Here is a 144,179-nt window from a genome sequence, read left to right on the forward strand (position 1 = left end):
CCTTAGGGCAAAGGAGATGATATATTGACGGTGTAGGTGTAGAGTTTAATTTTATAAAAACTAATATGAAACAACTCAATAAATAGACATACATACGTCATACGTGTATTGTAAATATCTATAATATTGTAAAACTTTGAAAAATATTTTTATGAAAAGTTGTCGGTATTTTTATTAATTTTGCCCTATTTTTGTTGATGCGTGGTAAACCTTAAGTGATACAGTACGAGTATGGAAGATAACCTGTCAATCTTTTTCCTTCATAAGAAAAAAGCGAACACCAAACGACGCGTAAGAATTAGTACATCTATAGGAGATCACACCGACTCCGTAATGAAAAGCATAGTTCTAAGAGATCTCTGTACACGCAAACCTATTCTCAATTTAATGTTGCAATAAGCGAGCGAGAAAACTTTGTTGGATCTGTGTCTTGCTAGTTGACAATTTAGCAAAATGGCGGATAAAGGTTCAATTCTTTCTCTTAATTGAGATTTTAGTTCCGACGGATATTAGCAGACTATTAGGTACAGTCATACGATAAAAGCCCGTTTTATCGATCGAATTAGAAATACGAGAGGACGGAGAAATAACAAAAAAAGAAAGAACTCAATTGCTTGGCGCAGGTGTGATGCTAGCGTTATAGATGACTTTGAGTTGCGGGCGCTTTGTTTTACTTTTGCGATTTCACAGTTTTTAGTTATTTTTTTTTTTTGAAAAGGTCAAAAGATGTGGTTAGGAATGGAACTGTACATATTTCTGTGTGTTTTGTACCGCATAACTTTATACTGGGAGGACCGATTTTGACGTTTTTTTTTTTAATTTTTATTTCGAAGGCTGGTGTTGATAATAATACGTATTAAATTGACTTCTACTACGTTATTGATGATCTCATTTTATTACTTATCAATGTTCTAACTCTTTTTTTTTTTAATTTGGTCGATTTTATTTTTGTGTTACCCACCACATTAGGAAATTCTAAACATTTTTTAATTTCATAAAAAAATAAAATTTTGGTAGTTTACAAGTGATAAATTCAGAAGCAGAAATTTAGTATGATCTTCAAACCCTTTTTTGATTTTTCATCACAGACTTGTTGCCAGATAGTTATTGCTTATTGCATTTTTCAAACATGTTTTGGTATATTTTGGTGAACGTGTTTTTGCCTTCTTCTCTTAGTTCACTATTGCGTTCACTATTCAGCCTGTAACATCCTGGGTATAGGTCTCTTTCTCCATGTATGAAGTATGATCGAGTTCAATCTACCACGCTGCTCCACTACGGGTTGGCGGAGAAGTTCACTATGTATCGCAAAAAATACTTTTTTTTATTTATTTATTTTAAAGGTACATCCACAGAATATATGTAAAACATTATATTTAATAATTATTAAATCATAATCTAATATGTATCCCGTTATGGAGTACACAACGCTCTACAATATATTAATGCCATGAAGCAAGTATCTTTAAAATTATTACATCACATATTTACATAATATGTTCAAAAATAGTACAACGAAATTTAAAAGTAAATGCCTTACTAAAACTGTACTTCTGTCTTAACTGTATGAAAACGTGAGCAAGAGTAAAATTGCACATGTCTGTTTGTAGTAAATGAATTTATTTCATGATTGCAGGATAGTGTATTTAACAAAAAAAAAAAAAAAAATGACATTATTAAAATAAAAAGGCTATTAGTGGGCTTTTGACATAATGAAATGAACATTTAATTAATTTGACAATGGAAAACTTATACACAATAATGTGATATTTTGATATGGTTATACTATTTCAACGCTATTTGAATAAGGTGTACAAACAACGTTATTATATATTTAAATTAAGCTGACATCGTTACAGAGATTACAACTATTTGTGGTCAAATTAATGTTCAATGTGCATTTCAGTCATAACGAGTGATTTTAAGATAAGGCTTCACATTCGTCAATTACTAATTTAAAAGTTAAGTCTAAAAAGACTTCAAAATTTCAATTATTCAGTTTATGATTACATCGAGGACAAAGCTGTATTGTTATATTACTACTCATATTTCATTCAAGATGTGACTTAATTTGTAATGATTCACAGTTTTTTAAAACAATAATGATTTCGATAGAATTGAGAATTTCTTGTTGATTCCTTTCAGTGGTAGGCTTTACATCATCAATGATGAAAATCATGAAATAAATTTTTGATTTGATTTGATATTGATTTTCAGTTCAAAACATAGATTTACAATAATATTATTGACGTAATACACAGATACAATTTATGTCTGAACAATAAACCGATCCCCGAGAGGTGGCCATAAAATTGTAGCACCGTATATAACATTCCAAGCAATGCTCGTATTTCATTATAGTTTGCTTCATTTTATACTTTTACAACCGCTGTTCTAGTTCAAACCAATTTGTGCCGGTGAAAAGTTCTTTTCAAATCGAACCACTATTTCGATCAAATTGGTAAAACGTGTTTTATTTATTTATTGTCATTAGTTTTAGTCCATTAAGGTGTAGCTACAAAAAATTAAATGCGTTAATGACTGTTTTCCTTTATTTTATTTATCTTTATCCATCCTCCATGACCCATGTAATCGCACATCAGACGAAGCAGAGTAGGTGCATATATTACACATGATAATTTTTATATCGTCGTAGTAGTACTGTATAGGACAAATTTCATGTAAATAAATTTTGAGGCAGGGAATAGCAGGATATATTTTGCCTAATATTTGAAGCAGCCCGACTGGAGAAGTACCTCAACCATACAGAGAATCACAGCTAAATTACTCTTTTGTATTGTTGTGTTTCTGTGGTGAGTAAGATTGTCAGGGCTCCTGGGGAGGATCAGGGGTAGAGTTGGCAACGCACTTGGGATGCTTCTGGTATTGCAGGCACCTACAAGCTACGGTAAACACTTAGCTTCATCTGGGTCGTACACTTATTTCCTGACTTATTATGAAAAAAAAAAAATGTTAAGCCCAAAATGCATAGTGGACATTGTTGTTTGATCATAAATGTGGATATTTGTAGTTTGTTCATAAACTTACTATCGTCAGTACAGTATAATACACAAAAACAATTGCCAAATACATCTGTCAATATCTATACTCTTTTATATTTTATCAAAATTGTCGTTATTAATTTTTCATCCTCTAAATTCAATTGATTATATGTTTTTAAAAGGAAATAATCATTTTTCAAGCTAATTCCACCCTGTTCTGAATTTCTTAATGCCATATGGATCTCAATGTTAAAGAGATTTCTAAGGTGGCGGTAGACTTTTTTTGTCTTATATATAATTGAGTTTACTTACTAAGGAAAAAAAAGCCCACTTCTATTTTCGTCGATAAGTAAAACACAACGTTCGTAGTTGACCAAATTTTCATTTAAATACGCATATCGTCTGATCTCGATTAAATGACAAGTACCAGCTTTTGATTAAAAATAGAATCATCAAATTCGGTACTCAAACTAAAAAGTTATGATATAACATATAAAAAGAAAAAAAAAAATAGTTTGGAAAATCTAAAAGTGTAAGCCTCCAAGTAGTATTTATTGATATAATAAAAAAAAAATTTCAAGAGAATCTTACGTTATTTTTATCATCCGTACATCTAAAAGTTGATGTCATACATAATATTTATTTAATCGATTCTTTTTAATATAATAGTTAGCGAGTATTAAAAAAAGACTACAAATGATATTTAATTTACATTGCTTGCATAATTTATAGTTTGATAAGTGTTCTGAATAAGTGTGTATTTTATAGCATATTAATATATTGTTATAAAAATATAAGTGGACAAAGCGAAAGAAATATGTAAGGATCGTAGTAAGTGGAAAAAAGTGGTCTCTGCCAACCCCTACGGGAAAGAGGTGTGATTATATGTATGTATAAAAATATAGAGGTTTAATAGTAAGCGCTACTCTACAATAAATATCGTAGGCAACACGTTTGCGATGCTTTTGGTGTATCAGGTGAGCCGTAGGCTTATTTCCGACCTAGTTATATATAAACAAGAAAAAGCGCTTTCCGTACTTTTCATTTTGTGAGATTAAAGCACAGCTTACTTGGAGGCGTGCAAAATACATTCGAACCGAGAACCTCCTCCTTTTTGAAGCTGTTTAAGAAGGCTTTTATTTTCATATTATCTTATTACATTAAAAAAGCTACGTTAGTAAACTGCCTTAATAGTCTCAATTTACCGGTGCAGGAGAGTATTGGCCGAGATTACACTCGTGACGATTTGGAAGGCTTGGCAAAACGGCCTCCGGCTAAGGGTGACCGATGTTGTGTCCTTGTACTAGTTTCTGAAAATTAAAAAAAAAATGACCGAATAAATAAGTGTCAGTATTTTATTATTTGAAGTTAACTTGATAGTAAAGTAATTCGATTCTCACTTGTGGATTGTGATTGGAGGATTTGTCTTTTACTTAAAAAATAACAATAATATTCAAATAGCGAAACTCATGTGAATTCACGAAATTAATTTAGTAAGATAAATAACTAAGGTAGGGCACAGCAGGTATTTCCTGCTCAAAATATGGAGCAGCCCGACTGGAGTACCTCGACCTTACAGAAGACCACAGCTAAATAATACTGTTTTCAAGCAGTATTGTGTTCCTGTTTGTGAGTAAGGTGACCAGAGCTCCTGGGGGGGATTGGGGATTTGGTCGACAACGCGCTTGCGATGCTTCTGGTGTTGCAGGCGTCTATAAGCTACGGTAATCTCTTACCATCAGGTGAGCCGTACGCTTGTTTGCCGACCTAGTGATATATAAAAAAATAAGAAATAAAACCAACATCGCTCCTAATAATATGAATTGCATCAAATCAAAAAAATATATTAAAAAAAAATTGTAGACACTCCTAAGAAGCTAAAGACGTATTTATTTTGTCTATATGCATATAAAAAAATATGTGACTGAGCACAAGTACCGAGCTCTGGAGTACTTAATATTTTTATCTAATAATGAAGCACGGAACAAAATTCATTAACGTGTAGTTCAATTAGTTTTTTTTCTGAAGAATATTAAATAATTGTGTTTGCTCGCAAACGAAAAAAAACCGACTTCAATTACATCGACAAGTAATACAACGTAGATCGACGAAAAAATAGTCAAGCAACTACGCGTTATCAAAGATTACTCAAAAAGTAGTTATCAGATCTCAATAAAATTTATATGTGACCACATGACAAACATCAGCTTTCGATTAAACTAAAAATTATCAAAATCGGTACACCCAGTAAAAAGTTATTGCGGATTTTCGAGAGTTTTCCTCGATTTATCTGGGATTCCATCATCAGATCCTGGTTTCCTTATCATGGTACTAAATTAGGGATATCTCCTTTCCAACAAAAAAAGATTTATCAAAATCAGTACACCCAGTAGAAAGTTATGCGGTATAATACAACGTAGGTCGACGAAAAAAGCGTCAAGTAAAAACGCATTATTAGATATAACTCGAAAAGTAGTTGTTAGATCTCAAATAAATTTAAATGGGACCAATTGGCACACACCACCTTTCGATTAAAATAAAATTTGTCGAAATCGGTCTAACCGATCAAAAGTTCTGATGTAACATACATTAAAAAAAAATACACTCGAATTGAAAACCTCCTCCTTTGTTGGAAGTCGGTTAAAAAATGTCCAAAAATTTACGTCCAAATATCTTGAAACACGGAATGTCCAGAAACATTTGAACTTATGACTAGTAAGTAATATGTTTGAGAAACGCGAATGTAATCGATAAAATACAGCTAAGCAGTTAAATTGTAGCTTAATATAAAAAAAAATGTTATAAGTATTATGAGACAGTCACAATATATTTAAAATAAAAATAAATTACCCGAGCGCATTTATCAAGAATAAGAAACAACTTTGTAGCAAATCTCACTACTGATCAGTTATATCTTAAGGTCATCGATCTCGCCAGGGTTAATTCTTAAATTACATTTTTTGTATTTACTCAGACTTCATTAAAATTAAAAGTGTATTGTAAAAACGAAGTTAAAGTAAAATATTAAAAGCTTTTAAAAATGAATAATTTATAATTTTATATTCAATTATTTTAATGGGCTTTGGTTTTCATACTTTAGTATAAGTTTTACATAGTTTTATATTAATTATTCTCATAGTTTTATCCGCACGAATTAATGGATTTCAGCTTAGCTTCAAACTAAAAAAATAAATTTAAATTTTTACAAAACATAAAATTGTAAACTCTACACAGCGACTACAAACGTTTTCACCAGATGGTCCGTTCAGATTTATCCCTTCCATACAATTGACATACAGTAATGCTGCATGCAGACTTGTTCAATATAATATGCATAGCGAAATACAACTATAAAATAGCATATTTCTAATCTTGTAACTACATTTTTTTAAAAATCATATATACTTGATAAATATTTCTCCAAAATATTAAAAAAAATCATTCAATCTTCGTGAGCGTGTGCGTGCGTGCATGCGCGTTGCGGGTAGGTGGGCAATCGTGTGTACGTGCGTGAATGCTTTTGCATGTGTGTCGCGCGCGCGCGCGCGCGTTTGTGTGTATGTGTGTGTTTGTGACAGTGACAGAAGAATGTCTGTCACTACTTTAAACTACGTCTGTATTACTTTCAAACGCCTGTGTAACTAAAATATCAAACATCTAACAAATGAATTCTAAATTCTAAGATCGATTAAGACTTTTAGGACTATAAAAAAATTTAAAAAAACCTATTCTCGAACTCATGATAAGCCGATTAGTTTAATCTTACTTTATTGATATATTATGACAACAAATATAAACTTTTGACTTTTGCCGAATGTTCGTATCTAAATTCTAATTCGTAATGTATTACACAATTGCACTTATCTGTGCGCAGCATAACAATCGCTACGCGACACTTGTAGCAAGTACATTACTCACCAATACAAGAGTACAGTTTGAACTTAGTCTTCCAAGTAAAAAGTACTTACCGATAAGTTTCTAAGTTATTACTTTGAAAAGAAGATACATTGGTAATGCGGGATGTTATTTGTAACGTCTTTATTTTCTGTATGTGACTGTTACTAAAATTTTTATATTTTTAACCAACTTTCAAAAAGGGAGAAGGTTCTCAATTCGATTGTATTCTTTTTATGTATCATCACATGACATCATCACAGCAGCCTTTCGCAGTCCACTGCTGGATATAGGCCTCCACAAGTTTGCGCCAAAAATGGCATGAGCTCATGTGTTTTGCCCATAGTCACTACGCTGGGCAGGCGGGTTGGTGACCGCAGGGCTGGCTTTGTCGCAACGAAGACGTTGCAGCCCGTCTTCGGCCTGTGTATTTCAAAGTCAGCAGTTAGATGGTTATCCTGCCATCGGTGACGCCGCGTTGGCGCAACGCTTACAGTCATGGATTGTACCTGTTGCGTTGGCGGTTGCGGGTTCGATCCCCGCTCATGACAAACATTTGTATTGGCCATACAGGTGTTTGCCGTGGTCTGGGTGATTGTGCAGTACCACAAGGACTCCCCACCGTGCCTCGGAGAGCACGTTAAGCCGTCGGTTCCGGTTGTTATCATGTACACCTGATAGCGATCGTTACTCGTAGTAGGGAATATATCCGCCAACCCGCATTGGAGCAGCGTGGTGGATTAAGCTCTGATCCTTCTCCTACATGGGGAAAGAGGCAGAGAGAGTAGTGGGATATTACAGGCTGAAGCGTATCCTGCCATCGGTCGACTTTTTAAGTTCCAAAGTGGTAGTGGAACTGTGTTATCCCTTAGGCGCCTCTTACAACACCCACGGGAAGGGGGGGGGGGGTGTGGCTATATTCTTTGATGCTGTAACCACACAGCATTTTTATGTATGTTACCTCAGAACTTTTGACTGGGTGGACCGATTTTAATGATTTTTTTTAAATCAAAAAGTAGTGTGTGTCATGTGGCCCCTTTTAAATTTATTTGAGATCTGACAAGTACTTTTTGAGTTATATCTAATAATGCGTATTTACTTGAGTATGTTTTTGTCGACCCACGTTGTTTTTATACCTTATAACTTTTTACCCTATACTGATTTTGATGATTCTTATTTTAATCGAAAGCTGATGCTTGTTTTGTAGTCTCATTTAAGTTTGATTGAAATCTTGTAACTAATTTTGTGACTATGAAAAAAACAAAGACTGAATAGACTATGTTTTCGTCAATGTAATTGAAGTCGGTTTTTTTTTGGTTTGCCAGCAAACATTATTATTCTCTTTCCCAACCAACTTGAAAATAAGTACCTACCTACTTGACAAAAAGTGAATGAAACAGTAAAGATGACTGAAAAGTAATTTAATTTCAATTTGTATTAATTTAGTTACATTATTTTAGCTATAAAGTTATTTCTAATTTTATGTCAACTTTGAAATAATAAGTTGTGTGGTATAACGATGTATCAGTTCACGTCCTTTTTATTTAAGTTATTAATCTTGAAAGGGATAGCTGGATTAATAAAAGTAACCTTGCAAAAGTTTAGAAAAGTTTATGAAAGAGATTATAACAATTTTTTTTTGTTTTACAAAACTAGCCCGACAGACGTCGTGTCTTACGAACTGACAAATACATACAGTATAAAGGTCATTACTCTTTCTAATATATTTGAAAATGAATTGCGCAATTTTTTTTAATTCTTCATCCTGTAACCGACTGTCTAAATAGGCACAAAAAGACTTATTAGTCTAAGAAAAAGATTAATACAATATCTAATAATAAATAAAAGAATCAAATAACGCCATCTATCGGAGCCCTATTGATGACCCTATAGATGGCGTTACGAAAAACGTAGCGAGGTCATTCGTTCAGTAGATTTTAATCCTCATATTTTTTTGATACCGAAGGCCTTATATGAAAATCGATTCTTAAGGAGTAAACATATAACGAAATTGGTCAACCTGTTCTCGAATTTATGAATAACACATATAGCGATTAATTTTGTTTACATAGAAGACAAAGTGAGTCAATTGAGCGCTTCGAAAAAAGAAGATTTATACCTTTCTATTTTCAAATAAAAATCAAGTTGCTGTAGGAATTGCTATGGATATTTCGGATTATATCATTATTGCAGAATAAAAAGACAGTATGGCGTTGCAGACTGATGAAATAAAGTTGAGATTTGGCAATAAATTCGTATCAGTTTGCATGACATCGCACAGCAAAGCAGTTTTACTGATTTGCTTCGAAGAAGCCTCAATAGTGCTGTCCCTTATAAGCTGACATCCGTTAATCATTGTGACAATATTACATATAGAACAAGGGGAGAAGATTTATGTCCTGTTCAGTATTCATAAGATGTTGTGTCCGAAATAAATTTTCCTTTTTCCTCTTTATTATAGAAGTCTTTTGGTTAAGTGTTCAAATGTTTATTAATAATACAAATGCTTTGTTATTTCTGTCTGTATATCTTTAACATTGTCACGGTAATTTGATTCTAAGGTACACTATTGCTGTTTTATTTTCAATACAACGACGTTGCGTTTCACAGCTTCTTATTAATATATTTTCTTAACAATATTTTTTATATTCCTATTATTTTTATTATTTTATTCTATTAGGTATTATTTCAAGTAGTAAATTCCATATTTATAATAATTGTAGAAAATTATTCGGTTTAAAAGCGACTCTAAAACATAAATATTATTTTTGTATATTTTTGTGGAAAAACCTAAAATATGCTAATAACCTTTTAGAATCGTGCATGCGCAAATTTAATTAATTAATTTATTTATACTTTATTGTACACCACAACTATATTTTAAACAATAAACCCATTTAAAAACACTTACAGACTATCTGTAAATATTTAGTTCTTAAGTTGTGAATTGTAAATATGTATAATGTTTAATAAACTATCGTCATTTCTTACAAACTGTGAAGTATAAATTATTTTTTTTTTTTTTTTTAATTCTTTAATTTTTTTTTTAGGGACTTTTGTCTACACAGATATGCCAGCCCCATCATACCCTAATTCTCACTATGTCTAAGAAATGGAGAGAGAATCATTGATGATGTAAGATCATATTAACTAGCAAATTTGCTGCATCAGACAAAGGTTCTGTTAACACAGAAAAAAAAGTACCCATATCAAATTTATTTATACTAAATCGTTTCATCAATAATTCTCTCTCCGTTTCGTATTTACAACATTCACTTAATATGTGGTGTACATCGTCTAGCAGGCCGCATGTGTCACAATAAGGGGATTCAGCTTTTTTCATTAAAAAGGCAAACTTTTTGGATGGAAAATGGCCTGAACGTAATTTGAATGCTGTAGTGATGTACTTCCTACTAATCCTTGCTTTTATAAACCAAGGTAAACGAGGGGGCTGATTTTGAATAATTTTGTACCATATACCCTTTTCTTTACTTCTTTGGTCGAAATATTCTTTAAATTTTTGATAACAATCAATTCTAAATTTAGTCAAACTTTCTGAAAAAGTAGGTAAAACGTGAAGTTCCAATCCTTCATTTATAGCTATTTTTGCTAGATAGTCAGCCTTCTCGTTACCACTAAGACCTATATGCGATGGAACCCACTGCAGCTTCACATTTATATTCCTAATCCGGAGTTCGTTTAAAATGTTGACAATTGTGTAGGCTATCGATACACCTCTGCTATATCCAGAGGCGCATCGAGCCAAATGTTGTAAACTACTTTTACTATCCGTGAAAATGACAATATTTTGGTTATTCAGTGTACTGAGATATTTTAAAGCCTCTGAAACTGCAATGAGTTCTGCCGTCATTATACAAATATTTGATAAAATTTTAAATTGACCAAAAATATCCCCTTTCTGGCTACAATAAGCACATCCAAGTCCAGCTTCGCTCCTCGACCCATCTGTAAATATTTGTGTCCAACCAGAATACTTTTCGTACAATTCTTTCACGACACTAATTTTCAGAGATGCGCTTTCATAGCTTCTTTTAGATAATTTAATACAATTCAAATTAGTTTCTATTACATTACTTAAATCAATACTACTGATCCATGAATTCAATTTAAACATTTCTAATAGGTTCGAGGAGTGAATCTGGACCTGTTTACATTCACGATATACTAATAAAAGTAACGGGTTTTTAATATTTTGCCAGTATCTCTCATATCTTGATGAACTTAAATCATCCAAAAGTTTAATTGTTGCATTATTTGACCAAGATCTACATTTCATACAATATTTATATGCTAAATACAATCTCCTAATAAACAATGGTTGAATACACAATTCACTCTCCATTACATGTATAGGAGTACTTCTAATGAATCCACCTATTATTCGAAGGGCTTGGTTTTGAACCTTGTCAATTTTATAAAGATGTGTTTTTGCACTGTTATCGTAAAAATAGCAACCATAATCAAACCTGCTTCTAATCAAAGACAAGTACAAGGATCGAATATGGCCTGGATGGATACCCCAACCAGACCCAGCCAACACTTTTAATAAATTTAAAAATTTTGTAGATTTCTCAACAATCTCATTGATATGTTTACTCCAACGCAACGATCGATCTAGCCAGAGGCCTAAATATTTAATATTTTCATTCAATAGCAAAACATCATTATTAATTTTTAACTTAACTTTTCCTCTACGGCGACTTCTACTAAATATACACACCTTAGATTTACTTCCAGATATTTGAAGGCCAATATTATCCAACATTTTAACAACCGAGTTCAAAGCTATTTGTAATTCCGTTTCACAGTGCTTTAAATCGTTATGGCAAATGTAGAAAATAAAATCATCTGCATACTGTGCAACACAAACATTTTTTATTTTAGTACATATTTCAAAAGTTGCTATATTAAAAAGTAACGGAGAAATTGGGTCGCCTTGGGCTAGACCCCTATTAGTATACCTAGTTAACTGATCCATTGTACTATCTTTGATCATTAGCTGTCTGTTGCTCAGAAATGACCAGATGTAGTTGCATATTCTCTTACCAACTCATAATTTATCCAATGTCGTAACCATTCTATCTATCGAAATATTATTGTATGCATTTTCAATATCTATGCAACACGCCACTGTTGATATTTTATTTGCAAAGCCTAATTGAATGTAAGAAACAAGACGTGACAAACAGTCTGAACAAGATTGTGTCTTTCTAAAACCACAAGTAAGAGGTGATAAAATCAACTTGTTTTCTATAAACCATTCCAACCGTTTTCCTATCATGTTATGAAATATTTTACACAAACACGATATAAGTGAGATAGGTCTTAAATTGATTTCTGAATTTAAGCTATTATGTGATTTGGGAATGGGAACTATCAAAATTGTACGCCATTGCTTTGGCACAGTAGCCGAATTAAATATAGTATTAAATATTGTTAGAAGTGCTTTTTTACCAGCCAATGGTAAATTAAAAATCATGGAATACGTAATACCATCAGTACCAGGAGCCGTATCCTTCTTTTTTAAACAGGCCTCTAATTCTTGAATAGTGAAACTTGACTCTAGTAAAACATTATTGGATTGGACAAAAGGCTGACAGTTCGAGGCATAATCGGGGGTAAGGGATCGAAGCAACTCGTTTAGTTTCTCTTTGGGTGGTGAAATAATAGTTTTTTGATACCCTTTAAACCATCTCATTTTATTCCACATATCTGTTACGGATGTAGACTCATTAATATCCGTACAAAATTTTTTCCAGCTGTTTAATTTAGCCTTGAGCAGCATTGTTCTTGCTTGCTTAGTTTTATCTTCTAATTTTCGAAGATTATCTGGAGTAGGGTTTTTTCTAAATCTACTGAGAGCTAGTCTACGCTCGGCAATCGCTTTTGATAACGTTGGTGACCAGTAATGTTTAGGTTTGAAATTTTTGATAGGACTTATAAAAATTTTACTTATAGGTATGTTTTTGTTAGCTGAAAAATTGATTTGATTGATAAAATAATCATATAAATCTTGTATACTAGTAATAGAACGGTTGAAACTATCTACCGAGACAAATGAATCAGTAAGGTCCTTTTTGTATGATTCCCAATTAGCTTTTAAAAAATAACGTTTTTCAATATAGACTATTTCGTTAGTAAAATTCAATTTAACTTTAATAACCAGATGGTCACTCCCGAGGTTCTCATTAATTACCCGCCAGTCAAAACTAACAGCTACATCAGACGACACAAATGTTATATCTGGAGATGACATCTGCAAAATGCCATTTACTAATTTAACTCTTGTTGCATCTCCATTGTTAAGTGACACAAAACCTTGCTCTAAAGAAGAATCCAGTAATTGAACACCCCTGTTATCTGTTTTGTAGGACCAATTGGAATGATGTCCGTTGAAGTCCCCCCCAATTAAAGTTTTCCTAGATGCTATTGAAAAGATACTATCCCAGTCACACTGACGTGTTGTAACAGATGAAGGACAATAAACAGAAATTATATTTTCTAAGTACTTACAATTAATTATTTTAATATGAACTACCTCTATGCCAGAATTAATACTACTGCTAGAGCAAACAAACGACTTTAAAGATTTATGGATCATAACCGCTACTCCTCCATAAGAGTCATAACGATCCTTTCTATACACATTATACTCACTCAGATAGAGAGTAGTGTCCGTATTCAACCACGTCTCAGAGATAATAGCAATATGAATTTTTTCTTGATACAATAAATTTTCAAAACTAATTAATTTTGGTTTCAAACTTTGTGAGTTCCATTGCAATATATTAATGTTACAGTTCTTATCCATTGAAATAATTAAACAAATTTTCACCCATTCGCGTACCAGATATTATATTAAACACAAACAATTGAAATTCTTCACACACTACCTTCACAAACGCTGATACTTTATCTTTAAATTCATCATTAGACGTTACTATATTCTTAATTTTAATTATAAAACTCCAAATGTCAAATTTTTGCATTCTACTTCTCTCGCGTTTTTTTGTATGGGGATTTTCTATATTACGGTTTTCTGCCACTGAGTCTGAATTGCTGTTGTCATCTTCTGAAATTTGTAATTCCATTTCGTCTTCTTGTAATTCTGTTTGTGAGTTTACATATGATTCTTTATTTTTCTTTTTAAAACTTTTTCTAAATTGTTGTGATTGATTTGTTATCTTTCTTATTTTAGACTGTTTGTTATGAGTGTCTTGTTCTTTATTCTTTTGTAGAACCGAACTATACGTTTTTCCTGAATTTAGGGAGGTTCCCGGCAAAGCTTTATGAGGTTCCTTATCAATCCAGTGCGATATAACCGGTAATAAATTTTCTTCTCCTCTTTGCTCATCCAAATAAACTTGTAAAGCTTTTTTATATGTTAAATTTTGTTCACTCATAATTAATCGGATTTTCTTTTCTTTTAAAAACCACGGACAAATCTTGTCTATAGCCATGTGTTGACCCTTACAATTTGGACAGCAAAATATTTCCACTTCACAGTTATGATGATCCTTACCGCACTTTGGGCATGTCGGTTTGTTAATGGAGCATACTTTCTTTGAATGACCGAATTTCCAACAGTTGGAACATTGTGTTACTGGGAAAACATATTTTTCTATATCCATTTTACATCCATACGCAGATACATACTGTGGTGGAGAAGAGCACTTAAAACATACCCGAATCGATTGACTATCAATCCATTTTCCATCTTCATTGATTCTTTTCAATCTCTTAATAGATACTATCTCATGTACGGAACTCAAATTATCTAATAATTCTTCATCTTTTATGTCAAAATCTACTCCCCTAATTACACCGTAAGATAAATTTCCTTCATCAGTAAATTGAGCCCTTATATCCATCTCTGAAATCTTCTGACTTTGTATGAGTTTTTAGCTTGTTTTTTATCATCAAACTGAATAAATAATTTATACGCACTCTTATATTTTATTTTTGTAATATTAGTTATATTTTCATTTTTCAGAAATTTGGCCATAGCCATTTGTTTAGGCAAAACTTTTAATGAAAACAAACATACTTCATACTGAACAGGTCCGTTTCCATTTCCTTCTTTATTCAAATGCTGCTCCATCATATAATTACTATTACTTGTCGAATCACTACGAATCAATCTCTTGGATCTTCTCCTTGTGACAGTCGTAAATCCTTCTTCGCTACTATCTTCGGCCTCACGTAATCTTTTTTCACTTTTTTTAGCATTCTCGGTTTGCTCCGTTAGATCCAAGCTCATATCCTTCAACAAATGTTCACGCTGCTTTAAAGTTGTTGAATGACCCTCATCAGGATCATCCTCATCACTCAAAGAAAATTCATCCATATTCATTAATTATTTTTAAAGTGGGTAGATTGATAATATTTTTACAATGTAAATACAGTCGCAATCGTTACGTGCGCTCGTCGCAGACTATCGCGCGACACTGAAGTATAAATTAATATAAGCAATAATAAATTAGTTTCATGGAAAGGTTTCAAATAAATAAGCCTCGCGTTAATAATATTGCATCAAGTTAAGACCACATACTCTTCATTTCACAAACATACAGGGTAAACTTGAAATTGCTCGCTATTTCTTATGTCTATTTAAAACAAAATCATCTTTATATTTAGTATGTTCTAGTAGTATTTTAATGTATGTGCGTATCTTGATTTACTATGATGTAATCTAATCTGCTGTGTGGTTACTGCATTAACAATATAGCCACCCTCTCTCTTCCCGTGGGTGTCGTAAGAGGCGACTAACGGATAACGCAGTTCCACTACCACCTTGGAACTTAAAAAGCCGACCGATAGCGGAATAACAATCCAACTGCTGGCTTTGGAATACACAGGCCGAAGACGGGCAGCAGCGTCTTCGGTGCGCAAAGCCAGCCCTGCGGTCATCAATCCGCATGCCCAGTGTGGTGACTATGGGAAAAACACATGAATTCACACCATCTTTGGCACCAACTTGTGGAGACCTATGTCCAGCAATGGACTGTATAGGCTTAGAATTAGAATTCTTGTATACGTGGTAAAAGACGAATAGCTAGGAAACAGAAATATTTTTCAAACTACGTTATGTTTTCCATGTAATTTTTTACTGTGATGATATTTGTTTTTATTTATTTGTACTGACTGACTCGATATCGGTCAGTCTAAGTTATTGAAACTTTAAGTTTGACTGGTTTTTAACCCCGCAGTGATCGCGTGGATTACATATATTACCCATTCATACAAAATCGATAATTTCTAAAACTCTGTTAGCGTGATCTTCGTGCGCTTTCAGGTAATTTAAAAATATATTGTATATTCGAACAACGTACTCAGACAGAATTTGTGATTATGTTTGTTGATAATATTTAGTTAATTAAGCTACATGAAAATGTTTTTATATAATTAATAACAATATAATGTTTGAGTATTGCGTTTGTTCAATTTGAAAATGGATTACGTATGTAATCCATGCTGTCACTCCTGTAACTATTTTGATCACTCGCGTAACTATTTTGTGTGCGACTACTGCAGGGTTAAGAAATAATTTAGTTAAAAATTCAATGAAAGTTCCTAAGAAACTTGAACTTTGTGATGTATTACAATTAATAAATAAATAAAAATTAAATAATATCAAAATGTTAGAAATATTTTTGCTTTTTTAACGCTGTTCTAATTTTTGCGTTCGTTTTCTAAATTTTAAATTTTTTTACTTACCTTTATAAATTTTTACAAATATGCTGATACATTTAATACGTCTTCATTGTGTCATGAGCGTTAAAGGTGTTCATGTGAGATGGAGTGGAACGCCTTTGTGTAGTCGAACCTATATATTACACTTTGTTACACCGTAGACGTCTTTCATTGACTTGTCTCAGAGTGTGTTTCAATATAATAATTGCATCTAAAATCCGTGGAAACTTTATAACTCTAAGCCATTTTATATCATACACACGTAAATGTGTTCCTAAGGTAGGGAACTTAATTCTAGTGTTTTAATAGTTAACAGTCAACTAGCACACGTACTTTTTGTGAAAGAATATATAGGTGTAAAAATTATTGCGTACATTGAACTCATACTCGGGGCAGAAAGTAGGGTTACTACCAATTGCACCAACAACGGCCCAACCATTCACTATCTTTCAGTTTATATTTCGTGTCCTATACCCAAAGGTTGCCTGGAAGAGACCGCACTTTCCGCAAAGACCGCTTTGTACATTTATTATATTATGGTATTATATTATTGTTTCTTTTAATGATTTACAATAAAAAGTGTTATATTGTTATTAATATCATAAATAAAATAAATTGTGAAAAAAAAGTGTAAATTGTATACAGAACCTCTGTAGCTGTATTATTCATTGCAGTAAATATACGAAGTACGAATTGCTATAATTCTATTTACTCGTTGTCATTTGTCCACCATTGTTGACATTACTGACACGGAATATCGATATAAACCGACAAATTGGTTAATGCTTGTCCAATTACGCTGAACTGAATTATTTATACCTCATTGGCACTAGCATAAAATTGATCTCATTTTGCTTGCATGTTATTTAACACTTATTGAATATTTAAATTGAAAATTACGAGGATTTACAAATTTAACCTATTTCTTTATTGAGTAAGCACCAAACAACGGTTGCAGGTTCGATTCCCGCTCGGGATGGATATTTGTATTCGTGCGAATATTTGTTTCCGGTCTGGGTTTTGATTTTGTCTTTGTTTATTTATTTATTTATTTAATTGACATACCAACTGAATATACATTAGATTATTTTTACAGCTTAAAAATATTAATAATAGAACATAAAAATATGTATTTAAATTATAGGTATACACAACGTTAAAGAAATATAAATTTATTTACATAATAAAAAGATTTGAATAAATATAAGTAGTATTGAAAGTAAAATCCTTAGTTTTTCTAAAAAAAAGCATTATTAAGCACTTATTCAGAGTATTATTAATGTGATTGGTAATGCGCATCTCACAATCAATAACAATTCCCAGACCCTACAGTTCATTAACATTCTTTAAACTTTGTCCATTAATATTGTACGCACTTGAGAACTTGTTTAATTTTCGGGAAAACTTTATATGATAAAATTTGTTAGGTACCATTCGGATATCCTGTTTATTTCTTCTACAAGCTGAATTTGATCTAGACCATTATTTACAATTTTCAGTTTCAGATCATCTGCATATAATTCAAATTCTGTGTTGCGTATACAATGTATAATATCATTAAAAAACACAATAAAAAGGAAAAATTCGATCGCTCTTAATAATCTCAGGCAGCACTTCACACCGGAACCGCTTCTTACTCTGTACCAAGCACAAGTTCGATCGTGCATGGAAGACTCATTCACAGAAGTCTCATCGGTGACGAATCACTGGTTAACTCTAAGCTTCAAAGCCTGGAACATCGAAAGGTTGCCTTTATAAGAACTAAACAATTTGGTTCCGCCATCACCTTTCTACCACCGAACCGCAAGGCATCGCATGAATCTGCAGTCCTACGTAGTTTGAAATCCCACGATCTTGCACTCGCAAAAATTAGGAATGCCCTTCCAGCTTCCGTTTTTCCAACTAAATGTAACTTGGATTTCTTTAAATCATGAGTGTTTAGGCATCTTCTAAGCAAGTGCGCACCATCTTAGAGTGCATCTTTACTTACCATAATTCGATATATTATTAAAAGTTTAGCTGTCGGTTCCGGTTGTCATAGATAAAAAAATAAATACGAAATATTTACAACACACACATACACGGTCATCTGTTCCTAAAGTAAGCAACTTATAATACTTGTGTTATAGGTAACAGCCGACTGGTATAGCTATATTTTTTTTTTGATAAACGTACATATAAATAATAGATATATAAATAAATAAATATATATATATATTACGCCCAGACTCGGGGTGGGAATCGAACCCACGACCCCCGGAGCAGAAAGCAGGGTCACTACAAACTGCGCCAACGGGCTAGTCAGTCATAGATGCCCGATAGCGATCGTTATACTTATGCTATCAGAACGGTGGTGTGGCGGAGTAAGCGTTAACCTTCTCTGTCATGGAGAAAGAGAATTATGGCCAGCAGTGTTAATATTTGTAAATATATGTAAAAAAAATTATATTTAGATACCTATAAAGATAAATTAACAGCTTGAAACAAATTTCATAAACAAATTTCGACTAGCCCACAATGGGTTCGATTAGCACCCTGAGTCTGGATGTAATATAAATATTAACTTATATATTTATATATGTATTATTTACAAGTATGTTTATCGAAAAAAATATAAATTTAGCTATACCAGTCGGCTGTTACCTATAACACAAGCATTAAGTTGTTTACTTTAGGAACAGACGACCGCGTGTGTATTGTGTAGATTTATTTATAAATATCAATTGTTATATCTTTCGAATTTTCGTAATAAATTAGTATTTAAGTAAAACTGTGCAACTCCAAGAGATTGGCTTGTTATCAAGCTCTGTATGGAATTAAATAGATATTGGGAATCTTGTCTGGTATGGAAAGTTTTTTTGGCAACAAAAGCGATTGTTTGGCTATTTCTTTGTCTTGTTAGACAAAATGTAACATGCTTAAGTCGTTTGTCACTGGCTAACCTAATTTATCTCGATTTTTGGCGACTTGTTCCGTTTTTTGATGAGGCTAATGCGCTTTTTGTAATTTTCTTTATTCTTTTAAATTATAAGGTTTATTTAAATGTAAATTATTTAAAAATATTGTATGGACTAAATGCCAAAACTACAAAGTATTGTAATTTATAAATTTATAAGTCTCTTACAACTGGAGATAAACATCTTCTCCTAAGAATAATAATTGTGTGTGCTAGCAAAGGAAAAAAAACCGACTTCAATTACTTCGACAAGTAAAACAACGTAAGTAGACGAAAAACAAATAAATATAACAAACGCACTAGTCGTCACTACGATTTTCGAGGGTTCCCCTCGATTTCTCTGAGATTTCATCATGAGATGCTGGTTTCCTCATCATGGTACCATTTTTAGGATATATCATTTCCGAAGTTATCCCCAAACATACATAAAACAATATATAGGGTCGAATTTCATCGAAAGTCAGTTAAAAAAAAACAGAGAAAGTTGAAAAGAGAGTATCTTGCTTTAATAATTTTAACCGAAGCTACCAATTGCTTAACGTGATTTTTATTCCTAGGTTACTTTCTGTCTTTGATAACAATGTGAAATGCCTACTTTCGCATAGAAATTTTTTACTGTACATTTTTTCTAGAATAAAGTTGTTTTCGAAAACAAATTAACGTACATATATATATTCAGAATATTAATGAAATGAATAATAACTTATAAATAATTTATAATTATTAAATATTTTTATTTAATTTTTTTACATTATTATACATATTTACAATTCACAGCTTAAGACCTACCTAAATATTTACAGATAGTTGTGGTACGAGTATAAATCATGTCCGCGCGGAATGGTGCCAAGAATGCTGACAGCATTTCCCCGTTGAATAGCTATGCGTTGACACGCTTGCTCCGCCACATGTCAGGGAAATAGCCTTAAGAACGGGAACCGCTGCGGAAAAAGCTGAAACGACTAAGCAGCACAGATATTCGTTTTCAGAATTTCAGTTTACTTCTTTGTCGTTTGCAGTCGAAATACTTGGACCTTGGAGTAGCAGTGCTAAAAAAAAAACTCCTCATCTTATTGCCTCCACTGGTGACAAGAGGGCTTGTGTATTTTTTGGCCCTAAAAATATTAAATTTGTAATTTTAAATGAATAAATAAACAAATAAATTAAGTAGGTTTTGACATAATCACAGAGTTTATGCAAATTAATTTTTATTTAAAACTGTAAAAGAGTAGTAAATGCACAAAATAATAATACAAAAATTAATTGTATGTATAAGCTCTTGGATTTCTCAATAAGTAAATAAATATATAAACACGGATTATCTGATCGTATTCATATAAAGCAAATAAGATATTATAACCTGGCTTAACAACCCTGAAATTCAATTTAATTGGCTTTTTTGTTAACTGAATCAAAACTTTATTAATTGTTTTATCTATCTATTTAATAAATAAACATAATATAAATAAATTCGACGTTTTATTTTAAGGTAAGGAGTTACAGCCGGCAGCCGACTATGCTAACATCCTTGTGTTATAGTTATAATATATGTATAATTAAGGCGGGGCACGCGAACCTCATAAAAGATACAGGTAAATAATAGCTCTCTCATTTTTATGTTGATCCTGTGGCAGCTAGAGATCCTGTGGAGTCTTTGGGTAGGATCGACAACGCACTTGAGATGCTTCTGGTGTTCCAGATGGTTATAGGTTACGGTAACCACTTACTATCATGTGGGCCGTATAATTAATTACCAATGATTATACGGTATAATGCTCTTCATGGCTTGGTAGGAAAACATGAGTATGTCTTTGTCTCCAGGTGTTACTTAATTAGAACGAAATGTTTGTAAAAGTAGTAGTAATCCCACCAGTAATCGAACACGTGACCGTTGGTGTTAGTAAATTCTCTAAACCAAACGACAAACTACCCAATAAACCTAAAACTTATTTTCTCCCACACAAGATGCATTAAGAATATTCTTCAAATCATTGAAAGCAGATAGTTTTTTCCCTTACATTAAGGATCGGTCGGTCCATTAAAGCGGGATGATTCAGGGAAGCCATTACGTTCCGTCATTTTGTCTTGCCCACGTGGTTTTTGGCACGTGAGCCAAAATGTAAAATATGTGACGCTGACTCCACTATTTTTAACATACATTTAATGTAAGATAACTTTCCTTCAGTTTAAACGTAGAAATATCAAACATTATAAGAAATAATTCGATAACTTTACAATTTATATATAAAAGGGAATTATAACCATGTTTTTTGGTTGTATTTGCTGGTATTTAAAGCTTTACTAAAATTTTACTAAAATTGATTATATTTAAACTTATAATATATATATATTATGTGTGTGTGTGTGTGTGTGTAACTATACATATCTACGTAATATTTTCTAAAACGATTTTTTTTTGTGATTTCAAAACTGAATTCAAAATAAAAGTTTTTAATAGTAAGTAGTATTAATTTATTTCTTTTTCACAATAGGAACCACGAACATTAGTAAGTAGGTAAAAAAAGTAAGTAGGTAGCTTAACGAAGGACTCGCCTTATTCGTCCTTTTAATAAAGTTATTTGCATGAAAAATACGATTGTCTGTTTAACTTCTTCAAATGCAGTGAAATAGACAGTTGTATATATTTCTAAGCAAATATTCCTTGTACATCCTTTTTTAAAGACATGAAATAAATATTCACCGCCCAAAACACTAAAATTAAGACCAATTAAAATCTCAGAATCGATTCAAGGTCTCTTGTACACGAATATACGTTGATTCTGTTAAGTCTTCTTTTGCATTTTAAGCTTCCTTAAACCGTACGAAAATCGAGAGTAAAAATGATAATGCTTTTATCGTGAAGTACAGAATTTGAGGATAGATGGCTACCTAGATAATATTTTTGCTCTATATTGAAGGTACACTGCTGTCTCTGTATGTCTCTGTGGTCACATCCAACAATGGCAAGAGTGTTAAATTCCTAAAGAAAGATCAACTCACATTGTACACACTTGAAAATCCAGTTCGCTACCTCTTACACTTATCAATGCCCACTCATCTATATCCCTTTTCGGGTTGGGAAAATGGAGCATAAAATACCATTGCCTTATAAAAGTAAAAATGCATATAATATAAAACACTACCTCAAAGGTCAACAAAAAATTTTGTTGACATCTTTTTGTTATATTGTAAGTTGATTGAAGTGAGTTGCTACCTAAAAACATTGCTACTAGGACGTGTCTTCACTCGTATAAGTAATAAAATAAATTGTCAACCGATTTGATTGGCGTTGAAAGCCAAAGGAGATCCGCGTGCGACATATATGTGACGTCTAAAAGGTGGTTTTTCCAATCTCACCTCTACGCTGTTGGCTTCAAAAATGATTGAATAACCTGACTGATTGAGTGACTTATTCAATAAAAACCCGAACCTTGGATATAGCTGGTGAAAGGTATATTCAAACGATTTTAAATGACCATACGGGTTTATGTTTTGGCTCTGTTTCGCCTTAACTTGTTAAATTGTTAGAAATTTTATAGTAGGATACCCGAACTTGCATCATAAAATGCAAGTTGATAAATTGTGTACCATCTCATCCATAATAATCTTTACAAGCGTACTTCTCTAGTAGCAGGCCAATTACTCGTATAGTTTATATTACAAACATTTTTATAAGAAGATTTGCTTTGTTTTAACGAGGTTCTACGCGGCTAATGCACTTTCCCGCTCTTTTGTACTCCAAGATTTTTCATTACGGATTTTAAAGCAGTTTTACAACAGATAATATAAAAGTGTAAAGAATATAAAATGTAAAAATATTTAAATTTCAATATTTCTCGAGCTTCCAGTGAATGAAGGCGTCTAGACAAAAAAAAAAAGAACTGAAATGGTTTTATTATGACGTGAATAAATCCATAGAATGTCAACATGCGCCTCTTAAATATATTTCAATACTTCTCAATATAAAATGTAGTTGTTGTATTTAATTAGTATCGATTTTTTGAGTTATAAGTTTTATGAAATTAATAAAACGACTGGTTTAGGAAAAAAATAATTGTGTGGTTTTATAAAAATCGATGATATGGTGAGACCTTTAAATATCCCAATACTTCTTAAAAATACTTTGTAAAAACAAAGGTTTGTCCAATTTTTTGCCCTTCAAATTATTTCTTTAACCGACTTCCAAAAAAGGAGGAGGTTCTCAATTCGACTGTTTTTTTTTTTATGTATGTTACATCAGAACTTTTGACCGGATAGACCGATTTCGACAAATTTTGTTTTAATCGAAAGGTGGTGTGTGCCAATTGGTCCCATTTAAATTTATTTGAGATCTAAGAACTACTTTTCGAGTTATATCTAATAATGCGTTTTTACTTGACGCTTTTTTCGTCGACCTACGTTGTATTATAACGCATAACTTTCTACTAGATGTACCGATTTTGATAATTCTTTTTTTGTTGGAAAGGGGATATCCCTAGTTTGTTACCATGATAAGGAAACCAGGATCTAATGATGGGATCCCAGATAAATCGAGGGAAACTCTCGAAAATCCGCAATAACTTTTTACTGGGTGTACTGATTTTGATAATTTTTAATTTAATCGAAAGCTTATGTTTATCATGTGGTCACATATAAATTTTATTGAGATCTGATAACTACTTTTTGAGTAATCTTTGATAACGCGTAGTTGCTTGACTATTTTTTCGTCGATCTACGTTGTATTACTCTTCGATGTAATTGAAGTCGGTTTTTTTTTCGTTTGCGAGCAAACACAATTATTGTTGAGTCATCACCTGCGCCGCTTGTGAAAACAGTCTTTCAGATGGGACCGATGTGCCTACTATTGTTAGATATTTAAAGGCGATTTTATATAATATTGGAAACTGTAATTTGTAATCATTCCAAATTTCCAGTGGATTATCGTTAAGTCTTCCAAAAGGAGTTGTCAGATAAACTAAATACCGTGTGCTAATGAATGACTTAAGTAACGAAATAGTGTGTGAGTGCTAATGAATGAATTAAGTAATAAAAGAGACAAAGATAGTTACCTATTAACCGTAGAGAGACAATCCAGCCATTAAAGAATATTTTTTGCAGGTTTTTGTGCCTCTTCGATGCATCAAATAAAAAAGCATCGATGTATAGTCGATGTTGAAATATTAACAATACATCGGTTTGATTCGATGCATCGTTACTATACATCGAGTGTTTTTAATACATCGATGTATATCGTCCACTCCTAGCGGGAGGGCTCCGACACAGAAATATACGACGAAAGAGACGACGCGTTGGCGCAGCGGTCACAGAACTGACTGTTGCGCTGACGGTCGCGCGTTCGATTCCCGCTCACGACAGATATTTGTATTGGCCATATAGATGTTTGTCGTGGTCTGGGTGTTTGGATTTGTGTATTGTGTGTGTTTCCGGACGCCCGACACAGGAGAAAATCCTACCGGGGGCCGTTGAGTTTGAAACGTTTATTTATTTATTTATTATATTGTTTTTAAGGGAGTATGTCAAGAGCCGAAGAAGCACACGAAAACTAAGATTGATGACATCCACCACAGAATACGCTGCTGGTATAAGGACTGGACTTGGGTGCATCGACTGCGTGCGGCGGTTCAGTAGTAGCGAGCAGTTGGCGGTACAGGGTACAGTCGGCGACAGAAGTACAGTGAGCTACAAAGTAATCAGTGTTTAGCAGTGAGAATGACAATAAAACTGTAAGTACTTTTAACTAAAGCCTTAAAAATTCAACCTCTTATTTTTCTTTTTCGATCAGGATATTTCATTTCAGTTGTACTAGTTTGCATTTTTATCATGGAAATTTTTTATCAGAATGTTAATAGGATTAGAACTAAAATTAATGAAATATATTCTAATGTTTTAAACAATGATTATGATGTAATTTGCTTAACTGAGACCAATCTCAATAATTCCGTATATGATAATGAAATACTTGATACACGCTACCATATTTTTCGCAGAGATCGTTGTACAACATGTATAGGAAAGGGCGATGGGGGTGGTGTGCTCTTGGGTATTAAGAGAGAGCATAATGTTATTAGGCGCTATTCTTGGGATAGTATGGTTGAAGATTTATGGATAACTGTATTGCCGAGCGATGACTCTCATAAATCAATTCATATTTGTATTTGTTACTTACCACCGGATATCTCTTTAGATCTACTTGAGCTATTTTATAACTCGTGTACTAAAATTATAATGGATGCAAAATCAACTGACGAGTTTGTTTTAATTGGCGATTTTAACACACCACATATTACATGGATGAAGAATGGGGACACCTTGGGCTATTCTGCGGTATCTCCTCAAGATAATAAAGCTAACTATTTGATTGAGTTTGTGAGTGTGTGTGGCTTGGTGCAGTTCAATGGTATTCCTAATCGCATCAATCGGTACCTCGATCTCATTTTATCCTCAATTGAATGTTCCACGTGTGAGGCTGAACCATTGTGTTCACCAGACTCCCATCATCCTGCTCTTGTTGCAGTTGTCACTATGCCTTCGGCTTCCAAAAATCTTGACCGTAAGCGGTGCAAGCGTTATAATTATAATAAATGTAACTTTGATAAGTTAAACAGAGATATCGAGCAGACTGACTGGCAGCAAATACTTAGTTCTTCAGATATTGATGTCGACGTCCAACAATTTTATAAGGAACTGATAAGGTTGATAGGAAAAAGTACTCCGATGACTGATGTTCATTCTTCGGCTTTCCCGGTTTGGTTTAGTCGTGGCTTAAAGCGGTGTTTAAAAGAAAAACGCAAATTTCACAAATTATATAAAAAGTTTAAGAACCCTCGAGATTATGATACATTTGCCATGTTGCGTGCGAGGGGTAAGAAGTTGATGGTGTCTTGTTATAAAAAATATTTGCAGATGATTGAGGAGTCCCTGTGTTGCAATATAAAGTCTTTTTGGAGCTATGTTCAAGATAAAAAATGTAGCAATAGCAATATCCCCAGCACCATGAATTATGTAGGTTATGAAGCATCTAGCAGAAAAGAAATATGCGAATTATTTGCGAAATACTTTAGTTCTGTTTACTCTAATAACTCGGCCAATTGCGCTCAACATTCAGACTTTCTAAACTATCCAGAACCTAATGATTCCATTAATTCTTTGGCCGTAAATGAACATCAAATCAAGCTTAAAATTAAAAATATTGATGAGCACAAGGGATCGGGACCGGACGGTATCCCTCCTGTTGTATACAAGCGTTGTATTAAAACAATTTGTGTTCCTTTATGTGTTCTTTTCAATAAATCCTTAAAGTCTGGTACGTTTCCTACACTGTGGAAAACAGCTCATATTGTCCCTGTTTTTAAATCAGGTGACAAATCATGTTGCGAAAATTATCGTCCTATAAGTATTTTGTCTTGCTGTGCCAAACTGTTTGAGTCAATTGTTTATGATGTGCTGTATAATCATTTTAAATCTTCTTTATCTCCTAATCAGCATGGTTTCGTGAAGGGTAGGTCGACTACGAGTAATCTGTTGGAGTATAAGAGTTACTTGTGTAAAGTATTTGCTAAGTGCGGGCAAGTTGACTCAATCTACACCGACTTCTCTAAAGCTTTTGATCGAGTCAATCATTCCATTTTAACACATAAGTTGGCACGATATGGTGTTCATGGTAATCTTTTAAGATGGGTGGAATCGTATTTAAGCAGAAGAACTCAGTTGGTTGCTCTAAAAGGTGAACTTTCATCTGTTTTTACGGTACCATCCGGCGTTCCTCAAGGGTCACATTTAGGCCCATTGTTTTTTAATATTTTTGTGAATGATCTTACGTTGTGCTTAAAAAGTCCTTGTCTTTTGTATGCCGATGATTTAAAAATTTATCAGACCATTACTTGCATCAACGATGCTATGAAGCTCCAAGGAGATTTGGATACCATAGCAAGATGGTGCCAAGTGAATGAGATGGACCTTAATGTTAACAAATGCTTTGTTGTTTCTTTTACAAAAAAGAAATTCCCTATTAATTTTAATTATTCCATAAAAAATTACAATTTATCCCGTAAAACTGAAATCAAAGACTTAGGTGTTATTTTTGACAAAGAATTAAGTTTTCGTACGCATTATGACTTTATCAACCAAAAAGCTTCAAGTTTACTTGGATTCATTCTAAGAGTGTCTAAACCTTTTAAAAAGGCTTCATCTTATTTAGCTTTGTATCATGCTCTCGTAAGAAGCATATTAGAGTACAACACTGTGATCTGGTCGCCAAATTACTCCGTTCATGTTAACCGCATAGAAAGAATACAAAAGCGTTTTCTTAAATCGGTCTGCTTTCGTCTCGACCTGCACCGCGAGCTCCACACTTACGAAGAAAGAATGAAAAAGTTTCAAATGATATCTCTAGCCTATCGTCGTAAATATTTAGATCTTATGACACTTTACAAAATAATTAATTACTTCATTGACTCACCATACTTGCTGTCTCAACTTAACATTAACATAAACTATCGTATTAGAAGGCCTAAGGTGTTCTCTCTTGACATTTATCGTAATAACACTTCTTATTATAATCCTTTATCTCGTATGTGTCGCCAGTACAACCAGCTTGTCAGTACGTGTATCGATATAGACATCTATCACTGTTCTCTCGCTTCTTTCAAAACCAAAATTTTAATAAATATAACTTGTTAAGCAAACTTAGTTTTTAAGTTTAAATTTATATATGTATATTGCATTCCATCCACTTCTGTTCTGCTTAGTGTATTATGTTACTGTATGTCGTACACATTAAGGGTTTCAACCTAGATATAATGTTATGTTTAAACTATTTCTGTATCTTTTAATGGCTGTAACCTGTTCTGTACGTAATTAAATAAATAAATAAATAAATAACTATTTAAATTCAGAATTAAAGTGATAATAAATAGCGAAAAGATTAAGTAAATCTTAGTCTTGTAAATTTAAATTAAAATTAGTTTGGACTTAAATGAAATTGGAATAATTCTGTAAAAAGTAACAATACGGGGGAACCTATGCCGGATTTCATTCAGAGAATAATGACACTTTAATTAAATTGCAAAACGATACTTACTACACTAATACTGAATGAATTTTAAATTATCTAAAAACTGTGCATGTTTCTGCTTTCTAAGTTTTATAATTAAAAAAAAATATAGAAAAGAAAAGAAATATCTAAGTGTTACACTTCCACAAATAAAAAAATAAAAAACGAATGTTGTACATATAGAGGCCTTTTAACTTGACAACATTGCATTGTTCCTGAAAATTAAAAACTATTTATTTTTCAATTTATAAAATATCGTAATATTTAATACCAAAATAGTATTTTTGCGTCTATTTTTAAAATAAACATTATTACAACTTTGTCAAGGAGAAACTTCTTTGCAAACAGAACTCATAATCTCAGTGTTAAGAGCCATTTCACAATTTTACGCTCTGCAAGTTTAGGTAAATTTGGTCGCATCGCGCGAGTCGTACGAGCCGCGCGATCTTTGTGCTAGTACGTATAGTGTGACAACCAAAAGACCATCGTGATCATTTTCTGATGTATAATAAAAATTATAACTATGGTATAAAATGTTTTTTACATAATTAATTTGTTAAAAATTTCAAGTATGTTATATAACAACAGTCAATAAATTTAAAATAAAATTAAAAAAATCAATTTTATGAAACAATTTTTTTAAATTGATTTAGTTTTTTCAGTTTACGAATGAATCTAATATTTACGATATGAATAAAAAAGCATTTAATGACATCGACACCGACAAACATATTAATTAACAAATAACAAGACAAACAGATTGAAATGCCTATTTGTATTGATAGTGTGAGAAAAGAAAATTAAATTATACATTTGTTTACAGAAATTATCATTATATTATTTTACAGTCATTTTCGTAATATGTTTATTTTATTTATATTTTATTATGAAAGTATCAAATGCGTTTTATCCGCTATAACAACAGGCGCTTGGCGCGTGTGAGCGAAAGAGACGGCTGCGCAGAATTTGGCGTGGACCTTACCTCTAAGAGCGCTAGCGCTCGACTGATTTACCGGGCTTGATGCGTGGCAATATATACTATCTTTTTATTATTTAATATAAAATGTATTAAAAATAATTACATCTTTTAATTATTATTTTTTGTATTCCTTAATGATGTAAGTTTACTTTGATGAAGATAGTTTGTTAAAATTTCTTAGTTTTCTAAGAGAAATATCGCTTTTAAAATTGTACTTATTTGGAAAATATTCGTAACTTTAAATTTTTTTTATCGTTTAATAGAGATACAAATGGAATAAAAATCTATGATAGTGGACAACAAAATTATATTCCACATATTATGATATTTTTTTAAAATGGTTTCAACGTAGAGGTTATTGAAAAGTAGGACTTCAAAGTATACATTGCGACCGTTTACCCAGGGAGGAGGCTGATGAAAAGGTTAATAATTTTATACACATAATATAAATCAAAATTCTGATCTGACTATGGACTAGAACAAAGGTTGCTCTATTATATTTCAAGAATATAAATTACATTATTGCATCCAACACTGAGATTAACGACGTCAAAATATTACAATTTCGCGGATTGTTACCGATTTTTGTGAAATGGCTCTTAAGCTTCACACCTGTAAACGTTGCGCATTGTGAGAATCTTAGAAAAATTGTTTCATACCAACGATATAAAAATATATTTATTATATTATAAACATAACTTAAATTTATTGTTTTTAGGCGGGTTGGTGACCACAGGGCTGGCTTTGTATGTATTTCAAAGCCAGCAGTTGAATGGTTATCCCACCATCGGTCGTGACCACAGGGCTGGCTTTGTGTGTATTTCAAAGCCAGCAGTTGAATGGTTATCCCACCATCGGTCGGCTTTTTAAGTTCCAAGGTGGTATTAGTGTTATCCCTTAGTCGCCTTTTATAACACCTACGGGAAGCGAGGGGGTTGCTTTATTCTTCATTGCCGTAACCACACAGCTTGCACACAGCAATTATTGTTTTTAATTTATTAAATTACTTCAATTCAATTACGTTTATCAATTGTTTATTATTACGAGTCAATCTGTGCGTTATCTGTATTTACACGAAAATACTAATCCAGTCATAATAAATATGGAAATAAAAAAAAAAAACGACTGAAAAAAGAAGTCCAATAAAATAAAACCTAATTATATATCTAAAAAAAATAGTACCTTCTTCTGAAATATTCATTTACTCAAAATGTATATTACAGATTTTTTTTTTGATTCAAGATTTAGTAATTAAACGGTTTTATTTAGCTCACCCCGTTTGTTTTATTTTTTATTATTTATTCTTTCTTGGGTCAAATTTAGTAATTCAAATTTTACCCTCTTCCTGTCAACCGATTAATCTGAAATTTTGTATACACTTTGGATTTTGGTGACACTACAATTATGTTTATTCATTATCACTATAAATTCAAGATGGCCGCCGCTACAAAATGGCGGATAATTTATGTTTTATTATTCCCATCAATATGGGTATCAAATGAAAGGGCTCAACAAGCAGAATACAATATACTATAAAAAATTGAAATCCAAGATGGCGGCCGCTACAAAATGGCGGATAACGTAGGTTTTATCAATCCCATCAATATGGGTATCAAATGAAAGGGCTCAACAAGCAGAATACAATATACTATAAAAAATTGAAATACAAGATGGCGGCCGCTACAAAATGGCGGATAACGTAGGTTTTAATCGATCCCATCAATATGGGTATCAAATGAAAGTGCTCAACCAGTATAATCAATGTACTATATAAAATTAAAATCCAAGATGGCGGCCTCTACAAAACGGCGGATAACTTAGGTTTTATCAATCCCATCAACATGGGTATCAAATGAAAGGTCTCAACAAGTAGAATACAATTTACTATGCAAATTTGAAATCTAAGCTGGCCGCCGCTACCAAATGTCTGATAACAATTTTTTATCAATCCCACCGATATGGGTATCAAATAAAAGGGCTTGACAAGAAGAATACAGTGCACTATACAACCTCAATATTTAAGATGGGCCTTGCAATAATGAAGCACTAAATGAATTAAACAGAATGCGAAATAAAAACTAAAAACTAGAAAATAAAAATAGGTAAAAAAACTTTTTAAGTTAAACGGTTTTATGTTAAACATACATTGCAATGTTTAAGATAAATGTACTAAAAACCAAAAAATAATAAAATAGATACAGTCGTGGGAATTATAAACATATGCATAGACTAGACTAAAATAAAACCGTGGGGCACGTCAATTGTCTACAAATTATCGACTTAATGTGCGATAGAAGAATCGTTTAATTCGTCGTTAAAATAGGCAGTTGGTCCGCAGACGGTGAGGAAATTACTTAATATTTTCTTGCTCATGGAAATTCCAATAGTTATACACTCCATGTAAATAAAAGAGATGTTTCAACTAGTTTATCGTTGGACATTCACACTGCTGGCTGGCGAGGAATCGTTTCACTGCTCGTAGTTTGTCTTTAATCGACAAAACATATGATAAAAGTACTACTCGCTCACCACTATGAAACCCTAAAACTCGCTTATAATCGAGCTTGCTAGCTTGTTTCCACATTCTAGCCCTACTTATCACACGTCCATCGTTGTCGGTTGAACAACTGCCTAATTATAGTGTAACATTACAAAACAAACATTTTAATCAACGATTGTAGACAATTGACGTGCCCCACGGTTTTATTTTAGTCTAGTCTATGCATATGTTTATAATTCCCACGACTGTATCTATTTTATTATTTTTTGGTTTTTAGTACATTTATCTTAAACATTGCAATGTATGTTTAACATAAAACCGTTTAACTTAAAAAGTTTTTTTACCTATTTTTATTTTATACATATGTTGAAGCTTATTTAATGTATACGATTATTTACATTAAAATAATTAACGTACATATTAAAGACCACTCTGCATGTGCATTCGTGCATGCATTCAGCCTTTAACATCCCACTGCTGAGTCTAAGCCTCTTTTTCCATGTAGGAGAAGGCGAATTATGTGAGCCGTGTAGGAGTCTAAATACCGGCGGTCGCAGGTTGGATTACTGCTCGGAGCGGATATTTGTATTTATTGAACTAATATGATCTGTTTGTCTTTCCTAGAAGGTCGTTCCAGCGTGCCTCGGAGAGCACTTGTTGATTCATTTGTTGATTGATTGTTACTCATTTTATAGTATATAGCCGCCAAGCTGCAGTAAAGCAGCGTAGTGAGGTGACCTAGAACCCTTCTCTCATATGGAGAAAGAAGCCTATGATGCCCAGCAGTGGGATGTTACAAGCTGTATTGTGAATCTCGATGTATAAATATGTCTTAAAAATTTTCTTTGTCATGTGTAGCTTAAATGCTAATGTATATTTCTAGTAATGTTTCATAAGCTAAGACTTTGGTGGATTAGAAGATGCAATCGGTCATCTGACTAGTATTAATTTAAATACTTTTAAATATATATATATATATATATATATATATATATATATATATATATATATATATATATATATATATATGTATATATTGATTATTGAAGAAACCCTACTCACGGTCCTAAAAGTTTTCTATGTTCGCGAACACCTACTTGCTAAAAAGCTTTAAGAGATAAAGTCGTGTTTTATTCGCACCCAACAAAATATATACAAAATGGCCACTTCGTACAAATCTGTAACATAAATTTACATTAAAACAATTGTAGAGCAAAGTCAAAAGTAAAATGTTTAAATATGACGTTAAATTCAGCGCAAGGGGATTCGTCGCGCTATGGAATGATTTGTGGCGGAAAAAGTTTAAAGCGAAAGAATGGCTGCTATAAATTCGGCTGCTCTGGACAGGGAATTTATATGCGCTTGTTACATTTGCGAGTTGCGGTTTGATTCTCTGCTGTTATGTGATAGTGGGTTTATTAATTGTTCGTTAAGTAGTCTGTACTGTTACCAGTAGTAACTGCAGAGTGCCGTCTTCCCGAGCAACATGCCAATAGAGTTACGTAAATATGTATTTACTTATTTATTTATTTATATGGTGTTGGGTTTTATAGTTTTTATAAAGTATTCTTATACATTTTTTCAGTGTTTTAACAAACAAACAAAATCTTCAATTTTATAATATTTTTGTAGATAAAGTAATAGAATTAACCTTTTTGAATGATAGAGAGATTTATTATTGTATAACTTGGGTAGGCAATATAATTAATATTAATAGAGATCTATTAATTTATGTAAGGATGAACTCGGTTTTTTCCAGCAAAATGTCATCAAATTGCATGTAAATTGAGGCATTAATAATTTTTTTCTCTATACAATTTTTTTAAATTTATCAAATTATCGTAGGTCTTGAGTTTTTTAACTGAATAAATATTTTTTTTCTTAAAAAATATAATTAAGTTACAGAGGAGAGAAGAAGATGATCTCACTTTTCTATTTTTTTGTTATCTATTATTCTTATTAACACATGAGATATATTATTTTCTCCTTATCATTATCTCCATCCTCTATCTCTCTATAATTCATATCATAATCTGCCTTACTTAAGTAAGTGTACTTACTTATGTAAGGCACAGCAGAAAATGTCCTGCTCAAAATCTGGACCAGACTGACTGGGGAAGTACCTCGATCTTAGAGAAGATCACAGCTAAACAATACCGCTTTCAAACAGTGTTGTGTTCCTGTGGTGAGAAAGGTGACCAGAGCTCCAGGTGAGGGTCGAGTATAGGGTCGGCAACACGCTTGCAATGCTTCTGGTGTTGCAGGCGTCTATAAGCTAAGGTAAGGTCTAAATAGCTCACCATTGACCCGTTATCCCGTTGACCCGTATTCTGTAAAACTTTTCGAAAATCATAGACAGTAAGTTTTAAGCTCGGACCATTTGTGATAATACAAAAATATTGTAGGAATATTTTTTTTCAGGGTTTATCTCACGTTAATGTTTTTAATTTTACTTTCATAATTTTTGAGCCAATCTTGAAATCAATTTACAATCTTGCTGAAAAGATAGTCGCGCATAACAAAAAAAAAAAAAAAATATTTAAATTCCAAATTTAGCGGATTCAAACATAAAAGTATCTTTTCAGCTTCATTATGATAGAATAAAAATCTTATTTGCTTTAAAGCATTTTTCATAGAAAATCATACCTTTAGGTTTGAATATCGTAAGGCTTGAATACATGGGACGGTCCTGTTGAATTATTCAACAGATAAGCATACACGAAGTCCGCATTCCAGTAGTCGATAAAACAGACATTGTCTGTAGCTTTCGCTATTCTATGTTTTATGATTTTCTTTTTAGTTGTTGGGTACTTCATTCGATAATTGAATTGGTCTAATTGTATTAATTTATCGAATTAATTATCAACAGCCTTACTATTATTAATTATTTTTCTCATACATCATTGGACAAATAGATCTCCAATCAATAGTAGGTATATCAAAATTTTTGAATTTATAAAATCGTAACTTGTATGGATTCACTTCAGCCTAATACAGTCCACTGCTGAACATAGGCTTCCAAAAGTTCGCGCCAAAATTGGCGTGAACTCATGTGTTTTGCCCATAGTCACCACGCTTATAGCAGGCAGGTTGGTGATCGCAGGGCTGACTTTGTCCCACCGAATACGCTATATGGATACGCTTGTTTGGATTAAGCTAAGTAAATTATTTTTCACTTTTAAATTTATCGTGTTAATGAATGGTTATATAAATCAAGTGTTAATCACGTAAATGTCCCATTAGTGCTGATTTTTAAAGCTAGTGCAGATCCGTAATACCTTTTCAGGAATGATTTACGGAGCAGTTAAAAGTTTGTAGTTGTTAAAACGTAGTTTATTTTGTTTTACAGCTAACAGTTTACAATGTTCTACGAGTCGCATCATAAATTTTTTTAAAATTTTATTTTAAGTAAAACATGTAAAATAATACTTAATAAGATAAGATAGACTAGAGTCATTACGTTATACAAATTAAAAAATGTGGAAGCTATTTGAAAAAAAAAAAAATTCAGTTGTCTCAAGAATATTTCCATGTCAGGATAGATATGATTTACTTTATATGTTGTATAAAACAACTGATGTATATTTTATATGTTGTATAGAAGAATTGAAAGAATTATTTTACTGTAATAAGTTCTTTTTTTTTTGTTCATTCGGAGGAAATCCCTAATGGATGCCTCCAGCCCGGGAGAGCTGGAGGTTATGTTCGATGCGCACGGACTAAAACCTCTGGGGTGTTCCTACATTCGCCTGGGGAGGGATCACGATCATGCTAAGCATTGCCGCGGTCCTGACCGCCCACCACAAGCTACTCCCGAGAGGCTACTTCGAACACTAAGGTCACCCACCTCGGGACCGTGCAATGCAGATGATAGATTCCCCAGTCTATCGCCCGCTGGTCCGGCGTTACGCATTTTAATACACATACACTAAAATTTAAATTGGGACGAATTCAAGTTAGCAAATTTATTAACCGGTGGTAGAATCGTGCAAATCAGGATTCCTTTAACGTTCAGCTTACCTTCAAGAGGCTATAATGAATATTTATAATAGAACTACTTAGACTTTACTATGAAATACACAGAAACCAAAAAAAAAACTGCGTAAAATTTCCCAAAGCACAGCTTTTTTGACAGGAAAGTTATCAATTTTTACTTTGACTAGCAGTTTTCAACTCAGAAATTTATTATATTCCTTGCGAAATGTTTGAAATTAAGCGTCAAACGTTTCTGTGACAAATGGCCGGCCGTAAATAAGATTAGTTGCTGTTTTATGACTCGAGCTATGATAAAAGTATGACCTCAAAGTGTTTCTTAACTTCCTAAAACGGCAAGTAATTTGAATATCGAAAATATTTTTCTTGGGACAAATGAAGCCAGCTGTTAGCTGCTGTTGCTTTGGTAAAATACAATGATGACTATGATGATTTGAACAAATTAACTTGAAAATCGTCGTTAAAATTGTACATTTTAAGATATATCAACTACTTTTGTTTCACTTTGAAAATTATGTGTCAAAATTCACCTAAGACTATAGAGGAGTTTCAAAACTTTAACTCGGCTAGCAATTTTGAAGTGTGTTTCAAAAAAATTATGAAGTCATTGTATTCTGCAAAAGTTCTTTTTTTATTTAGAAACGAAAAATCTTTTCATAGTCCGATAGAAAACCTCGATTCTACAGTGACGACACATTTCAACATGGTCGAACGAAAGTCGCCCATTTCAATAAATTGCTACATTTGAATAAAGTTTTTTACAGAACAGCTGTCATCCTTTACGCCCGTCGTAAAAACCTTACTAACATTTTTGTTGAATGTATTTTGGGTGATTTCGTCTCCCTCCTTCAGCAAGTTGTGATGTTTACGATTAAATTTAATTTCATGTTTTAGTTGACCGCTTTTATGTCGTACGTTATTTATTACGGCAACAAAGTCTCTTATGGTAGAATTTTTTGACGATTTCTTTTCTCTGTTTTGTCCGAGTTGAATTCCATATTTTATATACGATATACAAAAAGGGATGCTGTGTGGTTACGGTAGTTAGAATATAACCACCCTCTCTCTTCCCGTGGGTGTCATAAGAGGTGACTAAGGGATAACACAGTTCCACTACCACCTTGGAACTTAAAAAGCCCACCGATGGCGGGATACCCATCCAACTGCTGGCTTTGAAATACACAGGCCGAAGACGGGCAGCTGCGTCTTCGGTGCGACAAAGCCAGCCCTGCGGTCACCAGCCCGCCTGCCCAGCGTGGTGACTATGGGCAAAACACATGAGTTCAGGCCATTTTTGGCGCTAGCTTGTGGAGGCCTATGTCCAGCAGTGGACTGTATTAGGCTGAAGTGAGTGAGTCATAAAAAAAGTGAGGCAAACAAGCATATGGTTCACTTGACTGTTGCCGATTCTACCCCCGCCCTTCCATAGAAGCTCTGGCCACCTTACTCACTAGTGGGAACACAATACTTCTTTAATACAGGATTATTTGACTGTGGTCTTCTGTAAGGTTAAGATACTTCCCAAGACGGCCCGCTTAAATTTTGAGAAAGATGTTTCCTACTGTGCCCTGTCTCAATAAATATAACAACGATTACGTTTGGAGCTGATAGCTATTATAACCTACAATGATCATTCCATGGTAAGTGATAGTTCCTTTTAAAACATAATTGTGTTTGCAGGCAAACGAAGAAAAACCGACTTCAATTATTTCGACAAGTAATACAATGTAGGTAGACGAAAAAATAGTCAAGTAAATACGCATTATCAAAGATTACTCCAAAAGTTGTAATTAGATCTCGATGAAATTTAAATGTGACCATATGATAAAAATCGGCTTTCGATTAAATTAAAAATCATCAAAATCGGTACACCCAGTAAAAAGTTATGGGGATTTTCGAGAGTTTCCCTCTATTTCTCTGAGATCCCATCATCACATCCTGGTTTCCTTATCATGGTACGAAACTAGGAATATCTACTTTCCAACAAAAAAAGAATTATCAAAATCGGTTTATAAACGACGGAGTTATCCCCGAACATACATTAAAATATATACGGTCGAATTGAGTAACCTCCTCCTTTTTTTGAAGTTGGTTAAATAAAATTAGGTTCGATAAAAAAGTTTTATCGTTAAAATGCAAGTATTTTAGTTTTCGATATCAACATGACCACCTCACTGAGTAATGTTAAACAGTTCAAACTTTAAAAAAAAATTACATAATGGTTTTTTGCAGTCAAAGCAAACTAGCACATCTTTGTAGGGTGGTAATTGTGCAACATTTTGAAATAGTTCCAGCGTTACAAAGCATTCTAATGCAGTACCAAAGCGGTTTCTTATCCCATATAATACGACTATAATTATTGCTTGTGTTTTTTTTTATATAACTAGGTCAGCAAACAAGCGTACGGCTCAACTGATGGTAAGCGATTACCGTAGCTTTTAGACGCCTGTAACACCAGAAGCATCGCAAGCGCGTTGCCGAGACCATCCCCAATTTCCCAAAGAAGCTCAACTTATTCACCAACAGGAACACAATAGTGCTTAGAAACAATATTTTTTAGCTGTGATCTTCTGTAATGTCAAGGACTATCCCAGTCGGGCTGCTCCATACTTTGAGCAGGAAATTTCCTACTCTACCCTACCTCAGTTAAATGACTATTTCGCGTGGGATAGCATTAAAAATGTTTAGGCCCTCTACAAACGCTTCACAACAAAGAATCTTTAGAGATGACTCGGTACTAGTCACTAAATGACTACAGTTACATTACATTACATGACCGTTTTATTATAAGCAATAAAAAACTCTTTCAGTATCAATTAGTTTGTCAAATCATATTGATAGAATTTTTATATTGATTTTTTCTTTGTTTCCCAAATATCATTTAACTATTTGATAGACAGATTTTCCATTTATAATTTTTACGCAATCCCCGAACCATCAATAATAAAATGTCAACCGGTGTTACAAAGTTCATCAATCACTTTGGCGTATCTTTTTTGTTACCTCTTTTTTTTTTTTTTTTTTTTGACATTGAATTTGAACGATAATTCATTAAGTCGAATTATTTTATTAATATCACTACGTACTAATTATGATTGATTATAAAATTACATTAGTATATTATATTATTAATGAATATTAGTGAAATAATTATTAAATGTTTTTGTAGTCAACCGTGTCCCATATAAAATAAAATTGTTACCTGCCTATGTCTGTATATGTGAAAAATTTAGGAAAAACACTTTAAGAATTGTGATCCAAGAGTGTTAGCTTAAAATCTGGTGGTAGAGTTTAGTTTGCTGGGCTGTCTAGAACTAGAATTATTACGTTTAAGCAATTGTAGCCTGCTTATAAAAAGGTAGCAGTTAATATCCTTAGTCAAATTACTCTGTTATCAGAATATTTCTTATGCAAACTGATGATCTCCTCTCTTGACAATAAAATATTAACATACCAGATTATAAGGTTCAAAAAGCAAAATGATATTTTTCTCGACTTTTTAGAAACATTAGAGAGAATTTGCCTATGAGATGCTTACGTTACGACAAATATAAAGTTACGATAAACAGTAAAATATTTATATCGTAATTAATGTGTGATGGAAATAGTTGATACAAAAACTAAGAATAACAAAAAATCGCAATAGATGATTAAACTTTAAAAATATATATAAAACTGTATAGTTAAAATATGAAGTTGGGTGTTCAGAAATGAAATTTTTAACCTTTGAAAAACTACTACTTTCTAAGAAACTACTTTCAAAGAGGAGAAGATTCTAATTCAACTCGTATTTTTTATGTTTGTACACCGATTACGCTGAGATTTCTAAACTGATTTACGTCATTTCTTTATTTAATGTGGGATAGTTACCATTTAGTCCCATAAAATTATATAGCTATATAGTGCTTGTCATGTGGTCTCGTTTGAATTTAATTCAGACATGACGTGTACTTTTATGTTATTTCTAATAATTCATATTTAATTGACTATTTTTTTTTTGTCTATTGACGTTGTATTATATAATTTAGATACTTAGCGATGCAATTGAAGTCAGGTTTTTTCGTTTCGAGGAAACCAAATTACAGTCTTAATCAATTTCATAATAATAAAAAATATACAATACAATCAAAAAGATAAATTCGTTCTATCGAGAATCAAAAGGTATCGTTTTATTATAAAGAAATAACTCTGACAAAAATGTATTTCTTCCTCATATACTCGATTTCATACATTTAATCATGTGAGAAATGATAGACGATAGACAAGAAAGTAATAACTTAAAGGGAAATAATAATAATAGTTCATTGGGGCATTATTAATACATATGGATTCTTTGGTTTTAAGTTTCTAAGTAAAAAGAAAAAAAAATATATATAGGTTATGTGTTTTATTTATAAAATATTTTTGAACGTTTTTTTTTTTTTTTAATTTTGTAAAAAATATCCACGATGAAAAGTATATTTTTTATTTATGGTAAAGGTTAATAAATTAAAAAAAAAAAAAAAATAATTGAATGCTAAGAGTTCTAGCAATTTACGAGTATATTAGTGTTTGTTGCAAACTGCACAATAAACTGTGAAATTACTACACTAATATAGAAACATATTTATAAATATAAAATTAAGTACTTCATTTAACAGTGCCTTTATACCAACGTAATATTTTCACAACCTTGCGCATTCTATTGTTTGGTATAACCCTTCAGAAGGCGGTCATTTATCGATAAAGTTGCATTAAGATGTTATTTTATAATTATTTCTTTTCTTCTTGTTTAGTCCTTAATACGTAGGTTTATGCACCTATAATTGGGAACTACACTTTGAACACTTTTAACGTTATTGTTTCAAAATAAATAAATTATTTTATGAAATATGTACAACTCATTTTTTACTCATTTTTTTTTTTGTTTATCCCTATGGCAATGTCTGAGAGATTAAGCTTAGTATCTCGATCAATCGTCTTCTTTTTGATTTGTGATATTTCTTCACGGAGCTTTTTACAACTACATTGCTACGATTCCGTATAAATTAGCAGTAAATATCCATCAATCTGTCGTAAGGGATTACTAGTATGTTAAACAACGCAGTCGAGAGAACTATCGTTTACAAAATGTATGTTAAACATTGAATGATTTAAGGAGCAAAGCAAGAACAAGGAAAATATACAATACGGATAAAAAACTAATTTCTTTAAGCAATCTTGAGGGTTTCAAAAGCGGGTTGAAAGTAGAGTAAAATGACATTAATAACTTAGCGTGGGGCCAGTGAGTGTTTATTTTATCACTGTCTTGTAATAAATATTTATATTACGAGCTATACGAGTATGATGTAATATTATAATTGAAACTGGAAAAAAACGTTATAATAATTATCGTTCTTATATTTTGGAAGTAGCATTGTATACAAATAAGTATGAATCTTAGGTGTGTATGTATAATAACGTAAAAAAACGAGTGTACTTTAGACCACACGACTGAAGTAAAATTTCCTCACAATAGGCCCGCACTATGTAATAGATACACGAAACGTAACTGGCCGTTAAAAAAAGAAACAATGACAGTGTGTGCTCGCACATCTCTCTCGTACCTTTTGCCTCGTCCGATCATTCACCAGCTTACTCCCCAAGCCAAGCGCACGTAAAGATGTTTTCATGCTTCAGCTTGTAATATCCCACTGCTGGACATAGGCCTCTATCCCCATGTAGGAGAAGCATCAAAGCTTAATCCACCACGCTGCTCCAATGCGGGTTGGCTGGCCAGTCTGTGGGTCGACTTCACGCAGCTAGCATGCAGCGCACTGCGCGTCCAATACAACAACGCGTTCAGGATGTTGTTCGGTCTGCCAAGCTTCTGTAGCGCGTCGTCTATGTTCGCCGAGGCGCATACTAATTAGTGCTACGCGATCATTAGAAAGCGGTGCGTCTCACTGTGGAAGCGAGTGCGCGGAACATCGAACACCGTCCTGAGTGTGTTGGCTGACCGATGGGACTCCCCATTGATCCATCGCTGGATACAGCTCCATGCTCCCACTGCGGACTACTATTTTTAGTACGGGAGTCTCACCGGAAACCACAAATTTTAATTTAATTTAATTTGATTTATATAATGTAATTGTTACTAACCCTCTTTTTAACCGACTTCAAAAAAAGGAGGTTACTCAATTCGACCGTATATATATATATATATATTTTTTTTATGTATGTTCGGAGATAACTTCTTCGTTTATAAACCGATTTTGATAATTCTTTTTTTGTTGGAAAGGAGATATTTATAGTTTGGTACCATGATAAGGAAACCAGGATCTGATGATGGGATCCCAGAGAAATCGAGGGAAACTTTCAAAAATCGTAAGGGTGACTAGTAAATTTAATCATGTTTTCATTAAGCACTATAAAGCACTACTATTTAATAAAGGTCTGTAGTCGATCTGATGATGGAGAAGAAAGATAGTCGAGGGAACTCTTCAACAATTTATAGCAATTACCTGCTGTGTGATCATCTGTGACGCAGGACCAGGTTTGATGATGGAGCCCATAAACACTCGAGGGAATTTCTCAACAATTTACAGCAGTTACCTTTTGCTGTTTGACGACCGCTTTGATATAATGGTGCATGTACCGTGTCGGCGGCGCCTAATCACCGACGGTCGCGGGTTCTATTCCAGCTCGGAGTGGATATTTATGTTTAAATAAATATTTATTTTTGGTCTAGTTGTTAATCCTTGTAGTTCTCCCAACCTAACCTCGGAGAACACGCTAGGCTGTCAGTCCCGGTTGTTATTACGTACACCTGATAGCGAACTTTACTCATAGTATGTCGACGCGCTAGCGCAGCGGTCACAGCACCGGCTGTTGCGCTGGGGTTAGTGGGTTCAATCCCCGCGCGCGACAGACATTTGTATTGGCCATATAGATGTTTGTCATGATCTGGGTATTTGTGCTTGTGTATTGTGTATGTTTCCGAACCCCCGACACGAGAAAAAGCATCCTTGTTAGGTCTACCCATCACTAAAAATTGTAAAATAAAATAATTTTTAACAAAAAAAAAACCGACTTCAAAAAGGAAACTAAAAAGTGAAAAATAAATTTACTTAGTACAAAGTAATACGTATTTTGATTTAGTTAATCAGAAATGATTAAATAAATATTTTATAATTTTGAAGTTGGTGCCAAGTAAATACTACAACAACCTGGCTATAATAACAAATGCAAACAACCACACACAACAAACAAGTACAAAAAATATTATTAGATATGTCAAAACAATAACAGAATAATAACAGTACTCAACCTAATAGTCAATGAAACAAATTATGAAAGAAAACTGAATACAACTTATGAGTAGATACTAGAGTAGTTATTGTTTTACTTGGCACCGACATCAAAGTTATAAAATATTTATTTAATCATTTCTGATTAACTAAATCAAAATACGAATTACTTTGTACTAAGTAAATTTATTTTTCACTTTTTAGTTTCCTTTTTGAAGTCGGTTTTTTTTTTGTTAAAAAATATTTTTTGTTTTATTTTATTTGAAGTGTATTTGTTACTAACACCTTATTTAATTTAATTTAATTTTGAATATGGATTTTTTTCTGAAATAAATGATTATTATTATTATTATCATTAGTATGAACTTTACATACAACAATTGTATATCTTACAATTTTTAATAAAATCCGCGTATTTAAAAAATAAATTGCACAAAAACTTTGGTTAATCCAATATCACTTATAATGCAAATGAATAAATTTTTAATACTCCCAGAGCTCTCTTTTATATCAAATGAATTTCAGAGTTTCACAGTTTTATACAGTTTTAAAAAACGTAGCTTAAACTACTCGTACTTTCAGATTCAAATGCAAATTATATTAAATGATGACGATAAGTGCTAAAGTCTTTCATGTTTTGAACATTTTGGTCTGATGATGTAACTAGATATTATGTATATTTAACTCATACGTCCCTTAATTAGCACATATAAAGCAAATTATTTTTGAAATAAACAAAGTAGTTGATTAGAAGTTTAAGTCAGTGGTTGCCAACATTTTATTATTGTGGCAAACTTTTAACGATTAAAATATGTATTTAATACATAAAACTTCACCCTCAACGGCCTCCAGTAGGATTTTCTCTTGTTCCCTCCTAGACCACAAATTTAGTGTTGTGACATGACCATAAATATAATATCTAGAATGTTACTTTGCTGCATATTTTTATATGTAATAAAATAGCCGTATTAAAGTTTAGCTCGATGTTACGCTTCGTTAAAAATATAATTTCACTTTTGTTTGTGTAATTATGAGTTTATATGCGTTTACGTTCTAGTCTGAAATATCCCACTGCTGGGCATAGACCATGTAATATTCATTTTCCCATTTAATACAAGGATAAGAGTTTAATCCACCACGCTACTATAATGCGGACTAGCGGATATATTCCCTAAGTAATGATCGTTAACAGGTTTACAAGATAACAACCGGGACCGACATCTGACGTGCTCTCCGAGGCACGATGGGGAGACCCACGAAAACTAATAACCAGACAAGAAATAAATATTTCTATAAATACAAATACCCACTCCGAGCGGGATTCTAACCCGCGACCGTGGTGTTCAGGCACCGTAACACGGCACACGTACCGTTAAACCAGAGCAGTCGTCATTATTAAGTAAAGTTTTGATTGTAAATATAACATAAGGGTCTACATATTGATAACTTTTTTAAAACGAATATAATCTTAAAACTTAAAAAAAAAGCATTTGTCTTCTTAGATTCTGCTGTTCAAGCCTCGGAGTGTCCTCCAACAAAAAGGATACAACACATTTACAATTACAAATACAAATTTAAAACAATATAAAAAAAGTAAAGTGAATCTTTAGGGCGAAATTTAATATGTACGGAATGAACTCTGTTAAAAGCTTAAAAATTAACTGAACTAATTAATTGAGTTGTTAAATCTTAGAATTTAAAATTCAAATCTCGATTTTTCTAGATTTTTTATTTTATTTTTAGAGTATTGAGTAGTACGTTGGCGCCGTTTGTAGTGGCTTCTTCTAGTGCTTTCTTTTCTGGGGGCTGCGAATTCGGTTCCCGCCTGAGTCTGGGGAGTCTGGGTGTAATATATTTTTTTATATATTTAAGTGTGTGTGTGTGTGTGTGCGTGTGTGTGTGTGTGCGTGTGTGTAAGTGTTAAATATACCTAATGATATATAGCACAGTGTCAGTTCACTTAGTTATATGATATGTATTTTTCTAATGCCGACAAATACATTTTTTTTTAATATTATGAAATAAAAATAAGTATTTATTACGATACTGATATTTATTAGGTGAGAATAAGTTCTGAAATCTAAATTAAACATTTTATTTTAATTATTCAGTAACTTTCAACAAAAGGATTTATTCATTTTTTAATTAATGAACTGCTATAATATATTTCAATATTAAAAAAATAATTGTAGGATGAACGCAAAAAATCATTTACAAATAAATATTTCATATTTATTAAAAACAGTCCACGCGTACAAATATCTTGGTTATAAAATATTAATTATTATAATTTAACATTCGTAAATATAAAAGACCTTCACAAGGAAGTCCATTACGCAGAATTAATAGTTTTTCTTTGTATTAAACGTAACCAAACTTTCAGCATATATGTATATTCTAAATTAAAAAAAAAAAAACAGACTATTATAATGAATTATTTTATCCACAATTAGTCAATTTACGTTGGAAATTGAATTCCCGCCTAAGCTATATATTCGCTAACTAACCAGGACTAATCTACAATTCCGAGAGAACGGCTAAAGGGGTATAAAGTTAAACCAATCCTAAGTTGTTAGAAGGGACTTTATATGAGGGTCCGTGTTGAATTCTATAGAAATCAATTTAATAGACTCCGACGACTCTTTACGATTCAATTCGAGTCGATGCCCCGTATTGTGAAATAACGAATTAGCTTTATTAATTAAATGGTTTTATAGCCGAAATATAAACTGTTAAACAGATTTTAACTTTGGTAAAGGCACTTTGTAGGTTTAAAAACACATTTTAATAGTGTTTATGTAATTAAATGACAAACATTTGTATTGGCCATACAGGTGTTTGCTGTGGTCTGGGTGTTTGCAGTCCCTGTGCGTCTAACCACCGTGCCTCGGAGAGCACTTTCGCATTAGTAATTACCTACCTTTTGTAGCTTATGCGTCAGAGTTTGGGAGTATTTGTAATCCTAGTTTGTTCATTTTTCAAACTATTGACAGTAACTTTAGCTGAATTTACTTGATTACTAGTACTTGACATTAAAATATTTTTTATGTGTCTTTAAAAATAAAATATAAATTATAAACCAGATTCCTTTATTATGATAAAATGCCAAACACAGGTTGTTTTTTGTTTAAAGAATTTTGCAATTAAAATTCTTTGATACAAACGTGAAACACGTATAAATACATCGGATGAAGCTCTTATTTTACTTTTAGATGTGGACAAATTGGTTTCATTTCCACAAACAAAACAACACAGGTGACATATATACACTTCTTTGTCGACATTTCAGGCAAAAGAGTATGATTTGTTTCATGTACAAAGAGCATTTGCGCTTTTTTAATTATTTTTGTTTCTGGCCACGTCGCTAAAATGGTAATTATTGCTATGATGCTGCGATCGATTGGCTGATATCGTTTTGGCGTAGCGGTGCACCGTGTGCGCTCACACACTGGCGATTGCGTGTTCAATGCCCACTCGGGATTGATATTTTGTATTTGTACAAATATTTCTTTACGGTTTAGTTGTCTGTCCTCGTGGGTCTTCTCACCGTGCCTCGAAGAACATGTTAAGCAGTTGATCCCGGTTTTCATTAGCACCTGATAGAGATAGTTAATCATTGTGGAAAGTATATCCACCAACTCACAGTAGAGCTGCGTGGTGGATTAAGCTCCAAGCCTTTTCATGCGTGTAGAAAGAGGCTCCTACCCAACAGAGGGGTGTTGCTAACTGAAAAAAAAGATAAATATTCACATTTTTCCAATTATAAATAGATCACGAATTAAATTAAAATCAAACGTAGTTTTTAGTAGGTATAAATCTATTCCTAACTTCATAAATATAAAATCGAACTTTAGTTTGTGCAACGTCATGTTATAAAATAATTAAAATTTTGACAGAAAAAATACTAATACTGTAATCAGTAAATAAAAATAGACTTTAAATATTGTTATATAAAGTGGATTTTTGCAAAGTTCTGTAGAAACCTCTCCCTTTCTTATCTAATAGAAGACAACTTGTACTTCTTCAATCGTGTTGACGTTGATGGCAATAAAGAATAATAAAGAGTATGGAAGATTATATTATTTGAAATACAAGTTATTTGTAAGGAATCAGTTATGTCCAAGCTCTTCAAAGAACAAATTAGTATTTTTCTTTGTGTTATAAAATATTATAAATTAACATAAGTGTTAATATCATATATATTAATACGCTAAGGTTAAGTAGGATGTTTGCCTCCCCTTTTAGAAAAAAAAACACACAATAACTCCACATAAATTATATATTTGCTCTACCGGCATCAACAATTAGAAAATTTCATCTCATCTCTTTCGTTATGCTCTTGTCAGAGCGGTCGTGGTCATCACTTCCCAGTCACACGCTTGACGATCCGTCTCCATTCCTCCCTGACAGCTGCTTTTCGGGAGCACACATGCAATGGAACGACGATTTTGAAACAACGTCAACATATTCGACGGTCAGTAATTTTTTTGTTCAATTTTAAATCAACTCACATAATTATATACTTTTTGTTATATTGTAAAGTGATAATTATTACTACTTATTTACTTGTTTAGTGCGAATTATTCGCACGGGTATAGCTATTATATCATATTGACAGTACATAGTTTTATACAAGTATCTGTCAAACTATGTCGATCAGGTGTAATATCGTGCCAGTCTTTAATTAATAGTTGCAACGCGTCACTTTTGACGTGATCTGCTTGTTGCAGATAACAAGTTACCGATACTTGATATCCTTTGTGTATTACTGGAAGTACTGAAACATTAAAAGTTTATTATATTTACGAAGATATTAAAATATTACCTCATTATGTGTAATTCTGCTAATGGTTTTTATTTTTTATTTTTATATAATTAAGTCTGCATACAAGCGTACGGCTCGCCTGATTGTAAGCGGTGACTGTAGATTCTAGACGTCTGCACCACCAGAAGCATCGCAAATGCGTTGCCGACCCTATCCCCCAGGAGCTCTGGTTACCTTACTCACCAACAGGAACAGAACACTGCTTGAAAGCAGTATTATTTAGCTGTGATCTTTTGTAAGGTCGAGGTACTACCCCAGTCGGGTTGCTCCATATTTTGAGCAGGAAATTTCCTGGTATGCCCTACCTCAGTTAACGTGACTAACGCTCACGTCACGAACGTTAACGTCATTAACGCTCCTATGAGGGATTGGGGATTTGGTCGGCAACGACGTTTGCGATGCTTCTGATGTTGCAGGCTTCTATAAGCTACGGTAATCTCTTACCATCGGGTGAGCCGTACGCTTGTTTGCCGACCTAGTGACATATAAAAAAATAAAAAAAACGTACTATGAAGCTAATCAGAAACAATGAAATAACCAAGTTGGTGAATATAATCTCAAACACAACAAGGCATTTTGTTAAATTCATTGTAATCTGACATTTGTATGGGTTATACAGATGTTTGACGTGTTTTGGGCGTTTGTGTTTGTATTATGTATGTATGTTTCCGGACCTACAGCACATTATTTCTACCTTATAAGGAACATTTAGTTTGGAATGTTTGTTTATGTTAACGATTAAATCAGGAGTTTTAAATCTTACAACAAAGTTTTCGAACAAAAACTTGAACCATTTAGCAATCGAGCGTTTGATAAATGTATATTTGTAATACAATTGTGTTGTACGCGAGCGGTTGGCTGTGATCCGTTAAAAAGCTTCCTTCCTTTGTTGGGATTCTTTTCACCACATCGGCTATTGCAATCGTTAACAATAGTTAATCAGTGATCGATCATTGACAGCACAATGGCAGATTTATACGGTTTCGGTATTCTCCTAATTTATAGGCGTCGTTATAGTGTAATTAATAGCTTTACTTTGTCAAAAACTTACAGAATAATGGCTTGTAATGATGATATCACTAAATCGATACGACGAGATCGGCCAAGTTGGGATTTAATATCAGTTAAGACAAATCTACCAAAGTTGATCGCAAGTAAATATAAGTAGGACTAAATGTACGTATTTTTTAGTCTGGTGCGCGAGACAGTGCTTGTAAAAGTGGAATAGCGCAGAACAGCTGCGTCCGCTGATAATTGCGTCCCTATCACACGACGCAAATAACTTGCAGAAAGTGCTCCGTAATAAATGTTTCCACATTCTAAAACAAACAGATCAAAGACAAACAATAAGGAAATTTTCGGTTTCGTTCAATAGATAGATGACAATACTGATCGATCTCAGGGTTCCCAATCTTATGTTTGCTTCTTTATAAACTTTGCTTATTTTTCTGTACTTAAAAATAAATATCATCTATTTTTTTATGGGTGTTGAGTCATTACAGTCATAATCATGATTAAAATACTTCAAAAATCTCACCGACGTCATCGAATATTTTTTGATGGAAGGTTCAAACAGAGCAGTCACGTTTACCCTTTAGAGCTTGTGCCTACAAGTGGCGTTCGTTTGTCAAACTAAACAATAATTTGTAGGACACATCTAGGATCTATATTTCATAGAATAACCTGCTTCATTCCTCAACCACTTCATGACAAAGTGTGATGGTAGAAGAAACTTAATATAGCCTAATACAGTTCATAAACTGTTTCCATTATTCTTGATTATTATCGTTTTAATAATTTAATTTATTATTTCTATTATATTGACGAAATACAAGTAAAAAGGATAATCCAAAACGTTTTTTTTTTAACTGTGATGTATCACTAAAACATATACGAGTAAAATAAGAAAGCTTATATAATATGAAAAGTTAAAAATGTGAAATTCTAAGTCAGGTTGTTACATTAAATTTCTTGTTTTAATCGAGTAGAAGACCGTCCTTACCGAAATTCTGAATGAAAGTAATCTCACTACTATTAAACAAGTAAATTCAAGTATTAGGATGATGTCACTATTGCTGAACTTCTTCAGAAAAGGTGAAGGGTTACAACAATTCCTCTTCCGCCTTTTGTAATTTTCTATTGCTAAACGTATATATTTCTCCAAAACAATTTTCTGCATCTTCTTAGTTCTGCATGTATTAATAAATAATGGTAAAAACAACAGCTTACTGTTCAATTTATTTGGTAAGAGAATTTGGGGAATGGAGAAATGCTGTCTGAATTCTTGTCATAGTTTCAGATATAGTTATTAGCCAAGTATCTAAGAATTGTTATTTTAAATGTCTTATTTTATACAAATATGTGTGACTGTTATGTTTTTATTGTAATATTTTTTTTAGATCACAATGACGTCACAAAGTAATGGAAACTGACCCCAACACGTTCCCTTGTTGATGTTTCTAGGAAGTTGTGCGCCTCGTAAGCTGGTATCTTCTATGTCTTGTATATTGATGGCTGGGAAGAAAATTAGTTTGTTGGATAAATCAGGGATAAAGTTTTTTATTTATTTATTTATTTATAGATAGCAAGTTCTTTCAAAGGCAATAAACTAGGGCGAGCTTACATTTAATATGTATTGAAACTTTTGGACGTAGGAGTATTAGGTTATTGTGCGTGTACTAGCTTTGAGGTTCTTGGGTTATTATTAAAGGTCGTTCAACACGAATTGATTTTGTTTCATAATTACCTAGATTATTTCTAGTGCTTACAGTTATGCAAGAGATCAAATAATACATTTAATGTTAAAAAAATTGTTGCTTAAAATATATTTACATTGTATGTAAACATAAATAAATAAATAAATAAATATCATATAAAATACACTACATACTGTGCTGTGTGGCTACGGCACTAAAGAATTTAGCCACCCCCTCTCTTCCCGTGGGTGTCGTAAGAGGCGACTAAGGGATGGCAGGGTTCCACAACCATCTTGGAACTTAAGAAGCCGATCGATGGCGGGATGGCCATCCAACTGCTGGCTTTGAAATACACGGGCCGAGGACGGGCAGCAGCGTCTTTGGTGCGACAAAGCCAGTACTGCGGTCACCAACCCGCCTGCCCAGCGAGGTGACTATGGGCAAAACACATGAGTTCACGTTATTTTTGACGTAAACTTGTGGAGGCCTATGTCCAGCAGTGGACTGTATAGGCTGTAATGATGATGATATAAAATACACACACGACCGTCTGTTCGGTAAGCAGCTTAATGCCTGTGTTATAGGTAACATCCGACTAATGTAGCTAAATATATATATTTTTTATATAAATATACATAGAAATAGTACATATATAAATATAAACACATACATTATATGTACGTTTTTTTTGTATGCTAATATTTTTTTATTTAGTTTTTCATATAAATTTACAGTTTAAGTATTTAAATTGGTTTTAAATGGTGCCGCGGGCACGGTTGGTACTTACTATGATTTTCATTCTAAGGGTCGAAGGTTTTAATCCCACCTTTAGTCTAGGTAATACGCATAGTATTAAAAAAAATATCAGACGGCTGTTACCTACAATCCAGGTATTACCATTACCAAGATGCTTACTTAATTAATATTTAATTATATTATCATTTTGAAAAAGTCTCCACTATACTCAGACTTTCAGATAAATAGAAATATTTAATGCTGTATTACAATAAACAGGAAATATGGGCAACACATAATTATGACCTCACGCCATTTTTGGCGCGAACTTGTGGAGGCCTATGTCCAGCAGTGGACTGCGATAGGCTGAAGTGAAGTGAAGTGAAACAGGAAAAGCAAAATTTTCAGACCGAAAAGTATGAAACAATTTTGGAAGAAACGGTAGCTAACATTATACCAATTACGACAGGAAAACCTTGCATATAACACCTAGATTACGTCTTAGATAAGTTAATATGAGGCTAGGTAATTATAGCACGAGGTATTCGTATCCATGACTGCAAAAACAAACAATGTTAAATTTTTCATTTTCAGTTTAAACTTTGCGTTACTAATTCTATAATTATATGACATATTATTGTATTATTTAGTTGTAAATTGTGTAAAAAAATAAAACAAATTTGAATTATTTTATGTCAAATATGTCGCGTAATCGTTGATTATACTTGCATTATTTTAACATATACACATTGTCGTCTGTTTCTAAGGCAGGCGAGACAGTCATTTTAATTTTTGTACGAAAAAAGAAATTCATATTGTATTGTATCTTACTTAAATAGGTTGTTACATATTGAATTACTTAATATATATATTATAATTATATTTTATATAACTATTTCAGTTCAACGAAATTTCGTATTGCTAATTATTAAAAAAATTAGAAACCACCATTAACCTGTGTCATATTTATAATAAGGTGAAAATAAAAATTAAAGAAACGTGACTGGCTATGAGAAAAAGAGAGAAAGAAAATGTGTGCTTACCCTTTCCCTCTCTCTGGTTCTCTTTGCCTCGCTAGATCACACTTTTCGTGACGCTCTCGTTCCACATTCAACAAGCTTACTCCCATGTCAAGGGTAAAAGAAGAATAGAAGGGTAAAGAATTTTTATTTCAAAAATTAAAAAATAATAATTGACAGTTCACGAGAAGACAAATGACGGAAGGAAGATTGCTCGGTCAACTAATAAAATAGTAAAAATGTCATACAGGCGTTAAAAGCACTGTGAAGTTTGAAGCTGTTTTTTTAGGTTTGAAATAAAAATAACGAGTTTCCAGTTTTTCACGATACCGTTTTGCATATGACGAAACAATATAAAAATATTCGATTTTTTTATTTTAGTGTAGCCCGTTAGAGTTAGCGCCAATGTTTAATATTATTGTAGGTTGTATTCAATTCAGCCTTTTTTTGACATTTTGTAATCTACTTTCACTTATTCAGCGTTTTTGTTTGGTTTAAATATTTTATTTTTCATATTTGTATTGGATTATCTTAAGAAATACTAGACGGATTTTTTTTTTTTTTTATGTCACTAGGTCGGCAAACAAGCGTACGGCTCACCTGATGGTAAGCGATTACCGTAGCTTATAGACTCCTGCAACACCAGAAGCATCGCAAGCGCGTTGCCGACCCAATCCCCAATCCCCCCAGGAGCTCTGGTCACCTTACTCACCAACAGGAAGACAATACTGCTTGAAAACAGTATTATTTAGCTGTGATCTTCTGTAAGGTCGAGGTACTACCCCAGTTGGGCTGCTCCATATTTTAAGCAGGAAATTCCTGCTGTGCCCTACCTCAGTTAGGTTTGTAGTTTATTTTAAAAGTTATTTCCTAGTAAAATGCTATATTATCACTTAAAGCCACGGGGAAAAGCTTGTTAAATATGATTGTCTTCATTAAATAATTGAATAAAGGGAACAATTATTCGATTTATGTAAGGTGTCTTAATCTCAACGGTGTAACTAGTATTTTTTATCTTTGAAAAAAAAAAAGTGTCTGCTCTGAGGCACGACTGGAGCTAACTCCTTCAGATCGACTGTCTAAATAGACACAAAAAAGGCTTACTAGTCGAATACTTACTAATAAATCGCACACAAAAAACGTAACAACGTCATTCGATCAGTAGATTTTACTCTTCATATTTTCTGTGAAAATCGATTCTTAAGAAATAAACCAAAAAAAAAATAATGTATTCGAAAAAGGTTTTATGTTTGAAGAATCGACTTTGAGTGCATTAAAATAATTTGAAATATATACCAAAGCTTAACAAGAGTCAAACTGCAAAAGATACATTAGCTGAAACTATAAAAAAATAACAGTGTTTTCCAGTATAATTAAGTATAAACAGTATGACAGACAGTTGTTAAAACAAAACTGTCATATTGTAACAACATATTGTAACGACCTATTCGTGTGTCGCTTCAGACTTCCTACGTCAAGCACGATTGACATGGAACAACAGTGACTGTGAAGTGTTTGCTTTGACTCTAATAGTAATGACGTGGCCCTTATGTAGAAATTTGTCAGTGAACTATTACACTCAGATATCCTGTTTTTTTTTTTTTTTTTGTTATGAAATTATCCATTTTTTGGTATAAATCTTACAGCCAGATTTAGCGATTACTTTTAAAAAAGGTTAGGTTAAATATAATTAAATTTATAAAATATAAAATATTTTTTTCATGAACACGCATAATTACAAATTAGAGTATATATATATATATATATATATATATGGAGTATAAAAAAAATGTTATAAAAATTATTTCACTTATTGTCCATTAGTGCATTTCGTAATGACCGTTGTCTTAGGTCTACGAGTGTTCGAGGTGACCCAAAGTCTGGGTATCACCCTGAGTCTAGATGTAACAAACACTTATGTAAATATTATTTACACGTATATTTGATTTTCTGTCAGTCAGCTGTTACTAAAACACACAATATATTAGGGCCAACAATTTTGAGACCAAAAAAATTTAAATAGAATAAAACCCAATTTGAAATTTTTGAAAAAAAAATTCATTCCATTCATTTCAAAAAAGTCGTATTTTATTTATATTATCGCAAGGTCACTTAAGTTTATGTGACCAACAGCGTGCCTGTATAGGTACCTACATACAACAAACAAGCAGATGCGGCTCAACCAGAAATATGAGGGGATAAATAGTATTAAAGAGAAGGAAAAGGGAAACGGAAAAGGGCTCACTTATCGATTGTAATCGATGGTTGTGGGCTTAGACAAACAAAAAGATAACAGTCGTGAAAAACAAAACAATGTATAAACATACAAACGTATGAGTTCAGACACACATAGATATATTAGTAGTGAAAAAAAGAATATTTAGATAATATAAAGAAAGTTTAAAACTGAAACCCGACTACGACAAAAAAAATTGTATACTTCAGTTTATGACCCTTACAGGGTGCCACTTTCAACATAATGTAACTCAATTTGGCCTATAACCAGAGGACAATTAATACGCACCTAATGATACCTCATTTGTCTAAATATACAACTATAAGTACTCTTTATTGTAATTCAAAAAAGAAAAAAATTAAATACAGAATAAAAATGGCCGCAAAATATGCATAAAGACGGCCTTATTGCTAAACTTATAACCATACATTTTTGAACTATTATAAATCTGCTAATACTATTAAAATTTCAAGGTATCTAGGTGTAATAAGGGAAAGTAATAATTAACGAATCGGTCCTATTATATTTTATTAGAACGCGTTGATAATATTTACCTATGATATAGTACTATACGTGTTTCAATTTTAATTGAAAGGAAAATTACGGTATTAGGCGTTATAATAATAAAATAGCCGAGTGACATTAAAAAAAAAATGAAAATACATGTGACGTACTTACAAATTAAATGATTAAGATAATTGATTTAAAGTGGATAACTTGCCGTAAATCCGTTCTATGACATGTATCTCTTTCTCCTTGTCATCATAAATTATTATTAAAATTACTACACTTTTAAGTTGAATATTAATTGCCTATTTTTAACTGAGGTAGGGCACAGCAGGAATTCCCTGCTTAAAATATGGAGCAGCCCGACGGGGGTAGTACCTCGACCTTACAGAAGATCACAGCTAAATAATACTGTTTTCAAACAGTATTGTGTTCCTGTTGGTGAGTAAGGTGACCAGAGCTCCTGGGGGGATTGGGCATTGGGTCGGCAACGTGCTTGCGATGCTTCTGGTGTTGCAGGCGTCTATAAGCTACGGTAATCGCTTACCATCAGGTGAGCCGTACGCTTGTTTGTCGACCTAGTGATATAAAAAAATACTAGAACTTCATTTAGTAACAAATTTCACGTCATAAGCGAATCATAAAGGAGCTCACTGAAATTCAACGCCGTAACTAATAAGTTGGGGTAACGTACTGAATGAGATCAATTTTCGTGACATGCACGTTGTGTATATAAATAAAAATTGTATTCGTTAATTCATTTTTTACTTAATTTTTTTGTATTTTTTTTAGTTTAATTTTTTTATATCAGAGTGAGAGAAATAAATGCTTTTGTTATTTATTTTTTATTTATTTATTAATTATCTGTAAAGTTGTTGTATTTGAAATTTTATTCTAGTATTTATCAAATTTAAAAAAAATCTACTGAATTATTTCAAAAAACCTAACGGTTATTACAAAGTGGGAATAACCTTCAAAAAATCAATTACCTCAGTTAGGAAACATGTCTGTCAATCCGCATTGGAGCAGCGTGGATTAAGCTCTGATCCTTCTCCTACATGGGGAAGAGGTCTATGCTCAGCTGTGGGACATTAGCGGCTGAAGCTTAACGTAGCGTAGCGTAACGTAATCCTTCTGGTTTCGATATGGCTATTGTTTTATTCACGATAGCAACCTATTACAATATCACGAGTTATATTTGAATAACTATAAAGAGAAAGGCTAGTTGGTAATAACTTACAAATCTATACTTACAGTTGTGTATACTGGCAAACGAAAAAAAAACCGACTTCAATTACATCGACAAGTAAAACAACGTAGGTAGACGAAAAATAAGTCAAGTAAATACGCATTATCAAAGATTACTCCAAATCAGAGTGTAATCAGATCTCGATGAAATTTAAATGTGAACACATGATAAACAACGGCTTTCGATTAAATTAAAAGTCATCAAAACCGGTACACCCATGAAAAGCTATGCGGCTTTTCATGGGTGCGATGCGAGGGTTTCCGTCGGTTTCTCTGGGATCCCATCATCGGATCCTGGTTTCCTTATCATGGCACCACACTTAGGATATATCCTTTCCAACGAAAAAAAAAAGAATGATCAAAATCGGTTATTAAACGACGAAGTTATCCGTGAACATACTTACATAAAAAATATATATATACATATATACGAGTATATATACGGTCGAATTGATTAACCTCCTCCTTTTTCAAAAGCATTATTTTTGATAATTTTTTGTCTCACTGCCTACCCTGTATCGTGATGTCAAAAAAATTGGTTGATTTCAACAAAAGCGGGTGTGATTTGAATTCGTACTACGAGCAAATAAGACTAAAATAATTAATACATTTTATCCCAAAAATTAGTACGGTTCTTTTTGGGAAAGAAGATAAAAGTCAAAATGTGTACGTACTTAAATGAGTCATTGACGTGTAATACGATTTTATTCTTTTTGTGATATATATGATGTCTTGAAATAAAATATAAATGGCTTAGATACAAATAGTTAAAACCCTAATACTTGAATTGAATTGAATTTAAAATATACAAAAACTTATGAACGTACGACACATTTTAAACTTGCAAAATAATTTATATTATAGGCTTAATAAAAGGAATTACAATCGCGTGCAAGGACGGGAATATAGATAGGTATATATAACGATAATAAATTGAACGCTTTACACTCAGTTGGCCCCAGTAAGATTTCTCCTGTATTGAATGTCCAAAAATACACAATATATAAGTACAAACGCCCAGGCCACGATAAACATCTATGTACTTTATAAAAATATTTATCACGAGCGAGGATTGGACCAGCGACCACAAGTACAACAACCACTGAACGCTGCGCCAACACGTCGTTAAATAATTTTTCATTGACAAAAACTTCCAAAATCCATAAAACATGGTACTACATATCATAAAAACGAAATAGTAGTGTATGAAAGGCCTATTGAAATGCGGAATACCCTCAAAGTTATACTCATTCTAAATTACATGAGAATAACTCGAAAATTGTTCATTCATAAGACACGTAAGGCAATTTACCCAGAACAAGTCCCAAGTACAAAACTAAATTGCCGCTCACGAGAATGCGAAGTGTCACACAATACGCGTATTACACGTGGAGTTGGTTGTCACGTTGAGATTGGCTTTTACATATTAACGGTTAAGTTACGTAAAACTTTTTTAAAACTGATGTTGAACTTTGTATAATGTAATTCTGGAAAGAAGGTGGGGGGGGGGGGATTAACTTTGAGTACCGTATTGAATACCTTAAAATTCAATGCGTATTAGACTATGCTGCCAGCATTCTTGGTACCATTCCACGCGGACATAATTTGGAACATAAACTATCTATAAATATTTAGTCCTTAAGTTGTGAATCGTAAATATGTATATTTTAATTAGTTAGTCTAATAAATTGAGCAATATTTCAGTAATTATAAAATAATAAATACCTATGTTTAGCATGGACGCGAATGTTCCTAATTTAAACAAATTTATACTTATTAATATCTACGATTTTATTTTTGTGTTACCCCCCCACATTAGGAATTCTAAATTGAATATTATATCAAAAAATGACCGCTCCAGCGGGATTCGAACCCGCGTCTCCGACTGACCATGTCGGCGCGTATATATATATATATAGACGGCGCCACGGTTCGCTTAAACCGAATATAAAATCATCATATCAAAAATTTCGATCCAGCGGGTAGGTATATCGTTCCATAGCTTAATTGGCTAGAGCGCCGACACGGTCAGTCGGAGACGCGGGTTCGAATCCCGCTGGAGCGGTCAATTTTAGATATGATATTCAAAAATTTATGCTTATGTTATACGTAAACCGACTTATGTATAACACACGACTAAGTAATTATAATAGATTATAAAGACGTCGCGTTGGCGCAACGGTCACAGCTATGGATTGTGCCTGTTGCGCTGGCGGTTGTGGGTTCGATCCCCGCTCGTGACAAACATTTGTATTAGTTATACAGGTGTTTGCCGTGCTCTGTGTGTTTGTGCATCTTATAGTTATTCCTTTAGACGTATTATGAATTAACATTTTAAATCATGAAAATTATTCATAAAATACACATAAAGTTCGTTTGACGAGTATCATAAAAATCGTGTTTTGTTAGTTTATTTAATTAAGAGACTAACCGCTGAGTTTCATAAAGTGCTTAAAAAGCCCATTTCAGTAGACTAATATTTTGAATTATAATTATAATTTTTTTAATTTAGGCTTTAAAGTGTTCTCGTGAAAATGTTACACGGTTAGAAAGTTACTTACAGCACTAATGTACGAGTTGTTTCATGCAGCTTTACTGACCTTTACATTTGTATTCGTTTTTCTAGGACAAGTTGTAGTAATGAGTTTTATAGCCTGTTTTATTTCCTCATATTACAGATAATAATATACATAATGGTACAAGTATTATTAAAATCTGTTCAGCGACGGATTTTGAACTAACTGGTATTTTGTCAGTTATTATAAAATATAATATATATAAGAAATGATTTTCATTTTGCATTATAATTAGCCTAACGTTAGGAAAAAAAGAAATACACAAATCGCAGATATTAAAATACTCTACTGCCCGCACTTCGTCCGCCTTGAATAGTTACTTGAAAAAACAATCCCCGATTATTAAACATTCTTCATTAGTGTTCCGCTCCCATTGATCTTAGCGTGATGATATATAATTTATACCTTTCCTCGATAAATGAGCTATCAAACACTGAAAGAATTTTTCAAATCGGACGAGTAGTTCCTGAGATTAGCGCGTTCAAACGAACAAATATACTAACTCTTCAGCATTATAATTTTAGTAGATTTAAATAAAATTGCATAACAAGACAGCATAGTCAAATAAAAAATAAAAAAGACAAAAAAAAAATTAGAGTTTGCGAACGATTAATTTTAATATGACAACGTATTAGAAATCAAAATAATATATACATATCAGCGTCTATATAACAATTAAATATATCCATAAAGTAATATTTGCCTTTGTAATGAAAATATTGACGTGAAGAATTGTCGCGTTTACGAGTTTTATACGAAACGTAAATTGGTACTCGTATCCCCATTGACCAATAGACTGAGAGCGTTTTAAATTCATCAATTTGTTGAATTCATAATGCTTTTGTTTTCGCACCTTCCCCCGTATATTTCGTTATTATTCGTGTTTGTATTCTGGTAATTACTTTTTCGTACTAGTTTCCGTTTGTATATATAATTTTGTTTGCGTAATTATATTTCTGTGGAATTTTATTTATTTTCAATTACCCTGGATTACGTACTGCCAAAAAAAAAGTAACGACTTAAAAATGCCGAACTCTGTCGTTTCTTTTTTTCAAATTAAATGTTTTTTTTTATTCGTCGCTAGAGAGTATATAAGTATACATATATTTTTTCAATAATAAAGGCAATATAGCAAAATTTTAATTATATTTTACCACATACATATTGTTAGTCTATAAATGATTCGCTTCAACCTGTAATATCCCACTACTTGGCATAGACCTCTTTCCCCATGTAGGGGAAGGATCAGAGCTTAATCCACCACGCTGCTCCAATGCGGGTTGGCGGATATATTCCCTACTACGAGTAACGATCGCTATCAGGTGTACATGATAACAACCGAGTTATTGTTATGGTCATTGTTAGCATATATATATTGTTATAATATTTACATACTATAAATATATATACGGTCGAATATATAATGTATACCTGTTGGTAGATAAGCTATAAATAGAACAAATATATCAATGACTACGCAGAAATGTCGAGCTCAGTGATAAAACCACAGGATATAATTATTTTCAAATTAACATATACATAAACATTTTGAATATCATATCAAAAATTGACCGCTTCAGTGGGGCTCGAACCCGCGTCTCCGACTGTCCGTGTCGGCGCTCTAGCCAATTAAGCTATGGAACGATGTACCCGCTAGAGCGAAATTTTTGATATGATGATTTTTATTTTCGGTTTAAGCGAACCGTGGCGCCGTCTATAGTGAGTTCTTTACAGAAAGCCGTAACTATTCAAAGTTTCATATTACAATGAAAATCTTTGACAGGAGACGACACCATGCTATTTTTAATATGTACGAATTTTTGATATGATGTTCAAAATGTTTAGAATTCCTAATGTGTATAATATCACAACACAAAAATAAAATCGAACATATACATATATAAGAAATTTGTTATACTGAAGAGTTTATGTTAGACTTTTTTCTATACATATATATCAGTTGTCACTGACTTTTTCCATTTCGGTTTGAAAAAAAGTTTATATTAATTTCCGAACGCCACCTCTTGGGTCAGGAGATAAGCGTCTGGCACAGCGGGCTCTATATTTCTTTTCGGCCTTCTGATTTCCTTTCTCTAATAAAAATATACTTTTAAATAACGGCATCAGTACAGCTTTAACTATTAACCGTTTGATCGTTTATTGCGTGTTATACAAATAGAAACTACAACAAATAGAGTATGAGCTATATTACCATTTCAAAAATTGTTATTTAATTGTACGCAGGTGATTCTGCGTGATAAACTTAGTGAATGCACGTCCATTATCATAAATGTCCCGGAATCGATTCGGTCACGACAATGGCCATGGGAGAATACACGCTCCATTACTGTTATGAGATGAACGAGCCTTGATTGTTAACTGTATAAAAACATTTTGATCATCAATTTATTTACTATAAAAATAATAAAATAGAAAACATTTTAAGAGACTTTTTAACCGAGTTCAAAAAAGGAGGAAGATACTCAATTCGACCGTATATATTCGTATATATTCGTATGTGTTCGGGGAATAACTTCGTCGTTTATGAACCGATTTTGATAATTCTTTTGTTGTTAGAAAGGAGATATCCCAAGTGTGGTACCATTATAAGGAAAATGGGATCTGATGATGGAATCCCAGAGAAATCGAGGGAAACCCTCGAAAATCGTAGTGACGACTAGTGCGTTTGTTAATTTTTTTCGTCTACTTACGTTATATTACTTGTCGATGTAATTGAAATCGGTTTTTTTTTGTTTGCTAGCAAACAAAATTATTAACTAGTAAAGATTAGTGCCTTCTAAGTTGTAGACAAATTTTAATTTATCTTTTATTTTCAATAAATGTATAAGTGTATACGACGACACGTTGGCGCAACGGTCACAGCATTGGTTTGTGACTGTTGCGCTGGCGGTTGCGAGTTCGATCCCGCACATGACAAACATTTGTATTGGCCATACAGATGTTTGCCGTGGTCTGGTTGTTTGTGCGGTCTTTTTGGGTCTCCCCACCGTGCCTTGGAGAGCACGTTAAGCCGTCGTTCCTGGTTATTATTATTGTCATGTACACCTGATAGCGATCGTTACTCGTAGTGTGGAATATATAGGTACGTCAACCCGCATTAGAGCAGCGTGGATTAAGCTCTGTTCCTTCTTCTACATGGGGAAAGAGGCCTATACCCAGCAGTGGGATATTACAGGCTGAAGCGAGCTTAATAATGATTTATACATAACATTATTTATATATTATATTTAAAATTTTAATAATATATTTGTAATTAATTTATTCATAGCACAAATCATAGACAAATATTTGCTAAACGTTAAATAGCTATCGTTATATCAAGTACTTTTTGTTTTTTTATTTTGGTTTGAGCTACTAACAATATTTTTACGAACTGAAAGACATTCTTTTATTAAAAAAATCAGCCAATTGAAAGTCGGACTCACGCACCGAGGGTTCCGTACAAAAATTATTAAAAATATTTTTATGATATGATGTAACTAAAATTATATGCTTTTCGCAATTTTTCCTTTTTCTGTGCTATAAGACGTTGCTTCGTACCAAATTTCAAGATTCTGAGTTCACAAAAGAACCTTTTTCGATTCCCCTACGAGTGTCGAAAATTTGAAGCATAAACGGCTGTATCTTTTGATTGCTTTGGCTTAGAAGTTTGATTTTTTCTGATCTGAGCATTTCATAAGAATTTCAGCATGATACCTTTACACATTCCTGAGAAAAGTGGTCTTGACAGACAGATGGACAACAAAGTTATCCTATAAGGTTTCCTATTTTTCCTTTTAATGTACGGATCTCTAAAAAAGAATATAGTTCCGTAACCAAGAAGTTGATAAATTGTTTATGATTATAATTTTGCTTATATGTCATATAGATCTGAAATACCGTGTTTATAATAACAAAAATTGCTTTGAACGAGGAAATGATAAAAAAAAAAAATCGAAAAGAACAAATTGATTATTATCTATCTTCCTTTACATTGTTCTAAGAAAATCACTTATCAGAAAACTGACAGTTTTCTGTAATCTGCTAACAAGCTGTCAGGATATATGTTGGGTACATAGCACCATTATCGGCTGTCAGTGTTCCTCGGCAATTAGTTACAGTTGTTTGACCTTAGTTGCGGCCATTAAAATTATTTTTTAAAAGAAAATAAATTGAATATCTTAATCCAATTATTGTTTGAGGGCGAAATTATAAATGTTTTGTTTCGTGTCGATCATAATTTTTCAATTGAGTTTTAATATTTGAATTATTTAATGAGTTTCATTTTTAATATCATATCACAAATACCGACCGTTCCAAAGGGGATCGAACCCGCACCTCTGACTCATCGTGTCGGCGCTCTTAGCCAATTAAGCTATGGAACGATTTACTGATCCGGTCAAAATCTTTGATATGATGAGTTTTTATTCGGTCTTAACGAACCGCGGCGTCGCCTATAGTGAGTCCTTTACAAGATTTATGATATCAAAAATGTTTATAATTTCCTCATGTGTGGTATTACACAAAAAATAAAACAAACAAATTAATAAGTTTCTTTTTTGAGAATTATAAGCTGATTGTGACAAAATTTAGCATAATTACAGCCTTTGACATCAGTAGTTATTTCTTAGGCAGTAAAATTTACGTTACGTTATGATCAATAAACGTAGAGCAGTGATCTTTAATGTCCATGCGAGTAAATATATATTCAAAAGAAGTTACAAAATCACTAAATTTGAATCAAAAGTATATATTTATATTTTGATTAAATTTTTTATTGGGTATTTTAATACAATTAATTGAAGTAATAAGTCTTCTGGCCACAATGTTTTATCCCCATGCGACTTAAAGAGACGCTTAAAACTAACAGTGATAAAATAAATAGCTTTAGCTCGCGATACCCTGACTTTATTCTACGTTTAAAATTTAAGACTGATCCTACGATTTTTTTTAATATTGAAGCAGACGATTGTGTAGTGGTGGCTAAATTTCAACATTTTTATGTGTAATTTTGTTGTCAAACTAGCCTAAGATCCGCAATATAAAAAAAAAACAAACAAAAAAATACACTGTCTGAAATTAATATATCTAAAAAAGCAAATTTGCAATATTTTCCAAAAAAAAAACTTCATTCCACTCTTTCTCCAGACTTCGTACTAAAGAAGAAACTTACTTTTCTAGAATACCCACTTTTTAAAACAACTTTGTCCAAAATCTAGGAACCATTTATTTTAAAGCTTAGCAGCAATAAAAGAGAGAAAAAACATAACAACATTTTTCAAAGCAACCGCTCGTTTCCTGGCTTTCACCTATCATCCGAGTGAAGTGCACACGTCCTGCCCGTATCTCACTCGTTACCGGATAGGTGCTCCTCCCAACCGCTAATTTTCCCCATTTAGAGCGCTCGAGTTTTCCGTTAGCCTTCTCATAATGTACTTTGGTACATAAAGGGATGAACATTTTCAATACATCTTAATTAAGCACAACATAATTGAAACGATTAAAAGTATATTAAATCAAAACACGAAAAAATTTAAACTTAAAGGTACTATAATTTTACAATCTTACGTAAAATTGTACGGGCTGTATTTTGACAGTTATTTTTATATTAATTGGCTCTTTAAGCGTCATAATAATTGATTTTAAGTGTCAGAGTGGTATAATACAAAATAATTCAGCCGTATACGTTAGGAAATTACTTACAGATAAGTTCTTCTTCGTTCTTCGCGTTCTTTCGACGCCGCGTTGGCGCAGCGGTCACAGCCATGGATTGTACCCGTTGTGCTGGCGGTTGCGGGTTCGATCCCCGCACATGACAAACATTTGTATTGGCCATACAGGTGTTTGCCGTGGTCTGGGTGTTTGTGCAGTCCTTGTGAGTCTCCCCACCGTGCCTCGGAGAGCACGTTAAGCCGTCGGTCCCGGTTGTTATCATATACACCTGATAGCGATCGTTACTCATAGTAGGAAATATATCCGCCAACCCGCATTGGAGCAGCGTGGTGGATTAAGCTCTGATCCTTCTCCTACATGGGGAAAGAGGCCTATGCCCAACAGTGGGATATTACAGGCTGAAGCGCTAAGTTCTTCTTCAAATACTCACACAGTAATAAACGTAACTATTTACATACATAAAATAATATTCAAAAAAGTAGTCAAACACGTAACGGTAAGGCTTACAGATACTTTACGAAATGATTTTGTACTTCCTAAGGCGTGAAAAATAGGTTTTTAAGACCAAAAATCATATGAAAATAGTCCTTATCGCAATGTAATTGAGCATAACCCAATCGAAAATATATATTTGTCACGAAGTATAGAGTCACACGTACGTGACCTAAAGGAGATTCAATGAAACCGTAATCATGGCTCTTATTCCTTTGAGAATTATTTCGAAAAAAAAATCGTTAAGGTTTTCGCACATTTCCCGAAATAAATTTACACGCTGTCACACAATACGCGTATTACACGTGGAGTTGGTTGTCACGTTGAGATTGGCTTTTACATATTAACGGTTAAGTTACGTAAAACTTTTTTAAAACTGATGTTGAACTTTGTATAATGTAATTCTGGAAAGAAGGTGGGGGGGGGGGATTAACTTTGAGTACCGTATTGAATACCTTAAAATTCAATGCGTATTAGACTATGCTGCCAGCATTCTTGGTACCATTCCACGCGGACATAATTTGGAACATAAACTATCTATAAATATTTAGTCCTTAAGTTGTGAATCGTAAATATGTATATTTTAATTAGTTAGTCTAATAAATTGAGCAATATTTCAGTAATTATAAAATAATAAATACCTATGTTTAGCATGGACGCGAATGTTCCTAATTTAAACAAATTTATACTTATTAATATCTACGATTTTATTTTTGTGTTACCCCCCCACATTAGGAATTCTAAATTGAATATTATATCAAAAAATGACCGCTCCAGCGGGATTCGAACCCGCGTCTCCGACTGACCATGTCGGCGCGTATATATATATATATAGACGGCGCCACGGTTCGCTTAAACCGAATATAAAATCATCATATCAAAAATTTCGATCCAGCGGGTAGGTATATCGTTCCATAGCTTAATTGGCTAGAGCGCCGACACGGTCAGTCGGAGACGCGGGTTCGAATCCCGCTGGAGCGGTCAATTTTAGATATGATATTCAAAAATTTATGCTTATGTTATACGTAAACCGACTTATGTATAACACACGACTAAGTAATTATAATAGATTATAAAGACGTCGCGTTGGCGCAACGGTCACAGCTATGGATTGTGCCTGTTGCGCTGGCGGTTGTGGGTTCGATCCCCGCTCGTGACAAACATTTGTATTAGTTATACAGGTGTTTGCCGTGCTCTGTGTGTTTGTGCATCTTATAGTTATTCCTTTAGACGTATTATGAATTAACATTTTAAATCATGAAAATTATTCATAAAATACACATAAAGTTCGTTTGACGAGTATCATAAAAATCGTGTTTTGTTAGTTTATTTAATTAAGAGACTAACCGCTGAGTTTCATAAAGTGCTTAAAAAGCCCATTTCAGTAGACTAATATTTTGAATTATAATTATAATTTTTTTAATTTAGGCTTTAAAGTGTTCTCGTGAAAATGTTACACGGTTAGAAAGTTACTTACAGCACTAATGTACGAGTTGTTTCATGCAGCTTTACTGACCTTTACATTTGTATTCGTTTTTCTAGGACAAGTTGTAGTAATGAGTTTTATAGCCTGTTTTATTTCCTCATATTACAGATAATAATATACATAATGGTACAAGTATTATTAAAATCTGTTCAGCGACGGATTTTGAACTAACTGGTATTTTGTCAGTTATTATAAAATATAATATATATAAGAAATGATTTTCATTTTGCATTATAATTAGCCTAACGTTAGGAAAAAAAGAAATACACAAATCGCAGATATTAAAATACTCTACTGCCCGCACTTCGTCCGCCTTGAATAGTTACTTGAAAAAACAATCCCCGATTATTAAACATTCTTCATTAGTGTTCCGCTCCCATTGATCTTAGCGTGATGATATATAATTTATACCTTTCCTCGATAAATGAGCTATCAAACACTGAAAGAATTTTTCAAATCGGACGAGTAGTTCCTGAGATTAGCGCGTTCAAACGAACAAATATACTAACTCTTCAGCATTATAATTTTAGTAGATTTAAATAAAATTGCATAACAAGACAGCATAGTCAAATAAAAAATAAAAAAGACAAAAAAAAAATTAGAGTTTGCGAACGATTAATTTTAATATGACAACGTATTAGAAATCAAAATAATATATACATATCAGCGTCTATATAACAATTAAATATATCCATAAAGTAATATTTGCCTTTGTAATGAAAATATTGACGTGAAGAATTGTCGCGTTTACGAGTTTTATACGAAACGTAAATTGGTACTCGTATCCCCATTGACCAATAGACTGAGAGCGTTTTAAATTCATCAATTTGTTGAATTCATAATGCTTTTGTTTTCGCACCTTCCCCCGTATATTTCGTTATTATTCGTGTTTGTATTCTGGTAATTACTTTTTCGTACTAGTTTCCGTTTGTATATATAATTTTGTTTGCGTAATTATATTTCTGTGGAATTTTATTTATTTTCAATTACCCTGGATTACGTACTGCCAAAAAAAAAGTAACGACTTAAAAATGCCGAACTCTGTCGTTTCTTTTTTTCAAATTAAATGTTTTTTTTTATTCGTCGCTAGAGAGTATATAAGTATACATATATTTTTTCAATAATAAAGGCAATATAGCAAAATTTTAATTATATTTTACCACATACATATTGTTAGTCTATAAATGATTCGCTTCAACCTGTAATATCCCACTACTTGGCATAGACCTCTTTCCCCATGTAGGGGAAGGATCAGAGCTTAATCCACCACGCTGCTCCAATGCGGGTTGGCGGATATATTCCCTACTACGAGTAACGATCGCTATCAGGTGTACATGATAACAACCGAGTTATTGTTATGGTCATTGTTAGCATATATATATTGTTATAATATTTACATACTATAAATATATATACGGTCGAATATATAATGTATACCTGTTGGTAGATAAGCTATAAATAGAACAAATATATCAATGACTACGCAGAAATGTCGAGCTCAGTGATAAAACCACAGGATATAATTATTTTCAAATTAACATATACATAAACATTTTGAATATCATATCAAAAATTGACCGCTTCAGTGGGGCTCGAACCCGCGTCTCCGACTGTCCGTGTCGGCGCTCTAGCCAATTAAGCTATGGAACGATGTACCCGCTAGAGCGAAATTTTTGATATGATGATTTTTATTTTCGGTTTAAGCGAACCGTGGCGCCGTCTATAGTGAGTTCTTTACAGAAAGCCGTAACTATTCAAAGTTTCATATTACAATGAAAATCTTTGACAGGAGACGACACCATGCTATTTTTAATATGTACGAATTTTTGATATGATGTTCAAAATGTTTAGAATTCCTAATGTGTATAATATCACAACACAAAAATAAAATCGAACATATACATATATAAGAAATTTGTTATACTGAAGAGTTTATGTTAGACTTTTTTCTATACATATATATCAGTTGTCACTGACTTTTTCCATTTCGGTTTGAAAAAAAGTTTATATTAATTTCCGAACGCCACCTCTTGGGTCAGGAGATAAGCGTCTGGCACAGCGGGCTCTATATTTCTTTTCGGCCTTCTGATTTCCTTTCTCTAATAAAAATATACTTTTAAATAACGGCATCAGTACAGCTTTAACTATTAACCGTTTGATCGTTTATTGCGTGTTATACAAATAGAAACTACAACAAATAGAGTATGAGCTATATTACCATTTCAAAAATTGTTATTTAATTGTACGCAGGTGATTCTGCGTGATAAACTTAGTGAATGCACGTCCATTATCATAAATGTCCCGGAATCGATTCGGTCACGACAATGGCCATGGGAGAATACACGCTCCATTACTGTTATGAGATGAACGAGCCTTGATTGTTAACTGTATAAAAACATTTTGATCATCAATTTATTTACTATAAAAATAATAAAATAGAAAACATTTTAAGAGACTTTTTAACCGAGTTCAAAAAAGGAGGAAGATACTCAATTCGACCGTATATATTCGTATATATTCGTATGTGTTCGGGGAATAACTTCGTCGTTTATGAACCGATTTTGATAATTCTTTTGTTGTTAGAAAGGAGATATCCCAAGTGTGGTACCATTATAAGGAAAATGGGATCTGATGATGGAATCCCAGAGAAATCGAGGGAAACCCTCGAAAATCGTAGTGACGACTAGTGCGTTTGTTAATTTTTTTCGTCTACTTACGTTATATTACTTGTCGATGTAATTGAAATCGGTTTTTTTTTGTTTGCTAGCAAACAAAATTATTAACTAGTAAAGATTAGTGCCTTCTAAGTTGTAGACAAATTTTAATTTATCTTTTATTTTCAATAAATGTATAAGTGTATACGACGACACGTTGGCGCAACGGTCACAGCATTGGTTTGTGACTGTTGCGCTGGCGGTTGCGAGTTCGATCCCGCACATGACAAACATTTGTATTGGCCATACAGATGTTTGCCGTGGTCTGGTTGTTTGTGCGGTCTTTTTGGGTCTCCCCACCGTGCCTTGGAGAGCACGTTAAGCCGTCGTTCCTGGTTATTATTATTGTCATGTACACCTGATAGCGATCGTTACTCGTAGTGTGGAATATATAGGTACGTCAACCCGCATTAGAGCAGCGTGGATTAAGCTCTGTTCCTTCTTCTACATGGGGAAAGAGGCCTATACCCAGCAGTGGGATATTACAGGCTGAAGCGAGCTTAATAATGATTTATACATAACATTATTTATATATTATATTTAAAATTTTAATAATATATTTGTAATTAATTTATTCATAGCACAAATCATAGACAAATATTTGCTAAACGTTAAATAGCTATCGTTATATCAAGTACTTTTTGTTTTTTTATTTTGGTTTGAGCTACTAACAATATTTTTACGAACTGAAAGACATTCTTTTATTAAAAAAATCAGCCAATTGAAAGTCGGACTCACGCACCGAGGGTTCCGTACAAAAATTATTAAAAATATTTTTATGATATGATGTAACTAAAATTATATGCTTTTCGCAATTTTTCCTTTTTCTGTGCTATAAGACGTTGCTTCGTACCAAATTTCAAGATTCTGAGTTCACAAAAGAACCTTTTTCGATTCCCCTACGAGTGTCGAAAATTTGAAGCATAAACGGCTGTATCTTTTGATTGCTTTGGCTTAGAAGTTTGATTTTTTCTGATCTGAGCATTTCATAAGAATTTCAGCATGATACCTTTACACATTCCTGAGAAAAGTGGTCTTGACAGACAGATGGACAACAAAGTTATCCTATAAGGTTTCCTATTTTTCCTTTTAATGTACGGATCTCTAAAAAAGAATATAGTTCCGTAACCAAGAAGTTGATAAATTGTTTATGATTATAATTTTGCTTATATGTCATATAGATCTGAAATACCGTGTTTATAATAACAAAAATTGCTTTGAACGAGGAAATGATAAAAAAAAAAAAATCGAAAAGAACAAATTGATTATTATCTATCTTCCTTTACATTGTTCTAAGAAAATCACTTATCAGAAAACTGACAGTTTTCTGTAATCTGCTAACAAGCTGTCAGGATATATGTTGGGTACATAGCACCATTATCGGCTGTCAGTGTTCCTCGGCAATTAGTTACAGTTGTTTGACCTTAGTTGCGGCCATTAAAATTATTTTTTAAAAGAAAATAAATTGAATATCTTAATCCAATTATTGTTTGAGGGCGAAATTATAAATGTTTTGTTTCGTGTCGATCATAATTTTTCAATTGAGTTTTAATATTTGAATTATTTAATGAGTTTCATTTTTAATATCATATCACAAATACCGACCGTTCCAAAGGGGATCGAACCCGCACCTCTGACTCATCGTGTCGGCGCTCTTAGCCAATTAAGCTATGGAACGATTTACTGATCCGGTCAAAATCTTTGATATGATGAGTTTTTATTCGGTCTTAACGAACCGCGGCGTCGCCTATAGTGAGTCCTTTACAAGATTTATGATATCAAAAATGTTTATAATTTCCTCATGTGTGGTATTACACAAAAAATAAAACAAACAAATTAATAAGTTTCTTTTTTGAGAATTATAAGCTGATTGTGACAAAATTTAGCATAATTACAGCCTTTGACATCAGTAGTTATTTCTTAGGCAGTAAAATTTACGTTACGTTATGATCAATAAACGTAGAGCAGTGATCTTTAATGTCCATGCGAGTAAATATATATTCAAAAGAAGTTACAAAATCACTAAATTTGAATCAAAAGTATATATTTATATTTTGATTAAATTTTTTATTGGGTATTTTAATACAATTAATTGAAGTAATAAGTCTTCTGGCCACAATGTTTTATCCCCATGCGACTTAAAGAGACGCTTAAAACTAACAGTGATAAAATAAATAGCTTTAGCTCGCGATACCCTGACTTTATTCTACGTTTAAAATTTAAGACTGATCCTACGATTTTTTTTAATATTGAAGCAGACGATTGTGTAGTGGTGGCTAAATTTCAACATTTTTATGTGTAATTTTGTTGTCAAACTAGCCTAAGATCCGCAATATAAAAAAAAAACAAACAAAAAAATACACTGTCTGAAATTAATATATCTAAAAAAGCAAATTTGCAATATTTTCCAAAAAAAAAACTTCATTCCACTCTTTCTCCAGACTTCGTACTAAAGAAGAAACTTACTTTTCTAGAATACCCACTTTTTAAAACAACTTTGTCCAAAATCTAGGAACCATTTATTTTAAAGCTTAGCAGCAATAAAAGAGAGAAAAAACATAACAACATTTTTCAAAGCAACCGCTCGTTTCCTGGCTTTCACCTATCATCCGAGTGAAGTGCACACGTCCTGCCCGTATCTCACTCGTTACCGGATAGGTGCTCCTCCCAACCGCTAATTTTCCCCATTTAGAGCGCTCGAGTTTTCCGTTAGCCTTCTCATAATGTACTTTGGTACATAAAGGGATGAACATTTTCAATACATCTTAATTAAGCACAACATAATTGAAACGATTAAAAGTATATTAAATCAAAACACGAAAAAATTTAAACTTAAAGGTACTATAATTTTACAATCTTACGTAAAATTGTACGGGCTGTATTTTGACAGTTATTTTTATATTAATTGGCTCTTTAAGCGTCATAATAATTGATTTTAAGTGTCAGAGTGGTATAATACAAAATAATTCAGCCGTATACGTTAGGAAATTACTTACAGATAAGTTCTTCTTCGTTCTTCGCGTTCTTTCGACGCCGCGTTGGCGCAGCGGTCACAGCCATGGATTGTACCCGTTGTGCTGGCGGTTGCGGGTTCGATCCCCGCACATGACAAACATTTGTATTGGCCATACAGGTGTTTGCCGTGGTCTGGGTGTTTGTGCAGTCCTTGTGAGTCTCCCCACCGTGCCTCGGAGAGCACGTTAAGCCGTCGGTCCCGGTTGTTATCATATACACCTGATAGCGATCGTTACTCATAGTAGGAAATATATCCGCCAACCCGCATTGGAGCAGCGTGGTGGATTAAGCTCTGATCCTTCTCCTACATGGGGAAAGAGGCCTATGCCCAACAGTGGGATATTACAGGCTGAAGCGCTAAGTTCTTCTTCAAATACTCACACAGTAATAAACGTAACTATTTACATACATAAAATAATATTCAAAAAAGTAGTCAAACACGTAACGGTAAGGCTTACAGATACTTTACGAAATGATTTTGTACTTCCTAAGGCGTGAAAAATAGGTTTTTAAGACCAAAAATCATATGAAAATAGTCCTTATCGCAATGTAATTGAGCATAACCCAATCGAAAATATATATTTGTCACGAAGTATAGAGTCACACGTACGTGACCTAAAGGAGATTCAATGAAACCGTAATCATGGCTCTTATTCCTTTGAGAATTATTTCGAAAAAAAAATCGTTAAGGTTTTCGCACATTTCCCGAAATAAATTTACACGCTACGGAAAGAATTACCGCAAGGTATAAGTTGTTTGTTTGTATCAAAAACGATTGAACATATTTGGGATTACTTGTTTGTAGGATTTTGTCATGGTGTACTTGGAATACTTATGTATGCCGACATCAAAGGGATAGGTAGTAGATGGCTTTTTTGATACGAAAATAAAAGCTAAAGTTTTAATTATTATTTATTTCATCAACATACAATTATAAAATCATCACATCTTACTCTCTAACGTGATGCTTCAAGTAATAATATTTATTACATTACCTTAAGGGGGATTTACAATTTTCTGCTGAGCAACTTACGTGATTTTCTAAAGACTATCAGAAAACATAAGTATATAGGTATGTACATGTTTTGAAATTTCATTCACAAGCCGCAAAGCTCGTGATATGGGGACATGTAAAAAATATACATTTAGCTGGTGGCACACAGAATGCGTCCGGTTGACCGTCGCGCACCCTAGGTACACAAAAAAATCCTAGATCTAGTACATCTGGACAATGTATCCAGTCGCGGAACACGCAGCGCCATTTTTACGAGAAAAAGGTTTCAGCACCGACAGCCTGTTGTAATTGACCTTACCCATGACGTACGCTGACAAACATCAGCAAAAAGCGCGGATGTACACCTTACTCTTTTAAATATAAGATCCTCGTGAATGTTCTGAAATTTTTCAAGCATTTTTATATACATATGTGTACTCATGTGGAGTCTAGATACTGGCATTCGTTTTTAGGTGGCTCCTAATAGTGCCAAAGTAGCTGCATCGACGTCATTGTCACATATGACGGAGAGCATACGAAGGAAGATTAATGGGTTGAAACAAAATTACCGTATCTAGATTGTAGATAATTAACATTCAAAACATGAGAAGCTCTGCATTTGCTGAAGTTAACCGTTTGGGTGGTCATTTCAGCAGACGGAACCATTGGTCTTTGAATTCTGACGAATACATAGCCATGTTGCGTTTTTTTTTGCAAGAATTTTGAGCTCATAACTGTGCGACATAATTTCAACAAAATTGAACAATTTTTTATATATCTAATTACTCAATGGCAATCATAAACGCGATGTTTACAGATCTCACACCATTAGACATTTTTCTATCGGGATACATGAAAAGTCGTGTGTTCTGCAATAAACTAACAATTATTATTGACCTTTCGAAGGACAATTTCAGGGAAGAAACAACCGATATTCCACACACAATGTACCAGCGCGTTTTTACCAATTTAAGGTTCAAATTTGAGGAACGTTTGCTGTTCGATGGCGAACATCTGGATGATGATAAAAAACTTTCTGGCCCAATCTTTACTAGTAGCGGTTTTGGACTTTACATATACATGATAATATTTCAGATATTATTTATTATTCTCACCTTGCTTAATAGTACGTATTAAGTTTCGTTTCTTATTTTAAATCTAGTATTTCGCTACAAAAAGTAATAAAAATATTTGTAAGCATTACACATAATATTTTATAGGAGTTGAACTTTATCCGAACCGACTGATAGGTACATAAAATTATTGCAGCTTCCCCGAAACAATGCAATCGTATCCGAGTATTCTTAAGAAAACGTTCAAATGTCCCTTTTGGGGATTAAATTCAAGCTGCACCGCTCTTGTCTCGGTTCTATCGTGTAAAACAAAGATAAACGACGTAAAAATTCAACCAAAGTAAAGGGTAGAAATATTTTTCAGTGTAGACTAGCTCGTGTCTGCGACACTGTTGATTTATTTTTAAAATCAAATTATACACAAGTGTAGACTTTCATAATACTTTATACCTAATAGTATTTTTTTTTTAATTTTGTTTACAGTTTGTCTCAAGTAATTACACTGTGTAAAAACAAACGGTGCTTCACTGAAGATCTCAGAAAAAAACTATCTAGATAAGATTGTTTATACTATTAATAAGATATTGAAATAAATCCGAGTTAACTGAGTCTTTAAAATAAATTTAAAATGAATCAAGTTAACAATATTTGGATGTGAAACCCTATGAAAAAGCAAGCAACTTCTATTTTTTTTTGGATTAAAATTGTAATTAGCATATTAAATAGTTTAAAACATTAACAACAATAATTACATGATCATTTCAATTTGTTAAGTTTAATATGAAGTTAATATGACCGATTATAATATGCTAAATTGTTATCCTGAATTTTATAGCATTTTGTTGTTCTAGTCTGCTTCGCATCTTTGCATTAGTGGAATTAACCTGTCAACTGTGCTGGTCGTCACCGTCGTTCTTACAACAGTTACATGAACTTATTTTACCCTTCTCTATTTTTGCCTTTTACAAAACAAAAATCAACAGGCTTCAATATACATCAAACAGTAACATAATTATTTATTTATTTATTATAATAATTAAAACGGTTTACACCAGTTACATTAATTACTAAGAGAAACATGAAACATAAACATAAACACAGCAATCAGATAATTATACAACAAATAGAACTAAAAGAAAAAAGAAATAAAACAAAATTGAAAAAGAAAAATACAACAGTCAATAAAACAATCGTACATCTCGTTCACAAAACTTCATGCATACAGATAGCATTGTCGTAATGAGAGAACAAGTCGAGTTTATAAGATACTTATTAATATTTAATTAAAAACCTCCTTCTTTCTACAAAAAACGAATAGACTTCTTGGGTAGAATCTAATTTAAAACTTTTAATACACATGGACAAACTTTGGAATTTTGTGGTACATAATATAGGAAGTTTGTATTGCTTGTTAACCAACTTCAAAAAAGAAGGAATTAAGTCAATTCGATGTATATATTTGGTATGTTCGGGGATAACTTCGTCGTTTATGAATTGATTTTGATAATTCTTTTTTTGTTAGAATGAAGATATCCCAAGTGTAGTACCATAATAAGGAAACCAGGATTTGATGATGGAATCCCAGAGAAATCGAGGGAAACCATCGAAAATCTTCATAAATTTTTACTGGGTGAACCGATTTTACTGATTTTTAATTTAATCAAAAGCCGATGTTTATCATGTGGTCACATTTAAATTTCATCGAGATCTGATTACAACTTTTGGAGTAATATTTGATAATGCGTATTTACTTGACTATTTTTTCGTCTACCTACGTTGTATTATCTTAGAATTTTATATAATATTCAATATGCATCAAACTTCGATATTTTTCACGATGGAGTCAGACTTTGACATTTATACTGTTGGACATAGACCTATTTCTCCGCATAGCAGAAGATATAATATTTACTTTTTTATTTTATTCTGAATAATCAGACCTTTTAACGAAATAATAAATTATGACCATAGTTATGACATTTTAGATTCAACCTCTTTAAAGGTTTTCAATTTACTTAAACATTTTTATACACTGTAGAGCACAGCAGAAAATATCATGTTCATAGTCTGGAGCTGTCCGTCTGGGGAAGCACCTCAACTTTACAGAAGATTACAGCTAAATAATAACTACTGTTTAGTAGCGTACGGGTCACAGTATACTCACCAATGTAACGTCAATGACTTTCTATAAATTAGTTTAATTCTTGAGGATTTGTTGTTTTTAATAATAATAATAATAATAATAATAATAATAATAATAATAATAATAATAATACCCCCCAAGGGACCACCTTGCCGTGGTGGGGGGCTTAAGGAAGGCTTGAACAAATTAAAATTAACATCTTGACCATACCCTACCTCGTTGAAGTAGCAGGCACAAATACCCTACAAGGACACCAACACCTAGACACACCTTTCCAACTAACGGTCCCGACAACCCAATCAATATGGAGACGCGATCAATGAAGAAACGTAAAGGGCCGCTTCCCGGGGGCAATCGCCGGGGCACACCTGGAGCTGGCGCTGGGTGTTTCAGCATGCGAACCGCCAGCGGTGAGGAGCTGAACAGGCGGGCTCCCGCCGGGTCATCCGAAAATGCTACAGCCGATGCCGACAGACTGACTGACAGGACAACTTCAACAGAACCCTATAGTCCAAGTACCATCTCATATACACCATCGATTCCCTCCTCACCCCTTTCAAAAAGAGATTCACCCACACCGACCTTGGATGTTGCGCGGGAGGCAGGTGCTTTTTTACCCACGTCCACCAAAGCCGGTAAACCGAGAGTGCGCATGAAATGGAGTAAAGAAGTAAACCTATTTATCATGCGCACCTACTACTACATCACTAGATTAGAGACCGACCTAACCACCTACAGAAAACAATTGCACGAACTTTTTTTACGAAAATATCCGGAAGTAAACGTCACAGAACAGAGAATCGCAGATCAAAGAAGAGCAATAGTAAAAAACAACCTTTTAAATCAGGAAACTTTAAATATAATTAAAGAAGAAATAAAGTCACAACTAGAAACAGAAAATGAAAACCAAATCCATATAAATAGAAGAGTATCAACAAACGATGATATTCAATGTTCTTCTACTCACCCAAAACCCAACTCAAGGCACACTTCGCCATCAAACACATTCACATATAATACTCAGTCAACATGCACATTTTCTACTAACACTCAGACATCACATATGTCAACACAAACTGAATTTGTTACTATAATGATGGATAACGACATTGATACAGTATTGGACCATAACCTAGGAACGAACACTCAAATAGAAGAAATCTGTGACAAATTCAGGACAGCACTAACACAATATTCAGGAATGGACCCACTAGTTCGACCAAAATTACCTAAACTTAGATACAGTTCTCACCTATTTCACCTAGTCCATATGTTTAATCATGATATTCTGTTCCAATTTATTTCCGACGATACAAAACTAACCGACATACATACAATAGTGTATTGCGTAGCCTTAGTTATCTCCGAAGAACTTAACTATAAGATCACAGAAAATATTAGAAGCACAAGGTCCAAAGACTGTAATAAACCACCATGGCAAATAAGATTAGAAAAGGACATAGAAAAACTCAGAGCAGACTGCGGACGACTCACACAGTTCATAAATAACAATAGATCCCGTAAAATCATTAAGCATGTCAAAAGAATATTTGAAACAAGAAACACACACACTAAACACGAAAATAGGAATACAAAACCGGAAGAGTTCTTAGACACTTTAAAACAAAAGTTAGCACTAAAAGTTCATAGACTTAAAAGATACAAAAAGGCACAGCAAAGGAAAAACGATAACACAATGTTTAGCACAAATGAAAAAACTTTCTACAGAAACTTACACAAACCAAAAATAGATACAGATACAGTAAACAGTCCTATTATGCCCACACAAAAACAACTGGAAACTTTTTGGTCAGGCATCTGGGAACAACAAGTACATCACAATGATAAAGCCGATTGGATAATTAAAGAAGAAAATAAATGGAATTCAATTGAAGAAATGGAATTCACAGAAATAACTGAAACAGAAATAAATAACATCACAGCTAGATTGCATAACTGGAAATCACCAGGAATAGATAAAATTCATAACTTTTGGTTCAAAAAATTATTTTCTTTACATAAGATCATTGCTAAAAATTTTACAGATATCATTATTGGTAAACAAAAAATTCCAGATTTCATTGCTACTGGAATAACCTATATGCTCCCTAAATCACAGATTTCTCCACAACCTTCACAATACAGACCTATTACATGCCTATCAACTATATATAAAATCTTAACGTCAGCAATAACAACAAAAATCAATAAACATGTTGAACAATATAATATAATAGCGGAAGAACAAAAAGGATGCAGGCGAGGCCACATGGGATGTAAGTAACAGCTAATAATTGATTCGACTATTCACAAACATGCGACTTCAAAAAATAGAAACCTACATTGCACATATATAGATTATAAAAAAGCTTTCGACAGTATCCCACATTCTTGGCTGATTAAAATATTACAAATATACAAAATAAACCCGAAAATAATAAACTTTTTACGCGATATTATGACCAGATGGAAAACCACACTTTGTCTGACCGCGAATCGAACCAACATCACAACTAGAGAAATAATCATTAGGAAGGGGATCTATCAAGGCGATTCCTTGAGTCCTCTGTGGTTTTGCCTCGCCTTAAACCCCCTGTCACATTTGCTGCGTGGTTGTCGGGCCGGATGTTGCCTCAAATACGATAACCAAGATACAATAGTCTCTCATCTCATATATATGGATGATATTAAGTTATATGGAAAAACAGAAATGGAAATGCAAAAATTAATAGATACTACAGTAAAATTTAGCAAAGACATTAATATGGAATTTGGTTTGGATAAATGTAGAACACTTCACATTAAACGAGGCAAGATACGGCCAGGACATTATGAAGTTAACGATACCGATATAATTACAGCCATGGAACCCACCGATTTGTATAAATACTTAGGATATAAACAACTTAAAGGATTAGATCACACAGAAATCAAAAACACTTTAACAATAGAATTTAAAAAACGAGTCAATGCTCTTTGTAAAACTAAACTAACAGGCAAACATCTCATTAAGTCCATAAATACATACGCTATCCCAATTCTTACATACTCATTTGGTATAATAAAATGGACAAAAACAGACATAGAAAAAATAGAGCGGACAATACGCACCACACTCACTAAACACAATAATCTACACCCAAAATCTGCAATAGAAAGACTTACTATCAAAAGAGAATATGGAGGAAGGGGCCTTATTGATTTTAATCATCTCTGTCAAAAACAAGTCGGCAATTTAAAAGCTTTTTTCCTCTTAAAATCACAGACTAGCGAAATACATAAAGCCATAGTTCAAAATGATTTTAACTATACTCCACTAAATTTACAAGAAGACATAAGCTCTCTAAATACCCAAAGTAACGATCTCCAAGCACAAAAACTAGATAGCTGGAAACGAAAAGTATTACACGGCCGCCATCCTCACGATCTAGAACAACCCCACATAAACATCGCAGCCTCAAACAAATGGCTTAAAATAGGAAACCTTTTTCCAGAGACCGAAGGATTTATAATAGCGATACAGGATCAAATAGTCAACACTAAAAACTACAGAAAATTCATAATTAAAGACTCCTCAATACCAAACGATAAATGTCGCAAATGTCACATTCAACCAGAGACCATCCAACACATTACTGGGGCATGTACAACACTAACACAAACAGATTACACACATAGACATAACCAAGTAGTCAACATTATTCACCAAAAGTTAGCACTCAAACACAAACTCATACAGAACACAAACACACCTTATTACAAATATAAGCCACAAACAGTCTTAGAAAACGAAACACATAAGCTCTATTTTGATCGCGCAATACTTACAGACAGAACCATCCACTACAATAGACCGGATATAACGCTCCAAGATAAATTAAATAAAATAACCTATCTGATAGATATTGCTGTTCCCAACACTCATAACCTACAAAAAACAATTTCTGAAAAAATCAACAAATATACTGAACTAAAGGAGGAAGTAGCTAGAATTTGGAACCAAAATAAAGTATACATAATCCCAATAGCTCTTTCCACGACAGGTGTTATCCCAAACCATCTGTTACATAGTCTTAAACTACTAGAATTAAACGAAACTCTTTATATCACCTTACAAAAAGCCGCCATTTTAAATACATGCCGAATCGTAAGAAAGTTCTTGCAAATTGACGAACACGAAATCCCACACAACACATAATTTTAACACACCACACGCTGCATTTACTTGGTTTTGACCCGTAAATGCAGAAAAACCAGCCAAAGGCTGAGAAAAAAAATACCGAAAATAATAATAATAATAACAATAATAATAGAAACTCTTTATTGTACACCAACAGTGAGCAAAATTGCAAAAATAAAAACAGGAGATAAGTACAAAAGGTGGCCTTATCGCTAATGAGCGATCTCTTTCAGGCAACCTTTGGGTAGATAAAATGGTATATATGTAGACAGTTTAGGTGTACAGTTTTACCTAAACATATACAATATATTTAGACAAATAAATTTTGTATACGTTATAAACGTCCGTTCTGTACCTATGACGACCATACCTCTGTTTATATTATATTTATTACAAGTATATCAATGCGATGATTCTGGTATTGCAGGCGTCTATATGCTACGGTAGTCGCACACCACCTAGTGGGCCGTATCTTTAATTTTGTTCTTAGGGACTTAATAAGAAAATAGCGTATCATCCGAAAAGTTTTTAAATAAAATATATATATTAATTTAATATAAAGACGCAATAAACAGATTAACATAAAGAATTATTAAAATCGCTATTTCATATTCATTACTATTTTTAAATAAAAAAAGTCCTATCCTAAGTAACAATTTTACGCTATAAAGATATATTTTTGTTCTACCTTCGTATTTATAGTTTTTATAAATACTATACAAATTATATAAAAATTATGTTATCCTTCGTTACTCATAGTCAACAGTAATAAAACAAAAAATGTGAGAATTTTTTGAATATCATATCAAAAATTGACCGCTCCAGCGGGATACGAACCCGCGTCTTCGACATACCGTGTCGACGCTCTAGCCAATTAAGCTATGGAACGATATGATATTCAAAAATGTTTAGAATTCCTAATTGTGGGTAACACAAAAATAAAAATCGTACATATTAAATGTGAGAATATTTGACATATTTGGATCGTATGGAACATTCTATTAGATAATAGAGTATGATTTAAAGGGAGTTTTATAGGGGTAAGGGACCAGCTGACCTAACTTCTGCTCGCTTTTAGGTGTTATGATGGTCTTCTTTACTGGGCTTTCTTTTTTATGATTTATATAAACTATCATAATCGCAATGAAATTGAACTGAATATAATACGAAAGTATTTTGAACGTCTTTGTGGTAATTATAAGTAAGTACTCTGGTACATAAGTAAAAATGACTCAAGTATAACTATAACACATCACAACATAACAAGATATAATATTATTTAGGTGTCTCTTTTGTAGCTACGTGGTCAGTATGGGAATAAGAGTAAATTTTGGTACAGAGTGTCAAGGAATTCACTAAGTAGTTAGACGTTGAACTGGCAGAATCAGGACGATGCAAAAATTTAGCGTTCATGAAGGCAATAGTTAGAATTTGATGCCACTTCAACTTCGCTCAGTATCAGTTATATAACAGAGCATCATCAACAATCAATCAGGGATAATTCCACTACCACCTTGGAACTTTTAAAGCCGAGTGATGGTGGGATAACCATCCAACTGCTGGCTATGAAATACACAGGCCGAAGACGGGCAGCAGCGTCTTCGACGCGACAAAGCCAGCTCTGCGGTCACCAACCCGCCTGCCCAGCGTGGTGATTATGGGCAACACACATGAGTTCACGTAATTTTTGTCGCGAACTTGTGGAGGTCTATGTCCAGCAGTGGACTGCGATAGACTGAAGTGATCAACCGTACAAATTCTAAGTATGTTCCAAAGTAAGTGGAGATCAACAAGTGTAAAAAAGTGCAATATAGTCGTTAATACTCGTATTTTGTTTTGAGGAGAAATACACTTAAGCATTTATGTTAAGCTAAGGTAGTCAGTCACTTCAGCCTATTGCAGTCCACTACTGGACATAGGCCTCCCCAAGTTTGCGCCAAACATCCCGGTTTTCCGCAATCCTCATCCAGCCGGTCAACGGGCCGGAGGACGACCCAGACTGCGTTTGCCAAGACACGGTCTCCACTCCAGGACCCGTCTGCTCCAACGGCCATCGGTCCTGCGACACAGATGACCAGCCCACTGCCACTTCAACTTGCTAAATCTGTGGGCTATGTCATTCTATGGCTAAGGTCGTCAAGACATTATTATTAAAATTTCATTGTAATAAGGAAATTTAATTAAATACATTTTCGAAAAGGGCAAACTTCTTAAAAATGTCCGTAAAGACAAAGTAAATAAATGAAAAGAAAGAAATATTGAAATTGCTATTTCATTTGTTATTCGTAGGATGTTGGTGATTTAAGAATTTACTCTAAAGGACACGAGTGGGCTGCTTTGCATAAGATTGGAAACATTTTTATTATTATATTTTCTCACGAAGTCCTAAAAATAACATTATTTACGATTTCAACTTTTTATGGTTTTAATTTGAAGAATATAATAGATCTTTTATATATTTTAAATTACTCTAAAATTACGTTAAGAAATTATTCGGGGCCACTTAATTACTTTTCATTGATAGCGTGTCTTTGGTAAAAAATTAAGATTCATCTTTATATATTAGTTTAACGCTTAAAAAGGCTGTCTATTAATTTCTGAAAAAGTAAAAATAGAAACTGCTACAAAGTTACTGATCAATAATGATAACATGAGTGTGGAAACAAAATCACAACCTAGTTTGGTCTTTAATTTTCCTCATTCTTTACTTGCCTGTCATATTTAAAAAAACAAGTGTGCTTTAGACCACTCGACTGAAGTAAAACTTCTGCACAATAGGCCTGCAGTGTATCTTAGATATACGAACCTTCACTGGCTATATCTCAGTCAGTCAGTTCAGCCTATTGCAGTCCACTGCTGGACATAGGCCTCCCCAAGTTCGCGGCAGACATCCCGGTTTTCAGCAATCCTCATCCAGCCTACACCGGTAATCTAACGTAGATCGTTGGTCCAACGGGCTGGAGGACGTCCCACACTGCGTTTGCCAAGACGCAGTCTCCACTCTAAGATCCGTCTGCTTCAACGGCCATCGGTCCTGCGACACAGATGACCAGCCCACTGCCACTTCAACTTGCTAATTCTGGCTATATCTAATAAATAATAATAATAATAATAATAAATAACTTTATTGCACACAGTGACTTATAACAATCACATAAGAATAAAGCTTAAAAAGAAAAAAATGAAATAGCTATAAAAGAAAGAGAGAAAGAGAGAAATAATGTGTGCTCGAACCTCTTTCTTTTGCACCGTAGCTTACTCCCCAAGTCAAGCGTCCGTAAAGAAGGTTTACTTCAAAAATTTAACGTAAAATTTACTCAAGGTGGATGTTAAATAAAGACAGTCCAATTATTTTTTTCGTATTTTTATTTCCTACATATTATTTTATAAAATAGTTACTTAGTTTCTAAACAAATTTTAATTTATTTTCATAATTAAGAGTACAAATTGTATTTTTATTTCAACAAAGAAAAATCTAATTTCGCATTTAAAACACATACAAAATATATTACAAATGAAACCCCAGTCAGAATATAAATAAACAATGGATGACCAATAAAAAAGCTTTATAGATATGGAAAGGTGATATATATGAGCAATATTTCCCAAACCCTTCTTTCGTTCAGTGACATTGAATGTTATAAGGTACATTGAGGGGTATAATAGACCCAATCTGTTGGCGTGGGCGGACGCGTGTGGAATACAAACGTGAAAACGTGACGTGCTCTGGTCAAATCCATAGCATTACAATAAATACATTGTAAATTTACAAATTCAACAAACAGTTACATATACGAAATCTCAACATGAAACTAATATGTTTTTTTTGCTTGCTATAACGTAATTTTATTTACGATAGATATTAGTACCAGTGCAGCACACCTCGCTGTTTCAATAGAATAAAAGTGAAGGTTCTCAATTCGACTGTATTTTTTTTTTTAATGTTGCCTCAGAACTTTTTATTGGATGGACCGATTTTAATAACTCTTTGTTTTATTATTTCGTCTACCTACGTTGTACTTCTGGTCGATTTAATTGAAGTGAGTTTTTTTTTCGTTTGCGTGTAAACATAATTATCTTCTCTTGAACTACATTAAGTGTACACAAAAACTAAAACATTTAAATCATTCAATTACAGAATAATATTATCTTCTCTTGAACTACATTAAGTGTACACAAAAACTAAAACATTTAAATCATTCAATTACAGAATAATATTGTTGTATAATTTATATTAAATAAATTAGAATTATTATTATAAATACGCGTATTTTCCTCTCAAGTCCATATTAATATTATTTTATATTTTCTTGTTGCATATCATCTATTTTTATCTTTCTATTTACCTCGACATTGAAATTTTATAAAAAATATTGATATCGTAGAAGAAAATATGAAAAGAAATCAAAATCACATCAACACTCGCTATCATATCATTCGGCGACCCAACAGTTTGGGGTATAATAGTCCCAATCTATCGTGGGCGTTTGATTCGAATACAATGTATTGACGGTATCAATTCATCAAATCTGCTTTTGCCGTATAATAAATATTATATTCGATTTTGTTGAACGCTTTAAAATAATCAATCAATAAAGTTTCGATCATAATTTACATACACCATTATATATATTTAAATCTTTTATGGTTATAAAAAAATAAATGACTCATATCCCGAGAACGACCTCGGGAATCTGACCTTTACAAGTCAAAAGCCAATGTTACCTGTCTTTGACCCAATTGTGTTTAATAAAATGGTTATTGAACTTTACCCGAACATAATGGTTGAAACTTTTGGAAGGCTAATAAAGAGATACGGACACAAAAAGGGAAAAATGGGTCTTTGTATCTTTTGTATAGGCAAGTAAATGCGGCAAACGCTATTATCAAAGTAACGCGTAACGTGATAGACATTGTTTATAGATATAACACATTCTTTATAGGTGTATTTACTTATGTTTACATTGTTGGTCGCTGTAATAGTGCCGATAAAACTTTTCAGATATAAAATATATTCAGTAGTTTAAATATCAGTAAATAATGTAAATAATACACATATAAATAAATAGACAGCCGCGGAGCAGAAAGTGGAGCCACTACAAACTGCGCCAACGGGCTAGTCCATTCTTAAGCTGCTAGCCGGTTTTTGGCATGTGGTTCCAGGTAAATTAGATTTAGGCCGAGACGAGTTATCCCTAATATGCGTATAGGATTTTCCATATTATCACTTGTCAATATAAATCGAAGACGGTTTTTTTTGGTCACTTACTAGCAAACATAATTATTGTTTTGTTCAAAGGTTACGGAAGTTTTAAGAATTGTGTGTCAATAGGGTGTGTTTAATTCTAACAAGAAACTTTCATTCCTCGATAGTTTATTAAAATAATAAGTTTGATGACTTTTTTATCTGGTATTTTGAGCTTTTGGATTATATTAAAAACTAGCAATGAAATTAAAATATGAATTTATTTAACCCCTTCATTTTGACTCCGAAGTTGACGAGAACGTTTCTCTATGCTATCTTTCGTGGGTGTACTCTAGTGCTATTATTAGTGAATTTTGAAAGATTGGTATCAAAATATACAATCTTATTTTTATTGGGTATGACCAGATTTACTTTTGCAGTTTTTGGGATCAATTAATCGCACTTAAGCAGCGCCTTTTCTTGTCATTTTAGCTGTGTTTTGTGTAATTTTAAATTATACATAGTCTACGCTTTTTAAATTTCTTGAAAAAGTCAGAAAAATTATCATATGTAAAAATAGACACTAACTAAATTCTATCATTTTTAACCGACTTCAAAAAAGGAGGAGGTTACTCAATTCGACCGTATATATATATATATATATATTTTATGTATGTTCGGAGATAACTTCTTCGTTTATGAACCGATTTTGATAATTCTTTTTTTGTTAGAAAGGAGATATCCATAGTTTGGTACCATGATAAGGAAACCAGGATCTGATGATGGGATCCCAGAGAAATCGAGGGAAACTTTCAAAAATTGTAAGGGTGACTAGTAAATTTAATCATGTTTTCATTAAGTACTATAAAGCACTACTATTTAATAAAGGTCTGGAGTTGATCTCATGATGGAGAAGAAAGATAGTCGAGGGAAATCTTCAACAATTTATAGCAATTACCTGCTTTTTGATCTTAATTCGTTTCTATTGATGAGAACATTGCACATGTATGAGTTATAAGTGCCATTACAGTCTGATGATGAAGACAAAAGATAGTCCAGGGAACTCTTTAACGCTTTATAGCAATTACCTGCTGTTTGATCTTAATTCGTTTCTATTGATGAGAACATTGCATATATATGAGTTATAAGTGCCATTTCAGTCTGATGATGGAGACGAAAGATAGTCGAGGGAACTATTCAACGACTTATAGCAATTACCTGCTGTTTGAACTTAATTCGTTTCTATTGATGAGAACTTTGCACCCATATGAGTTTCAAGTGCCATTACAGTCTGATGATGGAGACGAAAGATAGTCGAGGGAACTTTTCAACGATTTACAGCAGTTACCTTTTGCTGTTTGACGACCGCTTTGATATAATGTTGCATGTGCCGTGTCGGCGGCGCCTAAACACCGACGGTCGCGGGTTCTATTCCCGCTCGGAGTAGATATTTATGTTTATACAAATATTTATTTTCGGTCTAGTTGTTAATCCTTGTGGTTCTCCCAACCTAGCCTCGGAGAACACGCTAGTCTGTCAGTCCCGGTTGTTATTACGTACACCTGATAGCGAACTTTACTCATAGTATGTCGACGCGTTAGCGCAGTGGTCACAGCACCGGCTGTTGCGCATCACTAAAAATTGTAAAATAAAATAATTTTTAACAAAAAAAAACCGACTTCAAAAAGGACTTTAAATTTACTTAGTACAAAGTAATTCGTATTTTGATTTGGTTAATCAGAAATGATTAAATAAATATTTTATAATTTTGAAGTTGGTGCCAAGTAAATATTACAACAACCTGGCTACAATAACAAATACAAACAACACACACACAACAAACAAGTACAAAAAAATATTATTAGATATGTCAAAACCATAACAGAATAATAATAGTATTCAACCTAATAGTCAATGAAACAAATTATGAAAGAAAACTGAATACAACTTAGGAGTAGATACTAGAGTAGTTATTGTTTTACTTGGCACCGACTTCAAAATTATAAAATATTTATTTAATCATATCTGATTAACCAAATCTAAATACGAATTACTTTGTACTAAGTAAATTTATTTTTCATTTTTTAGTTTCCTTTTATTTTTAGTAAATCAAACTGTGGAAAAATTTATTTTGATAGAAACGTCTGAGACATAAATAGCGCAAACGATATTAAACATTCACGGTCTTACTTATAAACGTTTCTTAATTTTTTTTTTTTTTTTTTTTATAAATACTTACACAATACACACACGGTCGTCTGTTCCTAAAGTAAGCAACTTAATGCTTGTGTTATAGGTAACAGCCGACTGGTATATAGCTACATATTTACATTTAATCAATTGCTTAGCAACGGATTAGCAAAAACCTCACTTATAAACACTATTTAACGTTAATAATTGTGTTTGCTCGCAAACGAAAAAAAAACCGACTTCAATTACATCGAAGAGTAATACAACGTAGATCGACGAAAAAATAGTAATACTTTGTTCGTATTCCATATAACGCGACATTATAAAATTGTAGAATTATATAATGTTCTTCTGTTATTTCTAACATTTTATTAGCGATTGTAGGCAGAAATTTCATAAAAGGCCCGTCGTCGATTCGCGCGAAGCGCTGACATCGCTTATTACGGCGGGTTTTTTAGTTGAAGCGGATTTATATTGAATTACGGTTTATGTCTTTTTTATTAAAAATATGTAATGTTCATGTTTTCACACAGCTCCGATGCACGACTGGAGTTTACCCCTTCAGATCAACTGTCTAAATAGGCACAAAAAGGCTTACTAGTCTAAGAAATATATTATTACTATATCAAATTGTAAATAAATTAATGCAATAACGCCATCTATCGGAACCTAATTGCGTTATTAGAAAACGTCTGAACGCCATCTCTAACAAGGTCATTCGTTCAGTAGATTTTACTGTTCAATTTTTTCATTCCGGGGCCTTAAATGAAAATCGATTCTTAAGGAGAAATCTCCAAAAACAGTCAAGTAAATACGCCATATCAGATATAGCTCAAAAAGTTCGAGTCAAATTTCAATTATATTTAAATGGGACCACATGACAAGCACCACCTATCGATTAAAAAAAGAATCATCGATATCGGTCCACCCAGTAAAATAGTAATGAGGTTAATATAACGTTGGTCGGCGTAAAATAGCCAAGTAAATACCCAGTATTAGCGATAACTCAAAAATTAAAAGCTCAAATATATTTATAACGAATAAACTGCTACTCTCTACTCTAGTGGAATATTGTAATTTGATCGATAGTGAACGAAGTAATTTCATAACATTTTGATAGATGGCGTTGTGGCAAAGTATTGAACATGACCACAGTCGTCTTAACATCGTCATGTAAATACGTGTCATCAAAGATTACTCAAAAATTGCTCATTATATCTCAATCATATTTAAAACGGACGACATGACAAGTATTAGCTTTTGATTTATACAAAAAAGATCAAAATCAGTGCACCCAGTAAAAAGATATAACGTATAATACAACGTAGGGTGACGAAAAAACCGTCAAGTAAATACGCAATATTAGATATAACTCACAAATTACGAATCAAATCTCAATTAAATTTGAATGGGACCACGTGACGAATAGTAGCTTTTGATTTATATAAGAAACGTCAAAATCGGTGCACCCAGTAAAAAGTTATGAGGTATAATACAACGTAAGGTGACGAAAATAATGTCAAGTAAATACGCGTTATCAAAGATTAATCAAAAAGTAGTTATCAGATCTCGATAAAATTTATATGTGACCACATGATAAACATCAGCTTTCGATTAAAGTAAAAATTATCAAAATCGATACACCCAGTAAAAAGTTATTGCGGATTTTCAAGAGTTTCCCTCGATTTCTCTGGGATCCCATCATCAGATCCTGGTTTCCTTATCATGGTACCAAACTAGGGATATCCCCTTTCCAACAAAAAAAGAATTATCAAAATCGGTACACCCAGTAGAAAGTTATGTGGTATAATACAACGTAGGTCGACGAAAAAAGCGTCAAGTAAAAACGCATTATTAGATATAATTCGAAAAGTAGTTGTTAGATCTCAAATAAATTTAAATGGGACCAATCGGCACACACCACCTTTCGATTAAAACAAAATTTGTCGAAATCGGTCTACCTGGTCAAAAGTTCTGATGTAACATACATAAAAAAAAAAAAAAAAAAAAAAAAATACAGTCGAATTGAGAACCTCCTCCTTTTTTGGAAGTCGGTTAAAAAGTCGTTAAGTAGTGTTTAAATAGCCGTCAAATTTAAACACTGCCGAGGCATAGTTTAACTCCTGCTAAGCGGCAAGATGGCGGATTTCACATAAATCAGCTGTTATATTGTGACGTTTGTTCTACTTACTTGCGTGTGTTTGTTAGAAAAAAAAAATTATCATTCTTTGTTTGTTTCTTAACTAAGTAACAGCTAATCAACGTTTATAAGTAAACAAAAGTTAAACATGGATTTGTAGCTTAAGAGCGGTTTAACTAAGCGGTGGCTAAGTATTGCTTAGCAAGATTTTTATAAGTAAGACCGTCAAAGCTAACGCACGTTTTAATAGAATGGTAATAAAATAAAACGACTTAAGTTGAACTTGGAAAAATACCTTGTTGGTTAATTTTATAATGAATAAAAAATGTAGTTCATTATCTTCGTAAGATACTATTTTATTTATACTTATATTTTCTACAATCTTATGTACATCGTTAGTAGTTTAAGTAGTTCCAGAACACAGGAATCTCAATTAAAATTTTGAGGATTCTATCTTGACAAGCGTCTATGTAGTTCCATATTTTTATATATGTTCTATATTTAATTTTTTTTCACGTACAATATTGTAAAATAGATCTATTTAAAATTAAATTGTTGCTTTAACCACGCATTTATCACGTTTATGCTACCTGATTTATCAAAGTTTATGAAACGTACAGGAAGCGTACGTCACCCAACGACAAAGTCCAGTGAAGTTCCGATTCAACTTAATATAATATGGCATAGAAATCGTGGCAAAGAAAAACGAACAGACATCACAAACTTGTGTTCAATGACACGTGCGCGGCGTTGCCACTCCGTGTCGTTCCAGTCGACAATAATTGTGTTTGCTCGCAAACGAAAAAAAAACCGACTTCAATTACATCAACAGTAATACAACGTAGATCGACAAAAAAATAGTCAAGCAACTACGCGTTATCAAAGATTACTCAAAAAGTAGTTATCAGATCTCGATAAAATTTATATGTGACCAAATGATAAACATCAGCTTTCGATTAAATTAAAAATTATCAAAATCGGTACACCCAGTAAAAAGTTATTGCGGATTTTCGAGGGTTTCCCTCGATTTGTCTAGGATCCCATCATCAGATCCTGGTTTCCTTATCATGGTACCAAACTAAGGATATCCCCTTTCCAACAAAAAAAGAATTATCAAAATCGGTATATCCAGTAGAAAGTTATGTGGTATAATACAACGTAGGTCGACGAAAAAAGCGTCAAGTAAAAACGCATTATTAGATATAACTCGAAAAGTAGTTGTTAGATCTCAAATAAATTTAAATGGGACCAATTGGCACACAAAACCTTTCGATTAAAACAAAATTTGTCGAAATCGGTCTACCCGGTCAAAAGTTCTGATGTAACATACATAAAAAAAAAAAAAAAAAAAAAAAAAAAAAAAAAAAAAAAAAAAATACAGTCGAATTGAGAACCTCCTCCTTTTTTGGAAGTCGGTTAATAAATAAGCATGATCTAATAATAATAATTAATAAGTTTATGAAATTAGTATTTTGATATAGCAATAGTTTCTTACGTAGTAATGAAACTGTAATTTTAAACTATTTAACAATATTTTAAGCTTCTTATGCTTATCAACATTAGCCTTAGTCCGTCTATTGCATACGACTTAGACAGCGTCAGACTTACACTGTGTCGCCTAGGACACTCTTCAGGAAATCGCAGAATTGACACTTATCAACAGGCTTTTCAATAATGAGTATAGTTTACTATTTAGATATGATCAAGCTAATCTAAAAGCCTAGCGTTGCAGATATTTTTGTATAAAAGTCATAAATAATTTATAAATAATATTAAAACATGTACTTTAAACTAAAAAAATCAATTCTACACATCACACAGAATTCCCCAAGTAAAGATATCGCTAGATTTTCCTCGTATAAATGAGAGTATGGCTAACAAAAGATTTCTCAATTTATATTTTGTACACGCACAACAAATTGGATCTATTATACTACACAGTCACCACAAAATTAAGTGTCAGAGGGGAAAAGGTTCATATCAAATCTTTTGGTTCTTTTTATTTTTCGGGTAACCCTTTTTCGCTAATGTTTTTGCCTATACCAATATGGTACGTAAAAAAAAGTTTATTTTATTAAAAAGTGGAAACAAATCAGTTACACATTAATATAAAATTCGGATCATTAGTTTAGAAATATCGAGGAAAGTTCTAAGGTATAAAAAACTATGCTACAACTTGTATCTATTATTAAATTAGTTATCGAAATTCGACTACTTTTAGAGTAATATGCATAAATACTAGAAAACCAAAGTTAAAAGATTTGGTGTACAATTAGTTGAAATCTTAGACGAGCATCGGAATCATGACAGTCGTGTGCACCGTGTGAAATCTACAAATTTCAAAATAGTCAAAAATTTATTACAAGTAGAACTGCGGTAAATGCCTTTTTAGATATATATTCACACTATACCTAATAATGATTGATGATTCCTTTAATATAGTTCTTATAATCGAGTACGAAAACATTTTAACAAATATTTGTATAAACTATATTCCAAGTTGTGATTTTTTTTATTTTTAAGAATTTTGTACTGTTTTTATCTTGATTACATAAGTCACGATTCATTTTAACTAATATGCATATGACGTGTTAAATGTTTAGGTTTTTGGAGCAAAAGGCTATATACTAATATATACATAGTTTATAAATTTTTTAAGCGGTAATAACGGAATGAAGTTTTCACAGTCATCTGCTGGACATAGACCTCAACAAGTTCACGCCAAAAATGGCTTGAATTCACATGTGTTGACCATAGTCACCAGGCTGGGCAGGCGGATGACCGCAGGGCTGGCTTTGTCGCACCGAAGACGCTGCTGCCCGTCTTCGGCCTGTGTATTTCAAAGCCAGCAGCTTGCTATATTTAATTTTTAAAAGCTCAGTACTTACAAATTAATTTTTATTTTACATCCATCTTCTAGCTTACGAGTAATGTTACTTTAAATTATTGTCAGGCTTATTTCAATTTGAAAAGGGTCTCGAGGTTGAGTGTCGTTGATAATAATTAAATATTAAGACGCATAAAACGTGATAATTGCTGAATAATGAACAATTACGACTCTGTAAGTAATTTCTAAGTTACTATAGACCTTAATTTTAAGAGTCCTTGTAATAGCCTAAAGATATACATATAAAGTTAGCTATGCTTAGTTTTCAGTTAAGTTTAACAACATTATCCTTTGCTGTTCTTATTATAATATATTAAGTTTGATTACAACCGCTCTGGTGTAGTGGTTGAGTATTTGCCTAAAACACCGACATTTTGTGGGTTCGATCCCGCTCGAGATGGATATTTGTGTTTGTACAAATATTTCTTTCCGGTTTGGATTTTTGTTCTTGTGAGTCTCCCCACCGCGACTCGGAGAGCATGTCAAGCCGTTGGTCCCAGTTGTTATCATAAATACCTGGTAGCGATTGTTACTAGGGAACATATCTGCCAACCCGCAGTGGGGTAACGTGGTAGATTAAGCCTTAGGTATAATAGTTAGTTCTGTCAAAAGACTCAAAGCCTAAATTCATGACAGTTTAAATTTAGGGATTGTTGATATATTAAAATTTATTTCAATCTTCTTACTATTTTAAAAGCGAATAAGTCAGTAATTTTTCATTGAATCACGCATGATATAATTACAAATACAAAAAATATTATATTTTGTACGTTTTATTTATTTATTTGGTATTATTTTTATTAATTGGCGATAAAGTATCTATATTAATATTATAAAGCTGAAGAGCTTGTTTGTTTTTTTTTTGTTTGTTTGAACGCGCTAATCTCAGGAACTACTGGTTCGATTTGAAAAATTCTCTCAGTGTTAGATAGCCCATTTATCGAGGAAGACCATCACGTTAAGACCAATAGAAGCGGAGCACCAATGAAGAATGTTCTTAAATCGGGGTAATGTATTAATTTTGAAATCGGGGTTTTATTTTTCTTTTAAGTTCCCCAGTAAGCCCAAAGAAACTGTCCCACGCGGATGAAGTCGCGGGCAAAAGCTAGTAGATACAATTGATTCTAACCAGAATAGTACCACAATTTAGTAGAAAAAGTACAGCAAAAGCCTATAAAATAATGGGTATAGTTTTATTATATTTTCTACTTCTTATAGCAGAACTTATCATTTACACGGCTTACATAAAATATTTAAACTATCTGTTGGTTGTTTAAATAAAAATTCGATAACGTTGCTTAGGCTACATTAAATAAAAAAGTAACAAACTTACGTATAATTGAAAAACACTGTCCTGACCTTGAGCGCTGTTTCATTTCTACTCTTCTCTAACTTTCTGAAAAAATAATTGTGTTTTGCAAACGAAAAAAAAACCGACTTCAATAACATTGACGAGTAATACAACGTAGATCGACGAAAAAATAGTCAAGTAACTACGCGTTATCAAAGATTACTTAAAAAGTAGTTATCAGATCTCAATAAAATTTATATGTGACCACATGACAAACATCAGCTTTCGATTAAATTAAAAATTATTAAAATCGGTACACCCAGTAAAAAGTTATTGCGGATTTTCAAGAAGTTCCCTCGATTTCTCTGGGATCCCATCATCAGATCCTAGTTTCCTAATCATGGTACTAAACTAGGGATATCTTCTTTCCAACAAAAAAAGAATTATCAAAATCGGTACACCCAGTAAAAAGTTATTGCGGATTTTTAAGAGTTTCCCTCGATTTCTCTGGGATCCTATCATCAAATCTTGAGTAATACAACGTAGATCGACGAAAAAATTGTCAAGTAACTACGCGTTATCAAAGATTACTCAAAAAAATAGTTATCAAATCTTGTTAAAATTTTTACAGATTTTCGAGAGTTTCCCCCGATTTCTCTGGGATTCCATCATCAAATCCTAGTTTCCTTATCATGGTACTAAACTAAGGATATCTCCTTTCCAACAAAAAAAGAATTATCAAAATCCGTACATCCAGTAGAAAGTTATGCGGTATAATACAACGTAGGTCGACGAAAAAAGCGTCAAGTAAAAACGCATTATTAGATATATCTCGAAAAGTAGTTGTTAGATCTCAAATAAATTTAAATGGGACCAATTGACACACACCACCTTCCGATTAAAAAAAATTTGTCGAAATCCGTCCACACGGTCAAAATTTCTGATTTAACATACATAAAAAAAAATACAGTCGAATTGAGAACCTCCTCCTTTTTTGGAAGTCGGTTAAAAAATATAGAATCTTCAGTTCACTATTGAAATTCGCTCTAACCTACTTCTTCGAGTTCTGGTAAGTGCAGCTGTAAAACTAACGATGGTCATCGAATGCTTAATGAACATAAAAATATATCAAGTACCCATTATTGTAACAAATTTAAAAGCTATTTGGAAAAGCTGTAATTAAATACTTTTGGTTACAAATCCATTTATAGTTCATGCTTATAATCGTACAATAAATATCTATGTTTGATAATTTTATTCGACTCTATTTTTGCACTTTCTTTATTTGGCGAATGATTTTAGCTTTATCCAGCACATTGCTTAGAATGGTTGTGTGTGGTGTATTGATAGATAATTTATACTAAAAGTGACAGTTGGTGTCGAATGTCTACGATAAAAGTCTAACTTTTCGAGTCATTTACACACTTGCGAAATTTCCTCTTTGTAATATTAGAGTTAGTTACGGCGAAAGACTAAAGTACTAACTATCTTATGAAGCGATATCGTGGTATGATAGATTTTTGATGGTTCCAACCCAATACACATTGAAAGTAACTTTTGCACTCATTGTGGCAGCTTTAACGTCAGCATTGTTTTTTGAATTTTTGCTAAAAAATATTTATCACGAAATTTATTTTAATAATAACAATAATAATATATTCTTCATTCTACACCAAAATATAAACAAACTGTAGTGACTAAAAAAAAGAAGATGTACAAAGGCGATCTTATCGCTGAAGAGCGATTTCTTCCAGATAACCCTTGGGCACAGAACACGATATACGTAATAGTGACGGATAGGAAGTGTACAATATTCTTAAGGATGAATAAAAATCGTGTATGATAGATTCAATAATTCATACGCATACACATATACAAACTTTTTTGTCTAATGTTTAAGACTAACAATAAAATCAAAAATATCGGGTTTATATTTGTAATAATAACAAACTGACAGCTAGGATCACTTATTTTACTAGGAATTTCATCTCTGGGTACCGGATATGATTAATTAATATAGGAGCTCGTTAATATCACGAGCTGTTCAAAAGTTCAATTTTATTACAAGTCTGGTAAAGTTCTTCTTAGATAAGACGAAGTCGGAAATTACGAATGCGGGGACAGGATCCAAAGTAAAAATTAAAAACAAAAAAGTTTCGATTCAAAATTAGTAAGTAAAAATATTAAAATAAAGATGAATATGCCTAAAATATGGTGTTTTTGTGCAATTTTGTCGACAATGTTTATCGTCAATAGTATTCAAAGCTTGTATGTATTTTGATAATTATATTTAAATTCCTTTTTGCAGATATATTCTTGTGAAATTTGACTGTATTACTGAAAGCATTTAAAGATCAGTTCCAGAGAAACAGAAAAATATTTAAACCCATACTAGAAATCAATTCGAACATACATATAAGTACATACTCGGGATAAAAATACTAACACATATACACATGCACGCGTTGCTGTGGCTAAGTAATTCTCTATTATCTTTCATTATTCATCCGCATTCGGCGCCATCTACCGGATATCTGTGCAACTTATATGTCAAACCACCATCGATTAGAATTTTATAGAACTAACTAATAAAAACACACTGAAGTCGTATAATAAACATTTAATTTACAATAACCAATATTGAGATCACCAGTTGATTCAATGATAAAAACTACCCTATCTCCCAATTTCTACCAAATTACAGATGCTTACAAAATTTGATAAAAATTGATTCAGTAGTTTCGGAGTTGATCACGTTTATCACTTAAATATATCGTGACACGATATATATATATCATCATCATCAGCACATTATCACTTCAGCCTATGGCAGTCTACTGCTGGACATGGGCCTCCCCAAGTTCGCGCCAGACATCCCGGTTTTCCGCAATCCTCATCCAGCCTACACCGACAATCTTACGTAGATCGTCGGTCCAATGGGCCGGAGGACGTCCCACACTGCGTTTGCCAAGACGCGATCTCCACTCCAGGACCCGTCTACTCCAACGGCCATCGGTTCTGCGGCACAGATGGCCAGCCCACTGCCACTTCAACTTGCTAATTCTGTGGGCTATGTCGGTTACTTTCGTTCTCTCTCTCTTTCTACGTAAATATTTCATAGTTTACCTTGAATCCGGATTATAACACATTGGGTCTAATCTTGACGGCTTTTTATATTTACCGCGAGGGTGACCGTTTCAAATAGACCTGTTTCTCGAGATTTGCTCACGAAAAAGCTGAGGAAATTGGATTCATAACCCTATTACATAGCACTTGATCATATAATGTAACTTAGAAACACTACGACTAGACATTTACGGTCTTACTTATAAACGTTTCTTAATTTTTAATCAATTGCTTAGCAACGGATTAGCAAAAACCTCACTTATAAACACTATTTAGCGTTAAGAGGTCGTTAAGTAGTGTTTAAATAGCCGTCAAATTTAAACACTGCCGAGGCATAGTTTAACTCCTGCTAAGCGGCAAGATGGCGGGTTTTACATAAATCAGCTGTTATATTGTGACGTTTGATCTACTTACTTGCGTGTGTTTGTTAGAAAAAAAAATTATCATTCTTTGTTCGTTTCTTAACTAAATAACAGCTAATCAACGTTTATAAGTAAACAAAAGTTAAACATGGATTTGTAGCTTAAGAGCGGTTTAACTAAGCGGTGGCTAAGTATTGCTTAGCGAGATTTTTATAAGTAAGACCGTTAGTGATAAATGTATGTATAAAAAAATATTTAGTGTTAAAGAGACTCCTGTTTAGTGCTTCTGATCAAAGTGTGTAATTAGGCAGAAATATACAGAGATTTAGTTGGTTTGTGTTATTTTTTATATAATACCCACACACTAGGAAATTTTAAACATTTTTAATATCATATCAAAAATATGCCGCTGGAACTGTCGATATTTTTGATATGATATTAAAAATAAATTTAGTTTCTATAAATGCTTATGGAATAATAACTTTATTTGTGGATGTTGCACTGAGATGAAACTAGCACTAGATTTTAAGTTATACCCTCCAAGATAACAAATTTGAAAGTCGTACTCAATTTCATACAACGTATTTCGAGCAAAGCCGACTTATTCTTCTACCAAAACTTATAAAGGCATACAAAAAATGCTATCAAAAAACTCTAAATACAGACTTGAAAAAATAAGAAAAACAAAAATGTCAAAATTTAAATAATTTTTTATTCATTATTCGTTAATGAAACACGGATGGTGTTATTTTAATCAAATTCGTACAAAATGAAATCAGAGATTTGCGAACTTAAAACAATAAACTGGCAATTTATTAAAATATTATCTTTCGTAAGGGTTATTTAGTCATCAAAATAAGCTTTAGGGAAGATAATATTTCATTTCTAAAACAAACAGTTAACAATTTTCCGGAAATTAAAGATGGCAGACGTTTCGCCTCCAACTTTGTACGAAATTGAAATGGAATATAATTTTAATTAAATACACTTTCAAAATATTATTTTAAGTTAAGGTTAATTATTTATACGATTTTAGTAAATAGTACGACACGATACACGGGTTGTTGGGGCCAGTGCCCTGTGCCGTAATGGTTAGGGAAAACTGGTACCCGATGCTGGTTAATGAAAATGGACTGTATTTCTTCAATCGTATATTGTTGTTTAAGTTATAAAAAATATATAAAACTTGGACGGCTTGGCGTTGCGAATAAAAAAATAATAGAGTTGTCGCCGCTGCGCCCGCACCGTCGCCGGCGCTCCCCGCCCCTTCGTGTCGCCCGCGCCGCGCCCCACGCGATCATTAGGCGCGTACGTAGTCAAACACAGGTATTTATGATAACAACCGGGACCAGCAGTTTAACGTAAACACGGTGGGGAAGCCCACAAGCTCAGACATCCTAATCGGAAAGAAATAATTGTACAAATACAACTATCCATATCGAACGGGAATGAAACCCGCAAACTGCCGGTGTGTAGGCACCAATGCGGCATTTCAGCAATTGTGTATTTTAAAGAAGGAATGGCTAAAACAACATTAATATCTGTACATAAAAAGTATTAATATCATTTAAAAAAAATTCAATTACAAGCTGTTAGAAAAATATTTAGTCTTAAGGGGTCTGGCCACCCTGGCGAACCGAGAAATGCACTTTTTTATTTTTTAATTAATAAATCTGAAACTATCGGTCAGAATATTTTTATTATTTAGGTCATTATCACAAAGAGTTTCAAGAGTAACATAATAAATTTTTTTTTGGAAAATATTTAAAAATGACGTCGTGACGCTAGTTGCCGCGGGGGTCCTCCACACGATACGCGCGGTCCTTGTCCCACCTGGAACTCGGTTATGGTACATCTGAAAAACAACAAAAAAATTCAGGTTCTTACAATGTAGTGTGACTACAATGTAGCGTAGCCGTTTTGTTTTTCGAACGTCAGAAAAATTATGGGAGTCGCAAATACAAAAAATTATCATTTCAGCATTCGGTAAAAAATGATAATTTTTGTATTTGCGACTCCCATAATTTTTCTGACGTTCGAAAAACAAAACGGCTACGCTACATTGTAGTCACACTACATTGTAAGAACCTGAATTTTTTTGTTGTTTTTCAGATGTACCATAACCGAGTTCCAGGTGGGACAAGGACCGCGCGTATCGTGTGGAGGACCCCCGCGGCAACTAGCGTCACGACGTCATTTTTAAATATTTTCCAAAAAAAAATTTATTATGTTACTCTTGAAACTCTTTGTGATAATGACCTAAATAATAAAAATATTCTGACCGATAGTTTCAGATTTATTAATTAAAAAATAAAAAAGTGCATTTCTCGGTTCGCCAGGGTGGCCAGACCCCTTAATACTACTAAAACTTTTTGTATAAATATGGTTTATATATTTTATATAGATAATTTTTTTAATTATATATAGATAAAAAAGTGTGTGTTAGCTCCAACGCACGACTAGAGTTTACTCCTTCAGATCGACTGTTTAAATAAGAACAAAAAAAGGCTTATTAGTCTAAGAAAAGATTCAAATAACGCCATCAATCGGAACCCAATAGGGTTACGTTTCTCCGATAGATGGCGTTACGAGAAATTATTCCTACGACTTTTCAGAAGTTTCACTACTGACGTCTGTGAATTGAACACACACGGTTTTTTTAATATAAATCTGACAATGTTGTTCAAACCAAATCAACTTACAGAATTTAATTATATTTCCGTAACATACGTCGCTAATATTAATCAGTTAGAACGTAAATCATGCCAAAATATCTTTTAGTGCTCAAGCTTTAGAGGTTAAAATGATTTGATTGTAAAACCTTTACAAGGAGGATGTGCACATGAAGGAATGAAAGTCATATCTAGACATGTTCTCGCGGCGATCTGTCATTGTAAATCGCGCACTCAGCGCTGGAAATGCGATTCCAGTTTCAAGGATCCGAGTATTGAAAACAAGTATTATCTGTCTCGACTTGAGACATCGAGAAATTTTTATTTCGTATTAAATTGAAGATTCTTTATTGATGTTCAAAAGACAGCATTTTGACGTACAATCCGGAGCGTGTCTGTGCTGTTTTATTTGTTGTTTGATTATTTAAATTTATTTTTGGAAAGTTGGTTCTGAATTTTACATAAAATTATGTTTACGCGTTATTATTGATTGTTGATCGTTATTGTTTAAACAAACTGGATATTTTAATAGGGTTAGCGACGTGGTTACAGTAATTGAACGTTGGACTAGCGGTCACAGTTTTGATTGCCACTTATGAGAATTTTTTTGACTTAGTAATACTAATTTTCATCATATTTTGGGCATTGCTAGTGTTGTGTGTATTTTCGTTCCAACGCAGAAATGTGACAAATTTTTAAGACTGTATATAAAAATACGTCAAAAAACCGTAAACCAAATTATTCTGATTTCAAAAATTTTCCAAAGTTTAATCGCAATAACAATATAAAGAAGAAAGTTTGAGCAGTCGCGAATTCCGTAAATGTTTCGCTACTTAGTACGTAGTGTAAAATTACAAACAAGACTCAAACTATTTCGTCCGAAACGTCTTAACTACTTATGATATAGAGGCTTGTAATGTAAATGCTTCAATCCCCGAGTCTGGCGGTTGTCCAGTACCAAACTTCCGAATGCCGAACTTAAACTACTTACAGAAATTTCCGAATAGTTTTGCAGCCCCCACATCTGTCTAGATCAACAACTTTATTCGCTTCGCCATATATTTCTGCTACACTGTAATTTGTTACGTTTTCATTTTTATTTCGTATCTAGGATTTTTTTTCCAGTCTACAAACGAACTTTTTATTGAAACTTTTCAGTAGATCAAAAATATTTTACTAAATGAATCAAATTACAAACAAATATTATTTGCTGAATTACGTATTCGTTCGAAACGTATTGTAAAATTAATTAATAGGGAATGAAGTTTAAAAGAAATATTAATTTCAATAAATTGTTGTTAAAAGCATGTTTTATTATAAATAATTTATTACATTTAATAAAATGATATTTTATTTCAATATTTATATATATATATATATATATCTATAATATACTAGTTGAAATTATCTTGTAGCAAGCCATGTCATGGCAGTAACGAGCATAAAAAAATCGAGTATACTTTTGACCACATGACTGAAGTAAAACTTCTTTAGCTCCATCTAACTTATATTTCCCTCTCAACTTCCGTTTGCCTCACCCGATCACATTTTTCGTAATTCTCTCGTCACTCATTCACCAGCATACTAGCCAAGTCAGACGTGCGTAGAGAAGTTTTACTTCAAAAAGAATTATCCGATTTCGTACAGTTTTTCGAAAGTTATGGGCATGCTTACTTTTTGTTTGTATAGATTAATATATTTTACTCTATAATAATTATTACACTTAATTATATCAGAATGAAAGTAAAGTAGCATATGACCGTCGCATTGCTTAGTAACTGTCTGCATATACATTTATATATTCGAAATGAAAACTTTTTTGGCGCACCGTACACACATTTTTTCGTAGGTACTAAGTTAGGCTCATCCGTCACGTCCTGAGGTGAAAGCTTCGATCGGATGAGCTCGGAACTGCCGAATGTACCCGAGCGAGAAAGATACAGATAACTGCTATTCGCTTGTGAACGGTGAAGGGCTTGATTGCGATTGCCAATGAAATTTTTTTTTTATTATGTCACTAGGTCGGCAAACAAGCGTACGGCTCACCTGATGGTAAGAGATTACCGTAGCTTATAGACGCCTACAATAACAGAAGCATCGAAAGCGCGTTGCCGACCCAATCCCCAATCCCCCCCCCCCCAGGAGCTCTGGTCACCTTACTCACCAACAGGAACACAATACTGCTTGAAAACAGTATTATTTAGCTGTGGTCTCCTGTAAGGTCGAGGTAAATTAGTCAGTTTAATTAATTTTTTCGGGTTAGTGAATATATTCCTTACTATGAGTGATAATCACTGTCAGGTGTTTATGATAATAACCGAGACTGACAGCTTATAGTGCTCTCCGAGGTGCGATGGGAAGATCCACAAGCACAGACAACCAGACCGAAAATAAATATTTGTACAAAAAAAAATCCATCCCGTGCGGGAATCGAGCCCGCAATCGCCGGTGTGTGAGCGCCTATACGGTACACCATACCACCAACACTACACAAGATCGACGTCAACTTAAAGTAATGATCACTATCAATATATATCACAGCGGGGGTCGATGACTTTTCGTCTTCTCCAAGGACTTATGTAGAGAATTAAAAAGCACAAAGTTCTAGAACAGAAAGTTATACTTGTACATATCATTATAACAAGCTTTGCAATTACGATATTAAGTCTGAGTATTCAAACTGATAAAGCACCAAAATGTATGTTTTTCATTTCGTTAGTTATTGCATGGACACGGTTTAGATATAAAAAAAACCATGTGCTCACAAAAAAATGGGCAGGTTCGAAGTTCGTCGGGTCAACATATATAATACTAGCTGTGCCCGCGGCTTCGCCCGCGTTGAAATTAGTGTGTCACAAAGTTTTCCCGGCAAACTTCCAGTGAAACTCTCATCAAAATCGGCTTAGCCGTTCCGTAAACCTTCCTCTTGCCAATGGTGGAGCCCTCTCTCCAATGGTAAAACCGCATGAAAATCTGTTCAGTTCAGATTTTGAGCGAATCGATCACATACACTTTTTGGGACTTTGTTTTATAATACACTAACTGTTGCTCGCGACTACGTCCGCGTCGTTATGAAGATATGCATTACTATTAAGATGTTTAAGGCAAATTATTTTTTTATTTTAGTCACACTTGTAACGCTTATCAAACTGAGTAATTTTTTAAAAGGCACAATTTAGTATAATTTAATAGTTATTTTTATAAAACCTCTCTATACACCACATTTTTAGTTTTATTTTCAGGCTGTCTTTATGTTTCCCCAATTAAATCCCCTTAGTGATGGAATATCCCAAAATCTGTTCTTAGCGGACGTCTGCTAACTATAATCTACCTCTTTGCCAAATTTTATCTTTGTCCAACCTGGATGGATAGACCATCCAGCGGTTTTTGAGTTCTCATGATGAGTTAGGGACCTCTTTCTCTTATATATATATATATATATATATATATATATATATATATATATATATATATATTACGATGCATTATTTGGGCACCTCCTCACCCTCTATAGAGCATATACTTTAAATTTCAAATCTCTTACATCATAAACATAAGACTTTCATACAAACTTCCGACACCCGTTTTACCCCTTTAGGGGTCGAATTTCGTAAAAACCTGCAAAATTCTAAGTTTGTAGGTGTTATAGTTTCGGAGGTTTCGTGATGAGTGAGTGACCTTTCGCTTTTATATATATTATAGATATAAAAATATGTACACAGTTATGTCTGCAGACACTTCTATTAACAACGTAACTGAACCTGCACACATAATATATAAAAGGATTCGTACAAAAGTTCATTCACCTTGACCTTGCTCTGTAGCTGATCACGCGTATCGGAATGGACAAAAATTAGACAAACTTTCGCAAATATTTTTCCTTTAAGTAATTCAGTAAGAGTTATTGGATTTTTTAATCTTTAAAAAGTTTTTACAATGCCCTGTGAGATCCTTTGCTGTTGTTTACTATCGAATACTTTGTGCTTATGTTCTATATTTTGTTGAATATCTGTATAGCGACAGTGTTTTAGAAGTTAGTGTCCTAAAACAAATACTATGTAAAATTACCATATATCTTCTCAAGTACAAGCAAATACATATGTATATATAACATAGTTTTGAACTAGACAACTCTGCATAGAATTGTCTGAATTTGTTAGTAGAGAAAATAAATAAACGTGTTCAACTTAAAGATATCGACTGTTTGACTGTTTCTAAGGTCCGTGACTTAAGACCTGTGTTAGGTAACAGTTGACTGACATATACATGTACATTAAGAAACTTTTTTAACTAAGGGAATCGAAGGTACACCGCTTGAGCAGAAAGCAGAGCCAATGGATCATTGAGATGATTAGAATAATTATGATATTTAAAGCTATTTGCTTTCAAAGACCAATAAAAATATTTTTACGATATAAATTTTATTTATACATGACTAAGATAACATTAAAAAAAATCTAAGTAATTAATATCGAAATAAGAAAATCTAAGATTGACAATTCACGTATTTTCCGTAGTAACCAAAACACTAACTTGGGTTGGATACAATCAGATTCAGGCATTTTGATAGGTTGTGTTTTGGGTCAAATAGAATATCTCTCATCTCAGGAAATGAACGGGAGTAGAATAGACGGTACTAAAAACTATATCGACGTATGAAAGTCGAAGTGACATCAGGAATATCATTATATTATAAAAGGAAAAGTTTGGATTTTTGTTACTCAATTACATTCCGCTGACAGATGTCAAGATAAATGACATGGCTCTTTCATACTATGTGTGTCATGTAACATGACATGAAGAAATATAACATGTCAAATAAAATAGTATTTCATTTGACACGTGATAAATCTAAACGGACAAGATCAGTAGTATACCTTTTATAGGTTTTAATTTTCCCTATTCATTTCATTGTGACGGATAAGAGAAATGAAATAAATATTACAGTATATCCTTCTCCAATATGGAGAAAGAGGCCTATGCCCAGGAGTAGGATGATACAGGCTGAATCTTGTAGCTCGAATCGTATGTTAATACAGAGCATAATTCCTGAAAACATAGTTCGCCTTTAAAATATGTTTTCAATACGTCTTAGAATTAAGTGTTATATAATTTACCAGATATTTGGTTATTTAAGCCATTTCATATTTTTTTTTTAAAAACCCTTTTCAAATCCAATATGAGTTTAGAGTAAGTGCGATTTTACAGAAATTGTTTTATATTTTAATAAGAGTAACATGTGCTTTGGTCGTAACTTTTGTACAGTGTAAAGAAATTTAACTGCATTCTTTAGCCGCTCGTGGAAATTAAACCTCTTTCATTTTATTCCTACTAAAAGTGCACATAAAGTATGCAATAACTCATTTAAATATTACATAATAATTTTAAGGATTGAATTATGCATTATGAGTATTTTTTAAATAATTGTTAATATTATAATTTTATAATGCATATTGTTAATATGTTATATTACTTAGTATTCTTGTGTCTGTTGGTTTTAAGACTGTATTTATTATAACATAGAATATAATATATTTATCATTTTTATCCGTTGTTCTAATTAACTTACTCCTAGAAGTTAATTATGAAATGAATACATTTGTCAAAAACTCTCTTAAATAGATCTTAGAAATCGTTAAACAGCGTAAATTTCGAAACTGTTTTGCAAATTGATATTCAAGATAATAAAATTTAGTTCGGTTAAAAGATATTCCATTTTAATCAGATAAAGAAAGTCGTAATGAACTCAGTTGATCTTGTTATAAGTCATCAAAAGCCACGAATTACAAGTTAATCTGAAACTGGGCCAAGGCGGCGCGCGTCAGCTCGTTTCTTGAGAAAAATTAGAAAACTTCTTCTCCTTATTCAAAAGTCAACATTTGACCTTAAGGTTGAGGTTCGACATGTGAGGGTAGTTATCTTTTTACCGATTACGAATGTAAGGTTGTATTTATTTTTATTAAAGTAAATAAACATACTTTTAAATCGTTTTTTAGTAGTTTTAAACTTATAATTTACAAAATTAAAATGTACAAAGCTTAATTTGAAATGCAATATTTAAATTGTATATCGTATCGAATTGTTAGTATAAGCTTACTTTCTAATAGACACTTAAATGTCTTACTAGTAAAGATTATTGAAACTTATTACTTATTGTTAGTGAAGTAATCTTCGGAAACATCCTGTAGGAAATTATTTTGATATGACGACAAATATTATATTTATAGCATCAATTATTTCCAGCTTGGCATGCGATCAAACATCGATCTAATAACTTTCATAAGCATAAATAATAAATTCATCCGTAAGACGTAAGATGCCTTATGAATAATGAAGACGTTTGGTAAAAATTTAGTAAAATTATAGGGAGACCTTATAGCTTAATAATCTGTCAAAGTAAATTCGTCTTATACATTTTGTGTGTTCATTTTGGCATACATTTTATAGATACGTAGTCCTTACTCGGTTATAACACAGTTAGAATAGAATAGAATAAACTTTATTGCACACCATTCGGAAAAAAATACATAAAACAGTTATTTAAACATAGAGATAGTGATGTACAAAGGCGGTCTTAGCGATGTCTTCCAGACAACCTTTAGAAACAGGAACATATGCATTGAAAAGGTAGGTGCAGCAGCGCAAAAATCTGTATAATTTGTAAATAAAACATTATGAATGCAAACATGATGCATTTTCGTTCCCTACTCAAAAAATACAAAAAACAGTTTTATTTTTTGTATAAACCATATTATACAAGAGGTGTAAAAAAAGTTTGAGTTAGACTTGCGATAAAGGCGCTGGACTGAAAAATATTAGAAAAAAAAAGTACAAGAGTAATTAATTTCGTAGTCAAATTCAAGCTTGTTCTATAGTGTCTTGATTTATAAAACAGTTGATTTGTCATTGCAAGAATTTTTTGTTTGAATTTACTTGAAAAGGAAATCAGAACCTTCTGAATTTCTCAAAATATTTTTACAAAGATTTTATACATCTGTTGAAAACAAAATCATATAGCGATTATATTGAAATCACTTTTCAAATTTTATCGCGGTTCATTAAGTTTTTTAGATTTCCGACGTTTCGGATACTTTACAGCAACCACGGTCACGGGAAGATGACGTGGAGGAGGAATAAACCGCGATATAATTCGATAAAGTTGTTTCATTATAATAAGTGAAATTCGTGTAAATATTAGAAAACAATATCGTATATTATGATTAAGTGATTTCAACTTAATATTATTTTTCGGCCTAGTTAATAATTTTTGTTTCACTTACTACACAGCTTATGTAAGTGTTTGAAGTGAATTCTGTGATGTCCTTATACATCAACTAGCTGACCCCGCCAACGTTATTTTGCCATATATTTTATTAACCTTCTCAATCCCTCCCCCCATTATAACTTGGCCGTGTTGGCCGATTCTCAGACCTACCCGATATGCACACAAAATTTCATAATATTTTATTAACCCTCTTAACGCCCCCTCCCCCGTATAATTTAGGGGTATGAAAAATAGATGTTGTTCGATTCTCAGACCTACCCGATAGGCACACGAAATTTCATGAGACTCGGTCAAGCCGTTTCGGAGGAGTTTAACTATAAACACCGCGACACGAGAATTTTATATATTAGATAATAATGGAGCGTGGGGTAGATAAGCTTTTGGATTTGATATATTTTTTCTCAGTCTAGTGAGTCTGTCTGGCTGTAAGATTTAGTAACTGTTGTCTAAAGAGATGTAAATGCAATGCACGTAAATACCATTAAAGTCTCCAACGAATAGAGTCCTTTAGTTGTAGAAAGGATGGAATTAAAACGATCTTTTTTACACTTCAGCCTATCGCAGTCCACTGCTGGACATAGGCCTCCCCAAGTTCGCGCCACACATCCCGGTCTTTCGCAATCCTCATCCAGCCTACACCGGCAATCTTACGTAGATCGTCGGTCCAACGGGCCGGAGGATGTCCCACACTGCGTTTGCCAAGACGCGGTCTCCACTCTAGGACCCGTCTACTCCAACGGCCATCATTCCTGCGACACAGATGACCAGCCCACTGCCACTTCAACTTGCTAATTCTGTGGGCTATGTCGGTTACTTTCGTTCTCTCGCGGATAGTCTCATTTATAATCCTGTCTTTGAGAGAGACCCCAAGCATAGCCCGTTCCATTGCACGTTGAGCGACTTTAAACTTGTGGACCAGTCCCTTCGTCAGTGTCCACGTCTCGGCTCCGTATGTTAACACAGGCAGGACGCATTGCTCGAAAACTTTTGTCTTCAAGCATTGCGGAAGTGCGAAATCTTTGAAGTGAAAAAAAAAAGAAAAAAAAAAGACTTCGATCTTTTTTTAACTGACTTCGAAACATGAGGAGGTAACTTCATCGTTTATGAACCGATTTTGATATTTTTTTTTTTTTTTGTTGGAACGGAGATATCCTAAGGGTGGAACCATGATAAGAAAACCAGTATCGAAGATTAGTGTCGTACAACACGTCTAATTACGTTGTATTTTTTACTTGTCGATGTAATTGAAGTCGTTTTTTTTTCGATTGAATAGCACAACTATTTTTTTATTGTTCTCTCAAAGTATTCTATATAACTTAAAATGGGTCTAAAAATTAATGTAAACGTATAACTTTTAAATGACTGCACTTGTGATCATTCATCGGGACAATCTTTGTATAAAATAAAATTAAAATATCTCTCATTTACACCAACAATTTATACTACGCCAACTCGAATTTTCTATAAGTTGGTTTTCTTAATGCAACTTGAATAAGTAAATGTGTTTTTTTTTTTTGTAATAATAAAAATTGTGAAATTGCAATGAATAAATTAACTATTAAAGATACCAAATTTGAAATAAGTTTCTCAATTAATATAAAAGGTATCACGTTTTTCCCTTTTATAAGCCACTACTGTAAAGTCCACTTTTATGAGTTAGCTTAGTATAAATTGCTGGTATCTTATATTAATATATTATATTCGACAATTAATGATCGTAATTAATAATAATAATCATACTCTTTACTTTACACCATTAAAAGAAACAACAAATAATAATAATAATAATAATAACATAAAATGAAAGATGTAGAAAGGCGGTCTTATCGCTGAAACAGCGATCTCTTCCAGACAACCTTTGGGTATAGGACACGAAACAGAAACTGCAGTTAGGAAGTAAACAAATAATTGGGTTGTGAATTAGAATATTTGAATAAAGTACATATAGATAATATATAATACTATCATATATAACACTTACACACACATACAAAGACAATAAAGAACTTCTTATGACTCTTGAAACTTCAGAGACGATACCTAATTACTTAATAATTTATTTAAGCATCTTCTTAGACTTTGTTTTCTTTTATTTAGTTTTACAAGCTATACAAAAGTCACAAATATATTAATATCGAAAGTTCAGGGTTATTCATTCACTGATTAATTATAACATTTCGAAAACTAATATATCTGTGTAGGTGTAATTTGACTTAGCGGTAGATTGTAATTGTAGCGTAACTTAAAAGCTTGATAATCGCGTCATAGGCTTAAAGAATTTATTTGCGATAAAAACAAAGTTTACTTACAATGTGGTTCTATATTTGAGACATATACATTTGTTCATCTCTGATATATGTTTAACTTTTGTGATTTTATTATTTTTATTTTTGAAGTGTTACGTACACGACGCAAAATAATAATAATAAGATACTTAGTTATAACTATAACGAATAAAACTATCATGCCTTCTGAGCTGTACAAAGAATATATGTAGTGGATATCTAAGATATATAACATGGCGTCCATCTGTTTAAGACCATATAAAGATACATGGAGGCATACCTTAGCCGAAATTATACGTAGTACAGCTTATATAGCGGCGTATCTTTAATTTTAAAATAGATACCTACATTACAAAAAATGTTAAGAAGGCATAGGTATAAATAACTGACTTAACTGTAAAATTCAGTTGACTCGGTCATTGACACGACTTACGGCGGTAATTTAATAAATATTAATTATTTAATATTAAATATTATTATTTTTATGACAGCCTTAGAACTATTAAGTTGTATATTTAAGTTACAATAAGGATTCCGATATCGTAGTTAAATGGTAGGACGCCAGTTTAATAACAAATTGTATAATATAAATAAAATCCAAATATATTGAAACAGTAGACAGTAAGAATAAAAATATTATTTTCATAGATGCTAGTAAACTTGCTCTTGTAAATTGGTTGAGGTTATGTATCTACAATCTCATTCTATAACGGTGTTTATAAAATTATTGTCAAAAGAACATTTAAAACTTAAACAACTTTTAATATCATATCAAAAATCAACCGTTCCAGCGGGTATCGAACCTGCATCTATGACTCACCGTGTCGGTGCTCTAGCCAATTAAGCTATGGAGCGATGTACCTGCTAGATCAAAATTTTTGATATGATGATTTTATATTCGGTTCTAAGCTACCTCGGCGCCGTCTATAGTGAGTTCTGTATAGAACATATTACACTTAAACTTTCATATTACAATGAAAATCTTTTGACAGTAGACGACACCATGCTATTTTTAATTCGGAACGGTCGATTTGATACAATACTAAAAATTGTCTAGAATTCCCTAATGTGTGGGTAACTCAACATAAATCATACGAATCATAAATAAAACTCTCACTAAATTCCCTAAAATGGAAAAAATATCAAGTCTGGCGCGAACTTGAGGAGGTCTATCTCCAGCAGTTGACTGCAATAGGCTGGACAGAATTTATTTATTTATTTATTTATGTTTATTATTATATATGATGAATATTCATTTATTTGTATTCAATTAGTTTTACCGCTTTACATTACGACTAGTTCGTTGGTGCAGTTAGATCCTATTTTTGCTCCAAGGTAATAGGTTTGATTCCCGATCCAAGTCTTAATGTAATAATACATATACAGCTGTTAATGCACATTTAGATTTAATTACCTATACTTATAGATTATCTTCATGTTGAAATAACATTATAACTAACCATCACTAGTACAACAAATATTTAATCACTAAATGTTCGTGGCATACAAAAAATACTACGATTACATTGTATAAGGAACTCAGAGATAGTAATATCGTGCTTTTAAGATGGGCTTTTGAGGCCCGAACTAATTAGTAAGCTTACAAGGTTTTGAATCCAACGAGAATAGGTCTCGGCTTGCCTTGATTAATTCCCAAGTGATGGCAAACTTATTTAGTATTAAAATTATTTTTATAAAGTACATCTTTATCATGAACCAAAATGACCTTCCTGAAATGTACTTCATAATATTCCACGCGTTAGCGTAAAAGAATAAATAATAATAATAGTACAAAAAATTCAAACTCATAATGACCTCTAAAAGAACATATAAAAATTCAATTCAAATTTTAATGAAAAAGACATTTCTCTCTTTGTTAGTATTCAAATGTATTTTTAGATGAATAAATACTAATCAGTTATCTTTTAAATATTAATACGTAAAGTAAAACTTTTTACCCCTTTTTATGAACATTGCGCGGACGTAGGAGTATGAAATTTCGCACACTTATAGTTTATATAGAGACGGAGTGCAGAATGCTAATATTTTTTTTAATCATGCGTAAAAAATACATTAATTCAATAAAAAATAACATTACACACACTTACATGTATTTGACACACACACGCCTACACTTTTCTTTATTATTATAGAACTATAGTCTTTGACAACAGAACCTTAATAAAGTTCAAAATTATAATTAAAATGAATTATGGTCGAATTTCGACGACTTGGCGCCCACTAGTGTGTATTGAATAACGAATATTAGTCCATTTTATTCGATTATAGTTTCTGGTTAGCAAATTTGTGAATGTTTTCATTTACAAAGTTCACTTGATGAAACACGTAAATATTAAACGAATAGACAATGGTTCTGTTCCAGACTAATTTAAATTAAATTAAAAGGACTAATTAAAAAAATGCTTCTGTATAATTTATTATAAACATATATAATAATTAAATTAAATTCATTATATTATTTATTTCTAAAAATGTTGTTTAATTGTTATAGGATCGTAAAGTTAAGTGATAACAATGAAACGATTTATCTAGCAATCAATTTGTCCGCTGTTTGCATCTCAGCTTATCTGAGACGTGCTCTGATTATGTTACTCTGTAAACTCTATTGTGTCAACAATTTTAATTACTTTCCATTAGTTGTAGAACAATGTCTAATAAATTATCAACAGTGGTTTTCTCGAATTTCGATTCTATAGATGTAATATTGCGTGATATTTATTAGCTCTACTCTCAATAGTTACAGCGTTATTTTGTGTTACCTAAAACCTTTCTTAAAGTTGAAGGTTGAAGGTAAAGTTGAAATAAAGTTTCTGTTCTAGCGGTCTGATTTTTGTAAAAGTCAACTTCTGTAGTACACCCGGGTATGCCAGTAACCACAAACGTCAAATAACTAGAAAAACGCGGGTGAGTTTGCGATCTTTGCCTAGTATTGAATAACATTAATATTTATATTTTTATCACAATCTGGTTTATTATTAAAGACTAGATATATATTTATCATCATAAGATATTTGAAGCTCTTATCAAAATTCATCGAATTACCGGACTTGCAAAGCCGTGAGTATGAGTAAAAACGAAGCTGAATACAAATGAGATGATGTCATAGTAAATTTCCCCATAAAACGTTTTACAAGCGCTCGGAGTTATGAAGGCACGAAGAGGCGTCTTTATAATGGGATGGTTTTTGATGTAATAAAGTTGATTCTATCTTATATGTGTATTTGGCTTTTTGCTCAGAATTTTAAGTAATTAATAGTGGCAAACATTTTATTTCTATTTTGTGATAAACTGTGTTTCCAATTTTGATCACGACTACATGTTCTGGCTTTCTTTAATTCTTTAAAGAGAATCATACTCAATTTCAGAATAAAATTTTCCTGGACTGAAGTTGTGCCTAATTTTATTAAAATCTATTCAGTAGGTTTGATCTCATACGCCAAGATATATATAGACAACAAAAATGGACAAGGTTTGCGTTTTTGGGTTTAAGTGTTGATTATAGATCCTAGTTCCAATTTTTTTTGTTAATTCTTCAACAATACATTTAATCGGAACTTTCCGTTGTGACTCAATGCACTGTAGAAATGAAAAATATAAAAGAATTAAACGCTTGTGAAACCAGATCAAGTTATTGTGTAAATAAATAATTGTGTAAACATTATCGTATTATGTTAACACACAATATTAAAAAAAACTCAACCATTAATGCGGCACAGCTGACGATAATAATCTTCTGTAATGCCGAAAAGGGATGAAATAAAACTTGTATGTTTGTCCGGAACAGGAAAAAGTGCTTTTGTCCAGCAAGGCTATTACGAATTATTTACTTTCACTTCCGCCATAATACAATAAAAAATAACAAATTTACATAATAAATTTCTTATATTACTGTGCAATCAATCTTAAAAGCCATTACATTTGTTAAGCAAATATTGTATATTATATTATACTGACGTTTCGAGTTTATTTTCGATGGTCGATTTGGCAGCCACCCACATTGGGACATATTTCATATTATGTTATCTTCAAATCCACTATAACTGCGGCGTCTAAGCGTCGTGCCTGTAACAGGACTCGAATGGTCTCTCATGCATATTTGTTTAGGATTCCTAACATATTTACTTGAATAAAATGTTTATTCGATTGAAATTTTTCAGACAGCGTCCAGGTCTGAATGATGACAATGAATATATATAGAAAAAACTTAAATAATTTAATATTCATATGATATTCTTTAGACTTGGAATATACATGTTTTTGTTGTATATAGGTATATATAGGTATTTGTAACCTTCACTTCACTAAAATAAATATGAACATAATAATTAAATTATGATGAGGACTATCCCCGCATATGTTATATAGTACGAGTATAGTAAAAAGTGTGGTTACGGCAATGAAGAATATAGCCACCCCATCTCTTCCAGTGGGTGTCGTAAGAGGCGACTAAGGGATAACACAGTTCCGCTACCACCTTGGAACTTAAAAAGCCGACCAGTGGCGGGATAACCATCCAACTGCTGGCTTTGAAATACACAGGCCGAAGACGGGCAGCAATGTCGTCGGTGCGACAAAGCCAGCCCTGCGGTCATCAACCCGCCTGCCTAGCGTGGTGACTATGGGCAACACACATGAGTTCACCCCAATTATTTTTTGAACTTGTGGAGGCCTATATATGTCCAGCAGTAGACTGTGATAGGCTGAAATGATGACGATGATGATGATGATAGTAAGAATTGTAAATCGTAATCGGTACCCTTAGAATAGAATTGCTATAGAGGTCATTCATTTCTTTTACTAGAACAAGAAATCATATTAATTTTATAATGTTTATGTGAATTTCACTAATTATAATAAAACAACTTTTTCAGATTAAAAATGGCTGGCCTGTGATTCCATTATTAAAATAATTAAATTAAAATCTAAGCATAATACTACAAATTAAAGGCTCAGTTAGCACTTTCTGCGTCGAGAGGACTAATTAAAATATTGATGTAACGTAGTATAGTTTCGAATAACTTTGTAACGATAGGACGTCAGAGACTACTCAAGTGACTATGGTAGCTGTAAAGTATCGGACACGTCGAGCATGAAAAAAAAAACTAATAAACGAGGTAAAATCCGAAAAAAGTCGTTTCATTATAATCCTATTAATAGTAGTTACTTGAAAAGGATTTCATTCTTACAAATATTGAAAGAGGATATGATTTTCCACTGCATTACTTCAAAATGACAGCAACCTGTCTTTGTACGATTCAAATAACAGGTAGGAAGTGATGATGGCAGCTGCTATCAAGCCATTTCGCTGTAAATATCTTTTTTTCAGACAATCGTTTGAGAAATACGCTTACAAGTATTTTTTTGTAACCATTGCGTTCAGTAATTAGATTTTCCATTATTAAAGAAATCAATAAAATAATTTGTGACTACCAATCTAACGTATCATAATTTAATTTCGAGTAAAGACAAACTTGAATCAAAACTTTTGAGGTGATATTATTTACTGCTCAATTTATGTCAAGTTTATTATTTTAACAATAGTATCTTATGGCATCACGCCTCTATTTCTAGTGATATATAATCATTGATACTATAATGAAAAATAACTATACTTGAACCACACATTATTGATATAATTATAGCAAATACGAATGTTTCCTGATGTTAACGTAAATTTCACTCATTATAATGAAACAATTTTTTAACGGGAGAACCCTCGTGACCATGGTTGCTGTAGTATCCAAAACGTCGGGCATTTAAAAAACCGCGATAAAATCCTAAAAAGTTGTTTCATTATAATGAGCAAATAAATTATTAATATAAAAAATATAAACAGCAAATAGAGCAAGTAATCTCAAGTAAGCTCTACCTATAGACCAATTTAACTGACAAAAGCACTCGGTACAATGAAGAAAAAACCAAATGAATAACACAGTAAGACTTATTTTGTTTACGTCTTAAAGACGCAGAATATCTTTGTAGGTTATATAGGCAATAAAATAATGTTAATAATAATACATCAATACTCAGATGTCCTTGTTTTGATCCGTGAAGTCAATATCAAGCCTTTATATTATCGGATTCATATTAAACCAATGTAAATTTTATTACTATGATACAACATTTACACCAATACAAGTTTAATATTTGTGATATTTTGAGCTTAAGCAATTATTTCGTTTACAAGGACTATGCGGTTTATTAAAACAATATTTCTGTAGCATCGTATCAATATCATCGACTTTTAATTCGCACAAATAGAGAACAAGCACAATTTTATAAATACTTCGAAATAATTTACAGAACCACATCCGCTCAAATGTTCAACGAGAACTAACTTAAAAACTAGTCAGCTGCGTGGAACTATTAGCGCTAGCTACAGAGCTAACTACAACGTTAACTGTGCTAACGCTAGCGCTAACGCTGTGCTTTGTGATCCCGGAGGTGAAGCTCCGGCGATGATAGCCCGGGTAAAGAGGGCAACCTCAAGGCCCGTACCCGGACAGACCCTCGGGCCTGTCAGGAAGACCCAGACACAGCTGCGTGGAACGTCACGGTTTTCATTAAAGAATGTGTTTTGACCTTTGAAACACACTCTTAATTTTAAAAATCAAAACAATATCAGCTTATTTAACATCAAATGTCAATTGAAATTGAATTGAATCAATTCATTTAATTTTTGTAACCATGACGGTTATAAAAATCAAACCCCTATCTTATTAATAAAAAGAAATCATTAAACAAACAAAACATCATCTAAGTCAAAACACACACACACACTAATTTTAAAAATCAAAATAATATACTATTTAATTGAAAACATAGTTATGTTGGACCAAAATATGAGAACAATAGAAGTAAATGCTTGATCAGTGGAATAGGAATAAGAAACGAATTCTCACGTTGTCTCATGCTTTGGGATCATATGTCTTGGGAAAGTTTTATTAGAATAAAATGGGGGATTAATCCAGAGCATGTAATTCTGTTCGGACGTGTCCACTGTAATTTTAAATAATTTTTAATTAAATAGTTTTAGTGTAATTATTGTAATATTTAAAAAAAAGCCCTTTCGCGCTCCCCTTAACTTGTCTACATTGACAATTGAATGTATTTACAGCAATAGTATGTTTATAAATATAAACTGAATATATATTATTCAATACAGCGCCAATACAATCTAGATTCCCAGACAGTTCTATACATATCAACGAATTTCATTATATTCCATAAAAATATAGTATTACGCCATAAAAGAATCTTTTTATGACTTACATTGATAGCAACGTTGCCAGCAATGCATTCTGAATCGTAATTTATATATGAGTATTGTCCGGAATAGAGAGTTGGAATGACGCCAGTGTCCGTTAAGGGTGAACACAGATTGGACGAAAGTTGAAATGGACAAAAAAAACCGGAAACTTATCACTGTCTGACCGCAGCCTAAATTCAAGGTTAACGGAATTGTTTGATATGAAGATCGTATTCGACTCTTTGTATTTTTAACCAGTATATAATTGCTTATATTACCATGAAATGCTTATTAATAATAACTCTTGGTAAGTTGTGAAAACGTCTAGTTTGATTTTCCTGAGCCCTAATTTTTTGCATTATTAACCGACTTCAAAAAAGGAGAAGGTTACTCAATTCGAGCGTATAATATATTTTTTATGTATGTTCGAGATAAATTTGTCGTTTATAAAGCGGTTTAGATAAAAAAAATGTTGGAAAGGAGATATCGTTAGTGTGGTACCATGATAAGGAAACCAGGATCTGATGATGGGATCCCAGAGAAATCGAGGGAAACCTTCGAAAATCCGCATGATTTTTTAATGGATGTACCGATTTTGATAATTTTAAATTTAATTGTAAGTCGATGTTTATCATGTGGTCACATTTAAATTTCATCCAGATCTGATTAGAACTTTTGGAATAATCTTTGATAATGCGTATTTACTTGACTATTTTTTCGTCTACCTACATTGTATTACTTGTCGATGTAATTGAAGTCGGTTTTTTTTCGTTTGCCAGCAAACACAATTATTGTTGTTTAAAATTTTATTTAAATGTTAGATATAGGAAAATCTTACATAGTTTTTTTGTTCATTTCACATCGACGAATGATAAAATGATATTATTATTAACGCAGTCGAAATAAAATAAGCACGTATTATTAGAAATATATATTTGAAGTTGGTTAAAAAGAATGAATAAATTCCTACACTTAGTAAAAAGTTATGAGGAAGCACATAAAAAATATAGTGAAAATGAGAACTGCCTCTTTTTTTCGAAGTCGGTCAACAACGTGATTTGTACTTAAGTGGATAAATAAAAATTATTTTATATTCTAAACAAGACATCCGATTATCACGAGTATTTTGAGGATATATAAGCAAAACTCTAAGTCAATAGTCATAAATAAAATTTACATTACAATAATTAAATTTCCAAGACAATTTCAACAAGTACGTTGTTTAGAATATACTCGAGTTCATCTAATTATCTTTCTAAAGTTTAGTTTAAACTTTGTTTACACTTCGCTTTGTTATTTATCATTCATGTTGAAAAAAATATATATGATTATGTAGTGTTTAAATTAAATGTGGTTTTCAATGCCTCTTTCAAAATTAAAAAAAAATAGAAATAGATTATTTCGAGTAAAATGTGATCTAATGGCAAAAAAGAATTATAACGTTTGGATAATTTATTTCTATAGATTATTATTTTTAACCGATTTCAAAAAAGATGGAGATCATCTAATTCGATCATATATATAATTTTTTTTGTATGTTCGGGGATAACTTCATCGGTATGAACCGATTTTGATATTTTTTTTTGTTGTTCGAAAGTAGATATCCCAAGAGTGGGGCCATGATAAAGAAACCAGGATCTGATGATGGAATCCCAGAGAAATCAAGGGGAATCCTTGAAAATCGTAGTGACGACTAGTGCCTTTGTTAATTTTTTTCGTCTACTTACAATGTATTACTTGTTGATGAAATTGAAGTCGGTTTTTTTCGTTAGATAGGAAACACAATTATTGTGTTTGCAATTTAAAAACATAATAAAATAATCTATTTATTTTATTAAGCTAGCATATCACATTATTTTGCGTTAGGTTACCTATATTCCTGTTCATAAAGGAATTAGACCAATAATGCGTAGACAATCTTGAAAATGACTTAATTATTCTATATCCAAATATTCGTATTTATTTTTTGATTAGCGTTTTATTTCTATGATAAGAAAGTCAGAGCTTCTAAGGATGCACTGTGTCCACAGCAGGAAAAGAATTAGCAACGCTTTAAAATGAGCCTGGGGTAACCGCTTACCACCAGACTAACTGTACACTTATTTGATACCCGTGTGGTATAAGATACAAAACATAATTATAGTATTCACATTAAAAAGGATTTTCCGTGTACTCACATAATATAAGGGTTTATCCACGACCATAATTTCAACCCAAATCGCATTTTAACGGCGAACGGTGACACTTTTTAAATTTTATTACTTCGTACAGATGAGACTCATTTGTATTCAGAGACAGAGCTCTATCGATTCGGAAGAATTTTTTATCAAATAGTTTCTACATCATAAAAAATATATACCTTTGATTTGTAATTATGTTTTAATTCAACTGACTAAACTGATGACTAGCCAGGTGGCGCAGTTTGTAGTGACCCTGCTTTGTGCTCCGAGGGTTGTGGGTTCGATTCCCACCCCGAGTCTGGGTGTAATATAAATATTTATTTATATATTTATATATGTATCATTTATAAGTATGTTTATAGAAAAAAAAATATTTAGCTATATACCAGTCGGTTGATACCTATAACACAAGCATTAAGTTACTTACTTTAGGAACGACCGTCTGTGTATTGTGTAGATATTTTTTTTTATTTAACTTGTACATTATATAATATAACAATGTATATCTTAAATTACCCTTAAAATGAAGAACGTTCATTGTGTATATTAGACAATTTTATTTTATACTAGTAACTTACTATTTTCTAGTAAAAATCGAGCACAATTGGATATTTCATTAGTGATTTTATTGTTTCTATATTGCAAAGATTAGTGGACAAAGTTGTATCTAATGGTACTGTCAAAGGATTTCGTGCAAGTGACACATTTATAAAGGACGATAATTAAAGAGTCGACCAAAGACAGCTCAGTGAATAGGATTCGTAAATCGATAAAAGAATGTTGAGGTTTCGAATTGTAATGGTACTTACTTTGAAACACCCATTTTTTTAAAATTGAGACATATACTCGCAAAGCATGTAGTAACTTCGTGGATTAAACTAAAAAATACTCTTTAGTAGGGGATGTTCATACTCTACAACAAGGGAAAATAATAAATCTTGTCTCAGTAGTGGAACATTAACATATAATATAGTATAGTGGAAACTGGAGACCATAATCTATTAACTTATGATAACGATTTAACCAGTATATAATTGCTTATTATTCCCTATATTGCCATGAAATGCTTATTAACAATAACTCTTGGTAAGTTGTAAAAACGTCTAGCTTGATTTTCCTGAACCCTACTTTTTTGCATTATTAACCGACTTCAAAAAAGGAGGAGGTTACTCAATTCGACCGTATAAATTATATATTTTTGTATGTATGTTTGGGGATAACTTCGTCGTTTATGAACCGACTTGGATAATAATATTTTTTTTTGTTAGAAAGGAAATAGCCCAAGAGTAATACCATAATAAGAAAACCAGGATCTGATGATGGAATCCCAGAGAAATCGAGAGAACCCCTCGAAAATCATAATGACGACTAGTGCGTTTGTTGATTGTTTTTACTATTTGTCGATGTATATGAAGTTAATATTTTTCGTTTGCGAGCAAACACAATTATTATCTTCACGTTTGTCGAAAATTTCTTTTAAATATTTTTTAATATTTTTTAAGATATTAAACATGTTAAGAATCGGCTTTAAAATATGTTGACGATAAAAGTTCTTTACTTTGCTAAACTAGAGGAATACAATAAGATCCAAAAACATAAAGTTACAGTTATAAGCTTTAAACAATTATAAATATGTCTGTGAATAAATAGTCTTTAGAATTTAGGCTATTATCTCACATTGAATTGAAATACCCAGAACAAATTTGAAGTCTGTCGACCTTGATATATAATCATTAGTGCTCATAAATTTTAGTCTGAAAGATACAAACACAAAGCATTTCGTTACTAACTTCATTCAATATTCAAGTATTTAAATGTATTCAAAATTTACAAAGTAAACCAAGTTATCAAACAATACCGTGTTTGCAAAACGTGCCAGCAATTTGTAACTGTTAAGTGTGCTATTTCGTCTGAATAAGGCTCTACGCTCGCTGAGACTTTAACTGAGTAGTAGTAGGGCACAGCAGGAAATTTTCTGCTCAAATATGGAGTTAGAAATCAAGCAGAGTTTGTCATCGACTGTGCAAACTCGAATCCTGAAATATTTCGGACACGTTGTTCAAAATGAACAATCCATAGAGCGACTCGTTGTCCAAGGGCAGGTAGAGGGCAAGCGGTCACGCGGTCGATCACCTACGCGTTGGACAGACCTCATCAAAGCTGCGACGTAGACCTCCATAGTCCAGAGTTCTCGAGACGCTGGAAACCGCATCAAGTGGAGACGTATAGCGGGGGCTGCTTTAGCTAATGAATCGTCGTCAACTACGACCACTCTGTCAAGAGTGAACGACTGAGAAGAAGAGAATATGGAGTAACCCAACTGAAGTACCTCAATCTTATAGGATCACAGCTAAATAATACTGTTTTCAAGCAGTGTTTTGTTCCTGTTGGTGGTTAAGGTGATAGGAGCTCCTGGGGGGAATTGGGGTCGGCAACGCGCTTACGAAGCTTCTGGTGTTGCAGACATCTGTAATCTACGGTGATCGCTTGCCATCAGGTGAGCCGTACGCTTAGTTGCCGACCTAGTTATATAAAAAAAGACATGGATGACACAGCTCCTTATAAATTATTATTACATAAATTGTTAAGGAGCTGCCTATACTATGAAAAACTGGTGTGAGAAATATATTTTGTAAACCTATTTTCTTTTAAGTATTTGAAATAGAATGTGTTGTGGTGGGCACTGTTTCAAGAATAATTTGGCAGGCTATCGTTACAACCAAGGCTTTTTAGGTATACGAAAAAGCTTTAGTTTATATAAGTTTTGTTGGGGTTTGGTTTCTTATGAAATAAATTATCAAAAAAAATATGAAAATATCCTGTTTCAAATTGAATCGTAGCTTTAGTGAAGCACTATACCAAAAACAAAACAATGCAGTAAAAACTGACATAAAGTTTTTAAAAGTTTTGACACAAAAATCTAATTTTTCTTTCATATATTCGTATCACACTTCTAATATCAATCTACTGAAATATTGATACAAGGATATGCTAATCATAGTATACTAGGGTCATGCCCTATATACTCTCACAACTACTCTGCTGGACTCAATCTACGGTTAACATAATCCAAAGTTTCTAAAACATCCGATCAACGTCGAACTTCAGATTGAACTATGAAGACGGCTTAGTGGGCAACAGATATCTTATGAAAGTGGCAATTTGTTGAATTCTCGAAGAGGTCTTGCTATTTAATGTCACCAATATGTTGCTAAAGTTTGTTGAGACTAACTATTTTGTCTATGGATATGAGATTATTAGTTACTTTGATAATGCAATATCTTAACAAAAACGGACGCGAAACGACGCTATCCGAAAAGATGCGACATGTCAAATACAATATTTGACAATACAGTCATGAATAGTTTAACTTTAGATCACTAACTCATTTTTCTATCTATTAAAAATTGTTGTTGCTCGCAAACGAAAAAAAAAGCGATTACAATAAGGAACATCGATTTAGTCAAGTAGATACGCATTATCAAAGAATACTCAAAAAGTATTTATTACATCTCAATGAAATTTAAATAGAAAAATTGAAATCGGTCTTTTATTTTGTTCACCCAGGGAGAATCTTATATAATCCCTTAGATACCCACGTCCTGAGGGAGCTGTGGGTTATGTCCGACTCGTGCGGACCAAAACCTCTTAACGGATGTTCTTTTGACACGCCTAGGCGGAATCACGGGGACGCGGTTCCACCTCCGCGATAAATCGATCCTCCCAGTAAAAAGTTTTGAGGTAACACATATAAAAAAAAAAAAACAATAGAATTGAGAATCTTCTCCTATCTAATGACGGTTAAAAGTAACTATATAATTAATTAATTCCACCAGCGTTGGATCTAACTTTCTTAGGCAGTCATTGGACTGATAATCTAAAGTCTACTGTAAAAGTGTAAATTAAAGTACATAAAAAAGTCATTATTCCTTGAAATAGGACGATTGTTGCAAGAAGATTTTTTCTAATTTGTTCTTTGAACTTTTAAGATCGGCGCGTTCGATAACCAAACTGAGTTGGTATATTAATTATAATGAAACAACTTTTTCGGATTTTATTGCGTTTTATCAACAACGGACGACTCCCGTGACCATGGTTGCTGTAAAGTATCCGAAACGTCGGGCATCTAAAACACTTTATAAACCGCGAAAAAATCCGAAAAATATGCAAAACTCAAACAGCATTAAAGATTCCGAATTTAGTTAAAGATTGGTGTAAGTTCTGTGACATTGAATATAATGCAATCAAAAGCTTTTGTAATTAAATTAAAATTAGATTTTTTTTAAAATTATGATTTGTATCGTACCGTTGTGGATCCGAGCATCAGCAAAGTTGTGTCCTTTGTATAAAATATGTTAAATATACTCTCCTAGTCTCGACAAAACACTACAACAGCCACAATTTCTGAGATGAGGATAATTTAAGGGCTCACCTGTTTCCGCTTCCTTTTGTGTTCCTTGCTTAACAAATGCTAATAGCATTACCCTTTAAAATTATACCAGTTAATTAATTACTTAGTGTTTTCTTAGAACTGTGCGATTCGCCTTATTTAATTTTTTTGTGTCTGTATTTTACTTTGACGACAGCACTGGGTGTTGCGCTGACAATCGCGGGTACGATCCCCGCTAACGACATACATTTGTATTGGCCATATATTGATGTTTGTCATAGTCTGCGCATTTGTGCTCGTGTATTGTATGTTTTTCCGGACCCCCGATACAATAAATTCTACTGGGGCCGTTGAGTGTGAAGCGTTTATTTCGTAATATGATAAACCAGTGTATTCTTCTCATTTCGAAGAAGAACTCGAATTCACTCCACCATTTTGCTACACTGTACACTTATGTGTGTGTATATATATATATATATATATATATATATATATATATATATATATATATATATTATTGTTTCCAAGTGTTCTTGGTTTTCTGCTTTTAACTGAGGTAAGGCACAGCAGGAATTTCCTGCTCAAAGTATGGAGCAGCCCGACTGGGGTAGTATCTCGACCTTACAGAAGATCACCGCAAAAGAATACTGTTTTCAAGCAGTATTGTGTTCCTGTTGGTGAGTAAGGTGACCAGAGCTCCTGGGGGGATTGGGGATTGGGTCGGCAAAGCGCTTGCAATGCTTCTGGTGTTGCAGGCGTCTATAAGCTACGGTAATCGCTTACCATCAGGTGCGTCGTACGCTTGTTTGCCGACCAAGTGACATAAAAAAGAAATTCTCTTACAAAAAATCATTCCAAAGTTTCTCAGTAGTTTTCTTACACCATCAAGCTTGTATGAGTTTTTTGAGAAAACTTAACAGTAAAAAACTAGTTTTCAAAACGGAATCGATTCATATATTCTTAGCACTGACAACTACAATAATGGTTTTGCCACTTCAAGATATCTACGTTAGTAAAATAAAGCTTATGATCACATTATTGTATTTTGTTAATTTTTTGTGTATCACACGTCCCTTTCATCGAAATACACTCATTTGTGATAACCAATATGAGTGAAACCTTTTAATTTTAGATATAAAATTAATATCCACATTCGATTACTGAATGACTTTGTAAGAACTTCTGTAGAAAATCATATATTCATAAACTTTTTATTTTATTTTTAATATTATGTACATAGCAGAGATATTCTGGTACGAAACAAGAAATATTAACTTATTTGTTTAATGTCATCGACCGATATTGTTTTGAAGTGACGACGAATATAAAAATTTGTAATATGTACAGTTATGTGCATCACTTCTTTAGTACAAAATTAAAGAATCTTTCCTTTTTTTTCATCTTAAGGTTTTTCTAAAGTGTAAGCTTTATCAGAACATCGTCCAATTCCACAAAATCCCTGAAGAGGTACGTCGCGATAGTTCGATTACATCTTCCCAGAGCGATTACCGAGACGTGCAAAAAAAGTTCGTTTTAAAACATCTACGTTTATACCTTTTTCATCGAAAAGAGACGGATAAAAAAACCACTGCTAAGGATAGTCCAACGCACTCTACAGATCGTCCCAAAGATACTAGATGAACATTATTTTTATCCACGTCAAATCCAATATCATACGGTTACGAGACGGGGTGTTTATTACGACCGACATTAGTCGTGAAGGTGCTTAGCAACTGGCATAATTATTGTGTATCATATAAAAAACACGACGTGTATGCATTTCTTTGCAGATTACGGTTTAAAAAAAATTGAGTTTTAGGAGATAATGTAACAAGTGGTGTATTACATAAATTCTACATTTTCATCACCCAGAAATGGGATGTTTTTTTAATATCACTTCAGGAGTTAGAGAGCTCTTCGTGTAATTGTTAAAAGTTTTTCTTTTCTGTCGCGACAGGCGTTCCTTTGTTTTTTTGCAATTTTATGGGCGTCGGTTGTTTAAGTAATTTGAGAGTTTTTTAATACGAAGAGCCAAAAAAAGTTATGTATTTCCCCCTTTTTTAATTAAACACTTGACTTTATGACGGTTTTTATTACTAGCATAGAATATATGTATGTTTATGTGTGTAATATTCTACCTGTTACTTAGCTTTACATTGTTAAATATTTATTATAAGAGTTTTATGGATAAAAATTGCTTAGTTTTTTGACCAATTTTAATCCAGCATCATTATCCACCAAAACGTATTCTTTGACTTTTAAAAACATTATCACATTATTTTTCACTCTAACCTTAGAAATATTAATTTTCAGGTTTATCTTACCTTATTCTACTTCAAACACAGATTTAAACCTCTTCTAGACAACTTCCGGTGGCCTGAGCGGCTGGGGTAATGACGTCACTTCCGCCCTCTATTGCCCGCAATTTGCTTTAATAAATCAACTTGCATTGTTACAACGTACCTGGTTTATGATACAATTTTCGCGATAACGATATTTACGGAGATATTTATGACGAGCTATTTGTAATACGCTTGTGATTTTATGCGTACAGCCGTTTTGAAGTACGTTTTGACTATTTTTTACTTAGAGGTTATCTTTCCTTTTAGATGGCAGGGTTTAATATCTATAATATCCTATGAAATTATTATCTACGATGTGTATAGTTATAATTTATTAGGAAGAATTTTGTTTCTCCATTATCGCTTCAGTTTGTAATATCCCACTGCTGGGCATAGCCCTCTTTTCCCATGTAGGAGAAGGATCAGCGCTTAATCTCCCACGCTGCTGAAATGGTTGTTGGCGGATATAATTATTCCCTACTATGAGTAACGTTCGCTATCAGGTGTACATGATAACAACCGGGACCGACGGCTTAACCTGCTCTCCGAGGCACTGTGTGGAGACCCCTAAGGATTGCACAAGCACACAGACCACAGCAAACATCTGTATGACAAATACAAATGTTTGTCATGTGCGGGAATCGAACCCGCAACCGCCAGCGCTACAGCTACAAAACAGTGCTGTGACCGCTGCGCCAACGCGGCGTTCTAAATTATATAACTACACAAAAAATTATAGTTTTAGTGTAATTATATAAGTTAGAGTGTTTTTTTAAGGAAAAAAATGTCATAAGGAAACAAAAGCTTCCATACTAAAAAAGCGCTGTAAGCACTTTCATTTTGTTATCGTGTGATGTATTTCATCACTTTGTTGTTACAACTTTTTGTTTTTCGTTTACTGTCAATTTCACTTACGAGTTTGTTAAATCTGAGAGTTCGAACAGTTAGATTAAGTTTATGAAGTTGCTATGAAACAACTGTATTAGCAAACACATTATGTGGAAATAAATTGTTTTCATTTCATAGCGAAAAAGTAGATATAACATACATCATATATGATGCTTACAGCATATTGCAAGACAAGATGAATCAGCGGTGATTGATACAGATGAAAATACAAAATTTTTAATTATTTAACTTAGCAAAATTTCGCTAGTGATTTCTCTGCTCTAAATCTGTGATTTTTAAAGTCATCAGGGTGGATCAAAACAAGGAATGGCGAAAATTTTTAAAACGGATAAAAACTCATAGCTTTTCACATTCTCGCATAACATTTTTTTCTATAAAACCCTTCAGTGAGAAAAGGCTTAATCGTAATTAGCCGTTAGGAGTTTAAAAGTCAATTTATTATCCACCTTGACATTACATCCGAGGTTTTTAACTTCATCATCCTTACAATAATATCATATCACAATACAATTACAATATTATACAATACAATCACAATCACAATATATAAATAAAAGTAATATTCCAAATACAATATTATATCACAATATAATTCAACCTGTAACATGCCACTGCTGGGCATAGGTCTTTTTCTTCGTGTAGGAGGAGGATGGGAACTTATAGCACCATGCTGGTCTACTGCGGGCTGGTGGATATTTCCTTACTATGAGTAACGATTGCTTTCAGGCGTATGTTACGATAAAATGCGGGACCGGTAGATGATGGTGCACAGATTCACAAGGACAGACATCCAAACCGCAAAGAAATATTTATAAATTTGTCATTTTTTATTACTTTTTTATTAACACAATTAGTAAATTTTTTACTTTATTTAAAATTAAACAACTTTTTTACGCTTTTACTTCGTTCCTTCAGGCTTCAGGAAAGGTTTTGATAATTTAAAAAAAGTCAAACAAAAAATCATTTTTACTATTAACTTTTTACAGAACAAAGTCTGTCGTGGCGGTTAATTTAAAATAATTATTAATGTGTTGTAATTCAAACTATACGAAATTAACGATTGTATCATGTTGTATCATTTTTGTAATATTTGTAGATCAATTTTTAATAACGAGATTTGTTATTACAATGTTTCTAAACTCTGGCTGAAACTTAGGTTTGAACATAAAAACCTTGGATAGAATACGGCTTAAGTAGAAGGTGAGTGCCGACACCTCTAGAATAAATGTTCGTCATTGAGTAAGTTAAAAATAGTGAACTAAATTTCGTAGAATCGAGTAATTTAAAAATAATAATCTTTTCGTAGAGAAAGTTTTTATATTTACCTAAGCCTAAAGTTCTTTTACCTTACAACATTTTAGTCCTAAGTATATATGTATGTATTTTATATATGTAAGGATTGTGTATGTTTATTATAATAGTAGTTATAATAAGATAAATTACATTAAAAGTTAAGTTACAGTTAGTTAGTTTTAGTTAGTTTTAGTCCTAAGTTGAACGCCACTACAATGTCGTCAAAATTCTTTGTTTATTAAATCTTTATGTATGTATTTATGTATTATCCGTATGTCATTAGTAATCCGTCCATGCCGTCATCAATGTCTATGTCACATTATAAGTATATAATACTCAGATGACACTTTTACACGACGTAATATAATGTTAATTTTGAAAAATTATGTATTAAATTATATTAATTTTGTATATTTTGTTTTGTCACTACGATAAATAAAATAAATGGAATCCTTTTTACTATCCAGCCTAACAATTCGTGGTATAACTTAATTAATTTATAAAATAGAATGTCTGAGTGACTAAACTACGTTCCATCATCATCTTAGAAATAGAAATATTGATTGAGTAAAATCCCTACCTCTACAAATATAAATGTCTGGAGCTATTGGAAATTAAGTTGACATTAATTGTATTACAAACAAAGCTTTAATGAAATTAGAATTAATATTCTAACTTTAAATAAATAGAGTTTATTTTTAATGAAAAACATATACGATATTATTTTTCAATCTTTACGTTCTGCTTCATTTAAATTTCTTTAAAATTCATCTTTATTATATAGGTTTAAGATTTAAATTAGAATAAACGAGAATCATGTATTACAGCGAATCATCTGAAGGAGATATAAACAACCGCGCTCAAATACCGACTCTTGGCGTCCTGGCCTTTTTATGGCGTGTCGGAAATAAAGCCTGAAGACATTTCCTTACCGATGATATTGATTGTGGTACAAGTATGAAAATGTGAATCAATAATAATAATATATATATATATATATATATGTTATGTTCTTAAACTGCAAATTGACTTATGAAAATCTTTTAAGCTGTAGTACAGGCTCGGCGCGTGCTAGGCTTTTGGCCGTGGGTACGCATGAGGCCGGCTACTGGCTTCACGCGTACCCTTCGACAAATACAGGAACATTTCTTGAGCCTGACACGCTCCGAATCGCAACCTGTCTACGGCTTGGGGTTCCGGTCTGCGCTCCTCATAAATGTCCCTGTGGCAGTGATGTCGATAAGCTAGGACATCACGGTCTGTCATGCCTAAAAAGTGCAGGCCGCTTCTCGCGACATGCCGCACTAAACGATATCATACGCCGGTCCCTTGCCACCGTCAACGTGCTAAGTCTACTTGAGCCGACTGGTATTGCAAGAGACGATGGCAAGAGACCGGACGGTATGAGTTTGATTCCATGGAAGATGGGCCGGGTGCTGGTATGGGATGCAACCTGTTCAGACACGCTGGCCCCTTCCCATCTACATGGAACCAACAACAGAGCTGGTGCGGCTTGTGAAGCGGCGGAAAAAACAAAAGCAGACAAATACAGGGGTCTAGGCTCCGAATATGATTTTGTCCCATTCGGTGTCGAGACCCTTGGTCCGTGGGGTCCTAGTGCTATAACACTTTTTAAGGAAATATCTAAAAGGTTATTCGACGTCACAGGAGACCGAAGAGCTGGCAGCTACTTCGGACAAAGAATTAGTCTAGCTATTCAAAGGGGGAACGCTGCCAGTATCTTCGGAACCTTGCCTAAAGGGACTCCTTTTAATAATATTTTTTAATTATTATATTATGTATATATATATATATATACTTAAGGTTTTTTTTTAGTTTAATGTTATTTATCTAATTATTATTATTATATTATAAGTTGCTAATAAACTATAAGAATTTGAATTGTAAATATGTAATGTTTAATAAACTTTAATTGTTAGTAATATATGTGTTATATATATATATATATATATATATATATATATATATATACATACACGACTTTAGTGTGTATTTATAGGTAAGTTATATAAAATCCTAATAGATGGCAATTTGGCATCTAAGTTGCACAAATATACGGTAGATGGCGCCGTATTTCTATTTCTAGAATTTACATATATTTTAATAAATTATAATTACTGAGTCACAGCAACGCGTGGCTGGGTCAGCTAGTAAATAAATAAATAAATATATTTAGCACACACGGTCAACAGTTTCTGAGCTAGGTTAATCTTTATGCCTTTTTTTAAGTAAACTTTTTTCAATAAAAGTAATAACCCAAGAGCAAGTGAGGGCTTGACCTTCATCATTTTCAACACAGGTAGAAGAAATGCCCAAATATGAAGTTAAACTCATAGTTGCCTTGGCAGACACCAGGTTGCCAGGTGGTTGTCCTTGTTTCCATATGTGTATATATATATATATATATATATATATATATATATATATATATTAGCTGACCCCGCACGTTGGTTTGCCATTAACACCCTAAATCTCCCCCCCCCCCTATAACTTGGGGGTATGAAAAATAGATGTTGACTGATTCTCAGACCTAATCAAAAGTTTCGAAGGAGTATTTTAACTAAACATTGTTACACGAGAATTATATATATACTATAATTATATATAGCAAAAGTTACAATAGATAAAAGTATTAATTATAACCACAAATAATTTTTAGTAAATAAAACCAAAATGAAGATTAATATTGAGTAAAGGAAATCAATATTACATTTTAAAAAATAGCACCTATTTAACATATTTATTATTCTTACGTAACAATTATCTATACAAATAAATAAATAAAATTTGAGTGTCTGTTTGTAATATTAAAAGAACTGCTTTTTACTAAATGCATATGGAAGTATACACGATACATATACCATAATAACATTTTTTATAATTTTTGTCTGTCTGTTTGTTTGTTTGTATCTCTGAAACAACTGGACCCATTTTAACGGGATTTTCACTGGCAGATAGATGATATAATAAGGAGTAATTTAGGCTACTTTTATTAAAGAAATTTATTTATTTCATATCTCTGCGAACTGAACAATGACTTTTTCGTTAAATTCCACACGAACGAAGTCGTGGATACAGCTAGTTTACAAAATGAATTTTATACAGAAAATAGGTTAACAACAATACGTGCCAAGGTTACAGTTGGTTTAAATGCCAAAGTAGGCGATGTAATGTGAGCCAATTTGGCAGAATCAAAAACGGGTTTAGTGCCTGCCTTCATAACTTCGGTGTGGTTAAAACATTTGTTTTAAATTTTCTCATTTGTAATCTTCAGTAATGTTGCTAACTTTAAAGTTTTGAGGTTAAATATAGTAACATAGTATGTTATTTATTTTATCGCGTATTTCTACTTCTTATACTGTTAGTATAAGAAACAAAAACAAAGGTAAAAATTTCGTTTTGTTTGTAAGCATTATTTTTTCATAGCAAACCTATTGTGATGTGATGATGTTGGTTTGTGTGTGTGTGTGTGTAGGTGTGAGTGAGTTACATATTAATGAATAACTTATATACATGTATATTAGCAAAAATAATAAGTTCTCTTATAGCTTGTACCAAGGAAACTGAAGCATTGATATCTAAATTACAATATTTCCTTATCTATGCAAATAAGTGATTGTTTACAGAGCTCTGAATGTTGGAGAAGTAGTTCATAACTGTAGTCATTGATTTAGTCGGATTTATGTCGTCATTTGTTTTTATAGTGCTAAAACTTCCGTGCGGTTTTACTCGCTTTGAGCTTGTATGCTCAACAAGCGTACGTCTCACCTGGTGGTAATCGGTTACCGTAGTCTACAGACGCCTACAACACCAGAAATATAACAAACGCATTGCTGATCCTTTTTATTTATTTTAACTGAGGTAAGGTATAGCAGAAAATTTCCTGCTCAAAATAAGGAGTAGCCCGAGACCTATAACTCGACTTTACAGAAGATCACATCTAAATAATACTGTTTTCAAGCAGTATTGTGTTTCTGGTGGTGACTAAGGTGACCAGAGCTCCTGGGGGGATTGGGGATTGGGTCGGCAACGCGCTTGCGATGCTTCTGGTGTTTCAAGCGTCTATAAGCTACGGTAATTGCTTACCACCGGTAAGCCGCTTGTTTGCCGACGACGGCTTGACCGATTATCATGAAATTTTGTGTGCATATCGGGTAGGTCTGAGAATCGAACAACATCAATTTTTTATACCTTGAAGTTATGGGGGGGGGGATTTAGGGTGTTAATGGCAAATCAACGTGCGGGGTCAGCTAGTATATATATATATATATATATATATATATATATATACATATTGAAACAAGGACAACCACCTGGCAACCTGGTGTCTGCCAAGGCAACTATGAGTTTAACTTCATATTTAGGCATTTCTTCTACCTGTGTTAAAAATGATGAAGGTCAAGATTAAGGGGTTTAAACATATATGGCAAAACAACGTTTGCGGGGTCAGCTAGTGGTTATATAAAAAATACAGGAAAATTATTTTGACATTACTCTAACTCTACCAGTAAGAGTCGAAACAAATGCTGGTACAAATCATTTTATATACACTGAAAGGTACAGACGTGGTTGGAACAGTTATATAAATTCGTTTCGAGAAGTACTTTTGTTGAGAGTAATGTCTTTTTATAATAGTTTATTTTTAAAGTTGTCGAGATTGGATATTGAAGCGGTTAGAATATTACGAAAGTTTCTTTTGAGATGTTTTAAAGTCATTTTATTTTCAACCGACGTCAAAAGAGGAGGTGGTACTCAATTCGATTGTATTTTTGTTTTTTTTTATTTTTACTTAAATTTACCTCGAAGTTCTTAGGAAATACTAAATATGTTTTTAGATATGAAATTTCATGTGTATACTCTGTAAAATTTGAACTGTTTAAAAATTTTATGAATATTATTTATATTTTTTCCATATAACTAAGGTTGGTTGATATTCATAAAATCTGAAATTTTATTTAAATCAGTGTTTTGTAATATATTTATTGCATAAAAAATATAAACCTTTATTCATTCATGGTCATGTCTATCTATTTTTCAAATTCTACTATACTCGCTTTAGTGCTTGAAGCGTGAAAACGTAACAGACATACAAAATAACATAGCTACGCTCACATCTCACATTCGTAATATTTAATAAAAAAGGAGCATAATAATGTAAGAAAGCAACAAAGTGAGATAGGATACTGGTTCTCAGATATAGTAACGCTTTAGCTTTAATTTCCCACAGCTGGGCATAGGCCTCTTTCCCCATGTAGGACTAATCCACCACGCTCGCAGGCCGCACGATTAACGAACGCTATCAGGTGTACATGATAACAACCTAGACCGACAACTTAACCTGCTCTCCTAGAAAGTGGGAGACCTACAAGAACAAACACTCAGGTTACGGCAAAAGTTTGTATGGCGAATACAAATGTTTGTCATGTGCGGGGATCGAACCCGCAATGACCAGCGCAGCAGCCACAAGCCAGTGCTGTGACCGTTGCTCTAACGCGGTATCTACATACGTCAGCGGCGAGATATAGTATATCAGGTACAACGTTTATTGTGGATATTCAAAATGAATCCAATATCAATAAAAGTACAAATATATAAACAATTTTTAAAGCCTTCAAATCCATTGTAGACATAACGGTGTCAGTAAAAACTGTAAGAATTGTGCCGGGGTTTCAGTGTATATTTGGCAAAAGAAACCATTGACACATTTTATGTTATAATGAAAACACATTTGGATCTGTGCCTAATTTTATTAGCGGAGGCTTTCACGGTCGAAAATAGAGTTGACAGTTCGTGATACTCTCTGAAAACGATACACATATGCCGCTCTGTTGACAGTGTGTATCGCTCGATCGATATGTTTAACATACGAGTACTGTAAATTAATGTGAGCTGACTATAATTATATTATTTGTGTATTTGATTAGGTCTTAAATTAAAAAAAATCAAAGAAAAAAAATGTTTCGCATAATTGTGACAATAATTGTGTTTGCTGGTAAACAAAGAAAAAAACCACATCAATTACATTGACAAGTAATACAACGTAGGTAGATGAAAAAAATAGTCAAGTAAATACGCTTTATCAAAGATTTCTCCAAAATTTGCAATCAGTTCTCGATGAAATTTAAATGTAACCACATAATAAACATCGGCTTTCGATTAAATTAAAAATCATCAAAATCGATACACCCAGTAAAAAGTTATGCGGATTTTTGAGAGCTTCCCTCGATTTCTTTGGGATCCCATCATCAGATCCTGGTTTCTTTATCATGGTACTACATTTGTCTTCTTTCCAACAAAAAGAAAATTATCAAAATTGGTTCATAAACAACAAAGTTATCCCCAAACATACATAAAAAAATATATACGTATATATACGGTCGAATTGAGTAACCTACTCCTTTTTTGAAGTCGGTTAAAAATGTGGAACACATGATAGCATATGATCGAAGCTCTACAATCTTTAGAAGTAAAAACTTTTTAAATAAATTAAATATAATTTTTTTCTAGGCAATAAAAATTTATAAAAGAAGAATTAATATTTTAATTGCCAATTTTACACGAAGACACAATAAAAGCAGGAAATAGATTTTCTAGATTGTGTAAAACAATATTCAAGGCTTTATTAAGCAGCTTAAGGCAATATTTAAGGTTGTTCCATGGCAGATAAATCAAAATAATTGTATTTGCAAACGAAAAAAGTCAAAAGTTCTGAAGTAGCACGTATAAAAATATACGATCGAAACGGGAACTTACTTCTTTTTTTTCAAGTTGGTTATCTAAAATATATTAAGGATGAAATTTCAAATTTCTATGTTAAAATCGCCCTAAATTTGATATGGGATAATATTTGCGAAGACAATATTAAATAAACTTTGGCAAAACATTCAAAAGTTAATCATTTTATTATATAAGATCAAGATAAAAATTGGCGAACATTCCAAAAAAAAAAAAAGTTTTTAGAAAACCACTTTACGATATTATTTTTCGAACTAATCTTTATTGAATGCTTTTTAAATATAGTTTTTTTGTGTAATAATTTTTCGTTCTGGCCTAAATATAATGATTGATGATTGTTGACCTATAAAATGTCACTGCTGTGCACCAGTCTCTTTATCAATGAAGGGAAAGGTCGGCTTAATACACCACGCTCGTCCATTGCAGACTGGTGTATATATTCTATACTGATTTCAGACGTTTATGATATCAATCGGAACCGACAGCTTAACGTGCTCTGCGAGGAACAGTGGACCCACAAACACAAAGACAGAACCCAGAAACAAATGTTTATACAAATATTCGCTCCGAGCAAAAATCAAACTCGCGATCGTCGATGTTTAGGCACCACCACTACTACACCGCAAACTTAATTTATATATATAATAAAAATATATTAATAATAATATATTTTGAACAGATTCTCTAGTATATAAATTCCGGAAAAAAATCACTTAAACAGGAATATAGTGATATAACTTATAAAGTAAGGGAATAGTGACCTCAGATATTGAAGCTGGACTTGGCACCATAATGGGTATAAACTATCAAAATAAAAACAAAGTAAATTTTTTCTACATTTTTGTTTATGGCATTAAACATAAATATTTTTGTAAATCCTTATTGTTTTTTATAAATAATGTACAATAAAGTTTTATTTAAATTCGTTGTTGTAATCTACCCTGGTATGAAATCTGCGTTGTTATTAAGATATTGAATTCCTCTATTACGTCTTGAATATCATAATCCCTCTGGAAACTTAGTAAATTTAATCCCATTCCTTAAAAAGATAAACCTTATAAATAAATTCTATTGATCTCTGTTTTCTCATTACTGAACTGTTTTGTCACGTGTCATCGTCACATTTTTACTTTTTTTTATCTTACAAATGTCAATTTCAATTTTCAATGTCACATGCATGCAGACAATCCAACTTTACTTATCATCAAATTTAGGCAAACGGTAATTAAAACTAACGGAGTATTTTTTTTTTTTAGCCTCGGAAAAATAGAATTATTATATGCAGTTTGTCGTCTAAAGTTTCTATGTAACAAAATTCTTATTATATTTTTCATATTCAAATCCGCACACATTGATTCGAAATGGAATGCTTTTTATTCGAAACCAAACATCCGAAATATATCATCATAGAGCTACGGGGTCAAAGTATTGGTACGCCATCTTTGAATTTTTAGGACGCACCAAACCAATATGGCACATTGGCTTAAAATCGATCGTTCCAATCAAAAATTCCTGAGAATATTGTCTCAATGGTCTTGAAATATTCCTGACACACTAATTAAAGTAAAAACAAATAAATAAAAAATAAAACTGGAAAAAGAACGAAAAAGGTTTATTAATTAATCCAAGATAACAAAAGAATCGTAAATTCTTTGTAATACAGTCTGTATAAAGATGGAATTACAAGTAAGTAAATAAATCACAATTCTTAACATTTTTGGAGCGAAACGTGGATTTGTCCTACCCTTGTCATTCCTTTAACGCAACAATTAATTACAAACATGTGTTGTATAAATATATACCTTATATACAATACATGGTCCCTATACAATGTAATGTTTACCCGCATATTAAATGAAATAAAAGTTAACAAAGTCAAGTATTAAACAAAAATATCACATTAGAGTAGACGTAGAATGATTTAATGTGAATGATTGACTGAGGTAGGGCACAGGAGGAAATACACTATTCAAAATCTGGAGCAGCCCGACTCGGAAAGAACCTCGAATGGAACGGAAAGATCACGGTCAATTAATGCTGCTTTCAGGCAGTGTTGTGTTCCTGTGGTGAGTCTTTACTCTGACCAGAGCTCCTGGGGGATTGGGGATCGTGTCGGCAACGAGCTTGCTATGCTTCTGGTGTTGCATATCTCTGAGCTACGGTAATCGCTTACCATCACCATCAGGTGAACCGTACGATAGTTTTCCGTAGGCTCGTTGTATGAAAAAATTGTGGTCGGGCAAAAAGAGTCATACTTATCGTTAGGCTAGACATTAATTTTCTTATTGAGTAATTTTGGATATAGGCAGCAATGATTCATTACTATTTGATAAAAGAGTGTGTCAGTTGAACCTTATAATTAGCGCAAATGTCGATTCATCTCCGTATTATTATAACAATTCCAAACCTGTATCTTTAGTGCCGTACTTCGAGTTAAGATAAATTTAACAAAAATGAAATAAATTTGAATTAAATTAAATTTTAATCGTGGTAATTATACTTTTATAAAATGACATTTCAAAAGTGCCTTTTTATAGTTTGATGGTATTGTATATCGGACACTTTATTAGGCCTATACTTGTACTTCCCACGAGATTCAAGTTTATTACTTTAGTTAAAATCTAAATGACGTATACAATAGGTAAATGTAATGCCGTTGAATCCCTTAGAGGATCATAAAGGATGAGTAATTGGACCGATCTATAATTTAGACTTGTGTCTCACTAGATCGTAATGATCGTGTCGTATCGGTCGATCGTAATGGTTTCCTGAGACATCAAAAGTTAAAATATCAATCTAATGTATGAAAATCTAGTGTCATAATGTTTTGTTACTTCGGTAAAAGCTTGACTGATTGTTATGGATTTTTTTGGTATATATTTGGTAGGTCTAAGACTAGGTCGTAGGCTTTTTTATATCATCATTATGAGTAATGATGATGGTGACCCTATCCATAGGCAGAACAACGCTTACCCGGTCGTAATCTATATAAATAAAAATCAATCACCTAAATGTACGAGTAGGCACGCGAATCAAAATCAAAAATAACTTATTATAATAACTATTCAAATTAGGTTCAAAATCATCTTCGAATCATAATTCTACAAATAAAAATTTTTAAGTGATTATTGTTTTGAAAAGTGAAGCTACGCTTTACTGCCTTTTTTTAATTTTTAAACAAAAGTAAAAAAATATAAGGATATATTATTTAAAAAAAAGTTAATAGGTAATTGATATACGGCGCGTTGGCGCAACGGTTACAGCCATGGATTGTACCTGTTGCGCTGGCGGTTGCGGGTTCGATCCCCGCACATGACAAACATTTGTATTGGCCATACAGGTGTTTGCCGTGGTCCGAGTGTTTGTGCAGTCCTTGTGGGTCTCCCACCGTGCCTCGGTGAGCACGTTAAGCCGTCGGTCCCGGTTGTTATCATGTACACATGATAGCGATCGTTACTCATAGTAGGGAATATATCCGCCAACCCGCATTGGAGTAGCGTAGTGGATTAATCTCATCTTTCTCCTACATGGGGAAAGAGGCCTATGCCCAGTAGTGGGATATTACAGGCTGAAGCGTAATTGATATTGATATTCTTGAAAAGTGTTCCAAAGTTAACTGTATTTTAGGGACTTGTTCTCATTAAAAACATTTCAGTTTTGTAAAATTATTCATGAAATACGAAATCAGAGTTTTAGTAACGTTTTTTGTTGAAAGATTTTATTTTTAGAATACTCTCTCTGTGAACCGTGAGTTAAATAAACATTTGAATCTAAAAAAAGGAAAAATATAGAATAAAAATGAGTAAGAAATATTGGAGAAGTTTGGATAAAACAAAAATATATAAAGATATTATTTTTATTCTAAGGAAGTCAGATATTATGTATTCAGTTTCAAACCCTCTCCTTTACCAGAGAATAGGATTTTTCTTCTTAGAATTTTCCACGTAGGTAACAATCAGTCTATGTATGAAAATATATTGAATATGTATTTTTATAATAATATATAACACTAGCTGACCCCGCAAACGTTGTTTTGCCATATATGCTATTAACCCCCTTAATCCCCCCCCTTATAACTTAGGGGTATGAAAAATCGATTTTGTTCGATTCTCAGACCTTCCCAATATGCACACAAAATTTCATAAGAATCGGTCAAGCCGTTTCAGAGGAGTTTAATTACAAACACCGCGACACGAGAATTTTATATATTAGATTGTATTTGAACGTTTTTGATAGATTAATTACCGAGTACTTAACACGTTAAATTTTATAGACAGTATTGGTTTAGAGTGCCTTTGAATGTTTGAATTAAATATTCCTGGAAATATATTTCTTTAAAGGCATATAAAGTGTTTTAATCCTCATTTATCAGTTTATGTAACCAAATTCGTGCATATAGTGATGAGTACGGCGCACAATCGCAATGAAATTGAATCTGTCGACTGCAAGTCCACTTGGCAGATTTACTTACAGCTTATTCGAGAAATACTGCCTAGATACGAACCATCGTAGCGGAATACTCAGTTATAATGGATGTATAATATTTGTGAATAACAATGTGTTGAAAGAAAATGGAATGTCTTGAAATTTATTAAGTTATTTAAAGAATAAAAAAAACGAGAAAAAAATACGAGTTTTCAAGAAGTACAAGGATATGATTGTTGTGGATAATGATTAGCTAATGATTTAACGAACTGTCCGATAAACTTAACAGGTTTTTTTGCAAATGTGCAATATGCGACATGCGTATCTTTGATTATATTTGCACGGTAACTGTTATTATGAATAATAAAATTGTTACCTTCAAAGCCATGCAAGTATTTTCGTTTGAATTGATAGCATCTAATACACAGGTAAATGAAATTTGTGTGGGCTGCGTACTTTGGATTATACACCAATCCTTATGCAGTGGTACTATTGTTTGATTATAATTCCAAACATATAACTTGTTCCTAGGATAATAACAGCAAATTATATTAGGTGACCTTTTACATACATTTTTATATTAGGTAAATTTATATGCTATGGCATTTTTTTAAAATATATTGTTTAAGTAATTCTCAAATCAAAACAGCAAACCATAATTAATAAATTAAAAAAAAAAAACTTTAATTCAAAAAACGGCTTAAATTCTTTTAAAGCACTTTTCGAATCGTTATTTTACATTTTATAATTATATTAGTCATTAGTAAATGAATTAGGGTTTACTGTGAAGTTACTACAGATTCGTAATATAAATTACTAGCTGTGCCTGCAATTACATCCGCGTGGAATTTAACAAAAAAATTATAGTTCAGTTCGCAGAGTCAGAAAATAAATAGATTTCTCAAACAAAAGCAGCCTGAGTTACTCTTTACTACATCAGCTATCTGTCAGTGAAAGTCCCGTCAAAATTGGTCCAGCCGTTTCAAAGATTAGCCGGAATATACAGACAAAAATTAAAAAAAAATTGGTATAGGTTCCGTATATACATCGATATGTATTTAGTAAAAAGTGGTTATTTTAATATTACAAACAGACACTCCAATTTTATTTATTTGTATGGATATTATTAGATATAGAATATTATCACCGTCATGTCTCCGTCCATTATTTGTGTTACTTAGCACTTTAGAGTGATAATTGTTCCCTCTCCAAGGATCTGTCACGTTAACCCCAAAACAATTAAGGTCCCTTAACGTTCATAGTGTGCGTAGCTAACTTTAGAATAAAATCAATCAAATTAAGTCTTATCAGGTTTAATTCACAGATTAAAAGTTATATTTAAATAAAATAAATTTAATAATAAAAAAAATTACAAAGTTCGTATATTTATTGTCAAGATTTGTTAATCGTAAATGATACTTACAGGAACAATTTTGCCTCTGCATAAATTTAAAGTGTTTATCTCTGCAGAATCTACATTACAAATCGGTGGTCTTCACTTTTAAAAATAAAAGTCACTAAAAAATTAAATTTATAAAATTATGTTTCGAAGGTGTCTTTGAAGCCTATTTGAATATATATAAATATATCATATAGATATACTATATTTATTGTACCTTCTCAATAAGCATTGATTTATTACCTTTTTGACACTTTTTAAATATTTCAAAAGATACATTAGAATTAAAAAATAAACATAATGAGTTATTGTATTTTTCAAATATGTAAGTAGATACTTTTTTAAATTTGATTTAGAAGTTAAGAAACTTAGGAATTTTGAAATATTGAAATAAACCTTCCTTACGCACGCTTGTCTTGGAAAGTTAGCTGGTGAATGCGAGACGAGAGCGTTACGAAAAGTGTGATCAGTCGAGGCGAATGGAAGTTAAGAGGGAAGTTTAGTTAGTGAAAATAGAAAGAGAGAGAGTTATGTTTCGAAAGAAGTTTTACTTCAGTCGTGTGGTCAGAAGTACACTTGTTTTATTTTTTTAATTTAACTAATCTCGCAGTATGTTTATCTATCTACAGTAAGTTCTTTATAGAACACCTAACTAGACGGCGCCGCTGTCGCTTAGAACCGAATATAAAATCATCATAATTATCAAAAATTTCCATCTAACGGGTACATCGTTCTATACCTTAATTGGCACCTACACGGTCAGTCGGAGATGCAATTTCGATCCCCGCTGGAACGGTCGAGTTTTGATCATCATTTTATCATCGTTTCAGCCTATCGCAGTCCACTACTGGACATAGGCCTCCACAAATTCGCGCCAAAAATGGCGTGAACTCATGTGTGTTGCCCATTTGCCGATTTTTGTTACAGTATTAAAAATTGTTTAGAATTCCCTAATCTGTGGGTAACACAAAAATAAATCGTACGAATATTTAGTAGGGTTCTGTAGTGACCATTATTTTGCTGTACAAATGCACCTCATGCATAATGGACTATATAGAAAAAATATTAACTGCAATTTTCAGTTGATGATAATAGTTAACCCCAGTGTACCAATTAAATGATTTGCTCTAAGGGATTTTCTATGCCCTTAGTAACAGAACCTGATGATATAATCCCTCGAACTTCATGGAATCTCTCTCAACCCTGTATTGAATGAATATGCTTTTAATAATATTATAATTAAAGATTGTTTTTTTTTTAATTAATATGATTTATCAGAGGTTTTTAATTTATATTTTAAATAAATATTTTTGCAAAATCCTACGTACTTACTATCAATTTATTATAAAAATTTATTACCAAAATAAGTAGCAAGTTAAATCAAATATGACAAAAAATAATTACCTACTATAAATAAATATTGACTAATTAAGTATCGTCCGAAATGTCCTGGTTAGATGAAATTTTTCTCATGCTTTATTATTATCAATAAAACAGTATAATCAATGTACGGAAAACTGGGATGTCAGGCGTGAACTTAGGGAGGCCTAAATCCAACAGTAGACTGCAATAGGCTAAACTGACTGACCGTCTGAACAAACATAAGATACTTAATTTAATTTAATATAAAACAAGGACTTTGCTTTTTTCTATTTAACCTTTTCTTACGTTCGATTTTTAAATACGTGTCAATATTCGTATGGTGTTGGAAAATATCAATGCTTGCATCGTTGACGTACCGTATGCAGGTTAGTATAGTTAAACATTGTTACTGAGTCCCTATAGTTTATTTTTTATTTTTTATTTTTAAATAAATAGTAATCCAATTCTATTTAAATAAAGTTCTTTAATTTATTCAATTGAATCAAGTCAGTAATTAACTGATTGAAAAACTAATAGGCGCAATTTTAGAATGGAATCCTCTGGAATGCAATTTCTAATTCTAAATTGGTAGAGTCAGCTGTTGCGATTCAGCTAGGGCTGTTAAATCTGAGAAAGTACATAGTTTTGATTGGAATTCATTATACATGACTACGATGTTCTTAACGAAACCATTGTATTAGTATTAGTAGTTACATTATTCGGTTCACTTGTATTTTGTAATGGTTTACGTTTTATTTTTTTAAGGTTGGTTTGAGTCTAATAAAAAAAAATGTTTTTACTAAAAATTCTTAAATAAAATGAGAATTCTACGTCAAAAACGCCATCATGACAAAACACTATTAAGCTAACTGAAATTTTTGACGTAGGAAACAATAGGATATATCGTGCTCAAAATCTGAAGCAAACAGTAGAATATATTCTATTCAAAATCATCACGTCATCACGTTCATCTCGTCTGAGGAAGTACTTCCATCTTAAAGAAGATCACAGCTAAATAATACTGCCTTCAAGTAGTGTTGTGTACCTGTACCTGTGACGAAGTGGCTTAAGCTCCTGGGGTCAGGGATAGGGTCAGCAGTTGCGATGCTTCTAGTGGTGTAAGCGTATTGGCCATCTACTGGCAGGCAACTACTTATCAGGTGAGTCGTACGCTTGTTTGCCAACTTAATCGTATAAGAAAACACGAACGCCGTGACCATTACAAACCCATCATTCACATGTAGGAATCAATCTCCCGACCACTTGCAAATCAGCAAATTACTATGACCATTGCTCCAAGTCGTCTTGTTGAGTTCAGAGAGAACATAACTGCATGTATAGAAATTTTCGAAACAATTATAATTAATCTATACAAATAAATAAAAAATAAACGCTTTGAACTAAATTCATATGTATATATAAGGTTAAAGATCTTTATTTTCTCATTTAAAACCAGACAG

The 144,179-nt window shown here is 32.8% G+C and overlaps 2 protein-coding genes across 2 annotated transcripts; both read left to right on the top strand.

Moving 5' to 3' along the window:
- Positions 1 to 25,386: 25,386 nt before the first annotated feature.
- On the top strand, positions 25,387 to 74,152 carry LOC123658926. Its single transcript, XM_045594217.1, has 3 exons — positions 25,387 to 26,310; positions 26,470 to 27,507; positions 74,048 to 74,152. Exons 1-3 carry the CDS (start codon positions 25,387 to 25,389, stop codon positions 74,150 to 74,152), a joined length of 2,067 nt encoding a protein of 688 aa, XP_045450173.1.
- A 2,942-nt stretch (positions 74,153 to 77,094) lies between these two features.
- Positions 77,095 to 80,988, top strand: LOC123658927. The gene is given in 1 exon segment (XM_045594218.1): positions 77,095 to 80,988. A coding segment is annotated over 1 exon segment (3,894 nt).
- The last annotated feature ends 63,191 nt before the right edge of the window (positions 80,989 to 144,179 follow it).

Source organism: Melitaea cinxia, chromosome 13 (genome assembly GCF_905220565.1).
Source record: "Melitaea cinxia chromosome 13, ilMelCinx1.1, whole genome shotgun sequence".
Classification (NCBI taxonomy): Eukaryota; Metazoa; Arthropoda; class Insecta; order Lepidoptera; family Nymphalidae; genus Melitaea; species Melitaea cinxia.

Coding starts and splice junctions, on each gene's coding strand:
- LOC123658926 (XM_045594217.1), top strand. CDS start 25,387: ATGGAAATTTTTTATCAGAATGTTAATAGGATTAGAACTAAAATTAAT. Junction 26,311..26,469: donor TTCATTCTTCGGCTTTCCCG/GTTTGGTTTAGT, acceptor AAATATTTGCAG/ATGATTGAGGAGTCCCTGTG. Junction 27,508..74,047: donor CCATAGCAAGATGGTGCCAA/GTGAATGAGATG, acceptor ATTCGTTTTTAG/GTGGCTCCTAATAGTGCCAA.